General features: G+C 38.7%; 8 protein-coding genes and 1 long non-coding RNA gene across 10 annotated transcripts; 5 read left to right on the top strand and 4 right to left on the bottom strand.

Annotated features, from left to right (window-relative positions):
* The first annotated feature begins 4,357 nt into the window (after window positions 1–4,357).
* Window positions 4,358–14,093, top strand: LOC139944883 (uncharacterized). The gene is made up of 5 exons (XM_071942038.1): window positions 4,358–5,030; window positions 5,376–5,987; window positions 6,467–6,480; window positions 11,557–11,878; window positions 12,384–14,093. The coding sequence occupies exons 1-5, from the start codon at window positions 4,712–4,714 to the stop codon at window positions 13,214–13,216; spliced, it is 2,100 nt and encodes a 699-aa protein (XP_071798139.1). The 5' UTR covers window positions 4,358–4,711; the 3' UTR covers window positions 13,217–14,093.
* Window positions 14,094–19,980: 5,887 nt separating this feature from the next.
* LOC139940684 (potassium channel subfamily K member 10-like) lies at window positions 19,981–21,931 on the top strand. Its single transcript, XM_071937047.1, has 2 exons — window positions 19,981–20,636; window positions 21,217–21,931. The coding sequence occupies exons 1-2, from the start codon at window positions 20,306–20,308 to the stop codon at window positions 21,807–21,809; spliced, it is 924 nt and encodes a 307-aa protein (XP_071793148.1). The 5' UTR covers window positions 19,981–20,305; the 3' UTR covers window positions 21,810–21,931.
* Window positions 21,932–24,209: 2,278 nt separating this feature from the next.
* LOC139940025 (potassium channel, subfamily K, member 16-like) lies at window positions 24,210–26,134 on the top strand. Its single transcript, XM_071936223.1, has 2 exons — window positions 24,210–25,066; window positions 25,395–26,134. The coding sequence occupies exons 1-2, from the start codon at window positions 24,724–24,726 to the stop codon at window positions 25,988–25,990; spliced, it is 939 nt and encodes a 312-aa protein (XP_071792324.1). The 5' UTR covers window positions 24,210–24,723; the 3' UTR covers window positions 25,991–26,134.
* An 866-nt stretch (window positions 26,135–27,000) lies between these two features.
* LOC139933952 (uncharacterized) lies at window positions 27,001–35,666 on the bottom strand. Its single transcript, XM_071928234.1, has 11 exons — window positions 35,492–35,666; window positions 35,132–35,375; window positions 34,525–34,618; window positions 34,028–34,219; window positions 33,263–33,349; window positions 32,643–32,842; window positions 31,794–31,944; window positions 31,390–31,503; window positions 30,636–30,778; window positions 30,148–30,301; window positions 27,001–29,386 (listed from the first exon to the last, which is right to left on the bottom strand). Exons 2-11 carry the CDS (start codon window positions 35,254–35,256, stop codon window positions 29,048–29,050), a joined length of 1,599 nt encoding a protein of 532 aa, XP_071784335.1. The 5' UTR covers window positions 35,257–35,375; window positions 35,492–35,666; the 3' UTR covers window positions 27,001–29,047.
* Window positions 35,667–36,010: 344 nt separating this feature from the next.
* LOC139933802 (dimethyladenosine transferase 2, mitochondrial-like) lies at window positions 36,011–66,576 on the top strand. Of its 2 annotated transcripts, none has more exons than XM_071928125.1 (9): window positions 36,011–36,089; window positions 37,009–37,856; window positions 38,397–38,636; window positions 39,286–39,434; window positions 40,055–40,144; window positions 40,595–40,654; window positions 41,846–41,997; window positions 42,652–42,901; window positions 64,434–66,576. In XM_071928125.1, the coding sequence occupies exons 2-8, from the start codon at window positions 37,298–37,300 to the stop codon at window positions 42,884–42,886; spliced, it is 1,485 nt and encodes a 494-aa protein (XP_071784226.1). In that variant the 5' UTR covers window positions 36,011–36,089; window positions 37,009–37,297; the 3' UTR covers window positions 42,887–42,901; window positions 64,434–66,576. The 2 variants fall into 2 exon arrangements, with proteins under 2 accessions (XP_071784226.1, XP_071784154.1); XM_071928053.1 differs by lacking the exon at window positions 64,434–66,576 and adding an exon at window positions 54,321–55,279.
* Window positions 45,208–51,763, bottom strand: LOC139939846 (uncharacterized). The gene is made up of 8 exons (XM_071935996.1): window positions 51,522–51,763; window positions 50,886–51,088; window positions 50,122–50,351; window positions 49,082–49,404; window positions 48,316–48,541; window positions 47,581–47,938; window positions 45,881–47,129; window positions 45,208–45,509 (listed from the first exon to the last, which is right to left on the bottom strand). The coding sequence occupies exons 2-7, from the start codon at window positions 51,057–51,059 to the stop codon at window positions 45,882–45,884; spliced, it is 2,559 nt and encodes an 852-aa protein (XP_071792097.1). The 5' UTR covers window positions 51,060–51,088; window positions 51,522–51,763; the 3' UTR covers window positions 45,208–45,509; window position 45,881.
* A 2,140-nt stretch (window positions 66,577–68,716) lies between the features above and the next one.
* On the bottom strand, window positions 68,717–87,311 carry LOC139944787 (uncharacterized). Its single transcript, XM_071941902.1, has 13 exons — window positions 87,236–87,311; window positions 83,847–83,900; window positions 82,457–82,582; window positions 80,946–81,322; window positions 80,083–80,290; window positions 79,301–79,513; window positions 78,208–78,447; window positions 77,786–77,949; window positions 76,943–77,175; window positions 75,709–76,031; window positions 74,898–75,126; window positions 73,258–74,396; window positions 68,717–71,950 (listed from the first exon to the last, which is right to left on the bottom strand). Exons 1-13 carry the CDS (start codon window positions 87,309–87,311, stop codon window positions 71,577–71,579), a joined length of 3,756 nt encoding a protein of 1,251 aa, XP_071798003.1. The 3' UTR covers window positions 68,717–71,576.
* A 1,895-nt stretch (window positions 87,312–89,206) lies between these two features.
* On the top strand, window positions 89,207–100,233 carry LOC139933747 (uncharacterized). Its single transcript, XR_011785619.1, has 4 exons — window positions 89,207–89,339; window positions 98,650–98,843; window positions 99,440–99,581; window positions 100,096–100,233. It is a non-coding gene; the product is annotated as an uncharacterized lncRNA (long non-coding RNA).
* Window positions 91,389–107,767, bottom strand: LOC139954529 (uncharacterized). The gene is made up of 12 exons (XM_071954410.1): window positions 107,689–107,767; window positions 104,614–104,742; window positions 102,226–102,378; window positions 100,892–101,076; window positions 100,174–100,351; window positions 99,367–99,564; window positions 98,627–98,866; window positions 98,243–98,424; window positions 97,337–97,563; window positions 96,748–97,049; window positions 95,947–96,181; window positions 91,389–94,520 (listed from the first exon to the last, which is right to left on the bottom strand). The coding sequence occupies exons 1-12, from the start codon at window positions 107,738–107,740 to the stop codon at window positions 94,076–94,078; spliced, it is 2,526 nt and encodes an 841-aa protein (XP_071810511.1). The 5' UTR covers window positions 107,741–107,767; the 3' UTR covers window positions 91,389–94,075.
* Between the last annotated feature and the right edge of the window lie 3,678 nt (window positions 107,768–111,445).

Genomic DNA, 111,445 nt, shown 5'->3' with positions numbered 1-111,445 from the left:
TATAATAAACAGCGAAGAACAGGAAACTCTAGAAGGGATGACATCAGCAATTGTTCAAAGTCAGACACAACATGAGCCTTACTACCAGGCTGATAACAACTCCGATGAAACTGCTTCCATCAATGCCGAGTCGGTTTTACAGTCCCATCAAAGACGGCATTCACGGAAAGTCTCGACTGGGTCCCAGCAGATCCATCTATCCACCCATCATGCCCCATCGCAGGAGAGTCTCCAGAGGGCGGTACGGAAGGTGTCAACAACCGACAGTGCTCCCTTGATGAGCATCTCAGCTGCAATCCACGGGAAAACCCGTAAAGCGGGAACGGGACTAGCCCCAAACTTGACCAACGTATTCCTAGATTCGACCGCGTACCAATCCGGGGATTCCGGGGACGGGAACACCGGGTTGGCTTTGGACTCGGACTCGGTGACGATCTCTAACGATAGCTCACCGGGGAGAAGGCTATCTCACGGCGTTCCTAAGAACGCAGCCGAACGCTCAAGGGAACGGGGGTCGCTGGCCCTGAGGGGAAACCGGGTACGTCAGGAGGATCCGTCCACTGCGGACTTAATCCGGTATTATCAAGATGTTCCGGAGGCGGCAGCATTGGCTGGCATCAGCGTGGAACCATTGAATCTCTCGGAACTTGAATCTTGCCGATATTTGAGAAAGTATGTTCCGAAATCAATGAGGGAAGAAGAATCTTTGGTAGAGTGAGGTAGCTTGGATGCAGTGACTATTCCATATTACAGATCGAAAGGAATATTAGAATAAACATCTACAGGTCTACACAAACACTGTAAAAATCTATATGTGACATCACCGATACGATATAGTACTGGGGATACACCATGGTGTTGTCACATATACCAGGAAAAATCAATTTAACACCCAAGTCTTTGCAGAGTGTAAGGATAAAGCAAAACATTAAAAATAGCATGTCTACCATTTTACGAACAAACCTGGTTTGAAAAAATGTTGTGTATTAAAGGCCCATTCACACGAGCGCTGCAAACGAGGGTCCCGTGCGATTTCATAACATCGATGTTATGAAATCGCAAATCCACGTCGTGTGAATGCTATGTATGTTACGAAATTACCTGGGTCCCGTGTTGTTCATAACACAGATCGAGACCTCCTCCAAAAAATCGCATCGATGTTATAATCATGGGGAGCCATCGTCTGAACCGAATGCCTGCGATCGTAACGAGGGACCGCTGCGTTGACACGTGAAAAACTATGGAGGAAGAAATGGGCGAACTATAGCATGCATATACATGTACATGTACATACATGTACATGTATATCTGCTCAACGCTGGACTACGATCCGTTTGGCTGGTGGGTTTTGTGGCCGGATGCTAGACCAGCCCAAACCTTGAAGCAAAAACATCGTTCAATCGCAAGCAGAATACGTCATTTGGCAAAGCTTTTCGATGTTTTAATTCACCATTTTATGTCTCATCAATAATTCCATATCTAAAAAACATTTTCATTCAACAATGTAGCGTTTTTAACGTCCAAAAATCTATTTGAATCGTGGAATTTTGTGTTTTTCTTCGACTCGAACATGACTCGACGTTGCTGGATCGCTGCATTTCAAGACAAGCTCAAACCTTGAAGCAAAAACATCGTTCATTCGGAATCAGAATACGTCATTTGGCTAAGCTTTTCGATGTTTTAATTCATTATTTGGTATGTCTCATCAATAATTTCATATCTATAAAGCATTTCCATTCAACAATGTAGCATTTTTAAAGTCCAAAAAGCTATTTGAATCGTGGAATTTTGTGTTTTTCTTTTTTTAGCTTCGAAAACGTAACCCCCTTCCCGCCGGCCGCCGGGATGAGAGTTACGTTATCGCAAATGTTTTTAAAATATTCTACATTTTATGTGACTTAAAATAAAATTGATTTCAATGAAATTGATTTATTTTATTCCTTTTAACTGTAAGGTTTTTGTTTTAACTCAAACCTCTTGCTTGTAGACTTTTGTCCATGCAGGGTAGGCCTACCCAAACGAGGGACGTATGTTTACATGTGTGTGTGCGTGTCGTGTGAATGCTCGCTAAAAAATCGCACGCAGGGACCCTCGTTTGCAGCGCTACTGTGACACAGACGTCGTTTTAAAAAGACAACTTTGACTGAGAAAAATGCCACTATAAATCAAATGTCTCCATTGATACTGTTCCAAAAAATGATTCTTTCGATATTGTAACGCAGCCAAACTCGACCATAAAAACTGTATCACTTCGTCCATAGATTTTTACTTGTAAAAAGCTTTCAGATAAATTGTTGTTAGGAATATATACCTTTTTTATACAGCAGCCTACTAAGATATTCCACAAAAGTACCAGAAATTAGTATGATAGGCTAAACAACCACTTTTTAAGTATGAACGCTTTTTTCACTCAAAGGGGACTATAATTTGACTGACATTTCAACAAGTTGGCTGCTGGTTCTAATGACTCTAAAATGACATTGCATATTTACGGAAACAATTATATTTCCGTAACTGTTTTTTTTTTTCTTCAAATATTTACTGAAATATTTATGTGGGGCATCTTTGATGTCTCTTTAGAGCCACCATAGGGAGTGGATTTATTGGGGGGGGGGGGGAAGTTGACTTTCACATTTAGGATGGTTCAAATTGATGTAATATATTGCAACAAAAACACACCTAATGTTCCTTCTCGGAACCACGTCTTGAGCTTGGGCCAAGACGTGGCCAGTTCATTAAGAAAACATGCGCATTCCTTATGGGGTTTCAATCAGGCGGGCGGATCCTAGGCCCAAGCCAAGCCTTAAGCATAGCCTAAGCCAAGCCCAACCAAGCCCATAGCTGTGGTTTGAGAAGGGTCCAAGTGTCTTCCGTTGCTTGTTACCAAATAAGGTTTGATGCTAATACTGAATAATTACCAAACGTGTACAGTGTATTTAAGTCCATCACTAGTCAATGTTCTACTACCTATATGATTGCAATACATCTTTGGTACCAGGCAAAGTTGCATTATGGTCGACAACTATAGTCAACTTAACAGACGTTTCTTTTGTTTATAAACAACCCGCCTTGGCTTGAATGGACGACCGAATGTTAGTAAAGCACTCAGTCTTGTTAACGAAATTTAACATTTTCTTCAAACTGTCAATTATTAAATAAAATACCTCCCATAAGCATGATGTTTGCATGTGCAATTCAGTTTTAAACTGCAATGAATGTTTTAACCATAAAGCTATATATATTGACAAACCATTTGAAAAAAATAATTAATAATTTTTCAACAAAGTCAACTCAATGTTTGAATATTGTGTAATAAATAATAATAATAATAATAAGACTTGTAATGCGCACGTATCCACCCTTGCTGGGTGTTCAACTTGATTCGAACCTATTGAATCAACCTATATTGTTACAAATAGTGGCGATCAGTTTTTGATTTGCATTTATGGCTTTCCATAGTTTTCCAACCTGGGTTAGCAAACCTCAGGCTGTGACGTTGCTAAAGAAGGGTTTATAGCCCCTTGCTGCCCCTTGCTCCAGATTTTCTCAAGATTCGTATAGACTTGCTCAGTCCCCGAGCCTGTCGATGTTGCGCCTTCTATACCAATAGGTTTTTTTTAAACTAGCGTCCCCAATCAAGGCTAAGGCCGTTTTGGAATTAGCGGCTTCCAGACGGCTATGACTAGATTTCCGCGTCATCATGCGTTGAAGTTTGGGAAGTCCTTGTCCAGACACTTAGCAACAGTCGTAGACGTAGATGTAGCTGCCAATTCGGATACGGGCCAAGACCAGACAAGAGCCCACAAGCCAAAGTCGTGGTTTCGAAAAGGGCTGACTGGTATTCTGAAGTTTACCCTCAATGTGAACTGCACGAGACTCGTTATGGATACCAATACAAAAACAGTTTCGCTGTTTTTGCCAGGTGCAAACTTGCGGGTACCTATTAAATTGCTAGTAGAGGAATGCGTAACTTAACAGGACCGCGATCCGTCTCTGGATGGTGTGTGTTTTGTTGTTTTATCAAAATGTAAAACAAAGTGCTTCAGTCGCTAAAACAACAACGAACTGCGTCTAACCCAAATCATGTTAAGAAACCAACCTGTCATTTTGTTACGAGTTGTATTAACCAAGTCGAAATAAAGTGCCGTTTTAAAAATGTTCTCGGGAGGGAAGAAACCTTTGATCGGTCATTATCCTGTTTATTGTTTTTTATTTTTTTATTCTTCGAACTGTGTTAAACGTTAAACCAACATCGAATCAGCCGAATCAAGGACAGTGAGTAATTTATTCACGATACGCAAGTCTCTACCGACCAGAGATGCTGGTAGGGGAGGTCAGACGTTTGGAAGTGGGCAGCCCCACCAGTTGAACCGCTGGAATACAGATGCATTTCAATAGATGACTGCCATTAATCTCGGGTCAACTTACTCTGTCGTGATTTATTGAAATAACATTGTTGTTTCCATTGATAAGGATCGAATTCGGGGACATCATCATCTCATCAAAGTTCCACAACAAAGAAGAGCAACGACATAATGGGATTGATACGGCAAGACAGCTAATTGTTAATGAACCTAACAGCTCCTTGTTGAAAACGCCCACCGGCATATTTTGGGGGTTTTCTCCGAAGAAAAGAAAATGGCCGTCAGGTGCCAATGACGTATGCGTTCCTGTGTGAGATTTTAATGTGGCTGTATTCTAATCCCGTATCATGAAGCTCTGGAAGAAGTCAGTGGTTCTCATCATAGCCCTCTTCATCTACCTTTTCCTCGGTGCCTTGGTCTTCAAAATTCTGGAGAGCCACAGCAATGAACTCGCCCAGCAGGACTTCTTAGACGCCATTCAGGACTTCCTGGATAACCACACCTGCGTCTCCCAAGACGAACTCCGTGGTTTGTTTGAGGCGGTGGAGAAAGCTCTAAGAGGTGGGGCTTTCAAGATAGATAATGACCCAGACAATGATGATAACCTGGTGGTTTGGGATTTCCCCGGTGCCGTCTTCTTTACAACTACCGTCGTGACCACTATAGGTAAAACAAACAAAGTTATTGTTACTTACAATGTATAAGAAAGTTAAAACCCTGTGAAAATAAACACCATTAACACCACAACAACAAGAACAACAACAAGAACAGCGACACAACAACAACAACAACAACAACAACAACAACAACAACAACAACAACAACAAACAACAAAAACAAACAACAAAAATAGGCTAACATCAACTACAACAACAACAACAACGACGAAGATGATGACACAACATACAACAAAAACAATAACATCAACACAAAAGAGCATATTTCAGACGAAATAAAAAGGGTGAAATGGCTGTTTTAAAAAACTTATATGATTGAATAATTTTATTTCAGGCTACGGCAATCTGGCACCGAAAACCTCGCTCGGACGTGTTGTGTGCATGTTTTATGCAGTGGTAGGGATTCCGCTCACTTATTGGTTACTATCAGCAGTAGGTGATACGTTCCAGGGCTGTTGGCGGCCGTGTCATGGCTGTATCAGACGGTGTACGAAGAACATCAAAAACAACGCTCTTCGCACCACCATAGAAGTAGCCATGATAGGGACAGTATTGTACGTGATCCTAGTGGCGCTGCCAGCTCTCCTCTTCAGTTACCTGGAAAATTGGGACTTGTTCCAGAGTCAGTACTTTTGTTTTATCTCATTAAGTACAATAGGATTCGGTGACTTTGTGCCCGCCGAGCAGACGGACTTGTCCCCACTGTACCGGTGGGTGTACAAACTCGGCACCGTAGCTTATCTCATAGTCGGTCTGAGCATTCTATCTGTGGCCTTTAAGGGATTCCTGAACTCGCAACAGTCAACACTTAACAAGTGGAAGGCCAAAAAGGCGGCAAAAAAGCTGATGGAACTCCAGAAGCAACAGCCGCAGCAACATGCTTCCCCTAGCGCTACAATAGACACAAGTAATGGAGTGGTCAATACAACGGCTCGCTTCGATGACAGTTTAGACTGACAGATTCAAAATGAACTTATCACAAACCGACATCAAATGCACTGGACACTATTGGTAATTACTTACTTTGTATAATTATTTGCATAAAAACTTACTTGGTAACGAGCAAAAGAGAGCTTTTGATGGTATAAAATACTGGGAGAAACGGCTCCCTCTGAAGTAACGTAGTTTTTGAGATAGAAGTAGTTATATCTCAGTAAAATATTTGAATTGATTTGAAGTGAAATTACTTATAAGTGAAAGGATTCATTTTTTTTTAAATCGATTTAGAAAGAATACATTCCCCCATTGAAAAGCACTACGACAGTGGCAATTTTGATGTACAGAAAAAGAAATTGCTGCCAGTTTTAACTCCCAATGTTTCCACCTTTTTTCCCCTTATACACAATGTGCGTTTTGTATATGAAAAGTGCCTTTGATGTACACACCATTTTTATATTGGGTGCGGGAATGTTTTTTGTTTTTTAGATTATGTATTGCAGGTTAGGCCTAATGTATGGCAATTTATCTGGGTATGTCGCTCTAAAATTACTGTTTATATTATAAAAATGTAAAAAAAAGTTGGGGGAGTGTATCATATTGTTCCATTTGATTGGTTTAATGTTGAGTAATATTTTACCATTTATTAAAGAAATCATTTGGGTTGTTGTTTTGTACCGTTTTCCTAAAAAAAATTCCTAACTTTAACAAATGAACGTTAACTTTTATATTTTTAAGCCTTTATACCAAAAAACAGTATGATTTTAATATGAGTCGAGGGATTGTCTATAAGTTCGCATAGGGTGAATGGTTTGTTATTCCACAATGGAGAGACAACATTAAACATTAAGTACTGCTTAAAGACACTGGACACTTTTTGTAATTGTCAAAGACCAATCTTCTCACTTGGTGTATCTCAACATATGCATAAAATAACAAACCTGTGAAAATTTGAACTCAGTTTGTCTTCGAAGTTGATGAGAGATAATAATGGAAGAAAAACACACCATTGTCACACGAAGTTGTGTGCTTTCAGATGCTTGATTTATTGACCTCAAAATCTAATTATGAGGTCTCGAAATCAAATTCGTGGAAAATAACTTCTTTCTCGAAAGTAAGTTTTCTATATGCTTACGATTATTTTGAGTATTTACCAAAATTGTCCACTGCGTTTAAAGATCCCTACTTTTTAGCATTAATGAGCAGGATAACAGTCACAATTTGCACAAAATGGCGTGGTATTCTGGCTGGTAACTGTAGTTAGCATAATTGTGTTTTGCTTAGCTTATTTTTGTGCTTCACCAGCTTTGTCAGAAATCACATCACATCTTTAACCCACATCAGAAATACTTATAGGCCCTATATAAGAACCTTGCGCTGTAATAAAAACCCTGTGTTATTAACGACTACGTAACAATTTGCGTCATTGTCTTAAAAATAAAGAATTCTCGAGGAAGCCACTAATACTTTTAGGTTTAATTGGACATCCGGAAAAACGCATATCAGGAAACTTTCATCACATCCCATCCCGGTACCCGTCTTCAATATTAATACAATGCTAATTAACAAACATATTTCAATTTAGAAGGCAACAATAATAGTTTCCATTTAATTGATTTGATTCGGTAACATAAATTGATTTTATTTGAGCTGGTCGATATCACCGTTTATCTGATCCGTGATCCGCACTTCTGGATGATCTATATCTTATGGATTATAAATCTAACTCATAGACACCCACATCTCTTGCTGGTCAATATCTCTTGCTGATAAATATCTCCGGATTATCACTATCCCTGGCTTGTCGATATATCTGGATGATCCATATATATGGCTGATCAATATCCCTGATTGGTCCATACCTTTTTCTGATCCATATATCTGACTGAACCATACGTCAGTCTGATTCATATATCTGGCTTATCTATGTAACTAATCGATATATCTTTGTGGTCCATAACTCTGGCTGAACCATATTTCTGAATGAACCAATCTGACTAATCGGTGACTGATCCATATTCCTGTTTGATCCATATCTACAACTTACTTTAATATCTGTCTGATCCATATCTCTCACTGATCCATCTGACTTACCCATATAGTTATCTGGTCCATGATATCTGTGGCTAATCCATATCTCAAAACTATCTAATATGTGTAATCAATATTATATCTGTCTGATTCAAACCTCTGAATAATCCATATCTCTGGCTGATCCATATCTCTGGCTGATCCATATCTCTGGCTGATCCATATCTCCGGCTGATCCATATCTCTGGCTGATCCATTTCTCTGGCTGATCCATATCTCTGGCTGATCCATATCTCCGGCTGATCCATATCTCTGGCTGAACCATTTCTCTGGCTGATCCATATCTCCGGCTGATCCATATCTCTGGCTGATCCATTTCTCTGGCTGAACCATATCTCTGGCTGATCCATATCTCTGGCTGATCCATATCTCTGGCTGAACCATATCTCTGGCTGATCCATATCTCTGGCTGATCCATATCTCCGGCTGATCCATATCTCTGGCTGATCCATATCTCTTGCTGATCTATATCTCTGGCTGATCCATATCTCTGGCTGATCCATATCTCCGGCTGATCCATATCTCTGGCTGATCCATATCTCTGGCTGATCCATATCTCTGGCTGATCCATATCTCTGGCTGATCCATATCTCTGGCTGATCCATTTCTCTGGCTGATCCATAGCTCTGTGGCTGATCTATATCTCTGGCTGATCCATATCTCTGGCTGATCCATATCTCTGGCTGATCCATATCTCTGACTGATCCATATATCTGTCGATCCATATCTCTGGCTGATCCATATCTCTGGCTGATCCATATCTCTGGCTGATCCATATCTCTGGCTGATCCATATCTTTGGCTGATCCATCTCTGGCTGATCAATATCTCTGGCTGATCCATATCTCTGGCTGATCCATATCTCTGGCTGATCCATATCTCTGGCAGATCCATATCTCTGGCTGATCCATATCTCTGGCTGATCCATATCTCTGGCAGATCCAAATCCCTTCTGATCTAAATTCTCTGCGGATGATCTGTGAAACCGTATGGCTGGATGACCAATATTTATGGCTGACTATAATATCTCCAGCCGTCGATTTCATCAAACTCTTCCTAACTTAGGATTAATCTTAGGACTTTATATGTATCCGAAGACGTTAGGACGATTGAACCCGTCCTAAGTTAGGACTGATAACTCGCCCTAACTCGAGATAGGATTAATTCTAGCGTTTCGTGAAATCAGCTGCAGATAATCTATATCTCTGACTGATCCGTGGCTCTTAAGATCCAAATCTCTACATACCAATCTACTTCCTCTATGACCCGTAACCCTGGCTGGATGATCCATATCTCTGCCTGATCCATCATCCATACGGCTGATCCGAAATCCTGCTAATCTTATAATCTGTATGATTTGTAATGGCTGGTAACAACCCATATACGTCTAATTGATCCAGTTCTCTTTAAAATCAATAATTCCGGATAAAGATAATTAAAAATCTTGGTGATCCATATTTCAGTTATTGAACCGAGCAATACTTTGCTCAATCCATTTCGAAGTTGCCATACACAAATTTAAAGGCAGTGGACACTATTGGTAATTACTCAAAATAATTGTTAGCATAAAACCTTTCTTGGTGACGAGTAATGGGGAGAGGTTGATGGTATAAAACATTGTGAGAAACGGTTCCCTCTGAAGTGCCATAGTTTTCGAGAAAGAAGTAATTTTCCACGAATTTGATTTCGAGACCTCAGATTTAGAATTTGAGGTCTCGAAATCAACCATCTAAATGCACACAACTTCGTGTGACAAGGGTGTTTTTTCTTTCATTATTATCTCGCAACTTCGATGACCGATTGAGCTCAAATTTTCACAGGTTCGTTATTTTATGCATATGTTGAGATACACGAACTGTGAAGGCTAGTCTTTGAAAATACCCAATAGTGTCCACTGCCTTTAACTCACCAAAAACCGGGGTTTTTTTTAACCGAAAGCTCCAGCTGAACAACACAAATCTATAAACATTAGGTATGAAGTAGAAAGGGAACACACTTTGTTTAGCCGTTGCCATCATGGACACTTTCGGAACAGAAACAAAATTAAAAGTTCACAGATTTTCAAATAACTTACAGGGTTTACAGAAAGTAATGGTGAAAGACTTCTCTTAAAATATTATTCCATGAAATGCTTTTCTTTTTGAGAAAACATTTAAACAATACCAACTCTCGATATCGAGAATTACGGACTTATTTTAAACGCACGTTATGACACGGCGTAACGTGCGGAAACAAGGGCGGGTTTTTCCGTTATTTTCTCCCGACTCCGATGACCGATTGACCCTAAATTTTCACAGGTTTGTTATTTTATATATAAGTTGTGATACACGAAGTGTGGGCCTTGGCCAATACTGTTTACCGAAAGTGTCCAATGGCTTTAATGGTATAGGCCCTATAAAATATATACAGAAAAAATTATATTGCTGCTCAAAGGGAACAATTTGAATCATTAAAGGCAGTGAACACTATTGGTAATTACTCAAATAAATTATTAGCATAAGACATTTCTTGGTGACGAGTAATGTGGAGAGGTTGACGGTATAAAACATTGTGAGAAACGGCTCCTTCTGAAGTGCCATAGTTGTCGAGAAAGAAGTAATTTTCCACGAATTTGATTTCGAGACCTCAGATTTAGAACTTGAGGTCTCGAAATCAACCATATAAAACGCCATAACTTCGCGTGACAAGTTTTTTTTTCTTCTTTCATTATTATCTTGCAAGTTCGATGACCAACTGAGCTCAAATTTTCACATGTTAGTTATTTTATGCATATGTTGAGATACACTAACTGTGAAGGCAAGTCTTTGACAATTAAAAATAGTGTCCACTGCCTTTAAACTAATTATAAACAAATAAGAGGAAAATATGGAAATGAAAAGAAGTGTGTTTGGAAAAATAAGTAACGAGTCTAAAGGTGGATGGCACCCCACTATCTCCCATGAGAAAATAAGTAACGAGTCTAAAGGTGGATGGCACCCCACTATCTCCCATGAGTAATTACAGTCAGACAAAAACAAACAGGACAAGAATACACATTCATTAAGTGGTAAGTGAAAAAAAAAAGAAAAGACAAAAAAACTTTCATTCACACTATTTTTATATATATAACTGTAAAAAACAACTTATATCTCCTCGGACTCCATTACATTACAGATGAATTTATGTCACGGTTGAATGATAATAGTATAAAAATTCTTTTTACATGTTTGCACTTTCCTTGAGGTAGTGTCAAATCCTATCTAACCTTGAAAACCCTTTTTCTCAAACAGCAGCATATATACAGACAAAGGTATAATCAGAGTGTCTCCAAACAAATTTATAACCAGCACATTTCACAGATTTTTTTTTATTGACTATTGAAACAATTCAGTATCTGAATATTATTATCAACTTGAGCGACAAAATCATCACACCCATGTAATAAACGGTCAGAGTGCGTTTCAACTGTGATCATGTGGTTTTGAATAGTGTACCCACTTTATATAAAAGATGAAACCATGGATTAAATCCCTCGTACTTTTACCAGTCTTCCTTGGCTACATATTCATCGGGTCCTCTGTCTTCCTTAAGATTGAGGGACCACACGAAGTGACCGTGAGGGATGAATACTTCGACTTTCTGCGGCTGTTCGTTCAGAATAACTCGGCGTGTGGGATGTCTGTAGATAATCTTACAGTTATACTCAAACACGTCAACGTGGTAAGGGCCGAGGGGCTGCTCCGCCCGAAGACTATATTAAATGAAGGGGTTTCCAACGTCTGGACCATGCCGAATTCATTTGTGTTTGCTTCCACGATTGTCACGACCATTGGTAAGTTTTGACAACTGTGTGGTGTTTGCAGTGGAATTGAGAAACATTGGTTTCGAGAGTAAAAAAAAACAACCTGAGACTGATGACTATATTTGGAAACCTATTTGTTTGGGCACTGATAATTTAAACTTATAGTTTCTTCTATGTAATGATGACAGTTTTTCTGCAGTGGAATGTAGAAACACATTATTGGTTTCGAAAGTAAAAACCAATCTGAAACTGATGACTATTGGAAACTTATCAGTTTAGGCACTGATGTTTAAACTTTCTTCTTTTTAAACAAAGTAACGATGACAGTTTTCCTGTTCGAAGTATTTATCGGGTGTCAGGACCATTTCCTCTAAGGTATAAACATGAATTAAATGCTCATCAGAATATTATGAATTTCATCAAAGCTTAGCAGAGTCGCTATTTTTCTTTGTCATGCAATATTTCAAATTAGTCTTCCATTGGCAACCATGCTTATTTAAAACATACATTTTGTGTAATCTCTGTTGTTTCACAGGATATGGCCGGTTGGTTCCTAGAACAGTTGGTGGACAAGTCTTCTGCATAATTTACGCTATATTTGGCATCCCAATGTGTTACTTCATGCTATCCGTAGTCGGCGATACCTTCCAGAGTCTCTGGCACCACTCTAAACGACTCTTCGATAAATCCCTCATCTGCATCCACGCCAAGAAATCACGTCTGGTGATAGGTGGTCTGGTAACCTGTATCGTTCTATGGACGGTTACTATTGCTCTGCCGTCTCTGGTGTTCGTGGCAACCGAACACTGGAACTTCGGTCATGCCCTGTATTTCAGTTTCATCTCAATGAGCACCATCGGCTTCGGAGATTTCACCTTTGGGATCGAACAGAGTAAACCACTGACGACACAGCAAGACTGGATCTACAAGCTGGGTATACTGCTGATTTTCCTCATCGGTCTCAGTGTAATATCAATTGTTTACAAAGGAGTATGGCGGGCTCAACGGGTGCGATTGAAGCGGGCTGGTGCGACAACCCGTCGGTTCTTGCAGAGGGGCGGACGGTATGGAAGCTACTCCCTCGGTGCACATCCCGAGGTGTCCTCTTCGGTGGGTAGCGGTGTCCAGCTCAGAACAAGCAACGACTTGGCTGTGATTCATGAGAACTCGGAAGAAGATGATCATATGGACACTGCAATGGCCATGGATGCAATGGAGACGAACCGACGTCGCTCCTCTGTCTTCACAATGTCTTACACACAAGTCATGGGTCTAAACCTGGCTGACTATGACTCGGGCCATTGGTCGAACAATGCCTCGCTCATAGAGGAAGAGACCAATGCAACTGTAAGCGAGCATGAATTCTAAATCAGGAAAACAAACTAAATTTTGAACTGGAAATTTTACGGTCATTGAAGGGTGCCGTGGCCGGTGGTTTTTAGAGCGTCAAATTCAAGTTCTGATTTTTGGAGTGTGGGTTCGAATCCCGGCCATGACACTTGTGTCATTGGGCAAGATCTTTTACAGTTAGTAAAACTGCTGCTCTTTGCCCCATGGGCTTAAATGGGTACCTGCGAGGGTAGAGGTTAATATTGTGAATGAAAAAGCCTTGGAATTGGAGCGCCATGGCAGCTCATGGACGTATACTCCCAAGCAGGGAGCTAAGAAAGACTCAAGGAATGTTATTGGCCCAGCGAGAAGGGCACTGGAGTTAAAGTCCATTCAGACTTTATTGTTAAAGTTGCTAATATTAGAACAAGTGATTGTTATTATGCCATAAAAGCTGACTGAAGCTGTTGGTTTTCAATGTCATTATGCTAACCTTAAGAACGTAGAAGTCTCCCGAACATCCGATACATCTACTACGCGGTAGTAGAAGATAGAAAGACAGTTCTCTAAGAACAAACTCTACCTGGCAAGTAGATACACACATGGTGTTACCGCATTGAAATATATATTGATACCTCACCATGCAATGCCTCAAATCATATATTATGTTAATATTATTATGCATTACACTATTTCATAATTTTGATCAATTCTATTAGTTTTACCCCCAGTGTAATCGGGGTTTGGGGGCTCGTACTGTGATTTTTGTCTTCAACATTTAAGTTAGGAATAGAATAATAATTTAAAGTGCTCAGTTAATGTTCATTTAATCATTATGAAGATTATCTAACAAAAAAACAGCAAAAAGTTCCCCTCGTTATTTTGCTGTATTTCAACACCAAAGTGATAATATAAATGTAATGCTATTATGAAATTTCACAACAAAACTTGCAAACCAATTTCCAGAGAGTGTATAGGGGACAAATATAAAATGGTGCCAGTCTACAAAAATTAGTATGTTTCATCTTCCTGCATGCCCTTGTTATTTTATTTACATCGGGTTTAATTTTGTATAAACTATCAATCGTGATCTCTCATAATTTAAACAACACTCGTCTGTTATCTCTTATTTTGTGTAGTATATCAATATTTATTCATGTATTTTTTAAATTAATACAGTAACGTGATCATACTTTTCGAAAACTGTTTTTTTTTTTCAATAAAATGGTGCCAAACAGAAATACAGATGTGTTATTGATACAAATGTAAAATGGTTCTGGCTTTTGTTCTCGGTTTCACGTGTACTTATTTACTTTCAGATGGGGCGAGTACTGTTGACTGGTTTTCCTTTTCTGGTGCGCACATGTGCACCTGTCATCCATGTACTACGCTAAACCCAATACTTAACATTGTGAGACCACAGGACACTAGACTGGGCGTCTGTCTTTATCCGCAAGGGCAAAGACAGACAGTTCATTGGATAAACGTAAAAGTTTCTATCCTGAGTTTGTATTGACTGGTCGGAGGTGATTATAGTTTTGTCAGCGTTTTTGTACATAGTTCGAGGGACTGACACTCCTGTACCCCCCCCCCCCCACACCCACCCCCACTGTGGCCCCATGCGCAGTCATGACGTCACACTTTGAGACTTCATAAGGCACTTAGATTCATCTAAAAAATAATGAGTTGTTAGCAGCACCTTAGTGGATTGTATTGTGCCGTCGCACTTTGCTTACTAAGGTGACAAGGGTGTTTTTTCTTTCATTATTATCTCGCAACTTCGACGACCGATTGAGCTCAAATTTTCACAGGTTTGTTATTTTATGCATATGTTGAGATACAACGAGTGAGAAGACTGGACTTTGACATTTACCAATAGTGTCCAGTGTCTTCAATATCAATCTTAGCTAATTGTAAATTGAGCCCTTGATCAGCTTTTTTTCAGAGCTGTGTATTAAAGGAACACGTTGCCTTGGATCGGACGAGTTGGTCTATAAAAAACGATTGGAAAGATGTTTTAAAAGTATAATACAATGATCCACACAAATTTGCCTCGAAATTGCGTGGTTTTCCTTTTCCTTTGCGAACTAACATGATCGGCCATCTATGGGAGTCAAAAATTTGAATCCCATAAATGGCCGACCATGCTAGTCGACGAGGTAAAAGGAAAACCGTGCAATTTCGAGGCATATTTGTGTGGATCATTGTATTCTACTTTTACAACATCTTTCTAACCATACGCTTTTTATAGACCAACTCGACCGATCTAAGGCAACGTGTTCCTTTAAGCTTTCTACTACAACAGCACCTTCAAAGTTGTTTGGTGCTTATTGTTGGCCTTTTTACTCAGTCTAATATAACTTGAACCTCTGACATCACATTTCGAGGCTCGTGAGCCTAAGCCAAGATCCTGACGGTCACGTGGTACGGGTGTACCATTGATATTATTAATTTTGCAGGAATTTCATGCATGAACATGTACATGTACTGTATTACATGTATGCTGTGGGTGAAGACAAGGGACCAGTCTAAAACTTCACTCGTGCAAACGGATAAGAACGAGAGTGAGCGATTGTTTCACTCGCACAAACTAGTTGTGACTGTCTTCTAAGTTAAGTAAGTGCGCAACCAAGCAGTCATGCAACCGACGAGCAATCAAGCATAATTAATTTTTGTAAATAACAGGTTTCGTGAGGAATTTTAAATTATTACTTCTGACACCCTATGTGCATTGGGTGTTTATGGTCTTTCTCAAAGTCTGTCGCTAGACACATTATTTACAAATGTAAATATTTCGGCTTATTATAACTGATTGGTGTGGCATAACTGATATCATCATAGGGTGTCATTGAATGCCCTTTAAATACAATTCAATTTTTAACGAGACGCCCTCAAGAGTCCTCTAGATAAACCCATCGTGACGTATAATACCAGCGCCTTTTCAGTTTTATTGCAGTGCAATGACCCAAAGTATGCTACCAGTCACTTTACACAATTACAACGATATGGCAGTGTTTTTATTTCAGGATATCTTTGTCTGGTTTCTACTCCCAATGACTATTGAGGGGTTTGTTTTAATTAAAAAGTTCAGTGCTTGTTAACGATCTCAGTAAAGAAAAAATAATTGCGTCGGTCTGGCCTGATAAATTTCGTCAGAAATGTTGTTCAAAAGGAGAACTTAAATGAGCAAAGCCCTTAAATGTTAAAAATAAGAAATATAAAGGAATAAACTTTCGTTCCGTTAAAAGAAATAATTTCGTGAGAACGAAATTTTTTCTAATTTGCTTACATAATCTATTCATGTTTTGTTTTTTAGTTGCCCTATATTTAAGGGAAAAATAGGCGAAATGTTTTCACTATTGCATTAATTGTATGGTTTTATCGTACTTCAACCATATTTCTTAAATTCTAAAGCCCGGTTCATACTTCCTGCGAATGCGAATGCAATGCGAATTTGATGTGAATGGGACGTCACAACTCCTCTTTCGCTGCGATACAGTGCGACTTTCGTCAACATTCGTTTCGCAATCGCATTCACAGGAAATATGAACCGGACTTTACACTTAGCATAATGAATTGCGGTTAAACTAATCAAATTTAGTCAATACGCCACACACACGCAAACCCTGTCGTTTTGCCGGGTGTGGTAGGAGATTCCCCCGGATATTCTGCCCATCCCTCAATACGGCAAATTGTGTACAAATTTGTTTTGATAACGCCCTCTGTTGAACCCTCCTCCTTCAGACCATATTAGTTTTGCATGGGACAGAATCTCCGCAGACAGATTTTCTCAGGACACCGAAACGTGATTTTACAACAAATTATTTGTTGCATTGTTGCATTTTGTCAGAAACCGATTCACCTGTCTTGACAATACCATGAGACTCTGCAAAGCGTTACTAAGCAAGGCGAGTCCAAAAAGACCCTATTTCTCAATGCATTTTCTACGCCTCTTCTGGTTATAGAGCAAGTTTGTGTAAAGTGGGTGTGGCTCGTACTAAGTACGTCAAAACCAGGAGTGTTGCTTGAAAGATGATTGATTGCGTAACAAGTGCCAATTAAAATATACAACGTTGTTTACGTCTCATAAAACCGGTATAGATAAAGCTTGCATGTATGGCTACCATCAAATCTGATTTTGTACGAGATGTTTAGGTTTATGGGGAAAATTTCGGCCGCTCTTCGATTTCAGATTATGTTTATTTATTGTATCGGTCAACGGTGACTGATTTTACAAAGGCTCGAGTTGAAAGGGTTGAGAGAAAGAACAACTATGCCTTGTAAATATTACAAGATTATTAGAAAATACAAGTTTTTAAGAGTCGTGACCAAGAGCTAGTTTTCAACACTCTTGTCAACCGAATCGGCCTTTACTATCTCATACCGCTGTCCGAAGAGTATAGTATTATCTATGTCGTTGAAATGAAAATACAAAGTGATAAAGTAGAACGGATGGTTCGATTGACTTTAGTGGTATCTTCACTTGCCTTCCACTTCTATAGAGGGCCCTGGTTCGAATCTAGCTGGGGCATGTGATTTGGGCTTTCAGTACCCGGTGTTTTCCTTGAAATAGTTTCCTGTGATTTTCCTATACCATATACAAAACTGATACTTCCTTCCTCATCTTTTCTCCATTGGGCTCTCGGCTATCACAGTGATTTAAAAGTTTGCCTTTCTGTGAGTCCATGGTTCCACAACCAGAATATTAAATGAAACATAACATGTGGCTGAGTACTAACGTTTAGTACATTATTATTCAGCTGTGTGGATGTTTGTAATGGTATAAACAAAACGGTTCTTCTATATGTAATTTTGGATGTTCGTATTGTAAAGCCCGGTTCATACTTCCTGCGAATGAATGCGATGCGAGTTCTTACGTCACACGGAAACGAAATGCCATACGTTGCTGCATCGTCACCAAACGGTTGCCCGTATTCCGTAACGGAACGATTTTAAAAGGAGGCAAACAATTCCTACAGGAGGAACCGGGCACAGTGGGCCAGAATTGAATTAAAGTGCGCTAAAATTATATCTCAACATATTTTTGATGAAAATTATATTTCAACATGTTAATGATGGAAAGTTGGTTGTATGGGGTTTTCTGATACGTAGAATTTGATGGTCATGGTTTTAAAGGTCTATGACGTCATCATAGTCCTGAATCGTGATTGGTCGGCAAGAGTTTAATAACTACTAATATGCGTTTTGTTCATTTTTTTTCTTCAATTAAACCTAGGCATATCAAAGAAACAGTTTGTGAACAAATTTTTGCGATGCAAAGTGTGTTTTCATAAGGGTTTCTAAAAGCGGTACTGAAAAGTGGTGGTCTTTCTGTGGTGCTGAACAGAGAAATATGACCGCTGACACACGCACGAGTCGTTACAGGTGGTTGAGTCAAAACAGGCGTTTCTCATAGGGGTGTACAACTTAAAAATTGAATCATTTCCAAAGTCGCAAAAGTCGCAACCAAATTTGGTTTTAGACTGTTCCTGAAGGTTCAGGCTTCGGCGGCATGTTATATTTTCTATGTCTCTGATTGAAATTAATGAAAATTAGGAGGCATTTCATGGGATTAATCGGACCTTTTCAAACAGTAAACAGAAATTAAACTGATTATTAATTTAATTTTCACGGCATATAGAACATAAACAACCATCGACACGGTTTTCATGGCATTATCTTTTATGAGCCGTTCAGGGCAGCAGGTTAAAATACCCATTAAGTTAAAAGGTTTTGTCGCACTCCAGCCGAGTTCAGACATTCAATGTCAGAGTGTTGACGGAGTGACCATGAATATCGTGAGCCAACCAATGTAGAATTAAAGAATATAATAATAGTACAAAAGTATGAGTAGTATGCGTGATATTTTTATACCGTATAATGCAGGTACCTCTATAGTTTATGGCGAGTTGCATAGTCTGTCCAATCAACCGTAAAATAAAACAACACCAATACAAACCACTGGTATCCATTCAAATTAGTTACAAGTGTTGATGTGTTTCGGTACACCCGCAATAATACTTGGCTCCGAATTTCGTAAAAAGAGCTATATGCACATAATATCATTTACCAGAATAAGGGTTATAAGCCAAAATACCATGTCATAATGTGGTCATTTGTGGACTGGTATCCTACTTATTTAAGATCAACGGAAATGTTGCAGAAGAAATGTTGTAAGTAATTGTCTGCTTAAAGCCATTGGACACTTTCGGTAAACAGTAATGTTCAAGGCCCACACTTCGTGTATCACAATTTATACATAAAATAACAAACCTGTGAAAATTGAGGCTCTATCGGTCATCGGAGTCGGGAGAAAATAACGGGAAAACCCACCCTTGTTTCCACACGTTTCGCCGTGTCATGACATGCGTTTACAATAAATCCGTGAAAAACTAAAGCTTTTCATGGAGTGATATTTCAAGAGAATTATTTCACCATTACCTTCTGTAAACCCTGTAAATTATTTGTAAACTTTGGTGTTTTTTTACCGAAAGTGTCCAAGGGCTGTCCATTGGAGATAGTTATACATGGTGTTACCGCAAACCTTTCCATATCTTTCTGATGTCAATACTTTTTATAAAGTCCTATTGTGCTGGAAATAGCGACAACTTTGGGTGAATTACAGATGCGGGGTCGTGTGACGTAATTGGATTAACAACAGGATACCGGCTGCATAAATTAATCGACTGTTATGAGAATTTACGATATTGTACATAAGCGGACAGACCAGCATGATGGAATAATATTTATGACATTGTGAGTGAAGGAACGGGTCTAAACGTAGTTTTTGCTGTAGTCAAATAATACTGGTTGAAACTTGGATGGGAAGTAAAGGAATGATAAACATACTCTTCGAAAACTAAAGTCGGTGATCTTCAGATTTCAGCTCGGCAGAGAACAACAACAACAAGCACGGAGTCCGGAAGGATGGGCCAACACGTACATATCAATTTGTACATTTTGTACATGATGTAGGTACACCATAATGAAATCAAACCGGAAACAAAATTGATAAAAAGGAACGAGTTCCCGCATTGCTGATGACGTTGAGCTATGGGGAGCTAGGCCAGTCGGGAACTTTTACTAAATATAGCTACACTTTCATAAAGTTTTTAAACGAAGACTATCATGGGCTGCAAGAAGACACTCCTTCTGTTTGTGTGTTGGATCACTTACCTGTGTCTCGGTGCGTTGGCTTTCATCGCAATAGAGAAAGGGTACCTTGCGACGCAGCAGGAGGCACGGGCAGATTTCAACAAGGCAGTCGCAGACTTTGCCCGCGAATACTCTTCGTGTGGAGTAACCAGAGACAGTGTGTTGACGTTCTTGGAAAACCATGGACGGCACGCCCAGGCAAATGGTGTGTTCAACTTTGATGTAGACCCCTCGAAGGGGGTTCAAGACGAATGGTCAATGACCAATGCGTTGGTCTTTACCTCCGAAATTGTTACTACCATAGGTGAGCATTTAGAAACTCTAATGGTGTCCAGAATAGCATCACACTTTCTCTTTCACTCTAGTAAAGGCTTTCTGATGTATAAGTAGGATTTGAAACTTTGCATGGTGGAAATACGATATGGAAAGGTTTGTGGTAACATCATGTATAATGACTTCTATCTCTAATGAGTTGGGGTGGTTCTGAAAAAAAAACCGTTGGTTTCAACTCGACGTTTCGATCAGTATGCTCTGATCGTCTTCTGGAGAAAACTTCCTCCTTTTCTCCAGAAGACAATCAGAGCATACTGATCGAAACGTCGAGTTGAAACCAACGGTTGTTTTCAGAACCACCCCAACTCATTGGAGATAGTCATACATGGTTTTACCGCAAACCTTTCCATATCTTTCTGATGTCAATACTTTTTATAAAGTCCTATTGTGCGGGGCAGACATTACACTCTTAAAACGCACCTGACCCAATTTCATAGCGCTGCTTTATAGCCAACAATTTCCACATATAGATCTAGTGTGTCTTCAACGAAATGATAACAAGAAGATGCGAATGAATAAATACGAAACTGTTTCATATTCCTTTTTTAAAGGTCATGGCACGCTGACACCCCGCACCTCCAAAGGGCGTCTTGCTTGTATTGTATACGCTCTCTTCGGCGTACCACTCTGCGGCTTCATGCTCGCAGCCGTAGGGGACGCGGCACTCATCCTAGCCGATAAACTCGACGGAGTTTTCCGAAGGCGTCTCCGACTTGCTCTCCTAGTGAACGCTGCCCGTCTCTTCGTCATTATATTGGTATTCTGGTCGATTGTGGTGACGCTGCCAACGTTGATTTACACCAGGACAGAGGGGTGGAACTGGGTCAAGGCACAATACTTCAGCTTCACAGGGATGAGTACAGTCGGCTTCGGAGACGTGAAGGTTAGCCTTCATAGATACAAAGACTCAGTATTATTAGACTGGTGCTACAAAGGTGGCACAACCGTGTACTGCTTCCTCTGTCTTGGTATTGTCTCCACCGTCTTTAAGGTTATTTTTCGGTGGCACAAAAACCACATCCAGCAGACTAGAGTCAGATTCCGAACGTGGAGGCGAAAGAACTGCACTTCTAGAAGACGGTCCTCTAATTTAGCATTCTTGAATACTCAGGAGCGAGCCAGGGGGACCACACAACAACTTTAGACTGACCAAGATCCTAAGCCTCACCCTGATGTCATCCATGCCCAGAGCAGATTAGTGCCGATGATGCCGTAACTGGTCATGGTCGATTCCTCGCAATCATGTTTCGGATGGGTTTGATTGCAAGTCGGTCTTGTGTGAGAGTGGAGCTGCAGCCCTCCAAACAGCTGCCCACATCACCAGTGACTGCGTTTGTCACACAGTTGGCAATCTGGCCAAATAATGCCTAACTTCTAGTCGTAGTTTAATCTGAGACATACGCATACAACATCTAAGCCTCAGTTAGCAGCTTTTAAATGTTTATTAAAATATAAAATAAACAGTACAAACAACAGTAGAACAACAATATCAGGCGTTTACATACAAAAACAGTACACCTTGAAACCCCTTTTCAGATTGAAAATGTCAATTACACGAGAAGAAGATAGTCTTGGTTCAAACTTCCCTAGATATTTGTTTGCCTGAATACATGCTCGGAGCGAAATAACGGTGGAAAATAACTTGGTAAACCTGCTGCCACAAAGCGATCAAAAGCCTCCTACTAGATTTGGTTTGGCGAGATAAGATAAGACCCAAACTCAGCAACGGGTTGAGAACTGAAAACATTATAAGATTATTCCCATTATTTTTCTGGTGACTCGGATGACAAATTGAGCATAAACTTTTCTTCACATGATACAATTGTCTTTGACAGTTACAAATGTTGTTCATGAGCTTTTACCTTTGCATTGTTATCCCTTCATTGATGTTTTTATGCGCAACAATCTAATGGGATACTTTGAAACGCAAGGTGGCAGCAGACCTACCAGGCAAATTTCCATTGGGTGCGTTCGTTTAGCTTCCCCGGGTCGACCCCGGTGTGTGGAGTTTTCTTTTTCCAGGACGAACGTGTGCAGATAATTACCCACGTTCGTCCTGGGGAAAAAAACGCCACACATCGGGTTCGACCCAGGGAAGCTAAACGAACGCACCCTTTGTTACATCGTTTGGAGCATGCGCACATTTCCAAGAGCTATGGATTTACCTTTTGGTAAGTATGCTCATAAGTCAAGTAGAGGCAAGCGAAGTAATATGATTTTTGTACAGAAAGTTAAAATGCAATGCTTATTATGAAGAAAAAACAAGTGTTCTTTTGCCTTTTATTGGCTATGTCGTATTAACACGAGTCGTAATAGTTTGCTTTATTGTACATACACTTTAAATAATGCATATAGAACACTATTATCAAACATTGTGAGAAACGGCCCCCTCTGAAATGACGTAGTTTTCGAGAAACAAGTAATTTTCCTCGAATTTGATTTCGAGACCTCAAGTTTAGAATTTGAGGTCTCGAAATCAAGCATCTGAAAGCACACAACTTCGTGTGACAAGGGTGTTTTTTTTTCTTCCATAGTTATCTCGCAACTCCGACGACCAATCAAGCTCAAATTTTCACAGGTTTGTCTTTTTATGCATATGTTGAGATACACCAAGTGAGAAGACTGGTCTTTGACAATAATAGTGTCCAGTGCCTTTAAGGGGACGTATAATGTTAAAGTGGAATGTAAATAAATATCTTGGTTTAACAGTGTAACTTTATGCAAAGGAGATTTTCTTTGTTTTTTCTTTGTTCTATACACTTGTTTGGAGTTAGTTCTATCAACATGTTTTACCCTTCTAAAGTGACCATGTAACACCATCTTTATGCTCAAATTTACTCACCACAGAAAGTTGATAATGACAACAAAACACTATTTAAAATTGGAAGCTGCTTTTAGGTTATGTTTGAAAGGAAAATGCGAATCCATAAAATAAACTACACACTACTATTAATTAGGTTGATGCACTTGGCCCGAGCCAGAAACGAATTTGAATGCAGTTTTCTGGAACGGTGTTAGTGTTTGCCAATGCTGATGTATGTCGAACATCTGACCAACACTTTTTTTTAAAGCTTCGAAAAATAGCGGCAAAAACGACCACTTCAGTTTGAATGACATTATTTGCAGAAAGGATGATCATGAAAAACAAATGAACTAGATGTAGGAGGTGGGGTGCTATAAAAAAAAAAACAATTTAGTCGTTGAGGACGCTTTTTATCTTCGTCGATGCGTATCTGCTTTGACGATAGAGCAGTGTGACGTCAACGTTTACTTAGCATTCGCAAGAACAAACCATTGACCGACTGACCGAAATGTATCTTATGCTTTGACCTTATTCGAAATGGAGATTAATGGCACCACGGACATGACGTCAATTTATTTGGGCACCCTATTGGCTAGAGGTCAAGAGAGTGCCTTGCTCATTGACCCACACCCTGTGTGCTGCGAGTGTATATATACGCCTTTCCACTGTTCCATTTTTGTTCTACACATAATATTGCCACAGCAAAATAATACTAAACCCTCTCTGACTAACATGGGCTTCCAGTAATGATATTAGTTAAACATACACATTCCTCTTGCATCATTTGCATATTCTGTGAGCTTCAACCACACTCTATCAACAGGGCTTATACCAGCACCATGGGAGCAGATGGTAAATCGAGGTCACACGTAAAACAACAGGAACTAATATGTTACCAGATCGTGTCAATAACGGTCATTAAAGTTAGTTACCAGTTCTATGTGTTTAAATAAAGAGAACAATCTGCCTGAGCCACGATACCACCAGCAGATGTCTGACTGTGTACATCTTATGGTTATCGTGTTTTACGTGAGCTGTCTCAAATTAGCATTTCAACTTTCAGCATGTTAATTGTCACCAGGGACTTGTTTGTGCAGTAGCTCTGGAGAGTGACCACTACACAATTATAGGCAAGTTTGTGATATCATGGTGGACACAATACTACAACACTAAAACTATGGGCTTGTGTACATTTCTGTAAAACACTTAAACCAAACACTGCACTAGTATCAAACATTACTATAAAAAAACCACAATGGGGATACGAAGGAGGTACCGCACGATACTCGTATGCCTCGTGTTCTGGATCTACCTCGCACTTGGCGCGCTTTCCTTCATGGCCATCGAGCGGGAAGCAGACGATGCCGAGACCAAACTCTCTCGGCGGGAACTTTACCGCGCACTGCAAAACTTCAGCGAAGAGAACCGGGAATGTAACGCCACGACGGAGAGCCTCCGAGGGCTCATGGAACAGGCTGAGATAGCTTGGAAACTCCGGAGAGTATTCCGTACAGACACTGATACTACGAAGGGTATAGAACCGGTGTGGAACATCGCTGACTCGATGGGTTTCGCGCTGTCGATACTTACTACTTGTGGTGGGTATATCCATTTTAGTGCTAACCAGTGTGTTGTAGCCAATGGTTCTAAGTGATGGCTTTGGGTACAATTTTCCATACATAATAGAGCTTTTATACCGCTTTTTTTTGCCGTACCATACATGGACTAACAGAGACTCCTTTCTTTCATGCGTTGGCACACTGAAACATCGAATTTGAGAGCAAACAAATAAACGGTAATTCAATAGCCATGTCCCATCTTTCGTTGTATGTGAATTGCTTTGCCATATTAAACAATGAATTATGCTTTCTAATTAGATGCAAACTATGGTTTTCTAGTCTGTCCACCCTTCTCATTTCTCTGTAGGCTACGGCGAATTGGTACCCATTACAAAGACAGGACAACTCATTTGTATTCTCTACGCGGCTGTTGGTATCCCGTTATGTTACTACATGATATTGACCGTAGGCAAGACTTTTCGAGATTTGTGGTTTGCAATGTTGAGCACTTCTTGCCGGCGATTCAAAATCCCACGGCGAATTTCATACTTCCTCGTTCCCGTCATAGCACTGTGGATCGTCTTAGTCGTCTTTCCCAGCCTGGTGCTGATACAGACGGAGGGATGGCCTCTTTTGACGGCACTGTATTTCAGTGTCATGTCGCTCAGTACCATCGGCTTCGGAGATGTGATGCCGCGAAGACCGAACCCGTATTCTGCTTTTTCTAACACCATGAAACTGATCTTCATATTTTATATCCTGCTCTGTCTGAGCGTCATGTCAATCACGTTTGCATGTATAGCCAGAGTGCTTAAAGAACTCAAATCAAAGAGGAGAAGGAAGCAACAAGATGCCAGTCAGCGAAGGAACACATTGGAAACGAACATTGATTTTGATGAAGTAGAACCTTATCGGGTTTGTAACGGCGACTCTCCCGTAAGCTCCACTGGGTCGGACTCTTAGGCCTACATTCATCAGTAGTTAGCATGACGAGTTGGACCAATATTGGACCAGCGTAAACATACCTGTGGATGCATAGTTTGGTCACTGATCTGGGCCGAATTTCATAGAGCTGCAAAGCACAACAACTTGCTTAGCATGAAATTTCTTCCTTAATTAAAACAGGATCACCAATCAAATTTCCACTTGTTGCATTTTGCTTGTTAATACTGTCATCATATATGTTGTTTGCTTTTCCTGAAAATCACGTGGAAATTTGGTTGGTAATCCTGTTTTAATTAAGGAAGAAATTTCTGGCTAAGCAAATTTGTGTGCTTAGCAGCTCTATGAAATTTGGCCCTGGCAGGTTTGTCCTACTTAGACCTCCAATTGAATTTATAAACATAACCATGGTTTGTTTGTATTTAGACACCAACTTGTCTAAGCCAAATGGCTTGAGACTAAGGAGATGAAAGTAGGTATGGCAAGACCAAGACCAGGGATTGGCCTAAAATTCTTCAAAGGCAGTTTTGCTATCACATCGTTAATATTAAAGATGCTATGTCAGATTTTTGGCCGATTTGACCAAAACATTTTTTTTCAAAATTCACTAGGTATTTTGATGGGGTCGAGAAAGTTACAAACTTTCATTTGAGCCATTGCTCTAAAAAAGTCCGCCAATTATTAGTAGCAGTGAAATAAAGTGCTCAAAATTAGTTTTTGTCGGGATCTATCACGTGAACAATTATTATGTGTTTTATATTTATAAGAACCGTTTAAAATTTTTGTCATGGTTCCTGACCATTAAAAGTAAAAGTTAAACTTTTTTCGTTAGAGCTGGTGATACTCTTTAAAATACCATTCACTCAAAAAAATATATTTTTTAATGTTCGGGACCAAAAATCTGACATTAGCATCTTTAATGACTTATACCGCAAGTTGGAATTTTTTCTCTGAAGAAAGAATAAATATATGCATGTAATTCCAAAGACTTTGTTAAAATAAAAGACACATAAATCATTGAATCTCTGTCAGAACAAAAAATCTTGCTTTTATTTTGTTTCATTTATGTGTTTTCATGCAAAGATAAACGTGCACAGTGCCTTTGAATGGACTGAAATGATCGAGTCTTCAAGGTGTAACAAGCATGGGTTTGATCAAGTTCAACAAAATGGATGAACATCGACTGGGAAATGTTTGTGATTATCTTAGAAATCTGGCTAAGATAAAACATGTTACTCATTCAGACCATGACCCAATTTCATAGAGCTGCTAAGCAGAACAAATTTTGCTTAGTAGAAACAGATTACCAGGCAAATTACTCCTGTATGTACATTGTTTGTGACTGATTCCCTGCTAAGTTTTGCTTGGCAGAAAACAGTAATAAAAACTGCTAAGCGCTATTTTTTGCTTCACAGCTTTATGAAAATTAGGTCCAGTGTGGTTGATTTCCGAGTAGTTAGGCAGATAAATTTGCTAAGCACAGATAAATTTGTATAAGCAGATACAGGATACCGGCTAAAATGTCACTCATGCAATGTATCTTGTTTGTAACTGGTTCCCTTTTTTATTTTTGCTTAGCAGAACAAAAGTGGTAAAGTTTCGAAAGAATCTCTTTCCCTTTCTCAAATGAAACAATTGATAGAACAATCCTTCATTGGCATATGATAATTTAAAACTAATGAATGAGATTTCAAAGTTACTTATTGTATGTTCCTAGATTGTTTTCCTGTCTGGCCTTTTTAGTTGCTCTTGTTTTGAACCTTAGCTGTAAGACCTTAACATCCTCATCTCATGCTGGTCAGTTGGGAAAGAGTTTTTCTTGTAAAACTACTATTCATTTTAACAACATCAAAACATAATCAAATAATTGTCCAACATGTGAAAGGGAGGGTATACGTTTGGTAATTACTATAACAACTAATGACCATAAGAATATACTTGGTAAAGGGTACTTGATGAGAGAGCTGTGAGTGTTATAATTAATGTAGTTTTAGAGAAAGAGGTTATTTTTCAGCCAAAAAATTTGAATCTGAGAAAGGCTTTAGGCATAAAGCCTTTATCATGCATCTTAAAACAGACCACTTTATGCAACAAGGTGGGGTTTTTGTCACTACTTTCGTGCAACTTTGGTTACTACTGACTCACTCCAGGAGTCAAAGTTTTCACTGGTTTGTTGGGATACACAAAGCATAGGGACAATAATTCCTTCTTTTTCGAAAGTAATAAAGTTTCTTAGGTCTCATGTCTAAATGGATACTGGTCTTTGACAATTACCAAAAGTATACCCTGCCTATAAGATAAAGTGATAGTGAATAATTTGGGTTTCTGTAAATTTGGATCACAACAATTATTGTCAGGCCATTTTTTTCTCCTAAAACTCAGTATCTTTGTTTGCTTTTTACCCCTAGCCTATGATGTCACAAGCTAAAACAGCGCCCTCATTGATCTAAATATAGACCTTTTATTTGCTTATTTAGAGATGTGGGTAGGTGCAAACAAGCGAGCATGTTTCCATCGTTTGACCTCACTAATGGCGGCATTCTTTTAGAGATGGAGCACCGTTATAGATGTGTACAATGTCAACTTGATTGAATCAAACAGTCCACCCATTCAAATCATTCAAATCATTGTTATCAAACAAACAAATGAGACTGAAGTAAAAAAAATAGTCAGGTCCCTTTTCTCTGTATAATGACGTCAGCCTTCATTTGTGATTTTATATACAAGGAACAAGGCAGTAAAGGCATCAGCAATGGCCAAATTTGCCCAAGGACTGTCATTAACCATAGTTTGACTAGCATTGCCCAAACTCTGTGTAGTTTGACTATGCTAGTCAACTATTTGCAACCAACCTACCAGGCATGGTCGCATCACTGGTTACCAACACCCTTTTTCTTAGCACAGCACCAGAGTGGACCAGTTATAACAAGTCAAAAGTCGTGCTGATGACATGACTACGGTCGTTCACACTACAACTTCTGTGCGCATGCCCCTTCGTACGTCACTAAACAATCAATCATTGATCCTTGGGTGAACTTGACCATGATGGACGTGCAGTGTTTATGAGTTATCATCATTTCACCACTCCCACTCGTAGTCACTCTCCGAGCTGTCACTCTCCGTCCAGCTTTCCGATGAGCTCGACGAGTCGAACGAGCCACTGCAAAAGCACTGTCTATCCTTGACGATCACCACCGGTACGATTAAAACGTTCACTGCAGTGTTCGGAAACTGCTTCCCAAGCATCTCCGTCAGCGCCTTGACTTTATCGCTTTTGACTGCCTTTTCCGTGGTGACGTTGTAAGGGTAGAACTTCTCAGGTACGTTATACGTGATGATGGGCACCCCCCAAATCAGAGTACGGAGACTGTGGAGGTTTGCAAGAGTTCGGCACTTTTCAGAGTTTGTTTGAATCAGCTGTTTTGGAGAGAAAAAAAACATTTTATTTTCATTTCATTTTATTTCAGTCGCCTGCAAATATTAATAAAATACATTGAACATTTGCAAATCAAATGATCTACGGGAACAAACACTACAGACAGACTTATGTTGACTTAATAATGCTGGTTGTGAAGACATGGATTCTCACAAAGGCCAACTTAGACACTAGCCAAGAACTCAATGGAGAGAATTGCCTTCTCTCCACAAGGAAGAAAACCCCAGAGAACTGTTCCAGGAAAAAAAACTAGCAATCATCTTGGGACTGAAAACAAAATACAAGCAGTGCCCCAAGCAGGATTCGAACCAGAGTCCTAGAGTTTGAAGGGCATGGAAGGAACCACTACGCGCTACACCAACCCAAACGTATAAACCGGACCACCACGGAGGGGGAAATAATTATAATTTGGGGGGGTTATTCATCATTACTCGCAGCTAAGAGCTGAATTGTGAAAACGCAGCTACAATGTGTTTAAGAAGCAGGCATGCAAGGGCTCCTTTGGCAGCCAGCCACACCAACCCATTATGACCACAAAGCACAGCCAGAGATCGAAAGTGTTTGATTTTTCCTGAGGGAGGAAAAACGGATGGTTGGGAAAACCCTCAGGCACAGCAGAGAACCAACAACAACTCCACTCACAGTCCTGGCCGGGTATCGAACCAGTCTCACCTTGGTGAGAAGCAAGCGCTTTACGCACAAGCCAACCATGCCCCCAAAGAAATAAAAAGTTTGCACTCACCCCAGCACTACATACTGTTGGACACGGTCCTTGAGTGTAACCTCGCAAGCTGGCCGTGGGCCAAAATGTCAAAGAGGACAGTTTGAGCAGACTCGTCAGGGCAGGGTTGATATCGCTTGGCATTCTATACATAATCAACTCCAACTTCTCCAACCTAATGGAACATAAGAACAAATAGAAATAATCTAGGGTGTTATGGTCGAAGTGGTTTAGAGCATTGAATTCTAGTGGCTACCGGGGTGTGGAATCCTTGAGCAAGATGCTTGATCTACTATAATTATTTCTTTTCCCCAGGGGTATAGCTCGGCACCTGTGACAGTAGAAGTTGATATTGTGTATGAAAAAGTCTTTGGAACACCACGGCAGCTCAGGGTTGTATACTCCCCACGAAGTTGAGAGAGATACAAGGAATGTATTGAGCCAACTCTGGCCCAAGCACTAGTGTAAAGCGCATTGATACGGTTATTGTAAAAACTGGCACTACTCACTCTTTCAGCTTGCTCAGAGTCTCTGAGATATTACATGTACAGATATATAGTCCATTAGCCAATGAATCGCCCTTACACCAGCAGCCTCCGTTCTCTAGTCTTAGACTGCGCAGTCTGGTCAGCTTACCCAAGATCTTATACACCTGCAAGATGGCAAAAGACATACATCATGTAAACAAATTGTGTCAACTGAGAGCTTCTGATAGTTCTTTATTGTAATTAAAGTGAGGGCATTATTGTCTTTTTAGGTGTTCGGCCACAAGCCGAACAACTATTGTTATTGTTCTGTTTTTTTTTTTGTTTTTTTTTCTGCGTGTTCTTCTCCTCGAACGTTCTCGCGCGATTTTCGCAAAAACTAAAGCTTGTATGAACCTGAAACTTACCATATATATTGATCTTAATGAGTAGACGAAACAGCAACATTTTTGGAATGATGACGTCATTGATGACGTCATTACGTTCAAAAAAACGCTAAAAATTGGAGAGTTCATATCTTGAGAACTACAAATGCCACACACAAGATATTTGGTGCATATAAAAGGTCTTGTAATTAGCTACAAAAGTCGTGCACAACGTGACCTCATGTGACTTTTACTTCCGGTTGAAACAGGAAGTTCAAAATTTCAAAAGTTCATATCTCAAGAACTATATATCATATTCGCAAAATTTGAATATCAGTTTGAAGATCAGTTATCCTGCTCAAACTTTTGCACAAACATAATGCCCATTTTTCTACTTTCTATATTCATACAACCTCAGTCCTCCAGTTCCCACAGTCGCCCAGTTCCAGTTCCCTCAGTTCAGGAAGTCTGGTCAAGAACTCGTAGTCCAGCGGGCAAATGCGATTCTCATCAAGACTCGTCAGTGACTGCAAAAAAAAAAATTGTTTGAAAAGATTTTGAACTTTAAAAAAAAACATGGATGAGATATCAACCGGTTACAGTCCAAACAAAATATCTTTTTTTCCAGGAAAAACTTCTTATACATCAAAGGAATCTTTAAATGTTATAAAAGTTGTTCAAGCAAGGCCCATTTAAAATATAATGAACATAAATAGTTTATTGATAACAGAAACTTGTCGTGAACATAAAATTGAAAATGCCACCATAGCCTGGTTGGTACTGGTAGCACATGGCAATTATCTGTGAGATCTCTTACCAGCTTCTGCAAGTGTTGCAGCTTTCCCAGGCTTGCAAGCCCATCAGAAAATGACATATGAGGCAGTGCCAAGCTGTTGATGGAGCGAATCTTCAACACTCGCAATTGGGACAGTTTGCTCAGCTTTCCAAGGTCAAAGGTTACGTTGGGCCTGCAGGAAAAACCAAACCTTGATAGTGTTTTTTTAAATACAGCATGGAAGCACCACACTGAAAGAGTCTACCAAATACCTTGTCCAGGATTGATTAGAAAACAGTGTACTGAATCCTACATTGGAGAGATAGAAATGGTCCCACAAGACTAGGTTATTGGAGAACCATGCCCCAGTCCTCTTCCAAGGTTTCTCAACACATCCATATAGAATCACCAGGTCATCACATAGTCATTTCAAAAGTAAAAATCTTAAACAGAGACGCTTGTGATACTTCGAAAGGGGTGAAGAAGGCAGCTTACATCAGAACCTACTTTATGGTTGGAAATATTTCAAGTGTTAAAACATCAACTGTATTGTAATGGTGTTTGAGTTTGGGTGAAAAAGATCACAGGATTCCAGATACGGATATCCTTTTCCATTTGAAAAAAATGATCCCAATCCGGGTAACAGATGCTCATTATGTTGTTTTCTCCTAATTTCCTCAATGGGGATTGATTATACCCTCATCGAGTGGAGGGGTTACCAAACGGGGTAAGCATACACCTTATGAGGGATAGTTTTGGTGCCAAGATGCTCATGATGTTGTTGTCCCCTAGTTTCCTAATTGGACATGGATGATACCTTGACTGAGGGGAAGGGTTACCAAACTAGGTAGGAGTATACCCCAATCGAGATGATTTAAGAGTTTAACTAACCTCTTTGAGAACATTCCTTCCAGCCAGTGTACTTGCAGAACTCTTAAGTCTGGTAGACACTGTGGGACCTGACTGATGACGGAGGTGGAAGCATGGCCGAAGTGAAGGTACTGCAGCTGAGGAAGTCTCTTGATTATAGAGTAGATGTCCCTCATGTAAACGCTTCTAGTAAACTCCATCATCGTGTTGTTGTAAAAATCCTAAAAGACGGATTTTCATAGAAAATTGGAAAGATAAAGAAAATGGGCAAACACACGGTCTTAAAAGTAATAATAAGAATAATAATAAAAGCGACTTCTTTTATAGCCCTCATATATCAATCACTCAGTGACGCTCAAGGGGCTTCAATATTCAGTACTTTCCTGCAAGGTATTTTAGAGCTACGTTTTTGAAGTATGAGACCAATATGGTACTATTGATTTTTTCTTTTTCTTTTTTTATCTAAGAGTCTCTTGAACAGACTCATTTTAACACATGACCAGGTTAAAACAGATCTCTCCATGAACACGTCTCACAATCTAATGATTCTCAGTGTGATGTACATTGTTTCCGCAGGGTCAAATAGAGAGCTATTGAATTTGAAGTTCTTTATTACTATAAGCCTGCTTTGATTGACTTACCAATGCGATGGTTCCACGTGCTTGAAAGATCTTGACAGCTTTTGGATAGTCCTTCACTTGTGTACCTTCCAGACTCACGTTCTTCCACTGCAAAATGTAGTAAACAAATAAATATAGAAAAATTACAGCATTGATTTCTGTGTGTGCTCCATCTTATCTGTTCCTTTCGAAGATGCATACTCATGTTGAGTCTGAGTCCGAGTCTTTAGTGTTTACTTTGAGTCTGATTCCTCGGTGTCGAGTCCGAGTCCGACTTCTCAGTCTCTAGTCTGAGTCCAGGTCCTCAGCGTCAACTTTGAGTCTGAGTCCTCAGTATTGAGTTTCAGTCTGCACCATCATCTTGATTCTGAGTATCCCACTCTTTAGTGTTGACTTTGAGTCTGAGTTTTCAGTGTCCAGTTTATGTCTGAACCCTCAGTCTCAATCTCAGTCTGAACCCTCAGTCTCAAGTCAGAGTCTGAGTCCTCAGTGTAGAGTCTCAGTCTGCACCCTCATCTCGAGTCTGAGTACCGCCTCTTCAGTGTTGACTTTGACTCCGGATTCTCAGTGTCCAGTGTCAGTCTGAACCCTCAGTCTTGAGTCTCTGTTTGAAACCTCATTCTCAACTCATGTCTGAGTCTTCAGTGCCGACTTTGAGTCTGAGTTCCCAGTCTCAAGTTTCAGTCTCAACCCTCAGTCTCCAGTCTGACTGCTTATAACTTGCTTTCTTTAAAAAACATAAAAAAACAATGCACAATAATTTTAAAATGACCAAAGTTTACAAACCAAGCTTTTGTCTATAGACAGCTGGTTCCACATTCTGCAAACTAAGCCGACCCTCAATAGGTCACTCGCAGAGAGGTAGTTGAAGATCCTAAGCAGACAGTATTGAGGCAGTGCACTGATGTGATCACTGCCGTACACACTGGGATCATTGGTAGAGGTTGACGAGGCACCATTGGATGAACGTGTTTTCACCTGAATAGGTCAATGACATCAAAGTATAAATGACTGATGGCATCTTAATAAATGGAATGAAAAAGAAATAAAAAATAATAATAAAACTGGCCTGCTGCACCAAGGTTGTGGCCGTGTGAGTAAACAAAAGATTCCCCCCCCCCCCAAAAAAAAAAAAAAATTATAATAAAAAAATCAGGTTCAACTCAATTAAAGGATTGATGGTTTTAACCATCAAAGAACTCTTACCAACTGTCAGCAAAGAAAATCAGGGGGAAAATCAGGTCATAAAGAGTGTCCTACCACAAGCCGGTTCTTTTACTCACTTTTGACTTGGTTTTCTTTCCCTTTTTTGATTTTGCTTGTTTGGTCTTGGTAGTCACGTCAGATCTGTGTGGGGGCTGTGGCTGAGCTTTGTATCTACAGACATGCGAAGAGTTTTATTTCATGTTATAATAATGTTATATTATGTCTTTCATAAATCACATCAGAAAATAGTAAATTTAAACATCCCTCATGATTCAACTCAACTTTTTTTGAGGTGCATTCATAAACTCTGATACATTATCATACATTTCTTTTTTAAATTTTGCTGGAAGTCAGTATTCTTCTTTCACAATAACAGAGGTACGCTGGCTACAAGCCAGTTAAAACAGACAGTCGACCAGTCAGAATTTAATCCAAATGCTCTAGACGGCTAGTTCAGTGTTAAAAAGCATCCCAATTTTGATATGTAGTGTGGTCAAGTCCAAAAGACGACAGAGACCAATGAAATGGAAAGTCCTAGAACTTTGAGGAGACAATAGTGGAACAAACCTCATAGAATTAGGAGTAGCAAGTCACTAGCTACCCTGAAGATTTCATGCTTGAGTTTATGAATTAAAAAAATTATAATCTTTCCTGTAATGAAATTATGATGACTGTACACTTTACCGATAACTAAGGCTTGCCCAAGGAATAATTCTCTGGTTCGGCTCAACAACATCTGGTTCAAGTGGAGCAAGACAGGAGATCTGAGGTTTGGAGTGAGGCGCTGAAAACAGCTCCCTGTTCGCCATACTTGAGATATATAGATGGAGGTGCTCCTCTCTATGGGGTGGAGGTTGAAACGTCTTAATAAAGTCTTCCAAACTCTGTTTCTCTGATGATGAGGCCCAACAATTACTTACATACGAACCTGTGACAGAAGAATTTATTAATTTAAACTTAAAAGGTAAAATATGATGTGAGAACGAGAATGTATTTATTTTTTTATTTGCATAATTTGGTCAGAATTAATGAATTAATATTTACCGATTCACGAAATGATTCTCGGGTCATGTTCAAATGGTGCAAGCGGATCAAGACATGGGATCTGAGGTTTTATAATCGGGTTTATTGGGCATCAACAACAATCTGTCACTTGTTTTGCAGTTCAGCAGTAGGCGCTTCCTTCCATGTTATTGTTTTTTTTTGATAACAAAAACATTCTCGTTCTCACATCGGGTACATTTCTATGTCGTGGGGGTGATGAAATTCAGTGCACAAAAAAACGAGGTTGAAATGGACAATGGCTGGGGCGGGGCGCGGGGCCGGGAAAGGGGGGGGTGGGAGAATATCATTACTGGAAAGAAGGATTATATTTTTCCTCCATAGTTTCACCGGTTGTACTTTTTTAGATAGTTCTTCTCCACCCAAAAGAGCATTTTTTTTCTTTTCCAAAAAATAATTAATAAGTTTATTTGAACCCCCCCCTCCTTCCCAGGCAACACCTCTCCTTGACATTCTCGTATCGTATGTACGTCGTGCATGTCGTATGGAGAGCAAAGGTCACGCACGGGTAGAAGGAAAATCCTGCATGCGCCGGCTCTGAAGAATTAGAATAAACGAACGCATGATTTGAAACAGCAAGGTAAGCCGGTTTAAGAGAAAACATTAGGACTCCTAGGAGTACAATGTACCTTTATAATTATTTTCTTGTTTTAATTGCTGCTTTCTGGTGAAACTTTGTTTCGTAGGGCCTAGGTAGGTTTAGGTAGTGATCATCATAGTGTGTGTGCCCAGATTGCGGACAGCTAGTCACACACGTCTGGCCGTGGACATGATCATATGATGGAGGCCTTTTTTGTGATTCCATGGTTTTTTTTTACGTCAGATGTATTATTAGTTGTGACTGAGTCCTTCCATGAACCATCATCATGATCATCCTATCCTGGGCCTACCAACAAACCGCGAATCCCAAATAAAAAATAAAAAAATTGAATAAATTAATAAAAAATTAATATTAATTTAATTAAATTAAATTAAAGTATTAACTATAATAACTAAATGAAAATAAATAAATAAAGAAACATAAATACTTAAATTCCACATTCGATGATCCAGCCACCATTTTGTCTCCATTATTTAATTTCAAATTAAACCTTACTTTAATTAAAAAGTTACAAATTAATTGGGCAAGTTACTTAACTGAGTAGACGTGTGTGCGAGAGAGTTCCACGATAAAATGTGCATATATTTTAATTACATGTACAAATGATATGGCCCATTTCAAATGTGCTTTTTCACTTCAGTCACTCGGCCCAGCTGCTCTTATCTAATGCAAGACCCCTGAGATTGGGTCACTGATGAGCTTGTAAAAATTCTTGTTCAGGACAGTAGGATATATACAGACTTTAGTGATGCATGATGGGAGTGAGCCCATTTAGCCCAATCATTGTGCGTGATACCGAGTGCTGATTCATTAAAATTTGGGTTATAAAAGATTGGTGCTTGACCCAACTAATGCTGAATTAAATTTAAACAATTTGTATTCATTGCTATCTTCCCAGACCCAGGTCCTGAGAAAAATGGGGTTTCCAACTTGTGAAGGAGCTCACTGTGAGGTTGATGTATCTTAGAATGAGTGAAGAGTTTTAAACACGATACATGTAGTGAAAGGTTTTACTCATCAAGGACAATATTTTACTTACTCATTCGAATCATGGAAACATGCACTGACGCAAAGCATTTGTTCATGGAAACATACACCAACAATGCAAAGCTCTGAAAAGTTGATGAAGTGGTTTTGAAATCTTGGAATCAAACTTATACGTGTTGTTCTAGCTTCAATACTCGGCCATGATGTCATTCTCTTCGGGCAGCGCAAGACTGTTGAAAGCCTGCTTATGCCATAGACTCAGTCAGTCACAAAGTAACGTTTCCTGTTCGGCTAGGACTGAAATTCTGCGGTCACATTTAAGAAAATGTGCAGTCCCAGTTGTTGTTTTATCGCAAAGAAACTACTCAACCCTAAAATGTGACAATCTTCACAACAACACTCTAAGTTTATGCAAAGTTAAAGTTTGCCAACACGCAAAGACTTCTTCCAGCCCATCTGTGCCAAAGGTCTCTCACCATAGTACCTTAAGTAGCTCATTGAAGGATCAAGACAAACTGAAATGTCGTCCCGAACTATCAGAGAGACGTTTCTATAGTGTAAGGTGGGCGAGTAGTCAATCTGCTCTCGCCCTGCCTCCAGCAGAGAGCTTGGAGAAAATGAGAGACAGATATAAGTGTCTTGGGAGGAAGAAGATTCGGTTTGTACTTGATCCTGATCTTGCGGAGCTGATGGTTGATAAGGTGTTTCCTGATGGAAGCCTGGAAAAGGAGAAGGCCCTGATTATTGAGACCAGTCCGGGTGAGTGTGACTGCAAGCAGGCCTGCAAACGATTTCCTCGAAACTTTGCGCAACTGTTTATGTCCACAAGGATGTCTTGTGGTATTGGTGTACAACATAAATGTTGCACAAAGCGGACTTACACAGTTGCGTAAACTTCCGTGAAAATCATCTTTGAAAAGGCGAGGCTATTTTGATTTTGCAAAGGGCTCTTCCATTGGAAAATCTTTAAGTCAATGGGAAACTTTTGAAGAGGAAGGTTGTGGTCTCCGTGTATTTCCTAAAGAAGTCAAAATGCTACAGTTTGAGTAACTCTTATTTTTTAGTGCAATCTGGCGCATTTTTATGATTTCATGCGAAATAAAGAAATTAAATAGGTTTTTTTTTTTGGGGGGGGCTGTCCCCAATACAATAGCTTGTGCACGGTGAGAACCCTGCCTACTGACTATTTTCTAAAATAAAGCCAAGCTTCAAACCCTAAACACATTTTTTTAACATAAATACAGAAACTTGGTTCGATGTAGACCTCAGTTAATCCGATATTTTTCTGTCCCCTTTCAGGACCGGGCATTCTAACGAGGCAGCTCCTAAACTCTGGTGCCCGTAGACTGTTAGCAATGGAGCGTGAGAAGGCCTTCTTACCTACTCTAGGGAAAGTAGCCTCTCATTCCGACGGTAGACTTAGAGCAATGCATGCTGACTTCTTCTCGATGCATTACCACGGTACCAGTGTCATCAAGCCACCGATTGTTCGAACTCCTCAGGTCTTTGAGGGAATTGAACCAGTACCATGGGAAGCAGGTACCCTCATTTTTTATTTTTCATACATTTTTTGTACCCTCTTTATGAATGACACATTGGTTTAATTGTGTGGAACAGAAATAAGGTTTACCTTTTAATGATTGTGCATTCGATGAAAAGCTCAAGTTCCTTGACAGTTAGCTGTCATAGCTCTCTATTGGCCAAGTTCATTCTGAGCAAAATTTCATGGCTTACCGTTAGCAAAAAAACAGTGTTTATGGAAGCAGGGAATTCCGCGCTTATGTCAAGCGTATTTAACAAATTGGCAGAGACCTCTTTTGCTGATTTGCTTGGGTACTTCACGTTACTAGGCATTCTTCTCTTGAACAGCTTTTGCAGAAATTTCGGCACTTGCCCCGTATGTGAAGATTGTTGATTGCAAATGCAGAAATCGGCAGGAGGCAGGGTCATGAGATTGGCCATGATGCCACCACATGATCATTCTTGCCCAGCCACTTGGAGACTCAGATTCCCTGTGTGTTACTGTACATTGTTCATTCTAGGCAAAGCCTGTGACGTAAGCCACAAACAATATTTGTAACTACATTCCAAAACGGAATGCCATCGGAAGACAGTAGTCAAATATGACATCATTGCAAGGGATCAATAGCCAGTATTTCTTTTATTTCAAATGTTCGTATATTTCCAGACATACCCATCAAAGTGATTGGCAGTATACCTTACAAGAAAGAAAGGACCCACGCTTACATCATTACGAGCCAGTTGTTGGAGAGATTGGCCTCATTCAAGTATGGTCGAGTTGAATTCAACATCTTCATGTCGGAGGCTTGTTACGATGTGAGTACAGATAGAACACTTAGACTGTCCAGACATTTGGGGGGGGGGGGAAGGGCACTAAGAAATTTGTTTAAAATTGTTGAAATGTTTCCATTGGTGTGGAGTGTTGTGGTCGATCGGCAAGCGTACTCGAGTTCTGTTGCCAGAGGGTGGATTTGTGTCCTTGAGCAAGAGAGACACTTTTGTCCTTGAACAAGGCACTTATGTCTTTGACAAGAACCAAATTTAATTATATTATTATTTTATTATTATAAAATATTTTATTATTATTTTATTTAACAAACTGTGAAGGAAACTGACTGTGTTGCTGCTTCCCAGGTTGTATCATTAACAACTGGCTACACAGCAGTTACAGGTTGAATAGCTGGCACCCTCGAACAAAGATGTTGACCAAAAAGAGAGACTGCTAACATAAGGGCTAGATAGCTCAGTTGAAAGACGCCGGTACGCTAATCTTGAGGTCACAGTTTCAAGTCCTGCTCTAGTCTATTTTTCTTAAATCAACTCAAAATTATACTAACTATTATTCTAATACAGGTTTGTTTCCGTAGTGTTGTATATAACTTTTGTTTTCTACCAAATTCTAAAGAACTGATTTACGGTTTATTTTCTTAACTAAGGTGATGTCTCAACCAGCAGGAAACATGTTCAAGTATCGAGCCCTGTCGGCATTGATGCAGCTCAGCTGTGATATTCAACTTCTACACAAGGTTAGTGTTAAGTTTATCAGATCTTTGCTATTCAGGCCCTGTGACTGGATTGCTTTGCATGTACATGGACATTCTTTTGGAGATGGTTGCAGGAAATCTTTACAAAGTCTGTGCAAATCTTGTGTGTATTTGAGCTTCCGGGACCAAGTTATTTTGAGTTTTACGTGGGCGCGATTCTTTTTTTTTTCTTTTTTTTTTTAATACTTTAGTTTTTATAATGTAGTTTATTAGTTTATGGCTGTAAAAGTTAAATTACATTGCTGTAATAGTAAAAATGTGCAGTAAAATACATGAACAAAATAAAAATTATCAAATCAAAGACGAAAACCAGAGAATAAGACCATTTCTAAGAAATTTGGCCCATAGTGTAACTGGTCAACTGGACAACCAAAACTTGTGAACTTCTTTTCGAAGTCCTTAATATTTCTGTTTTTTTTCATTGATTTGTAGGAGCCACTTACTTCTTTCAATCCATATTTTAGTGGAGAGCAAAATAATTCCATTTCAAATGTAAGTATCTTTTGTTTTCCTCATTGATGTTTTTTTGTATCATGTTGATACCAAAGTTTCCCTGTTTCAAAACTCTATGAGTTTATGTCAACTGAACAAAACAATGGGATTTTGTTAATCTTGTATATAAAATGTTTTCTTTAAATCTTGTGTGATGTTTGTAACTGTTCAAGTTTTGCATTGTGGAGATTTGTCTTTTTCAGATTCTAATAGTATTGCTTTGTTCTCACACTAGACCTTGCAAGTCTTTGCAAGTCTAGTTTTGCATTGATATATCAAATTGTCTATTTTAGATTCAACTGTTTTTGCCTGTTTCTTTTCTCTCTCTCTCTCTCTTGACTGTACATGTTCATTTTTGTGTTGCAGTGAGCATTGACTGCTGGATTGGCACCTTTATATATAATGATTAATTGATTGATTGATTCATCTCTCCATTCATTCACTTATTTATTTGTTACCAGTTAGTAGTGTTAATATTGCCATTTTTTCATACTAGACTCTTAGAGTCTAATTTTGCATTGTGTGAGCATTGACTGTTTGTTTGGCGCCTTTTGTTTTTAATGATTGATTGATTGGGTTGATTGATTACAGATTCGACCAACATTGCCTTTTTTCTCACTCCAGCCTCTGAAAGTTTAGCACAAACATAAATCTTGGGCATGTTAAAGTAAATGTTGAACACATCATTAAAGAAATTGCTAAGGAGTTCATCGATATTTTAACAACAATTTAAGAGTGAAAAATAAAGGTTTTGGTCACCGAAGCAAGTTAAGAGATGGATTAAAATGGTCATTTATGTAAGACATTTATTGTGTTGAATGTATTTTTACTTGTAAACTTTAATCTCATCATTAAAAAATTAGTGAATATTTAAAAAAATATTTATCAGAAAATTCTTCAGGCTTATTATAACTTAAAACTGGTGTCTTGTATAATAAGAGAAGGGGTTCTTCCCGGTGTTCCTGGCTGTGGCTGCTGAATGCACTGGAGCACCTTGTAAACCCTTATAAAGGTGCTACATAATCGGGTCTTCCTGTCAAAATGTATATACAAAGCGCCTTGAGTACCTTGTTTGATAGATACGTGTGCTATTTAAGACTTTAGTATTATTATTTTATTATTTACTCTGTAATAGACGGCCATCTTGTTTGAAATCCTGTCTCTAACAATGGTTCTGACCTCATTCTCCAGACAAAGGACCAGACTCTTTGTCTCGTGAGGATTACTCCTAAGCGTGATCTGTTCATCAATCATCATCTGTCTCAGCAGCAGGCGTTTATCTTCGTCTACTTTGTCCGACAGTTACTCGTCAAGAGGAAACAACACCTTGCCAAAATAATAGAGTGAGTTTTCTTCCTCACTGTCTTGTGGGTTTCACTTTATAATAATAACTAGTTTTGTATATAGTGCTTTATGTAAGGAAATCTCCAAACGCTTATCATTATTTATTTCTAGCATTTTTTTATTTTCATAAAGTTTTAGCATTATTAAATTCTAACATTGTAAAATTTATCAAAATTTCCCAAAAAGAATTCAAGATTTTGATGTATTTCAATCCCTAGCATGCCGAGGTTTGGTTATTGTGTTGTCATAGGTACCTTAGCAGCGCCCTGTCATTTATTTGTAAAATTAATTTCTTGTTTTAAAATTCTTGAAAAATTACTGTAGTCAAGTCACACACAAGTTCAAAGCTTACTTCTCATTTCTTACTTTTGGTTACAACTTGGAACGTTCATAAGGATCACTTTGAGCTCACATAGATGGTGTAGCCAATAAGAATAGGGTTGATTTGACACCGGCCCTGCCAACAACACTCAGTCCCAAAATTTGGCTGATTTAATCTGCCTGGGGGATTGCACAGTGTATCTTTTCCTGGTAGCAAGATTCATGCGGAAATGTTGAGGGATAATCGTCACAAGAAACAGTTAAGTGTAAAAGATGTTTGTTTTTCAAATCTTCTATATTGTCGGGTTGATTTGCTCGTTCGAAACATTCAGATCTTGGGCTCCGGGCCATGCAGATATTATCCACCAGTTTGGGTACACTGATAAGACGCGGACGGGCGACGTTCAGCCAGCGGACCTTCTAAGAATCTACACCTCGATCTGTCAGTTAGAGAGCTTCAACGGTTCCTGGATGGGAGAAGACGTGATTGAGTACGCCTCCAGGGCACTAGAACTTGACGAGGAGGACATCATCGAAAATATTATGAGTCAGGGCATCCAGAACTGAGGGCCACAGTCACAGGTAGGCATTATTGTTGTATACGGACTTGCAGTATTTATATGTATAGACCCTTTCACAATGCGTAGTGCACATACACGCGCGTCTTCCGTTTGGCATTTTGTGTGTCAAAATGCGCGTTGTGAACAGGGTATATTGGCCTATTCAGAGCTGATAATTGTAGTCACATGTTTTTCTTAAGTGTTTTAAATTGATTTGTGCTGTTTTTCTTTATAACTCACTGAGACGAGCATTATTTACGTTAAATTGTTTTACTCATTTTTCAAAAACTTCAGCACCTCAAAATAAGTAATATTTTGAGAGAAGCTTTCTACGATCATTGTCTTTAAAACGCTTAAGTTCAATGTAAATCTGTGGACGTTTGTGTTTCGTGTAGCACAGAGAGTACCCAAACCCTTAACAGACACTCACATTGCATACAGATGTGCAGTACTTATATTGACCAGGCAATGGGTATTATATTGCCTGGGTGGCGTTAGTCATTAGCATCTAGTGGTCCTTCTGTAGAGTTTAAGATTGTTAGTTGTATTTTGTTCCCCCCCCCTATTAGAACATTCATAATAAATTCCAGAAAACACACATGATCACATTTTTAAACTTTTATTTTGAAAAGCAGCACACACTTTATTGGTAGCTTATATCGAACAATAACACCATATTATTATACTTTACTGGCAAATATAAACATTGCAAAGTTAATGGGAAATTGCAAAGGGTAAGGAGAGGTTTGTTTTACATTACAGTATTGCAGTGAAAAAGGTGCTCAAAATATTTATATAAATTTAATCTGAAAGTCAATACTGATACCTAACATAATACAAATTTAACAGTTCATATCAATTAGAGTAAACCATTAACTAAGAATCTACTTCGATATAATTAAAGTGATTAACTATTTATATCAAATTACAAACGATATCATTGGAAGGAATTGGTTTGAATTACTTTAAACAATGAATTCTTAACGGGAAGTCTCTACGATATTCCATAATAGCAGCCCGATATTTGACGCTTGGTCGAGGTAAAGTGTGGTTTATCATTAATTTTACTCAAACACATCTTCTAACATTTGGAAGTTGACTAAAGACCCACACCTCTCCCTCCAGAACTATGCCCTTTGGTTAGAATAAAACAACAGGCTTTTAAGACAGTGGCAAATAATGCCTCAATTACCCTTGTTCCTTAAAAGTGTAAACGGTAAACATTCAAGATTTTGTATGACACAGCTTGGGGCTTTGCTCAAAGAAAAGGGGCAGAGAAAATCTCAACTTACATACATATTAATTATATCAGACCAATTTCAGTACTTTACTTTAAACTATGTCATCATGTTTGTGGAGGGGTCTCTACTGTCCAAGTTTGCTGTTTAGGAGAATCAACATTTTTACATTTTCCAGCTTTCAACATTGTGCTTTTTTTGTAACTGTCAGGGAGAGATATATTATTTACTACTATAATTATTATAATTGTTATAATAATTTTTTTTAACATTGCACTTGTAGTCAAAGGCAAGATCAAGATAATGCATACATGAAGATAACATTAGAGAAAATACAGAGAATTACTAAATATAAATATATAAACTGGACTGAGGTGTCAATGTCCAACACTAGAGGGCAGGCTTCCACCCCTCAAGTTAGTATTATTAAGTTACTCACACAATATAAAGCTATAACCTTTAAAGTTACCCGTTAACTATGGATAAACTCGTTGAATTACTTATTGATAAATCGGCAGTAAAATACCATTATCGGACATAGGAAAATATACTTAATTAAATAGAAAAATCATGTCACACACAGGGGTTTCATCGCCACTAGAATTTCACACACAGGGTCCATCACTGCCGGATTTGAAGATTCATTTCATGGCACGTTATTTGATGTTTTTACCTCACAATAAGTGTAGGTTGAGTGTGAATGGGCCCTTCATTTGGAACAGAACATTGAAAAAATAGAGAAAATATAGTCTTATGATAATCATCTTCAACTGAATAATCTTACAACAGAAAACCAACTTTTTTTGTAAGCCCTGATTTTTCCTTTCAGAAATAATTGTCATTATAAATATGAAACAAATTCTTGTGTAGCACACATGCGCTTGTAACTTACAATCTAGCTAAATTTGAAAACTTCAAAAAATTGAACCACTATTGTAAGTTGTAACTTGAAACTTGAGTGAAATTGTATACAGTTCACTTCAAATCATCACCATTTGTATCAATTGTTACACGAGATTTGAATGTACCCCGCCTACTTTTTGAAAAATCAACAATAAATGGTCTAGTTCTACTTAAATTGAGTTGTTAATGCAATAATAAATAATTAGGTTTAGAATGAATAAATAATTAACTGTTACTCTACTAGAATAATAAATAAATAGTTAATATTGCGGTAAACATTTCGGATATAAAAATAAATAGTGCGTACAAAATTATTGGATATACTTAGTGCAAGAAAAACTTACTATTATGTAGTGTAATACACTTACAATTGGGAAAACAAATTTACTGATAGCTAATGTAGCATACATGTTTTATTTTGTTTTTTGGTCTGTTTCGGTTCTGCCTCACTCTCAGAGTTTCTTGGTAGAACTGGCTGGAACCATCACTCTGAAAATTAATGTAAATATAGAAAGTTAGAACATGTCGGCAAACGAATCATTGTGGTGTCGTCTTCTAATCTATGAGTTTCGAAGCGTACCAGGCACCAGGCCTCTAGGTACCAGGCAAGCTCGGTGGTCTAGTGTCTAGGCATCTGCTCTAGAGTGGTATTGGGTTCGAATCCCACCTGAATAATAAGCCTTTTGAATGTTTTTTCAATAGTAATTCTCTCCCCGTCCCCCAACCGATTGGAACGCAGAAGACCATGCAATGAAAGCCAACATTGAAAGGGGGGCAAAGGGGCCCAACGAGATATGGCCGGGATTATAGCTGAATGCTAGAAATAAATCAACTTTTTTTTTTGTTTAATGTTCGCATACCTTACTCCTCTGGTGTCATTCCGGATGTTTCTGTTTCATCCTCCATAAAGGGTTCATACGTCGGTGCCGTCTCGCATGAGTCTGAGAAACGATTCCACTTCTCTCCCGGTTTGCAGCACGTGTTGAACGAGTCCGGAGTCAACCACGTCTTGGCCAGGATCCTCTCGTTACAGCATACTTCCTCTGAGGAATCGTAAGCTGTCTGGTCACAGCAACGCCCGTAGGCTACACCGACCGTCACGGCGCTCCAAATCACCACAGTGCCGTTGTCACTAGATGAGATGCCCTGGCAGCAGGTTGCATTCTCTGGGCTGTACAGAAGGCTTTGGCAGCATTGATAGTCATCCGTTACATTTTCTTGGGCTCTGAGAACATTGCATTCTTCTTCAGATATTTCTGGGTACTCTGTGCTGTCGGGAACAGTGCTTGTCTCATATGAAGAGATTGTGGTCACTCTCGTCGTTGATAGTTCATCAGGCTGCTCTGCGATTCTGGGAATGACTGTTTCAGATTCGCCACAGTACTCTGAGCTGAGATTGTAGAGCTGGTCACCACAGCAACCATGTTGAAGCCGATCGTAGATGACTCCTCCGCACAGTGGCCTCAGGGTTGCGTTTACAGTTGGCTGGGTACCATCACTGATCTCAGAATCCCGGTCAGCCGATGGAGAAACTTTTTCATCACAATATTCAGTGGTGCGGTTGAACACGATCACTCCACAACATCCGTGAGTGGAGGGATTGTAGGCGATGCCATCACAGACTCCCCCGATCAGTCCGCCCATGCAGGTCTCATTGGTTAGCTTGTATAGAGTGCCATGACAGCAGCCTTGAGTGTTGGGATCGTAAGCCAGACCATTACACACCACCCCTGTTGTCTCGGTAGCATCTCTCGGCATCATACGCTCCACATGAGCTGTCCTCCCGTCAGCATTCGTGGTCGTTTCGATGCCCAGCTCCATGGCGTCTGTTCCGTTTCCAGCAACCTTTTGGGCGTGCTCCGTCTGCCTGGCATAAATCCTATGAGTTGTGTCTTCAAGACCTCTAGTTTGGATATCGGTGTCTTGAAGACCCCTAGTTTGGATGTCTGTGTCTGGGCATTGTTGTTCTCCCTTGTTGATGACGACACCGTTGCAGCATTCTTGCCATTTGGATTGGCGTGAGACCGAAGCATTTCCACAGCAGATGACACGACGGGCGTCACGGATGATGTTATTGCAGCATATTGTGTGGTCTCCATAGTCTCGTGCCTGAAGAGGAGAAGAACAAAAAATCATACTGAAACATTGCCCCTTACTTCCTTGGTTCACTTGCTTACAATGATCCTTTTATTCCCTTTCACTCCTTACCGTTATGTTTGGACTTGGATAAGATTGGAATGCCTGACTCCGCGATAAGCAATTCTTGGTTGGGCCTACAACCCTAAGTCCTTCTGAATCTTTCAGAATCTATTTGTTGAATCTATTTGAATGATCCATCAGAGGTGTAAAGAATGTATTTTATCAGTGTATAATGTAGGCCTGGAATTTCATCTTTGCATTTTGCAAAGGGCACTTCCATTGGAAAATCTTAAAGTCAATGGGAAACTTTTGAAGGGGCACCAAGACCAAGACAAGGGGCAACTGAGGCCATGGGGTGCATGTAATTCAAGGCATGTAGTGTTTTGGGCAGAATCAAATGTTAGTATCAGTTTCTTCATACCTGAATTCTACCATTGCAGCAAATCTCCTGTGACGGGTCCCTCACAACCCCTTGCCCGCAGCACTCCCCATCGGCAATGAATTTATGCAGCATTCCCTGGCAGCAGGTGTGGAGCGTCTCATCGTAGCCATCGCTCCCTCCGCAGCAGGATTGTCCACTGCTCCTCAGTAGGGCAAACTGATGCCCGGCCGTACTACAGCACTGACGCTCGGTTGTGTCAATAGCCTGGTTACCACAGCACTGTAGTGTGGGAGCGTTGGTGTACAGTGAGTCGCCACAGCAGAGTGGCGAGGGTTGAGATGCTGGGTCGTAAGCCACCCTACCACAGCAGTGGGTTCCATGATCAACCTTGGAGTACCTGCCAGTAAACAAAGTAAACGCTCATAAATAAATAAACTCCAGTAGAAACAAATTACTTCTGAGATTTGTTGAAAAATTATGTTTTAGTAAGGATTGTTGCTTTTGATGTATTACTACATGTACTTGATTATCGTTTAAGCGAAATGTTGAGGCTGTTTTTCAAAATTACACAGATACCTGTGGTGCACTAGTGTATCCAAGAAGATCAGATTTTGCATTGGACTGTGAGTTGAATGAATGCTTTGGTTTTACTATGTACATTAGCCTTTTTGAGATATGGCGGACACTCTAGGAGTGCACTGTTTGGTTTGGGTGTATACATGCAATTTTATCTGTCCTAGCATTGTGTTCATTACGAAGGTATTTCAGACTTACATGTGGCCGTCGCAGCATATCGTGGTATCGTTCATGATGGACCTTCCACAGCAGTCTCCGTTAGCGACACCATACAGCACTCCATTGCAAACTGTCTCTATTGGGCTGTGTGCAACCCCATCAGTGCACAGGGTTTGTCCACCATCGGAGGAGTAAAGTTTGTCATCGCAGCAGGTCTCTGCGCCGTCGAGCAGGTCAAAGGGTCGGTTTCCACAGCACTCCATGTCTGTATGATAAGAAATGTCAGGGTTAAGAATGGATTGTATTGTAACAGACATTGGAAATGAAAACTAGATGAAGGAGAATCTAGTATACTTCAAGATTGTAACCAATGAAATGAAGGATGTTTTATATGTAAATGGAAAGTCAAATAAGCCACAAGTGGTTGTGTGATCCCTGGCTGTTTAAGTTTGAATGGCTTCTGACTGGCACCCCCGAACAAAGGTATTGACAAATAGGGACACCGCCAACTTTAGGGCTTGATAACTCAGTTGACAGAGTGCTTTCATGTTAATGCAGAAGTCGCAGGTTCAAATCCCATTCTTGAGAACTTTTCTTTGTTCATCCCAAACATTCACAGGCGTGCACGCTTTGTTTTTGAAAGGGCAAGGGCACCAAGGCATTTTTGGGGAGGTAAAGGACTTGTCACTCAAGCATTTCAAGGGCACCAAGGCATGGAGGCAATCCCCTTCGTTGTCTCCGTAAAGTATCAGGCCTGCATTCATTTTGTATGACCCTAAAACCTGCTCAGAAACAATAAACTTACCTGTTCCATTTGTCATAAACAGTCTCCCATTACAACAGATTTCCTCGGCCGGGTTGTATCCTCCTTCGTCCCTGCAGCATCTACCACTGCCGATAGTCGTACCTGGTGTTGCGTAAGCCTGTCCGCTGCAACACGTCTGGCCGGGACCGATCAGGCTCTCGCCGCAACACTCGTTGTCTCGTGGGTTGTATGGAATCCATAGACTGGGATCGGAGCCAGTGCTGCAGAGATCTGGGTAGTTGTCGATGTCACAACGGGGTCGCACCACACTGTTTCGATAGCATGAACTGGTGTTGACGTTGTAGGCAATATTTCTGCACAACCTGGACATTATACACATGAAAAAAAGGATGTACTATGTTACATGTCATATCACCTGTGGTGTAAATAGTCTTGGTTATTTATCTGTCCCGACATAAATAGAACGTAAGACAAATTGTCTCTAGTTGTCAGTGTGCTTTACCTATACTGTCTTCACATTAACAACCTTACTATTGGTGTACTTCCCCTGCCCAAATGGCTCTTGCCACATCATTCCACAGAGGACTGTGGAGACTGAGTCAACAGTACACAAGCCATTGGGTTTACTGATAGTATCAGCTTTATAGACAGAAACTCATGTGACCAATGCTAGTCTGGAAGGTTAAGGGACTTCACATGATCTTTCCGTCAAGGGAACTCGGCAAACTCCCACAAGGAGTTATAAACACCAAGCTGGCAACAACCAATCTCTCTCATACAAACATTGGTTTAACATCTATGATTATGAGTAATGCATAATGATCAAAAACTTGTGATTCAGTAACTAGACGACAACACTTATTCTAGTCATTGTGAAATCAGCGTAAGCTTGGTGGAATCGAGCCCACAACCTTGTAGTTGCAAGTCCTGCAGTCTAAGCACTGGTCCACAGTGACCAGTGGCAATCAGTTTACTACTACTTTATATGCTGGCTCTTAAAACATAGAAGTATGAGGGGATAGATTTTAAGTTGGCATGATCATCAATCTTGATATTTACAAAGTATTACTGATTCTTACCCAGCAACCTTCTGTGGTATGTTTTCAACTCTGTTACCGAAGCAACACTGTAGACTCGGTGCGTAAACAAAGACGCTGTTGCCACAGCATTCTCTTGGATTTCCATACTGGTCATTGACGAAGAAGATTCGGCCACCGCAACACAGTTCAGAGGCGGGGTTAAACAGTTTCTGACCGCAGATTTGTTCACCGGGCAATCTCAACAGTACATTGCCATTGGTGGTACATACCTGGACAAAAAAATCAAATGAAATATTCTTGTTAAAATTAATACTAGATAAAAACAATTAAATCAAGTAGTATGTTTTGTGGGTTTTTTTTCCCTCAAGGTGGAGGTACAAGGAAATGTAAGGTTTCCAGTCAAAACACCATACCTGGAAAATCGCATTTTGGATTGTGGTGGTTTTAAACAGAACCAGTAAGAAACATTGACGATTTGATCAGTTTGCTCTGATTCTCATCGTCTGTTCTTTATTGACGTCATCATCACAATAGTCTTTGTTGAATCGTTTAGCTCCTGTAATTATTTTAAAATCATGTGCTTTTGGTATGAGGTTTTTGGACAAGGTGGAGAGTTGGGGGCTCAAGCCATGGTATAAAAACGGCCCAAGATGGCGAATGTAGCAGACAGTAGCCGCATGTGACTTTGTTCAAGGTGTCAATAGATTGGAACTTTTTTCACAGGACTCAGGGAAAGTACTGAGGTATACAATGCCTACACACATCGCTGTATGGAATTAGAACTGATTGAATCAAGTACTCACATGAGTTTCCTGGTTGTATGTTTGTATCGCTCCTCCTTGTCGTGGGCGTCCAGTGCGTAGCCTTGTTGATCTACAGACGGCGTTGTCATCATCGTGCTCCTTGGTGATTGGCTGACGTCGGGCCCTGTCACACAACTGGTTATCCTGTAGCAGTGATTGGGCACAACATTTCATGCTGCTGTTTGGTTCTGGATAGACACCAACTGTAGGAATAAGAAAAGAATAATAGATCAATCAGGAGAGATATTTAGTTGTCACATTCGTTTTTAATATGTATACCAAGGTTCATCGACAGGCCAGCAGGACTTGGTTAGCTTGTCATTTCACTGGTGCGACAGATTTTAATTTAGAATTTGAACTGATAATAAGAAGTGGTTCAACATGGACCAATGGGATTCAGCATTAAACAAGCCAACAGGACTAGCTGGACAGAGTTCTGACCGGTCCTCAGGTGTTTTAAGTGGCATTTGGACAGCGGACCATTGTGAAGGGAGAACACTGTATACCCGCATCTCAAACACAGGACTGATTAACTACAAGACTAACTCAAATATCAAATATATTTGGATTATATCAAAGTAACTCCGCTGGAGCATTCGGGGAGTAAAGTGAACCTGGAACAAGTTTAATACATACCGTCTCTTCTTCCACGACAACAAGTCTGAGTCTGAGGATCGTATACATCTGCTGTGATGAATCGGGTGGAGTAGCAGCAAGACAGATTCAGGCCCGTGAAGCTTTGACCAACGTGGTGACAGCAGGTTTCTTTGAGAGTGTCGTAGCTGGTGTTCCCACAGCACTGGAGGGATGGGGTTGATCGTGGTATGGTGGTGTTACCGCAGCACAGCTCAGAGGTTGTGTTGTACAGCTCTGGAATATTAAAACAAAAAGAACATTAAGCTGTAGGTCCTGTGTACTAAGACTGGTAGTGCACGGAAAAGAACAGTTGGGTGGATTTCACAAAGAGTTAGGACTAGTCTTATCTTGAATAGCGACGAGTTACTCAGACTAGCCTTATGATTTTAATAACTCTAAATATAGTTCTAAAACTAGTCCTAAGTTAGGACTATCTTTAGGAAATCGATCTCAGAACACTTATTGTGGAAGAGTAGGGGTTAACAACAACAGTGTTTCTGGTCCACATAGCAAGCACTCTTAATTACAGGTTTCCTCAAGCATGTGATTAAGTTCACTTATGTGGAATCTTTTATTTCATTGCCAGAATTCTCCTGAAGAGGGTCAGATCATGATGATCCAAACATTGAGTCGTTAACCCCCGGTTCTTTTCAGAACCAAAACCACTCAAAAGATATATTCACATGGTGTTACCGCAAACCTCTCTTAGTTATACTTCCGCTATTCAAAGTTTCAAATCCTACAGAAAAAGAAAAAAATACGGCATAAGTCACTTGCTCTTACCTGTCCCACAGCACTGCATCCCAGGCTGTCTATCATGAAGGTTTCCTTCACAGCACACTTGATCAGTCTTGAGATACGACTCTTGCTTACAGCAGCCTTGTACTTCACTAATCTTAGGGACATGATGGATCTTTCCATAGCAACATGAGTCCAGCGAACTGCTGTATGGCGTAGCACGGCAGCAACTTCCATGACCTAAAACGAGTTTCAACAAAGGAAGTTGTTAATACACTAGTTTCAGAACCCGCTTAGTACAGAACTCATCTCAGAGCATTTTGAGCAGTCTGACAAAATGTTCGTCTCAGATCAAGCTGAGGTTGAACCAGTAGATTCAGAATGCCCATGTTCCTTTACTCTCTGCATTTGAATTGTAGAGAGTACTATGACATGATCTCTCAAAAGAAAAATGACAGGGTCTTAAATAATTCTTGTGAATGATGACAGTTTTGCAGAGGACTGGATTTTGGTTCGAATCCCACCATAGTGACTTGCCTGTGGATGATTTTCATAAAACACAGGAAAGAGTATAAAGTGATTAATTATAATGGTAAATGTAAGGGCAAGGGCACCAAGGCATAGCCATCTTGGTAAAGGGCACCCTGTGAGGAAATTGTAAATTTCTACTGGGAGGGCATTTCGAAAATGAAGTATAATGTTATGTTAGGTGGATTCATCAATTACTCACCAATGTCGTATAGAACTCTGTTTGTACCAAACCCACAGCACACCTTATTGGCTGGGTTAAAAGCGTTGGTGGCACAGCAGTCTGTTTCTCCGTCTGTCAGATCTCTTACTGTGTCCTCGCAGCATATTTGTGAGCGAGTGTCAAAGGTCGTTCCACCGCAGCAGTCGTTGTAGGGAGTTTTATCTTTCTGGGCCTGATTGGGGGGGGGGGGGGGGGGGGGAGAGAACATTTTTTACTTATATCTGAACCAAAGTTTTGTACAATTTTGCAAAACATCAAACTGGACAAACACAACAAACAACTGACATCATCAACGTCAGACTTATTGGAAGCTTTAAGGAAACAAACAAATCATAATCTACATTATGTTGTATTTCTTCATCTATTAATCACTTCTTGATTCCTCCTGATCGCAATGAGGAAATGAATGATTCAAAATGAAACATGATATAAAGCCGACTGAATTGATCAACAGCAACATACCTTATTACAACATCTTGTCTCTGTGGTATTGATAGCCGTCAGTCCGCAACATTCAAAGTCTCCATCTATCACTGCGTCCTGACCAATCACATGAACCTCACTGGCAGGGTTGGGCTGGTGTCGTTCACAACACATATCTGTCTCTGGATTGAAGAGCTTGTCTGCTCCGCAGCAGGGACCCAAGACCGACCCTTGGGGCGTACTCAGCACCGTTAAAGCAACATGTCTGATAGGAGCTGTCTATCACTGTTGAACCACAGCATACTGAATCTATTAATAGAACATAGATACCAGAGACAATCGTTTAGGATTAGGAAATTTATCTATTTAGATACAAGAAAATTGATTGGGAAATCTATTAATTTGAAATAGATACAAGAAAATCCATTGGGGTATTTATCGATTCAACATATACAAGAAAATGTATCAAGAAATCTATTATGTAAAACAAAGATACAAGACAATCTATTACGAAATCTATCCATACAACATAAGTACAAAAAAAAATATTAGGAAAGTTTTCCTCATGTATCAAACCCTCATGTGTTAAATTGAAGACTCCGTCTCTTCATATTTAAGAGCAATGTTCATAGGAAATTGTTGTGCAACTTTTGGACCTCTGTCAACAAGGGCTCAATTCATATTTTTAAGAACATTTTGCTTAAAAAGTTTCTGCTATTGATAGATGTTTATAGAAGTAACTGCAAAACATCTAACCCTGACAAGATATTCAACATGCATGAGTGCATGTAATTTTCAGCGGCAATTCTTTCAATCGCAAAATTATTTACAGTTTCTTTTTTTCTCTTTCTCTCCGTTTGGTGTGTGTTTGTATGTGTTTCCTCCAGGTATACGCAAAACAAACAAAGTATTTGGCACCTTTGACTTTCGAGTGAGGATGTTGCAAGAATGTGCAAAAGAGACTTGGGACAAGGAACTGCCATTAATTCATGAGGCAGGGTTAAGTTTCCTGTTAAAAACTTCCTCTTACACAACAACACTTTGGGCCATATTACATGAGGCACTGGGATGGATAGACTACCAGTGGCAAGCCTCGAGAGACGGCCATTCACATGTTTAATTATTTACATTTATGGCGATATGAAAAGACTTAATAATCCACTGTTCATTCTTCAAAGTATACTACATAACACTCTCCGTCATGTAATTGGAGGAGTGTAGGTCATATCACATTCATCTATGTCATGTGATTGGAGGATTGTAGGTCACATGGCATTCAAAACCACGTAGTTTGGAATTATTCACGAAGTGACTACTGCACACCAAGACACCCTTAGTGTTGATGTCAGAATACAATCTTGTATACTTTATTTATTCTGGTAGTTTTATCCACCAATCAAGTGACTCAAATCAACTTGTATGTTATTATGAGTGTTTTGCAATCGAGTAATGGATGTGTTAATTTTTTTAAAGATGGAATATGTTTAACTCGACTAGCAAATGGAACATTTCTTTTCCAACTTTTCAACTCGTGAAAATCTTCTCTCAAGTGCACTTACAAAAATAATAATTATTGGTTAATCAGATCATGGCATTACCTGCAGTTCTGTTGTCCAGTGTTCCCATACAGCATATCTTTGAGTCTCTATCGTACACTCGTTCCCCCCTGCCGTGTCCGCAGCATTGGAGTGTAGGGGAACTCACATGATCTATGATCTCATCATTACAGCAACTTTGACTCGCAGAGTCGTAGAGCGACTGGCCACCTGTAACATTAAGAAACAACTAATAAACCACAAGGAAAAACCTGACTGGGTACATTTTAAATGATTTGGGGGGGGGGGGGGGGGGGTGAACAAAGAAAAGTTTTGCATTTTAAACAAAGGTATCAACAAAATAGGGAGACTGCTGAGATAGGGCTAGATAGCTCAGTTGGTTGAGTGCCTGCCGGAGGTCATTGGTTGAAGTCCAGCTCCAATCAATTTTTTTTTTGTTCAACCCTAAATCATTAGGTAACAACAGTTGGATAATATTCAGTAGCTTTGACACAGATTAAATTAATTCCCTTTCCTCTACGTTTCAATAAACACGCCAACTGTGAACATTTCTTCAAATTAGAGCGCACGAAATTGCTACAATTGAAACACCAGTTTGGAAAGTTAAAAAACTTATTTCTTGTCAATGACACTGGTACATTAAAGATGGAAATATAATGGACAGGCATGAACTTGTATCAACTTTATAATCAGTCTGCTTTTATACTGAATCGTTGTTGGGTTTTTTACCTGTAACCAGATTTTCATTTCTTGGGAGAATTTTTCACTTTGAGTTTAATTTATACAAAGCATGCAGCGTTCGTTGGTTTCATTAGAGAATGTGAAATGATTTTGTTTTAAGTACATGTCAGCTTTCCACATTCCGTGCCCACAGAACAATCTGTGCTTATCCTGCAATTTTGACAAATTGTATTTCTCAAAAATTATATCAACAAAAATGATGATCTCATACTTAGCTTGTCCTCAAATTAAATTCTGTAACATTTCTGTTAATTTTAATGTAGACTTATGTTCAATATTCTTTTGAATGTTAATAAATTGTACAAAAAAAATGATACATGAATGGACATGGTGTGGTATGGACATTTGTGATTTCCTTAAAGTGTCATATGGGATCTTGTCCCCTGGTGTGTGTACTCCCACCCTTCTGCCCCTCCATATGGTATATTAACATGGGCTGAAGAAAGTATATTAAAAAGAGGGTGCCATCAAACGAAATGTCTACAAATTTCTGTACATCAAAATTACCATCCCAACCTTATTAATGATGTTTTTTTAAGGATTCTCTTTCTTGAATCGACTACGAGAAAACAATTTTAACGAATTAATGAAAAATTGTGATTTGGTGGGGGGGGGGCCGAATTTCCTGCCACATAGGTCTTGGCTTGCCTTCAATGATGTGCCTTTCAGTGGAAAGTTGATTGGTCTCAAAACCTGTAGGCTGTGTGATGAATTGAGAACTTGTAAAGCCAGTCAATCAAACTGGCTACTTTGCCTACCAATCTGCTAAGATTTTAAAGGTTTTTTTTTTTCCCACATCGCTGATGGAAATCACACTGAAAGAGGTCGTGGGGTCAATCTGTCAAAATACTTACAACATGACATAGGCGAGATATCGAATCGTATGGCGTGTAGAACACACACCGCAACACAGCTTCTCCCCTGAGTCGTGCGCTGGGCAGAGGAGGCAAACACCTGCAATGAATTGGAATAATGCATTGTTATTCATTTCAACTAAACGAAATAAATTACAGATACGACGATCACTTGTTTTATTTTGTGCATCATCAAAATTGACATGATGCCCCTTGTTTTGGTGTGTGTATTAATTTATTCATATACACTTTAATGTATAGTGTAGTGGTTGTTGTTTTGGGTTTTTTTAGGGGCATGTTTTTGTTTTGATCAATATTAGTGCAATTAAACTGACATGTATTTACTTAATTGTACATAATTTATACACAAAAACAGATACAGCAAGGTGGTTTAGGGTTTTGTTGGTTTGGTTGGATGTTTGGGTTTATTTTTTGCTGTGTTTTTGTTTTACTGATAATTTCTGAAACTATAATACCATAGAGAAAGGGCTGCACTATTTGTTGTTTTTTAATTAGCTACGTTTCTTGACATTCAAATCAAACAATCCGATTTCAATATGTATTACCACATCGTGTACTCTTTTGATTTTCCTGAAGGAAATCATTCATTACTGCACAGCGATTCCAGAAAGCTGACATAATAAGTGCTAGGTTGCAACAAGGCAGCGAGGCACTTGCTACGGTGATGAAATGACTTTGAGGTTGTGCTAAAAAAATATCAAATTAAGTTGACGCACTTATTTTCCAAAAGATAAAAGTTTTCGTGAAAGTGGGGGGGGGGGGGGCGGGATTTCAAGCCCCAATCTCGCGAAAAAGCCGAAACCGACATTTTAATTATAGTCTTTCAGAGCGAAATTTGAAAACAAATGGTCAGCGGATATAAAAACAAATTGGTTTGTACATTTTCAAAGAGTATTTGCGCCAGTCAAAAACGACCGAATTCAATGCCGTTTTGATGGAATATCATCAGAAATTTAGAAATAAATCGAAAATTATCTGTAAAAGGTATACATACCGTATGAATGAAATGTGACGTAATCAATTGGTTTTTTTTTTTATTTGACAACAAATTGAACTTGAGCGTATAGACCTATCAAACACAGTGGCATTTTTGCACAATTTTAACCTGACTTGTCATTTTCTTTTCCATTCTTAGAATTTTTTTTATTGAATCACGGAACTGAATTTGACGTTTATAGCCACTCTAAGCAGTTTTATATCGACACCAATTTATTATTATCAGCAATAATGTTTTATTTTGTTCTTTAATTTTTTAATTTTTTTTATTGCATTTATTTTGTCTAATTTTGCTTGCAAAAAGATGAGCCTTCGTTTAGAACTCGTCAACACTCACTCTGAAAGTTAATTATTCTAAAAACGAGTGAACTTTTTTTCTGGGTGTGTAAAACTTGATTGTTGCCATTCTTTATGGTATTCGTTCAATTATTGTTTGATATCAGAAACTAAAAAGAAGCTTACCTTGTTTGAGTAGCATTATCAATATAAGCAATAGCATCATTTTTGTCTCTCTGACGATACGAAATGTTCCGAGACGCTGGGTGGTTGTTGAGCACGGTCGTGAGCAAGTCATCATTTCGGATTGGCCCGCAACCCAAACTCGAGCAAAGTATGTATAACAAAAGTATCGGCTCCTGAGGTTATCCAAAAGTGAAGTCAGTTCAAATAAATTTATGTCTCTACGTTATTCCTTCGCTGTAGTTTGTTCGTAACTGCCGAAGCGAATTGATGATGTTGACGATTTGTTGTCTGACTAAATTGTATTTTGTGTTGAGAAGCGCCTGGGTATTTATACAATACCATAGGCCTACGATAGCTCCTCCGTCAGACATTATGATGTGGTCATTTGTTATTTCTAAGAAGATTGGGGTTTCACCATTATCTATTCCTATAGTTTGAAAACTCTCACTTATCAGGCCGTTATTGGACAACACTTGTTACGATGTGTTTGAAGTTAGTTGAGCCTGGTGCGCCGGATATCACTATTGTGCAACACCTAGCCTGCTAGATGCGCGCACCAAATGCATTGCAGTATCAATGCACCTCTATGCAATGAAACACGCATGCGCCTAATTTTAATATGGAGCGATTAATGTTAATGTCCATCTTGGTGGCGCTAGCCCTGAATCATGGGTCTATTTTTAGAAACGACTTTCCCCGTTTGATTTCGTTTTCTGGATGTTGTGTCTTTTCAAAGTGTGAACGTTTCAGGTTCGGGAAGATGTTATAATCTGAGAGAGATTATGCCAAAGCAATCCAAGAGTGTGATAGCACGTTGTCCTGAATTGTTTCAGTTTATTGTACCATAATTTTATGCGATGGTTCTATACCATAGGCAGGACATGGTGTTATGGATGGCCATGCAGTATCAGAAATTGTATGCGTTGTAATGTACAGTGTTTTACTCAGTAGTACTGCAATACTACACATGGAGTCAGTATGGTAATACCGCTGTCTAGTCAAAAAGCCTGCCAGGTTGTTCCTGGTTTCGTAATGCACGCGTATATCCCATCTCTGGCATGCGCTAATGGGCACTTGAAACAAAATTAGGCTTAATGGGTATCGGTAAAAGGAATATTACTACTGTTTCTTTGTGTTGCAATTCGTCTGTGTCAATATCGGAAATATTCAGAATACTACAAAGGCCTATATGTATGTTGTTATTTTCGTCTCTAAAAAGCTATATAATAACTTTAAATGGCATCGATATAGGCCTTACCTTCCTCAACATATATTTCAAGTGAAATATCAATCTTTCTTTGGGGAAAATCTTTCTTCGGTATTTAAGGAATTCATTTTCTTTAAAAATCTTCCCAGAGTAAAAATCGTGCCAGAGTAAAACCGTATGTGGACACTCTACATTTTCTATGTATAAATTTCTATATATAGATTTTGAGGCATTGCATTGTAGAGGGATCAAATGTAAATGCGGTTTGCGGTATAGCGGTATACCAGTCTTTTCGATATCAACTTTGCTAATAGAGATTATTTTTGTTCTTTGGTCTTGATTTTTATTCTGCTGGGGCCGCGGGGTAGATTTGAGAGCTTCTACTCACGGATGCTCTGCAATTCTTTGTGGTATTTGGAATTCGAATACGTTTGTTAATATACAAATAGTAAACTCGTAAATAAATGCTAGTATTTCTAGTATATGTTTTTTTTCTGTAAAACTGTTTAGAAATCTATTTTTATAAAGCCCTGTATTTTAAACACAATTCAGCATTTGGCGATGCTTGACATGTTTCATAAACCAATAATAATCACATCATAATATTATATAACGATCATGAAATCTTATAATATCATGACGATAGAGATGGTTCAAGGTTTCAATCAATTTAATTTCACTGCTGAGAGAACAATGCGATTTGGGGAAAGCCACAGTGGGAGATGGTGTACACAGCCATTTGAAGCTGTTTACAAAAAAGTACAAACAAAGACGAACACACCTGCTCGGGGTGTGAATGGGGGGGGGGGGGTGTAAAGGTTTTAACGGGCACCCACCCCTAAATATATACTATACCCGCCTTGATACACATACAAGGTGTTAATTTTGAATAAAATAGTTCAGTCAGTAACTACCAAGGTGTGCAATTTTGCTACTTGTTAATTGTTCCTGTATTGAAAATTACACACAACAAGTGTCTATGATATTTTTAGAGTTGTAAATCCCTGTACGGATATTTTGTTACCATTTAAGTAAACGGGATAATTGAGGGGGAGCACCCCCTGTTGCGATTCGATGCCCATCCTCTGTAACTATTTCTCACAGATGTATCAAATGACGAGTTGCGTTTTAAGTTAACAACAAATCAAGTGAAATCAAGAAAATGGCGCGTTCCCTCGTCAATGAAAGCGTAAAGGGCGGGATAAACAAAATGGCGTCGATACTGAAAGAACCTGCCGTGTCTGGACAAAGTTTCAGTGAAAATCCCATCTAGTTTCCTGTTAGCTTCAAAATCACGCAATATTTCCATGTTTTTATTCTCGAAGGAATTTAATCTTTCACTTTCTGGTTTCGTTTGGAATCAGGGGGTGAGTGTAACCAGACACCAGTGTCCGCTTTGTAATGTCATGATGAAAGTTGTCTCAAATATGTTTAGGACGGTAATTTTTTACATCAGTTCAGTTCATCAATAATAACAATTCTTTACCTTTAAAGGCAGTGGACACTATTGGTAATTACTGAAAATAATTATTAGCACGAAACCTTACTTGGTAACGAGTAATGGGGAGAGGTTGGTAGTATAAAACGGCTCCCTCTGAAGTGGAGTAGTTTTCGGGAAAGAAGTAATTTTCCACGAATTTGATTTCGAGACCTCAAGTTTAGAACTTAGGTCTCGAAATCAACCATCTAAACGCACACAACTTCGTGTGACAAGGGTGTTTTTTCTTTCATTATTATCTCGCAACTTCGACGAACAATTGAGCTCAAATTTTCACAGGTTTGTTATTTCATGCATATGTTGAGATACACCAAGTGAGAAGACTGGTCTTTGACAATTACCAATAGTGTCCACTGTCTTTAATTCCACGACAGCTTAAATGTTGTTGGTTTAAGGCGGTTTTTGTTTATGCTCAGCTTTATATGAAATCGGTTTGACAGGGCATTTTGGAATGATTTTAGTTCTGTCCTGCCTATAACGTTTTCAACAATCGAAAACATGAATTGGCAAATTGCATGATTATGAAAGATTACTTGTCATCCAACACAAGCTGTGTGCACTGTGCAATAACTTGATCGGACATTATTCCTATGAGCGAAAAAGTTGCCACAAGCCCACAACATTGAATTCATATTCCATTCAGTTCAGACAGAAATATTTCAAGGGATGTTTTCTATCATCATTAGACAGTGTAAGTTTTATGGAAATCTGTGATCTATCTTCGACGACTAGTTTTATCTTATTACCAACTATGTAATGTTCCTTTAGGTAATGTTGCCTCTTCACTTGAAGTCGTTATCTAGGTCCACTTTGAGGTACATAAATTTATATAGTATTATTATTAGATTTTTTAAGGTTTAATTTCTTTTTGAGAAATAGTCATTTTAATAGAAAAGTAGCGCAGTTATAGCGATCGGCGAACAGCTGCTGCCAATGTGAATACGGTTAAATTCTTTTAAAGACACTTGACACTATTGGTAATTGTCAAAGACCTGTCTTTTCACTTGGTGTATCTCAACATATGAACAAAACAACAAACCTGTGAAAATTTGAACTCAATGGGTCGTCGAAGTTGCGAGATATAATAATTAAAGAAAAAAACACCCTTGTCACACGAAGTTGTATGCTTTCAGATGTTATTTCTAAATCTAATTCTGAGGTCTCGAAATCAAATTCAAATGTTTGAGTGGTAATAATAATAATAATAATAACCCGTTTTTATATAGCGCTTTTAACATCCGAAGGACGTCCCAAAGCGCTTCACGTATATACCCCTGGTCACTGGGCCTTAAATCACTCCTTAAACCATCTCAGCTCCCTGGTGGGGAGTATGCAGCCTGTGCAACATTAGTTATGCGCTACTCGGCTAAATCAATCACAAGAACCATCTCTGCCCTCACAGGTACCCATTTACCCCTGCGGGTGGAGAGAAGCAATTATAGTTAAGTGTCTTGCTTAAGGACACAAGTGTCACGACCGGGATTCGAACCCACACTCTGCTGATCAGAAGCAGCAGAGCTTGAGTTCGGTGCTCTTATCCGCTTGGCCACGACACCCCACAAAATGGTAAATAACTTCCTTCTTGAAAACTACCTTACTTCAGAGGGAGCCGCTTCTCAAAATGTTGTATACTATCAACAGCTCTCCATTGCGTGTTACCAAGTAAGTTTTATACTAACAATTATTTTGAGTAATTACCAATAGTGTTCAGTGCCTTTAAGTGGATCGTTAAATTTAAAACTTATCTTTTTTTTTAACGCAAAACATCATAATTGCTCACTCAGTTGATTTTCGATGACAGCTTTTAAATTCGCGTAAACTGGAATAACGCAACGTTTAAATTAACCTCTTATATTTTGCCCAAAAAAATACCGGGAAAGGTTGCATTGTGTAACAAAACGAAGGTCTAAGTGATGTTAAATTTGCATTGGGGATAAATAATATTAGTTTTTGGTTTATACCCATACACCGATGTTTGTTAGCACTGTATAAAAAAATATCACAGGCGTATTACTCGGGTGGGATTAAAACCCCGGACCCTTGCAATTCTCTTACCAACTAGACTACCGAGGTTGCCCGGTAGCTAGAGGCAGTTTGAATCCTATGTTTTGGCAGCGGGTACCGCAACAGTATAAGAGATGCTAAATTTGCATCGGGATAAAGAATATTAATTTTACGAAGGTCGTAAGTTTGATTTGTTTTCTTGAGAAAAAAACACCATTGCATAGGCCGCCATCATCGCTGAGGTCAAATAATGGAACCCGCGCGCAATTTTGTTTTCCCTGTACATCCAAATTGCCATCTCAAACATTTTCCTGAATGATGTTTTTTTTTTTTAGAATTCCCTTTTTGAATCGATTTAGAAAAAGAAGAAAAAATCCCCATTGAAAAGCACTACGACAGTGGGTGGGAATTTTTATTTTCAGAAAAAAATGCAACCCGTGCATGCATCCGCGCCACACACAACCCTCGTCCAATGAAACGAGAATTGAGCTTTTGACGTCATTAGGTGTGGTCAATTTCATGACAGTTTATGATGGTCGGCTGTTGTGTATCAGACTTATCATGAATACAGTATTCTAGAAACCAATAAAGTATCAAAACCTGAGCTCACCTTTTACAAAGGTATGTTTTCATTTGGAATGAATTTTCGGAAAAGAAAAACAATGCGAAACTCTGTTAGCAGTAACCGGAAGGTTTGAGGGATATCAAAGGTGTGGTTCGCAGAATGTCAGAGATTGAAGGCATCGAAAGCAATAGCGTTCGAATTCAGACTTTCTGTCAGTCGTATTCAAAATAATAAAACTAAAACAATGTTCAGTCGTAGTAATTACTTATTGCAACACCAATTGTCATTTCTCAGTGATGATTGCTTTTGTTTCGTTCATAAAATGGTGTGATACGAAGTTGTGAAAGTGACTTTGCAATTCAATAGCCCAAACACATTCGCTTAAAAGTGTGTAATGATTTACAACGAAATCATTGTTTCTGGCATAAGGAGAAGATGGTATGGGTTCGTACCTTATATGGACATTTTTATATACATTGTACATTGCAAAAACTGGGGTGTTAAATTGACACCATGGGTGTTGTCACACATAGCCACATAAAAAAATTATACAGGAAGTAAAATAACACAAACACTGGTTTTATTTTAACACCCTTTATGGTATAATTTGGGGGGGTTATGTGACAACATCCATGACATGTCAATTTTAACACCTTTCCAGATCTTCAAACCAATTCAAACACTAAACCGATGCTGTAAATAGTCTGGCTCCTACACTGCAAATTTGTTGGTCAAAAAATGTGTTGGGTAAATGAATATACTGATTCATGTGTAGTGATTAAACAGTTTAGTTTTCAGAAGTAAAGTAGGACGAAGCCGACAGTGCATAGTTTTATGTTTACTCCCGTGTTGGGGAAATGGCTGCACAGTCCGTTGTCGTTAACGATCGAAAGGCAAGGGTTAGATTGAATCCGTTGTGTTCCAGACTTTTTGATCGGGCTCAGTTATCTCGTCAAAATTATATAGAGCCAATATAATTTGGAAATTATAATTTAAAAAAAGCAAAAAAAACAGGAAAAAAAGGCAGTGAACACTGTTGATTGCCAACTGTTTTACCATGTTACTTCTGACATGCTAAATTTATTTACCTCATCAGATCGAAAAATACTACGCTGCCCAGCTTCCAGCAGATACAACAAAGCAGAAGTTGAAGCAGAAGTGAAGAGGAATGGCTGGCTGAAAACATTATATACTGCACATATCAGATGAATCCAGTGTGGAAAGAGTACCGCAAGTTAGATGCAAGATGCATATTTTGTTGCATCATTTTACGTTTAAAAAAAGAGCCCTCATCTTCCTCTTTTTGAAAAAATCCGGACGATCAACGTATTTTTTTTTTTGGCCTAATCAACAATTGAATAAAGGAGTAACCAGTAAAAAATACTCAATTATTGCTACTTTTGTTGGGTAACAACCTTTACCCAACACGGTTGCCCAACGTTGGTTCAAATATCAACTGACTACATTTTAACCAACATAATGGTAAACAAACTTGCCCAACTATTGGTCAAAAAAATATTACCCAACTTTTGGGTAAAATGATTTGACCAACTTGTTTTGTCAAACTGTTTGCCCAACTATTGGGTAAACGTTATTGCCCAACCACTGTTGGTTAAATTATGCCCAATTATGTAGCCAGTTGATATTTGAACCAACGTTGGGCAAAACAAGTTGGGAAATTTTGACCAACGAGATTTGCAGTGTATAACAAAAAGTTTTTTATTTATTTCTTCAATTCATGACAAAAGTTGTACAAGTTTACCCCTCTCTTTGGACGTTTATTGACCTCTGGAAACAAAGTCACTGAAGTTTTGCATAATTTATGGAACACCTTGATTGGCTGTTCAGACCAGGGCCAAATTTCATAAAGCTGTTAAAGCCATTGGACCCTTTCGGTTCAGAAAAAAAAAAATAAAAGTTCACAGATTTACAAATATCTTACAGAGTTTACAGAAGGCAATGGTGAAAGACTTCTCTTGAAATATTATTCCATGAAATGCTTGACCTTTTGAGAAAACAGCAAAACAATATAAATGCTCGTTAACGAGAATTACGGATTTATTTTAAACACATGTCATGACACGGCGAAACGCGCGCAAACAAGGGTGGGTTTTTCCGTTGTTTTCTCCCGACTCCGATGACCGATTGAGCCTAAATTTTCACAGGTTTGTTATTTGATATAGAAGTTGTGGTACACAAAGTGTGGGCCTTGGACAACACTGTTTACCCAAAGAGTCCAATGGCTTTAAGCAGGGAAACAAATGCTTGATAAATTTCGTTGCTTAGCAAAACAAAATAGTGGGGCAACAGTCACAGCGATGAAATTAGGTAATTTTGGCTGGTACCTTTTTCTGTCAAGCAGTACTAAACCAATACAAAAAAATCATAGAGTTGCTATAGTAAGCGTATTTTATAATTCTTTTGGACACATTGACTTTCAAGCTTATCCCCTTTTTATAAAGACTATTTCCTGCTTTTCCCCCAGAATTCTTTCGAGCCACTTCTCTTACAATATTGTCCCTTATATAGGAAACTCATAGCTTTAAGAAATAACAAATAAACAAACAAAAAAAACATTGAGAATTTTAAAGGCTATTATTTTTAAAGTCTTTTTTTTATTTGGTTCTCTGGAAAACGAATCATGATGTCTAACCTTGCAGACTTATTTAATTGACTACCAATAAACGGTTAGCTTCCTGTCCCTTCCGGCCATTGCAAGCCGATATTGCATTTTACTTTAACTGAACTGCACCCTTTTGTCGATGTCGTCATTTTCTGTTTTGGAGTTTTCTTCTCACGGTGGTCTAATATTGTGTGGTTTTCCATTCCAAATAATTATGGGCGGTAAAACCCACGTCATGACTTGGACACACCAAGGACAACTAAACGATGTTTAAACTTTTCCCCTGCATGTTGACTAGCATGTTAATTTCTGTAGTGATTATCTTCAATTTCTACACATTGTATTACTGTTAAATTATCTGGCATCCGTCCTTCATTATTATACTATACGATATTTGTTTTCTACTGTATGCTTAATAATTGTTATTATCGACATGAAGAAGAAAAAGATGTACATTGAAAATGCAAAGTATATAATTATAGGCCTAGATTAACCATTGATTTGTTTTAACCTTTCGATTGAATCATGTACGATGATGTACACGCAGGAATAATAATCCGTGATTGCAATGTACAATCTGATGAACGTTTCTGACAACGGATATATTATGGCTGACCATGGCTATACTGAGGTTTCTTTCAAATAAAATTAATGCAAGATATTTTGGAGTATTTTTTTATTTTTTTATTTATTTATTTATTTATTTATTTATTTTTTTTTTGGGGGGGGGGTATTTTAGTTGCAGGGGGCGGGAGTCACTGCCGATGAAAAAGTCTGAAACCGAGATCCAGATCTTAGGAGGTACATTAAAATAATGGCATTTCTAACTTATGATCACCCAATAGTGTTTTATATTTCCAAAGAGCTTCGACGGGAACAGTACCATATAGCACATGAGAAGTAGATCAACAAGCATGACTTGTCATTATTATTCTATTTGGAGAGACCATATACCACGATACTATTTCCAGTGTGTATTTACCAGGCAGAATTTAAAACGTCTGAATTCAGATAAAAATTGAAAAATCCCTAAAATTGCCCATGCCTAATTACCAGGTTTAATTACTTCCAGTTCTGTCCGGCAAAGACAAGTGGTTAGATTTCGCTTTCCTTAGCTGCACCCCCTTCTCATATCGATACTTTCATTTTCTTTGGAAACGGTGATTTTTTTTTTATTTTTTTTTTCTCATGAAATTGGGGCATGATCTTATATTGTGGTTTTCCATCCGTGATGACTGAGGGGCACGATGACTCAGTAGAAATACCTGTTTGGTTTTGACTCATTGCGTGTCTGGCTGGCAGAGAGGTCCATTTCACCGGATCCAAAGCTCTGTTGTTGTTTTTGTCGTTATTGTTGTGGTATATGGTCTAAAGGCCCGGTCACACAGGCCCCGATAACGAGAACGAAAACGATAACGATAAAAATGGACGCCCTCGATTGGTTGAATGACGCGGGCGTTTTCTGCAAGGAGCAATTCAACCAATCGCGAGCGTGCATTTTTATCGTTATCGTTTTTGTTCTCGTTATCGGGGCCTGTGTGACCGGGCCTTTATTCTGTCCTGACACAAATTTACATTGTTGCGACTGGTGCCCCACTCGTTTTTTGCTTAGCTAAGATATTGGTTAAAGGCACTGGACACTATATATTGGTAGTTACTCAAAATCATTTTTGTTATACAAACTTAGGTAACGAGCAATGGGGAGCTATTGATAGTATACAAATTGTGAGAAACGGCTCCCTCTGAAGTACCGTGGTTTTTGAGAAAGAAGTAATTTCCCACTAAAATATTTGAATTAAATTCGAGACCTCAGCTGAGGTCTCGAAATCGAGCATCTTAAAGCACACAACTTGTGTGACAAGGGTGTTTTTTCTTCGATTATTATCTCGCAAATTCGACGATTTGAGCTCAAATTTTCACACTGGCATGTGTGTTATTTTATGCATATGTTTTGTTTTAGTTTTAGTTTTATTAAACTTTACACTGGCATAACAATATATATATACAAGACGATACATAGAGAGACAATGTACCAAAAAAGCTTAAAAATACCAAGCCAGTGAGTGGCGAGGAGGAACAGGTGACCAGCACCTCTACAAAGCCGTCCTGCCACAAAGGATGTCCCCTGAAACCCACCCCATCCCACTACATTAAAATAATTTTAAAAAATTAAAAAAATTAAAAAAAGGGGCGCTTAAAGGCTTGATATACACCAAGTGAGAAGACTGGTCTTTGACTACCAAAGGCTGGTATCGAGCCACTGCCTTTAAGTTGTATTTTCGGCTGACAGCTTTATGAAATTGGGCCAAGGTAAATTGAGGACATCTCCGCGTGTGATGAGGAAGGAAGTGAAAATGCTTAGGTGTGCATCAAATGTTTGCAAATACACTTGTTATAGATTTTTACAAATGAAGGGAAAGGAAGTGAAAACTTTTTAACTCAAATTACCAGACAGCTATTACAAGTTATAATTTCATCAAGCTGTTGAGCAGAATATAAGCAAAATCACCTATGGCGCAGCCATGTAAACTGTGGGGGTTTTCGGCTGGCAACCTATTTCTGTTAAGCAAGATTTTTCTGTTGGTAGAATCTGTCCCATGATATGTATGTACACCTGTGATGTCATGTAACTTCAACCCCAAGGGGTGATGCGAGGGCCCTGCCCCCCCCCCCCCCGCCCCCGTCATTCTACAAACGAACACCCTTTCGAATTAAGTGACGAACAAATTCATAATTAAGGCACTGCTGTATTTTAATCATAATATTCAGTCATTGTTTCATTAGTTTCACTAACTTATTTTTACATAAAAATAGTTAGACTAGGCCTACACTGTGTAGCAAAACTGTACATAAATGTTTGTGGCTTTAACAAAATATTACATACGATTACAAAATATTTACTATATTTCTTGAATAATTATTATCAAACGGAAGGCTTGATGTTTGAAGATATAAGAGTTAAGGCACTAACTATTTAACGGCTAGCATGCTTTACTTCTTGAAAAATTTATTATAAAACAAAATGCATTTATAAGAGTAAAGGCACTAATATTAAATTATGATTATTTATTTATCAAGTATGTTGTGCTGGAAGGAAGTATCAAAGGTCAATATTGTGAAGGATACAAAAAAAAACTTGTTTAACCCCGTCTAAAGCCGTCTTGTGAAGTTCGCATTACAACCACTTAATTTTCGGTGAAAAAAATTCCATCTGAAAGGAAGCCATCATTCGAGAAAATTGTATCTGAAAACCTTTGTTTTTCCTCTTTTTTTTTTTTTTTTTTTTACATCGCAGCAATCGATTTCGGTTGTTACAACCAAAATAAGGGACTTTTTTCTCTCGACTCTATCGGATTTAAGCTACTATTTTCACAAGTTTGTCTATTTCTGAACAGCAAACATTTTAGTCATCGTTTGAGTATTTTTTACACTTCTACTGAACAAAACTATACTTTCCTTTTTTTCTTCAAAACTATTTACTTTATATATCACATTTTAAATCCTTAAAAAAACTACATACATTGTAAAACTTAGTTTAAAATAAATACTAAAATACTAAAAATACTAAGTCTTAAAATATAATGTCTAAAAGATAAAACCATAACTTTCGGTATAAACATGCAGCTAAGGTACAGTATTATACTGTACTGTATTAAAGATTCACTTGAATCGGGTTTACAGCCCACAACTTGTGGCACATGTACAATGTTGAAATAAATAATTACACATTATAAGTCATCAATAAGTTAAAATATAATCAAATACAAAATATTAACAGTATTACACAAATTATAAATGGTATTACTTGAATAACCTGAAAGTACTGTAGTGTGTTCCAGAGAGATTTATTTCGGTGGCAACGTCATACGTACGCCACTTTTGGGAGTCAGGGGCAACATCACTTTATAGGGTGTTTGCGAAACTACAAATGGGTTTGGGCTTCGGCTCTGCCAGTTACATAGAAAACTTGCGCTTTCATTAAGGGCTTCAAATAGTCTGAACTGGCCGAAGTCGTAGTTTCGAAATAACTTCCCTGGCACATGTGACTCCTAAAATGGCGCAATAATAATATTTGTTGCACCATTTTATTTGAGAGTCATGCGTCTCAGACGAGTTAAGTTAACAGCACTATATTGATTCCTCTGGCATTCAAGAAACTCAAATGTGAAAACCTACTTGCATATATCGCATCCCAAAAGATGCTTTAAAATTCATCAAAAACCAATATTCTGTATAAGCAAAATAAAAAAATTAAATTAAAATAACTTCACACCAATTTTGTCAAAATGTTAGATTATTAATCAATAATGCCACAAAGAAAAGGCAACATAAAGTTGAGGTACATCTCTTTGTGAATTGTGTTTCAGATATAAAACATAAAAATTGAATACTTTTTGCATCTTTGAAATGTGCCATGTATAAAAGTAACATTCTGGACGGTTTTTATTTAACCTACATGAAAGCTTAAAGGGAATGTATACGTTTGATAATCACTCTTAAAATTATTGAGAAAAAAAACTTTTGGTTAAAAGCCTACAGCAGCTTTTGGTAGTATGACTAATTTTGAAAAATACTTCACTTCGAAGTAATATGGTTGTGTAAAAAGATATCAGTTTAAAAACCCCAAATTTGAATCTGAAAGGCATTACTGTCAGTAACATTTCTCATATTGTGTGTTCCTTTGAGTGATTATTCTTCTTGTTTGTAGGGACAAGGTCACTCTGGATTTTCTGCGAATATCTTTTGAAATGACATGTTCACATGTTAGTTTGATTTTAGACACGTACAATTGATAAGATTAAAAACTCGAACGGTTCCAGACACCTAATGTATGCTTTCCCTTTGAACATCCAATCAAAGATTATGTGAGTTGCTTTTTGAAAACATTTGCAGAGTAAAACAGTTAATGAAAGAGAGTGTACAATAAATTCACTCCAACATTCAGCCTTCAGTTACACAGTTACCCGAATTTAGGAGTAATCATAAAAAATTACTGTTTTCTAACAAAATGAATTTGTAATAACTCACTTCATGTAAAGATTTGTCAAAACTTGTTCAATCTATTCTTGTTTTTTTGTACATTATTTACCAAAAAAAAAAGTGTAGTTTTAAATATTGCTAAATGAATGCAATCATTTTGTGATATAAAAATAGTTTGAAAATATTGATGGATGTAAAAAATACATTCTACTTATAAAAAAACATTCATTTGCATTTCAGGTGAGGTTGGTTGATCTTTTGCTATGGCTTAGAATCAACACTTACATAATTATGTCCTACCAAAAACCTCATCTGATTATACTACCACCACACACAATTTTAAATTTATTGCATTTGTCTCTTACAAAATTCTATGATTTGTTTCGTTATTTAAAATAAATAATACACACATAAATAAATAAATAAACAAGTTTCTATGATTTCTTTCGTTACTGAAAATAAATAATACACACATAAATAAATAAATATATAAATAGGTAAGCTCAAAATATACATACAAAATGTCTTTATAATGAATAAATACACCAGAATTAAATAGTCCCATCTTAAACCTTGTTTAAAATATATATTATTTCCTTATGTTTTAAAATACTAACAGTAGAATGTGGAAGACACCTAATCTTTATGCTTACATACATAGTGTTTAATTTTTCTTCCGAGTTGATCTTTGGCTCTGGCCAAGAAGTCGGTCGGTCGAAGCGTGAGATGATCAAAGTCTTCGTTCCATTCAACGACTCCATCGCTCATGATGATGTAAGCTTTATTGAGTACGAGTTCCTCGCATCCGCATTGAGACGGCACAGTCACTCTAAACTCCAGGTCGGATGATTGTTTGTCGAGGTTGAGATGACTGACTCGTGTGAGGTGTATTGTAAGATGGTGCTTGTCAGTTTGTGTGATGTTAGATATGGTACCTCGGATTAGCGTAGTCTTTGTGGTGTGTTCTCGCCAGGCTTTGTTTGACGATGGGGCCTTGCACACTGTACAATCTGCAAAACAACCATAACAAACACATATTGATAATTTTCTCAAAATTTCAGTCAATAATAAGTGAATGTTCTGAAACCAGATTAAACCCATCCCTAACACCGATCCTCCGTGAAATGGGCCACTTTTGTTAGTGTTTCCTTCAATCTTTTGATGCTTCCAATTCAAGGCCAAGACCATTTTCATTTTTCAAAGAGCACTACCCTTTGAGAAAATTTTAAAGTCAAGGGGAAATCTTTGAAGGGGAACCAAAGCCAAGAGCAGATCAACAGAGGGCATGGCTCTTTGTGACCTCTGTGTAACTCAAGACTTTGCTATCAATGCCAAACAATGCAAATGAACAAAAGCAAATGAAACAATAACAGGTCAAAGTTTAGAAGTCGATGACCTGAATTGCTTCGAGGAACAACACAATTTATAAATAAATAAAATAAAATAAAAAAATAAAACAAAACATAAATTACCTAAGTCAGTGAACTGCTGTTACTTTAAGTCAACTTTAATCTACTGCACGTCCAAAGCTGGGCAAAAAATAACAGAATAAAATGTATAACATGCAATGCCATGCAGAATGAAGAAAATAGCAAGCAAACAACACAATTATAAATTGACACAAAAGTTGACAAACTAGCCAAAGAAAATCATGCATTAAATGACTAAAGTCGAGCAGCATTTAAAATCAATGGTACTTGTGCAAGTCAATGAAGTGTAAAATAAAAAGAAAGTATAAGCAAACAAGACATTAGCCTAAACAGCGGCAATCAAAACTATTAAAATTAAAAATATAAAGTCTTTTGGTGGGATGCATATTTTAGAGGAGAAATGGCAGCATACAAGTTTAAATTAAGTTTTTTGGTGTTGGACACCAGTAAGGTGAAAATTAAGTCCCTCAGATAATTTGAATCATATATCATCATCCATACGGGCCCAATTTAACAGAGCTGCTTCAAGCCATTGGACCCTTTCGGTACAGAAAAAACAAAAAAAGTTCACAGATTTACAAATATATTACAGGGTTTACAGAAGGCAATGGTAAAAGACTTCTCTTGAAATATTAGTCCATGAAATGCTTTACTTTTTGAGAAAACGGTAAAACAATATAAATTCTCGTTAGCGAGAACTATGGATTTTTTTTAAACACATGTCATGACACGGCGAATCGCGCGGAAACAAGAGTGGGTTTTCCCCGTTATTTTCTCCCAACTCCGATGACCGATTGAGCCTAAATTTTTACAGGTTTGAGCAGCTCTATGAAATTGGCCCCAGGCCTGTAAAGTCAGGATAGAGAGAAGTTTAATTTGAAAAATACCTTTGGGTACGCAAGTTCCTGCGGTTGTGTTGTACTCCATATGGGCTGCACAGCAAAGGCTGTCACTCAGGAGGTTCTCGGTGTTAGGGCGACGCTTAAACAGCTTCCCCTGCTCGGGACAGCACATCTTCACGGCAGAATCAAAAGCCTTGTTTCCGCAGCACGCTCCATGAGAGACATCGCGAGTGACTTTACCATCACAGCATGTGTCTGTGATGGGGTTGAATGCGAATTCACCACAGCACTCGCTGCGTCCGTTTTTCTTCTTCCGAAGTTTGTCTTTGCAGCAGAGATTCTTGTTGAGGTTGTAGGGCGTACCGTTGGGTCCGCAGCATGCTCCATTTCTCACATGGCGCAGGACGTTGTTACAGCATACGTTCGGCGATGACAGGTCGTACGGTGTACCATTGCAGCAACCAGTGGTTTCCAAACTGTGTACCTCGTCAGCACAGCACATCATGGTGGAGTCATCGTACGGGGTACCAGCGCACAGAGGTTGCAAACCGCTGTCTATACATGCAAATAGCTCAGAGTCAAACAGTACTTCATTACAACAACCTTGCGCGGACGCATTATAGAGTTGACCGCCACAATTTGACAGGCCAAGCTCAGAGGGGATCCTCTTTCTTTTCTTTTGACGACAAGCATACCTTCTCATCACGACCCCGTCGCAACAAGTCTCCCAACGACGTGTCTTGGCCAGGCCTTTGTCTCCACAGCAGGTATGTTTTTCGCTACTCCAAACTTCCTCTCCACAGCATATCGTCTTCTCCCCGTACATGCGATATTGCATCTTGTTCCCGCAGCAGATCAGGCCTTCACCCTCTCTGAAGACTTGACTCCCGCAGCATTCTCCGAGGAAGTCGTACAGGATTCCTACACAGCAGGTCTGGCGTATTGGGTCGTAGCTTCCTTCAGTACAGTCCACCAAATCGCTCTGTCTCGGGAAGATGTAGGAAGCATCGCCGACTTCTCGACACACGTCTTTGAAAGTATCCATGAGACTGTTTCCGCAACAGACCAAGCCGTTGGCATGATGGTAGAGAGAGGTGTCTGAACAGCATTTTTCTGATGGGTTAGAGGAATCATAGGCGACTTTTCCACAGCAGGTGTCCCCATGAGTAGCCTTGTTGTAAAGGCTATAGAGATTTGACGGAAGTAAAAGTGGTATTAAACAAGAGCTCAAATAATATTTTCAGCCAGAATTTGTTTGGTAATACAGTGTCAAATTTTGAAGATAAAAGCATAAAATACATGAACTCATTATGTTAAATTTCATTCAATTGTATGTGCAAAAAATAATTACTTATTCTCGTAGATTAGTAAACATTTAAGGGATGTTTCAACCGTCGAAACAGTTCCTGTAAGGTAAGGCTGAACAAATCTTTATGTCTGGAAAGAAAACCAAGGTTTTATTTTGTTTTCAAAAGTTGTGTCTTTCAATCATCCCTACAACCTTAGTAATAAGTGGGATTTGAAATGTTGCATGGTGGCAATACAAAATACTAAGATTTGCGATAACACCATGTAATGATAATCTCTAAATGAGTTTGGGTGGTTCTAAAAAGAACCGTTGGTTTCAACTCAAAGTTTAGATCAGTAAGCTCTGATCGTCTTCTTGAAGAAAAAAAATTACTTACAACTTGTCCTGACAGCAGATCTGTTGGTTTGTATTCATCAAGACCTTCCCGCAACAGTCTCCGTTGGCTTCTTCATAAACCACGCCGTCACACACTGTCTCCGTGGGTCTGTGTGCCACACCTGACGTACACTCAGTCCTACCGTTCTCCACTGGCATAACATGGTCATTGCAACACATCTCTGCTGTGCTGGCTGGGTCAAACAGCTGGCCGCCACAGCACTGGTGATCTGTGTGTGGAAGAATTGGGAGTATTTTTGAATAGTGGTATGGAGGGAATTCGGGGAAGAAAATGATGAAAAAAAAAATTGTTGCGCCAATGTCACATGCGGCTACTGTCTGCCTTATGCTAAAATAAATCGGTAGTTGCAATACCTTTCATGTCTTTGAAGCCCTGTTCGCACTGGACTTAATTTGGGTTAACTAACCGAGCCAGTTGGTTACTTACCCATTTCAAATCCAGTGGGAACAACCCAGCTAATTTTCCTCACAGGAAACTAAACCAGGCGGTGTGGGTAGTTTAACCGAGCAAAAGGTGCCCAGGAAGAACATCAAGGTCAGTTTAACCGAGCCAGAAAATCCAGTGACCTTTCACCGGCTAAAGATCGAGTGTGTAAAACTGGCTTCTTTTGTACACGGTTTATTGTCTCCGTAAATTCTACCCGAGTCAATTGAATCCAAGTGCTAGCGATAGGAAGATTAACCCATGGGAATATTTCCCGGCGTCATGGTACAGTTACCAAAAACGTTTAACCAGTGCGAACACTGGTTGAGGCCAAGTTTAAACATTTTACTCCAAACGTTTTACTTACCATCAGATTTGCTGTGAATGTTTCCACCACAGCATGTGTGGGTGTTAGGGTTGAAACCAACTCCATCGCAGCATTGTCCGTCACCAACCCCGGTACCTGGAGTCTGAAAGCGCTCATCGTTGCAACACGTCTCCCCTGGCCCTATCAGCATATCCCCACAACAATCATGTTTAGTTGGATTGTACGGGTAGTAGCCGCTATCTGCCTTGCTGTTCTCACAGATTTGAGTCAGACCCTGTTGCCGCTCAGCGATGGGACGGATCAAATGGTACGTAGGGTCACACTCATGAGTTCTGTTGTTGTACGGTTGATTGCGACAAATCCTAGATGGGAAGAAATTATTTAATCTTAGTGATAATCAAGAAAGCAAACAATCCGCAACTGAATAACCAGTGCAGCCTGAATAGTGCCCTCAAACAGCGCCCTCACATGAGTTCAAGGCGAGACCTATCATTGGCTGAGCAATGCGCGTGGCACATACTGCCATGCTTGACCTCAGCGATGGTAGCCTGAGCGAGAAACGTGATGTTAAGTGACTGCATATATTATGTACCAAACATCGCCCTCACTGACATTAAAGCGAGACCTATCATAGGCTGAGTGATGCGCATGGCACGTAACTGCCATGTTTAACCTGGGCGATAGCGGCCCGTTAGAAACATGAAGTTAAGTGACTGCATATATTATGTGTTGTCATCAAAAAAGACTGTCCTGGGTGCCATAGTTTACTGTAACATCCACACTGAATGATCCTGTTCAAACAGGAATACGTATCCCAGACAGGCATGCTTTACAAGAAGTTAGAGAAAAACAAATTCTGGATAAATGGGGATGCTCGCTACAGATTGCATAATTATCAATTGGCTTGTTACAATTATTAGCTTTTAACTGTTAACTCTTAAATATCTATTGTTTTGTTGGGGGGCCTTGAACAAAGGCCAATTGCTTCGTTTTTTTCAAGTAAAAGAAATGAGTAAAAACTAAGCATAACCAATGTGTGTGGTGATACATTGAAGAAGATAAAATTAAAAAGCAGATACCAACCAAAAGGATCGATGGTATAAATGCAAAAAGCAGATAATGGCCTGACGTTTCGACGCTATAGCAGAGTCTTTCTCAAAGGCTAAAATTTAAAATACTCAGAGAAAAATCCTTTGAGAAAAACTCTGCTAGGGTCGAAACGTCAAGCCATTAACTATTTTGTGACACAAAGAGAACCAAAATATTGACTTACTCAGCATATTTCTCTGCGATGTCATAACTCTTCTCGTTATAACATACTTGAAACTCTGGACTGTAGGTACCTGTGCCACAGCACAGCAGAGGGGATCCACCAAAGCTGCTTATCTTAATCTGGATATTTCCTTTGCAGCATTGCTTATCCTCTACACTGTACATATCTCCACCACAACGGCGCAGTCCAGGTGTCAGATCCCGTTGGTGTGTCACCCTGCCTCCTTTACAAACCTGCATGTGTCAAATATAAACATAAAGAGGGGTTACAGACTATTATAGACCGTGCAAGTCTTATAAACTGTGTTCTTGGACTCTCGCCAATGTGTTCATGTGAGTAGGTACACATTCAAACCGGGACCTATATTACAAAAGAGAACAATAGGGTCCACGGTTTGGGAAGGTCCACACAATTAAAACATGTGTACGAAACCAATGGGAACTGTTGCAAAAAAAGGATAGTATTAACAAAAGAGGGACAATATATGAGGTCCAAGGTTGCAGGCGCATACACATGTGTGTGTGTGTGGGTTTGTACCCACATTCAAACCGTGGACCTATAACAAAAGAGGACAACAGGGTCCACGGTTCGGGAAGGTCCACACAGTTAAAACACGCGTACGAAACCAATGGGAGCTGGGAGGTAGTATAAACAAAAGAGGGATATTAGGAGGTCCACGGTTGCAGGCATATTTGTGTGTGTGAATTTGATGTATGTGTTTACCTGTGCATTCTTAACTTCTATGTTCTTAAACCAAAACTTCGTAAGTTTGAATAGTGTCAGCCTTTTGGTTATTTTTTTTATTCAAATAATCCATTAATATCAAAAATTTAACAAACCAACCTGTGTTTGAGAGTCATATGTGTGACATTTTTTTGGTTTGCAGCAGAGACTATCATGTGTAGGTTCCTCCTTGGCTATCTGACGTCCAATAATATTCCTGCACAAGTGAGACTCTTTCAGTTCCTCAGTTCCACAACACCTGACATCTTTACTGTGCACCTTGCCTTGAAGACAAACAAAACCAATTGCAACCATGAATCATTTTGAAAGCAGTTCAACACTTATTTAAGTTTCATTCCAAGTGGAAACTTTTCACACTCTACTGGCTGCAGACTTGATGGAAATGTGCAAATACCCAGAATTACAAAGACGATGAAAGGCTCTGGCTAAATCCTGGTTCATACTTTTCTGCAACTAACCCATAGAGGTTTCTGCTGTAAGAAGATGATTTCTTGTTTAAACTTTTGTAAGATAAAGCTCACCATATGAGGGTCCATATCTTCTCTCTTTGACGCAGCACTGATTGTGTAGGCTGGAGTAGGCCTCGTAGGTGTTTTTCCCGGTCATACAGCATGACCCGTTCGCCACATCCAGCACATGACTGAAACAGCAAGTCTGTCGGTCCGCCTCGTACGAGTGTTGTCCGCAGCATTGAGAAGATGGGGAGAATTTGTCTATTCGGTTACCCTCACAACAAAGTTGTCTAGAGGTGTCGTACAATTCTAGAGGATGGAGAAGAATAAATGATGGTAAAAAGTCATTCGCTTCTTGTGATTTTGTTTTAATTTATTTTAAAGAACATCACATTTTGTAGCCCACAGGCCAAAGTGGATGTGGTGTACAATCAGTAATTTGCAATTAATAGTATTAACACACTAAGAAATTAACAAGTAGGATTATATTAAATGTTTAAAAAAAACACCTGAAAACAGGTTATCCAAATTTATGCACAATTCATCTAAGAAGATACTCATGGTAAAATAGTCTGTAATAGTCTGCTGAAATAGTCTGAATAGTCTGTAAATGAATTGATCATTTATGAGCTACTAATGAACACCAATGGTATCGCTACCCACAAATGTTTTCTTACTTAAATGAAAAGCGAAACATCTAAAATTTTTTTTCAAACCAGCTCGTCAGCCTTGCAACCTTTTCTAACAAAGCAGACTCTGTTGATTTTGTTAAGGCCCTTCGGATCTGAGCCATTGGTTGTGTGTGTTGTATAATGCACATAAAAGAACCCAGTGCACTTATCGCAAAGAGAAGGGGTTCGCCCCCCCCGCGTTCCTGGTTCGATTGGCAGCATATTTTGCCACAGCACCTTGTAAGCCACTACACGGTGCTATGTAAGAGTACGTCTTATACTTCAAATGTAGCTCCACAATACCTTGCAGGAAAATATTGAATGTTGAAGCGAAGCGCTTTGAGCCTCACTGAGTGACAGATATGAGAGGTGTATCAGAAGCCACTATTATTATTATCATATTAGCTAGACTAGTCATCCCATCGTATCAACGCAAGGAATGGTTTCCCATCGATCTCTTGGGCTTGGCTTAACGGTTTCATGTGACCTACCTGTCCCACAGCAATCATGACCGGATTGTTTATCATAGAGGCTCCCTGAACAGCATACTTGGTCGGTCTTCAAGAACGACTGCCCACTGCAACAGCCCTGCAAGTCCGCAATCTCAGGAACATGCAGTGTTACATTATAGGATGAGTAGTCATTGTAACAGCAGGAGGACCTCAGGGGATTGTAGGCGTGTGACGCGCAGCACAGTCCATCGCCTACAGTTCAAAAGTGTAAACACAAAATAGTTGTCACTTGAGCAAAAGTTAAAGGAACTTTACAGAATCGGTTTTTGCTAACAACTGGTTGCTGGCAGTGTAAGCACTTTATATTATCCACCATATACCATAGTTCACTGTTACAAGGAGGAAGATAGTTTTGTTTATGTCAACTTTGATTGAGCCTACTCTTTTATGGACTAAGATGTACCTAAAAAGGTCATGCCACACGAAGCAAATAGGAGACTTTTGGACGGTCCTTATTAACAGTTCTCGCCAGTAATGCGCCTGCTTAGACCATGGGCACAATACTGAGCATGTGCGCGCACGCTCATACCCGCGAAAGGGACAGTAATGTCTGCTGCCGCCAGCGCCCCAAAAGTCTCCCAATATAGGCAACCAATCCCAGTCAATCTATTGACATTATTATGAAATACTTGGGGGGGGGGGGACACAGAAAATTGAAGTGTTCCTCTTGCGTATAATGAAGTTGGTTTCCTCCATCTGTATTTGTATTCCCTGTAATGAATCTCTCCTGTGGCAAAAAAATGACATCATGTGGAACTTACCAATGTTGTAGGTGATTTTGGACTCACAGCACTGTTCATTGTCCGTGTTGATTGGCTCTAGTCCGCAGCATTCAGTTCGTCCTTCAACCAATGGGCTGATCTTATAGTCAACTCCGTCGGCGAATCTGTCGACGCAGCATATTTGTGTTGTTACGTCAAACGTTTCTGGTCCACAGCACTCACTGAAATCATTCTTCGGTCGTGGAACCTTGTGTGTTACCCCAAAAAAAAGAAGTAATATGTTATCAAATTTTCATATCAAATTGCTGAACTACAAAACATTTGCTGGTACATACATCTTTCTAAAATAAATGACACTTTGAGAGCCGGACAAGTTCTGATAGGTGGGAATGTCATATCGATGTTATCGAATCATCCATTAGGGTGAGTGAGGTTGATCGAACTATAGTTGAGTGTTAAGGGGCATATGTAAAATGCGGCCATGCGGTCTATACTGATCTGACTCAAAATCTGATGGTTGAATCATCTAAGTGTGGGTTTGATTCCCAGTCATGTCCTTGAGCAAGGCACTTAACCTAAATTCAGTTATGCGCAACGTTGTAGTCAATTTTCAAGTTATTTTGTTAGGTCTTTTTATCATTTTGAGGCAGAAAAGAGAAAAGGTTGAGAAAATCATAGCAAATTGCAGAATCTGGCAGAATTTCCAATAGTTTTATGGTGGGCGTGTACGACTGAAGAGGTAAAAAGTATTTGTGAAAGGAGAACAGCAGCCCAGTTAAGGAAATTAGTGTCCAAATCTGAATGTTTCCATTCACTTCAGGCCATGTTTGGTTTAAAACCCCTCCAATGTGTCTCAACAAATATCAGTAATCATTCATTGTTTCTGAGAAAATTAGCTTTACCTCATTGCAGCAGTGCTGTACTCTTGTGTCGATAGTCTCAACGCCACAACATTGCATCCAGCGACTTAGCACCTCTGTTCTGCCAATCGTGTGCACATGTCCAACCCCATCAAGCCCCTCGCAGCAAAGCTCTGTTTGCGAATCGTAGACGGCAGTGACTCCGCAGCACTCTCCCGTCCCCGCAACGGGGTGATCTCCACAACAGGTGCGGGGGATGAGGGCGGTGATACTGGTATCTATAACTTGGCCCCCACAGCATTCCGTCTGCCCATCCAGATCAAACACTGTGTCGTCGCAGCAGTCCTGCGATGCATCATTGTACCACTCCTCACCTCCGCAGCATTTACCCGTGTTGGAAGTGTAAAGTTCTCCTCCACCTAACAGCATAAACAACAAAAAGAGAGGGGCTGTTTCAAAACCATGCAATGTTGTGGTTTTGAGTCATTAAAGCCATTGGACCCTTTCGGTACAGAAACAAAAAAAAAAGTTCACAGATTTACAAATAATTTACAGGGTTTACAGAAGGTAATGGTGAAAGACTTCTCTTGAAATATTAGTCCATGAAATGCTTTACTTTTTGAGAAAACGGTAAAACAATATAAATTCTCGTTAACGAGAATTACGGATTTGTTATAAACACATGTCATGACACGGCGAAACGCGCGAAAACAGGAGTGGGTTTTCCCGTTATTTTCTCCCGACTCCGATGTCCGATTGAGCCTAAATTTCCACAGGATTGTTATTTTATAAATAAGTTGTGAAACACGAAGTGTGGGACATGGACAATACTATTTACCGAAAGTGTATAATGGCTTTAACCACCGGTTCTTTTCAGAACCAACACCACTCAAATGAGATTTTTACATAGTGTTACTGCAAACCTCTCTTAGAAATGTTGCAGCGATTTGGCATGTAGTGTAGGGGCCTACTGGCTTGGCTTTCTGACCTGAGTTTGTCAGTAACTTTTACATGGCGCTATACTACTCATCAGGTCTCAAAATAACCAACAGCACCCCCCCACAGCAATTGGATAACTTTACGTATGGCGCCACCACTTTTTCACTCATTTTTACACAAAGGGATTTTCTAATTGAGGTAAATTAGATACTATATTACTTCATATCGAATAAATAAGTGGGCGCCATACGGAAACTTTTCCAGCTCAATTGCTGGGAAAAATGTCCGTATGGCCACCACTTTTTCATTCGATATAAAATAATATAGTATCTAATTTACCTCAATGAGATATCCCTTTTTGTAAAAATGAGAGAAAAGGTGGTGGCGCCATACGGAAAGTTATCCAATTGCTGTGCTTTCAATAACGCTATTTTAACCCTACTTCTAGAAACTATACTAAGGCTCTCAAGGGGGAGCCTTATATAGTTTCTAGAAGTACATTAATTAACCCCACCAAACATTGCAGCTGTATATCGATCACAGTAATTTTTTAGCTTACATAACATAGGCATACAACCTATTTTAAATAACAGTAAAACTGCTGAAAAACTTACAGCACTCCTCGCTGATTCCTATCGTATTTCGGAGAATCCGACCTTGACAACACGACTCCTCCTCGGGGAGATAAAAACTTTCCTTTCCCCTCACAACATCAATGCAACTCTCCCACTTCAGTGACCCTGCGTAGAAAAGAAGAAACGAGAAATAATTACAATTGGAAATGATGACCCTCCCCAAAAAACAATGACAGGTAAATAAATTGTATTCAGTAAAACCAAAATAATTTACCATTGATAAATGAATTACCCTTTTACTCAATTCCAAGTTTTACATTTATAACTTCCGGAAAGATGATAGTTTTGTTTACATGACTAGCGCCCTCTGTAGTTCTGTCAAATAAGTTTTGTTGGTATGACTCATACAAAATTTATTTTGTTGTGCCCAACACCTTTGTAGTTCCGGGATGAACATTACTCAACAAGATTGTGATAATGGACAAACAATAGGGCCCGAAATATTTCTTTGTACCCCTAGTCGGATGTTCCGGGTGTAGTCTTTAGGTGTTCAATCGATCGAGAACACAGTTTCACTCTGCAGAGTGATGACGACAAATCTAAAAATAAACTACGGGTTTTTTTTTTTGCAGGCAGCGGCCTGCTATTGAAATAAGATAGTTGCATATCAGATGTTTGCGCAATCCCGTATGTCCTCAAACTCGGCATATACCCCATTGATAAAGTAAAAGTTTACAGGCTTCCACAATGTTTTGTGTGTACCATTTGTGGGTCGACTGTGAATGCTTTTTCGGGGTCCAGTGATTCTGAATGGCCGGGAAATACCACTACGTTGAAACTCGCATTGCGTCATCGCCCAGACGCGGTATTCCAATGCAACACGCCCATTTTTTCAAAATTATTTAACTTTTCAAAATAATATGTTGCGTTTTTTTGTCGTGGATTGTTCTTTTCTTCTGCAAGTTGCTACACCCTGCGTCTTCTGACCCGACAAAAAAATGTAGGCCGTTAAATAAAAAACGGTTCACTTGCCAGAAACAAAACGGCCACAGCAAACTATCTTGGTTTTCAATGTTTAAAACCGTCGGATGAAGTGTGTGTATTGAGCTAGAGTCTTAGACCAAATAAAAATTCATTATTTTTCAGATGAAGCCTATTCCATTGCAATGCACATCAGTTTAAAGGACCTTTTTTTTTTTTTTTTTTTACAGCAATTTACTGTAATTTAATTAGCCAAAACGCAAACATTAATTAGGGGACCTATAAAGTAATTAGTTTGAACAATCTAATAAACTTTTTTTTTTATTAGACCTGAATAATCATTGAAAGACTTTTGGATTGTGCCAAAAAGTTGCAAGCCTATTCAAAAGTCAACTTCACAAATGTATCATTAAGCCCCCCCCCCAAAAAAAAGTAAAGTCACACTTACTGCAGCTGCAGTAGAAGTGTTCCCTTAAAAAGATTCTGACTGAAACCCCTTCCCCTAAGAAATTAAATCAACGCAACACAAAACTATCCAACAACCAAACTGAGGCTGGAAGGGAAAAAAGTGTGGCCATTTTAATTTGATTTGTTTGTTGTGTAACGAAAATTTAATGCGATGTAAAATTTTGAACTTTTAGCTTCACTAAAGTAACACTGGGAAAGAAAGAAAGCTGTTTGCACTAGAAGTAGCATAATGTATACCTGTAACTACAACGCCAGTTGTCGTGATGTAAAACGTAACAAAGAAAGCCCACCATCTCAACGAAGATCCAATAAGTGTAGTCCACTCCATAGTCGAAATCAAAATCATAAATTATTTACCATATTCCATTAGCTTATACCATTTTTGCTCACCTCTGACACACAATGGGCCTATTTTTAGTCCATGAGCTTAGGGGGGGCTTCCTTATTTTAGTTGCATAACAAACTTAACCTTACGTATGAGAAATGGGGAATATAATGCAATCATGGTTTTTCCGGAAATAGTATTATAAGTAATTATTATTAGGTGGTAATAAAATGTATCCATACCTCATAATCACATGCACTCTCAGGTGCTTCGTTTGAACGAGGAAAGACAAAAAAAAGAGAACACAATTCCAGGCCTCGTGCCGATTATGGCAATGTTGTATTTTTAAACAAATTATATGTTGAATGTTATGCTACAATAGGGCGGTCATATCAAAATTCTGGTTCCTCTTTCACAATAATGGCATTGAATTACATTAAGATGCTTCCAACATTGGGGTGCTCCGCAGACACTTGATACCAGCCAAGAGTCCATACAGTTTACATTGTTGTGACCGTCCCCCTTGTTTGGCTTAGCATATAAATTTTCGAAGCAGCATATGTTCTGCTTAACAGCTTCATGAAAAAGTCTCTGTGTGGGCAGATATCAACTTGAAACTCTTTCTTTTGTCAAACGGTCACGTGGTCAAATTGAAAAAGGACACTAGGCCTAACTCTTAAAGTACTTGATCAATTTTAACCAAATAAACTTGGTCAATAAACCTTAACACCGGGGCTACTTTTCCAAAGCCGTTAAGCAGAACATACTGCTTAGCAAATTTATAATGCTTGCAAAACATGGGGGAACAATCAGTATCAAGTTTCTGCTGGGCAATATTGTTCTATGTTTAGCAAGGTTTTATGAGAATAACTTGGTGTATGTTAGGCCCAGCCCCTGGCTCTTCTCTGTACAATACGAAAGTGTAATACCGCCAGGGCTAGCCCAGCCCCATACCTAGGTATAGTCATAAAGTTTGGCCAATGACCAACTGGTGGTTTAGCTTAGTGGTCATTTTTACAATATAATGCTTCTTTCGTATCATTATTGTTTTAGCTGCAGGGTTGCATCCTAAATTGGTCCTTTGCTTCATTGGCTCGAGCTATACACTCGGGGTGCCTCTCATTTTGAGCAGACTGTGGTTAGCAGCCTACTACAGGGGTCATTTTTATTAAAAATTAATATTTATGCCAACAAAACAAATGGTTTTTTTTAAAGCAAGTTTTTTCCCCTAAACATTCTCACAATTGTGAACACTCATCAAAAAAAGACAATGTAGTCATTTGGTGGTCAGTAGTGGTAATTTCACGAACTTGGCTCGAGCCCCAGTTTTGGTGTAGCTAGGTGGATTCTGGCTAAACAATGGTCATTTTTTGGTTGGAAATTAACATACCAGAATATTGTTTAAATGTGTAGACGAATAGCCACATAAAATAAGTAAAGTTATAAAATGGTGCACACACACGTTCCGAAATAACTGAGGGAAAAAAAACTAGCATAGCCCCAAATTAATGGTTGACAATATTATAACAAACCGCTCATCAATATTTGTGGTTGGAAAACCCCAAACCGTCAAACCTCGAACCGACAAACCAAAACCACTAAACTCGTTATAATAAGCACGTGTCAACAATACGGAAACCCATTAAAACTACCTACGGGAAGTTAATGTGGCCGTAACACAAAGCTCCCAAACGATAGAGACACATGATTCTTGAAAAGAGGCGGGGGAAGTCGTTAGTGAAGTATTTGTCGTTTAAAAAGTCTGATTATCGAAATAGGGGAGAACAGAGACCGATTACACCCAAAAAACTGTTTTGCTTTATTTGTCGAAATTAGAAAAAAAAACATTGATTCTTGATGGGATTTTGTTAAACCTTGGTCGCAACAGACTGCTGAGGCGTATACAAGGTTTGACTTGCTCTATTTCAAGGCTATACTCTTTAATCAATAACATACACAAAAACGAGCGGTTGACAGTGTTAAAGGCAGTGGACACTATTGGTAATTGTCAAAGACTAGCCTTCACAGTTGGTGTATCTCAACATATGCATAAAATAACAAACCTGTGAAAATTTGAGCTCAATCGGTCATCGAACTTGCGAGATAATAATGAAAGAAAAAACCACCCTTGTCACGCGAAGTTGTGTGCGTTTAGATGGTTGATTTCGAGACCTCAAGTTCTAAACCTGAGGTCTCGAAATCAAATTCGTGGAAAATTGCTTCTTTCTCGAAAACTATGGCACTTTAGAGAAAGCCGTTTCTCACAATGTTTTATACCATCAACCTCTCCCCATTACTCGTCACGCAAGAAAGGTTTAATGCTAATAAATATTTTGATAGTGTCCACTGCCTTTAAGGCAAGTGACGAGCCCATGCGTAAATTTTACAGTACGACCCCTCACTCCCCAAACATTCAATATTATAAAAGTGTTAGAGAGGTTGACCCGTGTAAAGCATAATGCATGCTAAAGAACTATTTTGTTAACAGTTTATAGTAAACTCAGTAAAGTCGCGAGTCACCGCTTGTTTGAAATAATTGTATGTAGGTTTTACCCAGGAACGTCAATAAAAACAGACTTTGGTCGACGCGTCGAGCTGTGACCCAGTTAATTCAATTCAAAAACACACAATAATAACATTTTTTAGACACCCTTTTCTCTGCGGAAGACAACTAAAGCATCCAAGCGAAACGTCAAGTTGTCACACAAACACCATTTATTTTCAGAACCACTGCTGTTTAAATCAAACAGCTTTTCTCATGAAGACATTCAGGAGAATCTCATCGAAACGTAGAGAGTCAAGTTATACTAATAGTAAACTTATCATACCCATAAGCTATATAATGCTCAAGACGCGCCCTCAAGAATTGAGGAGGGATCACCCATCAGGGATCACCGATGATTATACTAAAACTAAATTAATCCCATAGGCCTATACAAAACTCATTCAAAACTTTATTTACAACGTTGTTATACCGCAAACTTCAGTTTCTCTCGGACTATGCGGTTTACCGCCTTTTCAGATTGGTATCAATGAGGACTTACCTTTGGCTGATGAGATTCCAATGTTGATGATTATTGACAGGCAAAACCAAGCACACAGGGGCTTCATCTTCTGCATCCTTGCAATGGACCACGTGTGTACAAAATAATTCAAAAACTCTGCTTCGGGTAGTAGTAGGCCTAATTGAAATTGCTTGGTAATTTTTTTTTACGTCAGTTAAACAAAACTTAATTAAACTACCAGGATAGAATCAGAGCTTGTCAGCGTGTCTCTCTTCTTTGCCGATTTTGAAGTAGTGAAAATCCACCATCAAATTTGATATTTATATACGAAAGTTTATGTATAGGTAATTGATTTATTAATAGCTGGTCTCTGCGCTCCGCGCAAGACAAAAACGCTATTGCTTCCGTGTATGCTGTTTCGATCTGGCACAGGTATTTCGTGCAATAACACGGAGCGGTTTCTTTTTGATAAGGATATTGGGTAATCAAGGTTACGCGTGCCTCGCATAATGTGGGTGTTGAGTCAACCCATTGAGGTCTCCAAGGTCAACGTCAGGTTCAATGTCCCTCCCTGGATTGGGGAGGGGGAGGGGGTGGTCTGTGATGCATGGGTGTCTGTGTGGGGAGGGGGGAGTCTCGGGGTGGGGAGGAGGGTAACATGTGGGTGTCTGTGTGGGGAGTTGGGGTCTTGGGATGGATGAGGAGGGTGACATGGGGGTGTCTGTGGGGGGAGTGGGGAGGAGGGTACATTTATTAATTTTGGTCGATATTGGAAATAAATGGTTTTCAGAAAATACATCAAAGAAAAGGTCAAACAGAACCGGATTTTAACCGGCATATAATAGTGAGCACGGAATAGCACAGCTTTATCAAGACGTTTCCTAAATCTTAAACCTAAATCTAGCCTCTTAGCGTTGTTTGTGTCACCCTGGCAGTTCCCAATTATAGATCAGATTCACTGGTCCCTTTTGGGTAATACTGTCAAAGACTAGTCTTCTCACTTGGTGTATCTCAACATATGCATAAAATAACAAACCTGTGAAAATGTTGACTCGATTGGCCATTGAACTTTTCTGCATAATGGAAGAAAAAACACCTCGACGCACAAGTTGTGTGTTTTCAGATGCTTGATTTCGAACACAAAAAAATCTAATTCTGAGGTCTCGAAATCAAAATTCGTGGAAAATTACTTCTTTCTCAAAAACTACGCTACTTCAGAGAGAGCCGTTTCTCACAATGTTTTATGCTATCAACAGCTCTCCATTACTCGTTACCTAGTAAGTTTTTATGCTAAAAAAAAAACCAATAGTGCCCATATTTCAATTGCCTTCACCTTTTTGCAAACGTATATGCAACCTATTGTACCTCAATTGACTTTATAAACCCGTAATCAAAGTAGGCCTGTCTTAGTTTCACCAAAAGATATTGTAATATTACAGGGAGGGTATCCCTTTGGTAATTAGGCCTTCTCCAAAATTAATTACCGATAGGAAAACTTACTTCATAAGGAAGAAAAAAACACAGCTATCGATAATGTATACCATTTGAGAAGTGGTAGAGTATATTTATATATAGGTCACTGCGCAATATAAATGTCCGTATTATTAGTGATTCCCTTCTTAGGAATTCGTTTTTTGGGGACGTAATTTCAGTGTTTCAGGCCTATCATATTTACCTTAGCTTTGCAAATATATTTGAAACAATCCAACTAATCCAAAAAAAACGAACCGTCGTTGCCTTTAACGGGCGGGTTCATCGTTCAATGTTCAACAATGTTTGTTTTTGTTCGTGATTCGTACACTTTAGACTAAATCTGATTTTTTTTACTTCCATGTTTCGAAACGACAATTATTAGGCTATTTGCATTGATTTATGTCTCGGGCGTTATGGGCCGTGGTGAACTGAAAGAAACTGGGAGCCACAAGTACGTCATAACCCGCACAATGACGCGCCTGCGCATAATAATTAGGGGAAACCCCAGATGTAGTAGCGTTATTACTCACGACGTCTACACACACTGCGCGGTCTCTGCTACGATTGCGAAATAACAACAACAAAGGGGTGAGAACTCAACGCTTTTGGGGGCAAAATGGAACTGAAAAGGGGCTTCATTACGTCATCTACTAGTTCTGAACAGAAACAGGTAACCTTGATCAAGTAATTGTAGATTTCTTCTACAGTTAAATGTTTTTAGCTTCACACACGACATACATTTGTTTGTACATCCATAGAGCAAGGAACAGATTCCTTTATACAATAGCAATGTACTACATGGTGTGCATATGTACATGGTGTACTGTACTGTGTAATTCGTGTATAGTCAGTAACAATCATGGCGTCCCACTTCTAGTGTAGAGTTTGGCTACTTCTAGAAACTATCATGGCTCCCCCATGACGGAGCCTTGTTTATAGTTTCTTGAAGTAGAGTTTGTTGACATGGCGAAACGACACGTACCGTAACTGCTATTGCTAAACACATGTGTGGTGTTTAAATAATATTTCCATGTACTATTTATGATTTTATCATGCTGGTTTCCGTATCCATCCTGCCACCACTTTTTAATTGGTTTAGAAATAAAACAGTATCTAATTTACTCAAATAAATGAGATTTTCTTTTTGGTAAAAATTTGAAAAAAAAAAGGTGGTGTTAGGTCCTTACTCTATGGGTACAGCAAGTTTTCCGATACTGTCATACAGATAGTAATTGTGGGATTCTGCACTTACTCATGTTTGTTCCCTTCCTGAGCTGAGAGAGTCATTAAGTTGGCGGTTTCGTTAATTGGCTTATTTAAGAATGTCGGTCATGTATCAGAGGCTAAGCCAGGTGTCTTCTTAGTTGCGATAACGTAACCTTCCTGCCGATGCCGTTGGCAGATGGTTACGTTATCGCAACTAGTGTCTTCTATGCACTCTCACTTCTGTAGTATGCAATAAGTATTTCAGAGAGCAGTGGATTGGAGACCAAAGTCCGTGGGATCAGATAAGCTTTTAATTGCTGTGTTGTCTAAATGCGATAATCGTAACCCTCCTTCCATCGATCCTGACAGTCTGCGATCATCTGGAGGACAGGATGAAAACGGCAACCGTTTGGAGGCAGGAGGGTTACGATTATCGCAACTAACCTGTTGTCATTGGTGTCTGATTAGTCATATCTGATAATATGTACCGTAGGGGTACTTCTAGTTCTGGAGAAGTACCGTGGGGGCCGAGGTAAACGAAGCAGACATTACATAAAAAGCTAAACTGCGATTTATGCATGTAAGATAACTGGTTACATTTAGGGTAGGGGGGCCGAGTGTGAGGACCCACCCACTCCAACCCCCATTAAAAATATGCCTTAAAGACACTGGACACTATTGGTAATTGTCAAAGACCAGTCTTTTCACTTGGTGTACATGTATCTCAACATATGTATAAAATAACAAACCTCAAACCTCAAAATTTGAGCTCAATTGGTCATCGAAGTACATGTAGCCTTGCTCAAGGCAGTCGCATTATTCGCTCCGAAAAGAGACGCCGCTGTAAACCCACCCGTATCATACACTGTGCTTAGTGTGTGTGTATTCACACCGCACGACCCATCCCAACCGTATACACTGTCATATTGTTCAACGCACACCGTACGAGTACGACTACTATGTACAAGTCATCCGCACTAACCCGCATGCGGAGTAAGGTTTTATACTAATAATTATTTTGAGTAATTACCAATAGTGTCCACTGCCTTTAAGTCCAAGTTTGAGTCACTGACCATACAATGTAAATCAGTATTTGTTTTCACATTTTATATTATTATAGGCTACCTTTCATGTCGTCATTGTCAATTGTCATTTATCACAATTTGCCTTTTCCCCCATTGAAAGATTCTGATTTCTCCCCATAACATCATTTTGTTTATCAACCCTCAAGAATATGTTTAAAAGCTGTACGATAATCTTAAACAGTTTACTAAATTTCAAAGAAAAAAATAGACATTTCAAATTGCCTTTCTCACATGCCTAAATAGGCATTGGTTAGCTTCAAATAGTAAATTATGTTTTCTGTCCTGCCAAACAGACACAAACCCCAAATAGGTTACATAATTAATAGGTTGGATTCTGAAGGCCTGAATAATAATAATACGGAACTGCACTCAAGCAAAAACGAAAGGAAATAACCAACAACAATTTACCCACAAAAACCAAATTTTATTTCAGTACATTTTGAGGAAATAGAAAGCACATTACAAAGTGGACTCAGAATATGTATAAATCCTACCGTGGACTTATGGCTCTACAGAGCTACAGTATACGATTCCTTTGGAACCATGAACATAGTTTAAGTATTTTTGACCATGTGAGGGCGTGTGTGAACTACATTTGCGCAATGCGACAGATAGGCCTACCCTTTTAAATATTTAACCTACGCAAGCCTTAATAAATACATAACTGCGATTTTCAAAAATAAATTTCACTTTTGCCTTTTTCTTAGCTACTAAAAATATTACTTTTAACAGGTGAGACTGAAACAATAACAAAACATTGGGATGACGTTTATTGATGTACTTGGCATCAACCAGTTAAAAAGTTTATGTAATAAGAATCAGGGTGTAATCTGAAGCTTCGATTCTCTGCTTGTGACGTTTCCTTGTCTTATCGAAAGTATTGGTTCCAGTATAGCACAGTTGTGCTTACATTAAATCATTTAATTATGACTACTCAGATCTAATAATAGTAACATATAGGCCTACAATATGAATGACAATTCACTGGGCTTTTGCTGCTTACAAATTTGTTAATTGAAACTATGCCCTGTTATCAATTCAACTCAATAATCAATCAACAAGCCCCAATGTCATAGCTGCTTAAGCACAGAAACTGCTAAGTGCAAAGCAGGTGTGCTTACCAGCCAAACTATTACATTTTATTTACCATTCACAACTGGTATCCTGCCAATATTTGCTTAGCATGAATTTGTTGGCACTGTTATCTAAAAGCAGCTCTGTGAAATTGGGCAATGGTCAATGTCCAATAAAAGTGATAATCGACAAGTGATTGGATTTGATGCTGAGTGTAGGGGTCTCTCATAAACCATGTGACTCCAATGAATGACTGTACAACAATATGGCATAATTTATATGCCTGCTTTGACATAACTCCTGTGTTGGGAATTTTTTACATTCTGAACATTGAAAGATTTGTACCATACGCACTATTACACTCACTTTTAAAACTAAAATGAAAAAAATTCCAGACACACTGCAATTCCAAGCGAATTGATTGTTTGGTACCATAAAGGAAAGTCACTATCCTTTCATTCCTACAAACAAATATTCACACACACAAAAATATTTGAAGAATTTGAAATGTACTGTTCCTTTTTAGCATCATTACACTCACTTCTTAAATTAAAAGAAAACATTCCAGATGCCACTGCAATTCCAACCATTCAACTTGATTTGACATTTGATTTTTCCCTGTACAAAAAACTATTCATACACAAAAATATTCTTTCTAAACAATTTAAAATTGTGTACCTTTAAAAGAACCATTATACTCACTACCAATTTAAAAGAAAAAATTTCAAATGCCACTGCAATTCCAACCAACTTCCTACAACAAAAATCTATTCACGAACGAAACAATTCTTTCTATTTGTACCTTTTAGGCACCATTACACACGCTTCTTAAAATAAAAATTCCAGATGCACTGCAAATCCAACCAACTTTATTATTACCTATGAAGGGAAAGTCAATATCATTTCTTTCCTACAAAAAATCTATTCACACAAAAACTATTCACAGCCATAACTCATAAAGTTACCCCCCAAAATACCAGCTTAAACACAAAATAGTTACAAATCAACGTAGTACATAATGGGCTAGGCATAAATATGTATTTTGTTTGAAAGTGTTTTGATTAAAGCAACAAAAGAAAATGGAAAAACAGTAAGAGATAAATCACAGAATGGGAACATTTATTTTTCCCCAAGTGCTGCAATTGTGATAATTTGTTGCGAAAGCATTCTTAATGCTATCATTCCTTAAGGAAGCAATACCTGTACTTGCAAAATTAAAGCGAGGAATGAACACCTTTTCCTCATTTACACAAAAGAAATGTTTTTTTTCCTGCTGGTGGAACTTGGGGACTGTCCTGAAATATGTACCATCTTTGAATACTGCAGGAGTTTCGGAGGGCCATGTCTTGACAATGTTGATTGTTGTACATTTGACATAGCAGGAAATGGAAACTTGCAAATTTTTGTTTGTTTCTTTCTTTGATTTTAGTTGGTCTATTTTTAATCACCAGTTTGTTGGATTGTTCTGTTGATGGGAGATTAAAACTTTTGGGTTTTAGGGGCAAAAAGCAATGTTTCCTCCTCGACCTTTGCTCACTTCATATTTTTGCTTGTTCATTTTGACTTGTGCAATGTACATTAAAAAATAATATGTTTTGTCTGTTGTAACTTTTGAAAAGTGGATGGAAAAAAATATGACAGTAAAGAGGCAGGTATTTTGGTGAGAATAACTCTTCATTCCCACCACAGTGTATTTAAGTATAAAAATATATTTTGGGTTCAAATCATGTGTACAAGTTTTGACAACAATTTTCTTTCTAAAATTTGATTGTCCCAAAACGAAAATTCATTTTGACCCTTTTTTCCTTTCTTAATATTGTGAATTACATACAAATATATCTACTAAAGCAATAAAACTGAAAAGTATTGAATACGTGGTAAATAGCAACACAAAGATACAATTGTGGTATTTGTTACCTAGTAATAAATAAAAATGTTTACTTCCAGGTTTTCAACCAGCAATTATTATTTACAGTTAGTGTAAATATATTTTCTTTGAGTCTGTACTTGAAGTACCTTTGTCTAAAATCCATAACAATCTTTAACACAGTGTCACTGAGGCATCTACAACGATTCCCTCGCAGCACACCGAGTTCTTTCCGTACAATTTCATTCTGACTAGACCCCCACAGCACACCGATGTCTCAGTGTCTATGTACAACTCCCCGCAACACGCCCCGGTAGCAGATGGTAGATGCATTCTCCCATCACATAGAGTATACATTATTGTTGAGTCATCGTCGGCGGACTGTAAACTCCGGCAAGTTCTACTCCCGGAAGCCTCTAGTAAGAAGGCCGGGATCCTGGCGGGATCGTTCTCCGAGCAGCAAAGATGGCGTTGAGGATTGTATTGTTGGTTTCCACAGCAACTCATTGAACCAGTTGGGTTGTTATGTAGGGTATCCTCACAGCATTGCTGGTCTGAAGCCATGGAGTCGTATGGCGTCGATCCACAGCACATCAAATCTGGTGTCTCTTTAGGATATCTGTCATGGAAGTTTGAAAATTTGAGGATAATTATCGTAAATTTAAAAGTGTTGCTAAACCCTCCCAAGTCTTAAAAAATTTAACTCATGTTTTCAGAAAATAAGGCAATTTAAATTTCACCACTGACGGAAAGAGTGTGAAATTGGTACAAGATTTTTCTTGTGTAAACTTTAAATCATATGTGGGCCGATTCACTATTGTTGATGTTTGTGTGGTGGGTGGTCATGTCCTAAATTCCACACGTGCCACTTTATGTTACACTTTCGTTAAGGAAGTTAACTGTTGCAAACTTTTGTAGAGGAAATGTGGTTTCATTGTATAGCTGTCAGGCAGTGTGTAGGCTGGTCCCTTTTCTATTGCCATAGCATAGAGAAAGGAACACTTTCTCTATGGACATTGAGGAAATTGGAAAATCAGATTTTACTTTCTGTGTTGTGTATACTATCCGCTGATATTTTTGTGTGAAAACTGGGATGATATAATGGGGTTTTTGTTGCGACAAAAGATGTGTTAATTTTTGTAAACTGGAACTGTTATCGTCAACCAATGTCCTTTTTCAAAAATCTCCACCAATTATGTGGACAGATATTAAGAAACAAACAATACTAAATTGGCATATTTGTTTCTTGTGGTAACTCACTAGAATATGGTGGCAGGACATTGCGTAATTGGTTACCAAAATGAAAGAAAAGGTAAATTGGATAAGGAAAATAAAGTTTTCATTTGTTGTTTATCACCTGAGAAGGAAAATAAACGTAAATAGTTTGGAGGAAGGACTGCTTCTTATTTTGCAAGTTTGATTTATTGTTGGTCAATACCTGATTGATGACATCAATTGGACAGGAAGCAAAACAGAACTAAAGAAGAGTTTTTGTTTCCTCGCTGAATAAAAGGTTTTGTTTTTGTTATTGTTTTAATCACCCTGAGGGGCAGGCCCCTCAATGGCAAAACAGCCTAACTCAAAAAAAAAGTACAATTTGTGAAAAGCAAGTTGGCAGAGAAAAAAGCAATGCACAGAGATTGGCTGCTCTGCCATAAAAAAACAGATGACAGTGTAAAAAAAGTGGCCTAGCTGGGACATGTTACACTTATAGTCTGCTTTTTTGAAAATTGAATGAAAACAATAATGCCATCAGTTTACCCAGAAAGTATCTAATTTAGGATACCATTTAAAAATACTCTGTATTTTAAACTCAATTCAGCTTTTGGCTGCAAAGTTGAATGTTTTTTAATAAACGAATAATAGTAATATTATAATAATACCAAAGTATTTGAACAAAATTGGAAAAGCCATACTCGAGCTCGCCTATGGGCGACCGAGTGAGTGAGTGAGTGAGTGAGTGAGTGAGTGAGTGAGTGAAGATGTTTGAGTGAGGCTGTTAGCAAAAGAAGGGCCGGAGTGGGGGGGGGGAGGCCAATGCTTACATAACTCCGCTGCAGCAGATTTCACCGGTGCTGTTGTACAGGGATTTGCCACAGCAGTCACCATTTGGCTGCGGGTAGACAACTCCATCACATACGGTTTCTATCAGTTGGTTAAATGCTGTCCCTCCATTGCAGTCTCTCCTGAAACCCCCAAAAGATAATTGGAGACTTCCATCGCAGCATATGACACTTAAATCGGCCTGTTCTATTATAGTTGTGCCACAACAAGTCGTCCCTGTAAAGACAAATAAATGAAGACAGATTAAATGAAGTTTCATCTGATTTGCATAATGTGTGTTGGTTAGGGTCTGCACCTTCAGTAAGCTTGTCATGTCACTAGTCCGTTATCTTTTTCACCTTATTTCATAAAGCATAGGAATACTTTTCAACTCTGAACAAGCCTGTTGCCTTTAACTGGTTCTCAGGTGTTTTAACTGGCGGACCAACTTTTTATGGGAGAACATTGTAGGTAACAGTCGATTATCTCTGTCAATTGTTTTTCTTTTTTCGCAGTATTGTTCTCCACCCACTGCTGTCAATTTTCCTTAAAAACTGTCATTGGCAGATTTCTTTTTTTTTATGCGCCAGGAGAGTTTTTCTGACAGATATGGCGCTTTACAAATGTGTGTTAATATTTTTATTTAATAATTAATAACAAAATTGCTTTGATTTAACCTTGACAGACTTTTAAAATGACTTCTGAATTATAAAATGGATTAGGGCTAGAGTGGGGGGAGGAGTCTGGGGCATATTGGAAACCAACAATAGCAGAAAACGCGTTAAACAAAACAGTAGATTTACCTTTAGCAACTCGTTCATGAAGAACACCCCCACAGCAAATGTCTCGCTCTGGGTTGTAACCTCTGACCCCATCACAGCACTCCCCTGCCCCAAATTTGTTGACACCCGTTTCGTACACCACCCCTCGGCAGCATGTCTGGTGAGGACCAATCAGGATCAGCCCACAGCACTTGTGGTCGGACGGGTTGTAGGGTTGGTTCCCACACAGGAGTGGAAACAGCGCCATCTCCGAGACCGAACGGATGATTCCATTTTTATCGCAGGTGTGGGTGGTTGTATCGTAGGCTCTGTTTCTACAGCATCTAAAAATGAAGGCAATTTCAGGGTGTTCTTAAATATCAATCTTAACACTTCTAGTAAGGTTGCCTTCGTGAGCAAACTAACTTTTATTTAATTACTTTAAAGAGAAATACTCTGCCAGGGTCAAAACTTCAGGCTGTTAACTGCCGTTTGCATTTGTACTAGGTTATGAATCGTATATACACTTAAACATGTTTAATGTGCTCGGACAAAATCATAAACATGAAGTTGCCTTCGTGAGCAATCTAACTTTAATTTGAATTGTTTACACTAGATTAGTTTGACATACTTTGCTGTAAGGGCAGGGATGTTGTCCACTCTCCCACTACAGCAACTCTGGTATCTTGGTATGTAGGAACGAGTGCTTCGATGACAGCACATCTTTTGGTTGCCATTCTTGTCTTGAAGGGAATGAATGGTGCCCATACAGCACATCTCAGTCAGAGGGTCTAGGATGTGAGGTCCGCAGCCGTTGCTGATCCGGGTCTTTGATCTCACCATCCCATGAAAACAAACCTACAATACAACATTTTATGATTGTTAGTAAATGATTGAACAGTTTTATTTCTCAGCCACAAGGTACTTCTCACAAACTCTCAAAAATCCTCTTTGTATTACTGATTAGTAATTCTTTAAGTGCCCGCTTTTTTCTGAATTTTGATTCTAAAATGACCAGTTTTTTCGTATGCTTTTTTTAAATTTTGTTGAAACAATTTTTTGGTACAGTCTTTCTCACCAAAGCAAAATCTTGCTGATTTATGTTGCCTTTTTTCATCCCAAAGCTCAAATTTTTTCCTGAGTGCCCTCTCGTGATAACATACATACTACACATTATGACACTTTTTGAGAACATAAAAAGATTATACGCAATTCTATGATAATGGTGCTTTCAGAATACATCAACTAGATCATACATGTACATTGTATGCCCAAATAGCAAGTGCTTATTACTGGGCTAGTCATTCCAATCTCATCAAAATCCTAAAATGTTGGTGAGGAGTGACCTAGGAGATGAGAATATTTGAGGATTGAGGTCACCTGGGCCCAATTGCGTAAAGCCTTTAAACACACAAATTTGCCAAGCACTAAACAGGTTCATCTAGGGGTATTTTCTGCTTAACAGCTTTTTGAAATTGGGCCCTTGAGCCAATAGGCCTGTGAAGGGTTTTAATCAACACAAAAATAGAAAACCTACCTGCGTTTGGGAATTATAGCTCCTTGTTCGACGCCAGTTCCTGCTCAAGCAGAGCCGATCATCCGTTAAAGATGTCTTCTTCACAGGACGGTTAGCGTTTATATCACACAGATGTGTGTCTTGAAGAAGATATCGTCCGCAACAAGAGCTTGTATTCGCTGGAACATCTGGGTAGAACACATCTATAAGGAAAAGGGAAAAAGTGTTATTGTTAGCGGTAGTAGTTTAGAGATGGGTGGTCCGTGATGAAGATAAAGGGGGGGGGGTGAGAGGGAGAAGACATTGTTTTATTGTTACATAAACTTATTTCATAAACTGCATTAATAAAGAAATTCTGTTCAAAATTTTAACATCTGAGATTTCTCAGATTGTTAAAAGTCTCACCATTTGATCTTCCTACACAACAGGTTGCCTTGCTCGGATTATACGCCAACATGCCCTTTTCCTTATCTCGGCAACACTGACCACATCCGACTGGGAAAACCTCCTCGCCATGTCGACCATTGGGGCAGCAGGTTTGTGTGATGGGATCGTAAGGCCTCTCTCCACAGCAAACGTCACTTGGGGTTGATTTACTATGGAGGGTACCGGCACAACACAGGTGAGTGTTACTGTTGAAAGCATCTGTTGAAGATGAAGTGGAACCAGTGTCGTTTAAAAAAAAAAATTAAAAATTATTTATTATTTTTGTTTAATATTGTTTGTATTGCTACATTTGTGAATCAAGTTTGTAAGTAGGCTAAATGAATAAAACTATTTTTTTTGTGGACCATTTACAACTCTCATCACTACCTTGGTTTTTTGTTAATCTCTAGCAAGCTCTGGTACAGCAAAGGCTGAATTGGGGACATTTTGAACATCAAAGTAAAAAGATAAAATTGAAATCTAGTCAAAAATGCTGGGGAAAAAAAACTGGAAAACCAGTCAAAGTGCACAAGGCACAAATGAAGACAGAAAATTAAAATTTGCTTTAAAAAAACACAGATTAATAACAATTACAAGATTATCTACAGGTACATATGAGCAGACGAAGAAAACATTTTCAGGAAAAAAAGGGGCAACAAATCAATTTTAAAATGTGTTTGCACCAAGCTGATATATTAATTAACAAAGTTTGACGTTACCTTGGCCACAACACTGCATTGCTTCGGTCTTTGGATGCAGTCGACCCTGACAACATATTGATTCTGTTTGCAGGTATGAGAGCTGTCCGCAGCATCCCTGAACTCCGCTAACCTCCGGTATTCCATCCTGAAGGATGCCAAGACAACATGATGCTCTGTTGGGGTGGTACACCTGACCATCGCAACATTTTCCATTACCTGCAGATGGATTGAAGGTAGGGTTTTAGATTGATTTTTCTCGACATAATGCTAATTTTACGTAATGGTGATATAAAAGCAAAATAATTATCAATAAAAGTCACCTGTGAAAGTTTCAGCTGAGTCTCCTACACTCTGAGAAAAGAGCAAAAAACTGTTCCAGTGTTTTCACAAAAAAACATTAAGCGAGGTAAAGAAAGTAGGTACCAACCGCATCTCCAGTTTCAGTCAACCCTAAAAAATCTTCTCCTTTTCAAATGTGTTGAGGTGAAAAATCATTCAAAACCATATTACTACAAAGGAATCCTCGTTCAAAATAGTTGATACTATCAACAGCTTCAGTATGTTCTCATCAATTACTTTTTATGGTCTTTAATTTTTAAATCTATGACTCTTCCTCCTACTGTTAATATTTTCCCATTATTCAGCTCTCAGCTGCCATGGACAAAAGTGATTTTTAACAACCATGGGTAAAAGCTATAATCTTCAAAAATAATGATTCCATTTTGTAACCAGATGCCCTGTTTTTAGTTTAACTTCAGGAAGATTGGACCACCCAAACTCCAGCCCTAACTGCCACCCCACCCTAGCTATGGAAGATGTGATTACCGATTGGAGAAACTGCATCTGCACAGCAGAAGTCTGTGTGGGGGTCATAAGTTACAGTTCCACAGCACTCCATTCTTTCCGATGTCATGTTAGATACCGTTTCACCACAACAGAGTTGGTGTGACGTGTCATAGGATTGTCCACCACAGCAAGCCATTCTACTGTTTCTTGAAACAACCTTAAACATGTAAAGGAAATACAGTAAGGTTGTAACATATACAGGGTTTTGCCATTAACTTCTATGAGCTGCCTTTGATATTCCCTCTTAACTTTAATTTGTTGTCAACCCAGTTTTTAAAGATTTCCTTCTGAACAAAAACTAGGTTTGTTTTGAAGGTTTTGTGAACAAGTATCAAAACAACTGAAGTTGTTGGTGTAATTAATTGTGATATCTCAACAGTAGAGGGCAGTACTGCCTTTGTTCTAAGGAAATGAATCATGCTGGGCTTTTCATCAAGGAAGTACTTTCTTTTTTCAAACAACAGAGGGCAGTACTCCAAGTTCTTGGAGTGAATTACCAAAAGATGAAAGGATAATCATACAATCAGAAACAATGATTGTACAGTATATCATTGTTAGTTTAATATAAACAGTAGAGGGCAGTACTGCATTAGGATTTGATTTCTTTCTTTCAATTTGGAACTTTGACTTGATGTTACGATGACTCAAATTATTGTGGACCACTCTCACTCTCCCATAAAATGTTCTGAAAATTTACCTCACTGAGTATTCCATCGCCTGATTGACAACACCTTTGAATCACAGGGTCAAAGGTCAAATCGGAGCCACAGCATTGACCTTTGCCCTTCCTAGGTATGAGAGACATTCCCATGGAGTTGGTTACTGAGCAGCATGTGTCATGGGCTGCATCCATAGCATGTCCACCACAGCATGTGTTCAAGTCTGGGGAGAGAAATTGTACACAACAAGAGGGTTTCAGGCTAGTCTTGATCCTCAGTATTTATCTTTTTCTTCAGAAAATAGAATTAGCCTTATCATTTTTAGCCTTTGAGAAAGACTCTGCTAGGGTCGAAACGTCAGGCCATTGACTAACCCTTTTTCTTAAGATTTTGTAAAAATTTATTTTCTTTTGTATGAGTTTTGAGGCATTGCATGTTGAGGTATCAATATATTTTTAGTTTGCAGTAATACCACATGTTTATATCTTCTTTGCTGTTTGGATTTGTTCATTTCAGAACTAATCAATCTTCAGAATTCTACACAGCAAAGTTTATATATATATATATACACATGTTGTTACCCCAAACTGAATAATTATACAATTTTTTGTTTGCCTTCAAAACAGTTTTTCAAATTCATACTGTGACACCCTGAACTCTTTTTTCATTTTTCACTGAATGTTTTTATAATACATCTCCTAAAAATATTGTTTTAGCTATTATTTGTTAAATTGCTGAAGACATGGTGTAAAAAGTGTGGTTCATGCATGAACAAAAAAGTGCCAATTTTAAAAGCTTGGTATAAAGTTGATACTGGTGTTTATCTTCCGAATCAAAACGTGGAGCTTGAGAGAGACAAGACAAATTTTGTATAAAAGCATCCTTAAAATCAGTTTCTTAAAGGCACTGGGCACTGGGCACTGGGCACTGGGCACCTTACAGTATTCTCACTTGGTGTATCCCAACACATGCATAAGTAACAAATCTGTGAAAATTTTAACTCAATTCGAAGTTGCAAGAGAATAATGAAAGAAAAAAAACACCTGTTGCACAAATTTGTACTCGTTCAGATGCATAGTGAAAGGCTTCACAGGCCTGAAGTATTTTTATTAATTGGATGAGAAAATACCTTTTTCTCAAAAAGGAGCCTGTTTATACTATCAACAGCTCTCGTTTACCAAGTAAGATTTTACGTTAACAATTATTGAGTAATTACCAATAGTGGCCAGTGCCTTTAAACGAAATGTGCTTAACTGATTTCAAAGACTGGTGGTACATGTACACGTTTCTCGATAGATGGTGTAAATGAATTTCTTGAAGAAGAAAAATCTTGTTAAAGGTAACTATTGTTCCCCATGCAGAACTAGCTTACCGTCTGTCATAGTGTACACTTTACTGCCACAGCACATCTGGGTTGTGACGTCATAGGGGATGTCGCCGTCGCAACACTGTCGCTGACCAGACACCGACAGAACTTCCTGCCCACAGCAACTAGATGACAAATTGTCGTATAACTGTTTCCCGCCTAAAAACGCACAAAAGTGTCTGCATTTAGTCAAGATGTAGTGTTCAAACAGCAGTTTAGGTTATTGAAATTGTCACGTACTTGATGACATAAACATTGTCAGCTATTATAGTATTACGCAAAAAACACTTTAAAATTAGTGTATTTCATAGAATGACAATTTAAAACTCACTTATTTATTTGCTTCTGAATTTCATTTTACAAAATGCCTATATTATCAAATTTAGAGATAAAATAGCATCTGCTAGTCTTCTTTAATAATAAGAACGAATGTTTCAGCACGGTTTCACTACTGAAGAATGTAAACAATCTGAGTGTTTCGTTGGCGTCCACAATGTGACCCCAGGTTGCTCATAATGTGTGGTAGAAGAACACTTTTGGAGGGAACGGAATATTACTCGTCTCAAAACCAACGATGCCGGATGCCGCTTGTCGCATAATATGAACAAGTGGAATCATAACCATCACTTTCGCTTTGGGGTGGCTGGGATGGGGCGGGGAAGGGGAGTGGGAGCAAAGACATAATTTTGGGGTTATTTAATGTACCAAAACTTTTACGAATTTTTCGTTTCCATTTTGGGGTTTCCTGCTACTGTCTGTGACCATGGAGCTATAACAACCCTCGAATGCTTATTAAAAATTGCAGTGGGAAACATTATCAGGAAAAGGAAGTTAAGTACAAATTGCAGTTCAGATTCACCGTGAATTCACGCTCGAGTTGATTTCTCACTCTACTGTTGCTTTAAAAAAAGTTACAATTTCATAACTTAAAAAAGAAAATCTCAATTAAAAGAAAATAGGGAATTTCCACTCCCAGCACAAAACATCAACAACAACTCGTGATGGTGACGTGTTGCCATTTGATCCTTGGCCCATTGTCAATGACGTAGTGTAGACGTCAGAAGGGGAAGTTCAAGTTTTGAAGTGGGGCACAACGTTGGCACGATGCTTAACCAAACAAACACCAAAATGAAGACCATTGATTTTAGGGGGAGGTACGAGCATGGCATCTTTGACTTCTCACGACAGAACTGTAATCACAGCTTTTATTAGACAAGTTTTACCATATGGTTTTATGCTGGTTGTTACATATTGCCTTCTTCGTCTCCTTAAAAGTTTGGAGGCTGGGGATTTTCTAAAGAAGTGTCGAGCAAATTCCCCGGGGGTCTTAATTTTATAGAATTCCCAGCTGAGCGAAAATAAGCAGGAAACCAGTCACAAATTGCACGTGTGGCATGGTACTTTAGCTGGTAACCTTGTTCTGGTATATAAATTATAAGCAACATTCTGCTCACTGCATACCTTGAAGTACGCAAGCAGACGACACTGCTTAAAGTCTCAAGCTGAGCGAAAATAAGCAAAAAACTTAGCTGGCAACTTTGTAAGCAAACATTCTGCTATCGGTTACATTTATGTGCTGAAGCTGCTCTATGATATTGCTCTCTGTTTTTTTTTTAAATCAGGCGTTGGATTCTTCGAATTTGTTCTCGTTTACATAACTCGTCCGATGACGTAAATTCTGACTTGCCCACTTACCTTGCCACTTATTGACATTTCTCAGAAGACGTACGGGGGTGTAAGACTTGGCATTGTTCGGGATTTGTGGGCTAATCGCTAAGGCCCAGTCCAAACAACTTCCAAGGACGACTTAGGGTTTGAAATTTAAGTTTCAACTTTGGGGGATAAATTATTCCCACAAATAAAGGCCTTTTGAAGTAAACCGAAAGAAATTCAAATCTATTTATTTTGAAATAACTTGGCGAGAATATTTTGAAAACTGAAAATGGTATGCTCGAAATACTGTATACAGAATGGCTTTCTTTTTATTTGTATATAAAAAGGAAGCCATTTTATATACAGTATTTCGCTTAGTTGGTATACAATACAGTAATATTGAAAGTAGTTTTAGGACTGCTTCAAGCGCATAACTAGTTAAAATAACTGATTTTGCCAAAGCCATTGTTTCGAAAATGGTATGTTATGAGAGTCACTCAACCGTTAATGGTATGGTGCTATCGTGTGCATCAATGCTAAGACTATTTTTGTCAAAAAGGGAACAAATTCTGTAAATGGCCATTGTTATCAGATATTTCATAATCACTGTAGGTAAATCCCTTGCCATGTTTCTCATTCATGTTCAAAAGGGACGTCCCACCATGCAAGATGATGAAATTGGGGACAAAACAAATTGTGCTTTTGGCACGTGCGCCATTATTGTTTAAAAATAAAACTTACAGCAGTTTTGACCAATGCCGTCGCTTGCATCGTGTACGTGACCATCACAGCATACGTGGGTGATGGGACTGTACTCGATTTCAGTGGAGGTCACGGGGTCCTTGCATGACAGATGCTGAACTCTTGTTCCTAAATAAAGTAAAACACAAGTTATTGAAACATTTGGCAAACCAATAAACACATACAAACACTGTCCTTTGAATTGGGGTGATACTTTTCACGATGTCAATTTTAACGGGAAAATAAAGACTAAATCCATAAACATTAAAAATGTCGTCTGCTGTTCTGCTCGAACTGTATGTCCATGTGTTTTGGCACCATGGACAACTTTGAAGCACTGATGACAAAGGTCAATGTGCAAAGTTGACCCGGGAATGCAGGTTATTTCCCCACGCAATAACAAAATTACAAGTGTGTTTTTAAGAAATTCCCTTCCGTATATTATGATATTAGTCTAGGTTCAAGACGCTCGTGCCTTCGCCGATAGAAAGCGTCACTCTTATAACAGGGTGTCTTGAACCATAGAGAAATGTTCTTTTTCTATGCTTGAACCAAAACTATGCGGGTTACATTCAGAACGATGGGCCGTGGAAACACTTCGCGGAGAAAAGTGTTTTATATGTCTGTTTTAAAGTTTCTGTTCTGATTTGTGGTATATTTTTTGCTGAAGAAAATGTTTAGTGTGAACATAAAAGAATAATAGGCCTAAAATGTTAATTGTTAAGCAACACGTGTATATGTTAGTGATAAATGAGCAAAGGAGGTTTCTTGAAGCTACATTTTTCTCTCATGATGTTTCAGCATTCAAGAGGGACCAAGACGGGAATGGAAAGCTGAAATAAGTTTGTTGTTTAGTAAAGTTTTCCATTCATGAATACACTTGTGAGTAAATTGTTCTCAAAGTCCGGGAAGTCATTTTAATTTGCTGAATGGTAAGGCCTACAGTATAATAGTGAAGAGTTCAAGGGTTATAGGCCTACTCATTTATTACGGTACGCATGTAATCAGCTTATTATATCCAAATGCAACACTTTGCAAGTACTATATGCAATCATTTGATTAAGTAATGGATTAAAATTATCTATTGCCTATATCGAATCGTCCACTGTAGCTCAGAAAATCCTAGAAAATAAAGATCGTTCATTCGGAAGAAACTTGTTCCACTGAAACAATAAACTGCTTCGTGTGTTTCAGTTTCTCGTAAATGGAAATCACTTCGTCTTTCTTATTACAAAAACATGTTTCACACTTTTCCCCGAAATGGTGTCGAACAGAAGGTTATCAAACGCGCAAAAAGCATATGTCGCACATACGGCATTTTGCGATGTGATATCAGATGGCTGTGGGAAGACAATTTTCCCATCTTAGTGCGGCCATCTTGATTTCTCTCATCCAAATAGTTAATTATATGCTCTTTTTATGAGCAAGGGCTTGGAAGGCACAGTTTTTGGATGACATTTTGTTTGCCTTTCCTTGGACGGCCTCTGCTTGTTATATAATAAGTATTGTATTGTCCGAAGAACTAAAATAAATTAATAAGTAAATATAACGAAACCGAGGCAGGAAGGAGAAATGGTCTGGGTTTGTTTTGTGCAATGAGTATTAGCGTTACCCACTGTGATGGATATACGGGGAACATGACCAAGATGGCGGCAGTGTGATAAAGCCTATTCAATTATTTTACTACCGAGTCGTTTCTCAAACCAATCATTATTGAACGTCCTATTGACGTTATATTTGAAGAATCATCAACAAAAGAAAAACAAGTCAAAGTTTGTTAGAATTTACAACAACAAAAATGAAAGTTTACTGTGAACCGTAAACTTGTTGAACATTTGTCATTCCTTTGACATAAAGAGAAAGTTACGTTGTGAGATTTACTTTGAAAAGATTGTCCCAAAGAGTACAAGCTTGCACATGTCTCAAAATTATTATGATGAAATTTTGAATTGCGTTGCATAATTACATAGGCCCTTTTTCTGAGAGATGACCAACTCAGATGTAATTCCAACGTGCTGATCGTTAGTTTCAATTAACCCTTGAACGTTTTAACATCTTGTCATTTAAAAGTTTACTGTATTTTATATACATCAACAACAACAAAATCCTTTTTGCTATTAATTATCATAATAAGAGTGAGTGAAATACTTAACTTCATGCCGGCACTTAATTTTTGCATCGCGTGCTCGTTCGATGTCGGCAAGGACCGCGAAGTGCAAAAAGAATAGGTTAAAACACTACATTTTAAATTGTAAAGAATGTCTATATTTTATTAATGTCAGAGGATTCTGTCCCAATCAGTTTTTACCAGAATTTGTTTCAATGTTCAAAAAGGTCATTATTTAAGCTTGGAGTTTGTCTGCTTCTTTATTTGATTATCTAAATCACAATCAGCAGGACAGATAAAAAGTACGGAATTTTTTGAACGAGGATACAAACCGGGATCCGTTCTCCTTAAAGAGAAGGTTGGGTGTCCTACTTGATTCGCAGTTAGGCGGAAATATTCCTCTTTTAGTTTTGTTATTACAGTTACTTTTCAGAGAAACTTTGCTTTGCTTTCATTTGCAAGATATTATTTACCTATCTTATGAACTTTTAGATTTTTTTCCAATGTTCGCTAGGTTGAAATCCTTGTACTTCAGGCCCCTCCTTAACTCCTCAGTTCCGGTGCGTCTACTTCTGATAGTCGGCCATCGAAGGCAAAGGACTTTATCACTAAATTTCTTTAAGAAAACTTCATATTGCTTCTTTGTTTTTACCTTGGTGTAATATATTTCTTCCTCGTTGGTTTAATTGCAAGTTCAGCACTCACCCACATGGAAAACGCATCGATACAGAGTAAATTCGATTTCCAACTCAAACTATTATTCACTAACATAATTTGTTCATATTTATAAAACTATTCTCGTTGTACGAAAGGTGCAACAAATTCACATGAACACTGGAAAGTATTAATTATGGGAGTCCAAAATCAGTGAGACCTACTCTTAGGTATACGCCTATATACTCTTTAAAAGTTGGGGGAAAACCCCACTTTGAAAATAAGTTTCTCATGATAATTAATGTGCAACTTACCACTTACGAAAGCCATCATGAACAGTAAAAAGTGTGCGGTAGATACACTCATTTCAAAAAATGACGATTTTCACCCTGGTACTGCTGTCAAAAAGCAAATAAATTAAAGCACTGAAGGATACTTGAGCATGGACGATTCACGCACGTTGGGGCTTGTACCGCTGTATTGTGACAGAACTTTGCAATCGGTTTATTTTTATATGTGTGTAATACGTCACTGGCCATAAATAGATATTATAATGAGCGCTGTATAAACCCCCTCCTTTTGGGGGGCCGATTTCCAGGTCGGCCTGTGCACATAGATGGCCAAGGCTGTCATGTGACCTGGAAACCGGGTCAATTCTGACCTTGGTCAAATTTCATAAAGCACATCTGTGCTTAGCAATTTTTTTCTGATACGCAAAAATTTGCGGGGAACCAGTCTCAAATAAAATAGCCTGAGTACTATTTTTGTCTGGTAACTTGTCTCTGCTATTGCTAAGCAAGATTTCTGTGCTAAGCTTTTTGTGCTTAACAGTTCTATGAAATTAGGCCAGGTACAATTAATTTTTTAGTTCTTGGAAGACTGACATCAGCATAAATCCTGGGTCAGAAATCAAGACCGTTTGACCTTCAAGTCAAACGCGTTTAGAATTCAGATCAGACTGAAACTTTCGCGAAGGTTCGTCTGTAATTCTGTTGTGATGAACTAGGGTTGAAGTTGCGTGATTGATGCAGGACGGCATATAAAGAGACCTTTTGACGCCATTTTTGACGAGTCAGAACTATCTCGTTGTTTATAAAGCAATCGCACCACATCGGTCAACAGTATTGTCCAAACGGGCCCACACTTCGTGTATCACAACTTTTATATAAAATAACAAACCCGTGAAAATTTAGCCTCAATCGGTCCATCGGAGTCGGGAGAAAATAACGGGAAAACCCATGTTTCCGCACGTTTCGCCATGTGACATGTGTTTAAAATAAATCCGTTATTCTCAATATCGAGAATTGATAACTGTTCTAATGTTTTCTCAAAAAGTAAAGCATTTCATAGAATAATATTTCAAGGGAAGTCTTTCACTATTAACTTCTGTAAACCCTGTAAGTAGTTAATCTGTGAACTTTTAAGTGTTGTTCTGTTCAGAAAGTGTCCAATGGTTTTAACGAAAATTAATTGTCATGTTTTCGCTTGCAAATCTGCGTTGTCACGGAAAATGGCCGAACCGCCTCAGAGTTTGTTCGTAAGAATCGTCCCAAGGTAAGCTTACTCAAAACGGATCCATGTTTTTTAACTCATTGTGTCCTAAACGGTAAACCCAAGTCGATTTGTCATCCAACAACATCCTGGACATTTTTTGCTGTGTAATTATTTTACTTTTTACGTTAATTTATGTTAATTTTAAAATTATGTTTTAATTTGCAAGGATTGCAACTCATTGTTGTTATGACTTGGTTCGACATTATTGTTCGTTGTAACAGTCTACATCATAATTTTTTTTATAAAGTGTTTTCGTTTTTATTTTTACCATTTGGAAACAAACAGAGTAACACACTAGTTTATGAGAAAGTCTGCAAACTAACGAATTAACAGTGAACACAATTAAATAAAATGATTCGTTTTCATTGAAAAAAATACCCTTTTAATTTTAGTAATTTTGGAACATGTTCCTGTAAAAAGCTTATGGATTGAGCGATCACGTTGGAACAAAAAGGCCACGGAACTAAGTTCGCGGTAGTTGTGAAACAACTGGACTGATGAAGTAGTGTGTTCGGTCGATGCCTAACTTTTTAAATTTCATTTTTTTTTCTCGATCGTATCCAATTAAAATATCACAATTTCTATTGCCATAATTGTATCAAGTGTATATTAGTCCCAGTATTTCAGTTTTCTGATGTTTATTTAACGGACTCATTAATAAACCCATTTAATAAACACCTCCCCGAAACCGTCAAAAGAATAATAGCTCGTAGAAACAAGGCGTGGTCGAAATGTTGACGTCACGACATGGTTCTAAACTAGCTTGGTCTCGCCAAAACATAGTCAACTCAAAGAATGAGTCCATATCCGTAAGTTTACAACAAACTTTCAATGTTTTTTATTTTTCTTTGGCAAGTTTTGGATGAATCATTGTGTTCAAATCACGGATTTTCTTTAAAACGATTTGATACATATTTAACTCCGTAGGCTATCTTCAGTTCTGATCAAGTTTGCTGAACCAGTTCCTCCTTTAGTTTACACTGTTTACCACAAAGATGTGGCAGAGAGACCGAGCAGTGTTGAATGCCGCTGTCAGATGCAATTGTGTCTGCCATGCAATACTGTCCGCTCCGGACACTTTTGCATATGCAATTGTGTCCGGGTCTATGCAAAAACAGTCCGGTGGACATGTACATTACTGTACATGTATGTGCGCGCGTAAGCGAGCGTGCATGCAGCGAATACCCAAACGGCCGAACATTTTCCATGTCATTCATGACATGAACAGTCAGCTTGTGAAAAAATGGCAAACGTGTTCCGTCGACCAAGGGCGTTTAATATTCTGCAAGGACGGTTTTGCACGGGGCGGACACAATTGTATCATGCAGCAGCGTCCGGGCGGACACGATTACATATGCAAAACCGTCCGGCGGACATTATTGCATATGCAATAACGTCCTCCGGATAGTAATTCATAGAGGACATAATTGCATGCGTCTGCGTCTGCGTGCAAAGAAGCTTGAATGAAAGAAAGGCTATTGTTGACAATGATACAACCATTGAACAAGGACGTCGGACATAAAGTGGGGCAGATGGGGGAAATACCGGTTAGTAAATAGACGGAAATGCGCCTTTCAAATTCAAGCACAAAGATTGCAACAACAGTCATCAGAGTATTTTTATGAGAATGATATTATTATAGTGACATCGCATATAAAAAACATAAATGTAAAGCTTTGATTCGCGTGTTATTCTACCCATCATATTTTTTAAAGGCAGAGTGGACACTATTGGTATATTGTCAAAGACTAGCCTTCACAGTTGGTGTATCTCAACAAGTTCATAAAATAACAAAGCTGTGAAAATTTGAGCTCAATCGGTCATCGAACTTGCGAGATAATAATGAAAGAAAAAAAAACACTCTTGTCACACGAAGTTGTGTGCGTGTAGATGCATGGTTGATTTCGAGACCTCAAGTTCTAAATCTCGAAATCAAATTCATGGAAAATTACTTCTTTCACAAAAACTATGGCACTTCAGAGGGTGCCATTTCTCACAATGTTTTATACCATCAACCTCTCCCTATTACTCGTCACCAAGAAAGGTTTTATGCTAATAATTCTTTTGAGTAATTATTTTGAGTAATTACCAATAGTGTAAACTGCCTTTAAAGGACATTATGCGATAGGAATAGCCAAAATATCATTCTCGAAACTTTCTTTACTCTTCAACAATAGTGCGCTAAAATATCCATTATGCTCGATCATCGAAGGGACCTGACGTGCTTATGGCTATTTGCATAATATGGTCTTCGTCTGACATAAAGAAAGCTCATCCTCGAAAACAAACACAGCAAGAAAAGTTTTCTAAAAGTATAATTGGTTTTATGTTTAAGGGTAACAGCCTACAACTATAATGTTAAATTGGCCGGGGTGAGAACGGCGGAACCAACCTTTTTTACTATAATGTCAGTGTCACTCTCTTTTTATACTTTGTTAAACCGTTTATAGAGAAGTTTTGTATTCTTGTTAAAACTATTGTAGTGCTTGTTCTTGTAGATCTTTTAATTTGCAATTT

The sequence above is a fragment of the Asterias amurensis genome, chromosome 1, assembly GCF_032118995.1.
Source record: "Asterias amurensis chromosome 1, ASM3211899v1".
In the NCBI taxonomy this organism is placed as follows: domain Eukaryota; kingdom Metazoa; phylum Echinodermata; class Asteroidea; order Forcipulatida; family Asteriidae; genus Asterias; species Asterias amurensis.
Note: the sequence above shows the minus strand (reverse complement) of the source record. Positions and strands in the feature narration are given on the sequence as shown.

Bases quoted from the DNA above. Each gene is read 5' to 3' on its own strand.
- LOC139940025 (XM_071936223.1), top strand. From the start codon at position 24,724: ATGGGGATACGAAGGAGGTACCGCACGATACTCGTATGCCTCGTGTTC. The intron at 25,067-25,394 runs GTGGGTATATCC...ATTTCTCTGTAG, and splicing joins GTCGATACTTACTACTTGTG to GCTACGGCGAATTGGTACCC.
- LOC139944883 (XM_071942038.1), top strand. From the start codon at position 4,712: ATGAAGCTCTGGAAGAAGTCAGTGGTTCTCATCATAGCCCTCTTCATC. The intron at 5,031-5,375 runs GTAAAACAAACA...ATTTTATTTCAG, and splicing joins TACCGTCGTGACCACTATAG to GCTACGGCAATCTGGCACCG. The intron at 11,879-12,383 runs GTAAGTTTTGAC...GTTGTTTCACAG, and splicing joins CACGATTGTCACGACCATTG to GATATGGCCGGTTGGTTCCT.
- LOC139939846 (XM_071935996.1), bottom strand. From the start codon at position 51,059: ATGAAATGTTGTGCCCAATCACTGCTACAGGATAACCAGTTGTGTGAC. The intron at 49,405-50,121 runs GTAAGAATCAGT...TATAATGTCCAG, and splicing joins ATACCACAGAAGGTTGCTGG to GTTGTGCAGAAATATTGCCT. The intron at 47,130-47,580 runs GTATGAAGAAAC...TCTCCTCTTCAG, and splicing joins GCTGCAATGGTAGAATTCAG to GCACGAGACTATGGAGACCA.
- LOC139940684 (XM_071937047.1), top strand. From the start codon at position 20,306: ATGGGCTGCAAGAAGACACTCCTTCTGTTTGTGTGTTGGATCACTTAC. The intron at 20,637-21,216 runs GTGAGCATTTAG...CCTTTTTTAAAG, and splicing joins CGAAATTGTTACTACCATAG to GTCATGGCACGCTGACACCC.
- LOC139954529 (XM_071954410.1), bottom strand. From the start codon at position 107,740: ATGAGTGTATCTACCGCACACTTTTTACTGTTCATGATGGCTTTCGTA. The intron at 97,564-98,242 runs GTAGGTTTTCTA...GTTGTATTGTAG, and splicing joins GCTATAATTCCCAAACGCAG to GTTTGTTTTCATGGGATGGT. The intron at 96,182-96,747 runs GTAAATCTACTG...TTGTCTTTACAG, and splicing joins TCATGAACGAGTTGCTAAAG to GGACGACTTGTTGTGGCACA.
- LOC139944787 (XM_071941902.1), bottom strand. From the start codon at position 87,311: ATGCAGAAGATGAAGCCCCTGTGTGCTTGGTTTTGCCTGTCAATAATC. The intron at 82,583-83,846 runs GTAAGTGTGACT...TTTTCTACGCAG, and splicing joins ACACTTCTACTGCAGCTGCA to GGTCACTGAAGTGGGAGAGT. The intron at 78,448-79,300 runs GTAGGTCACATG...TCCATCCTCTAG, and splicing joins TCATGATTGCTGTGGGACAG to AATTGTACGACACCTCTAGA.
- LOC139933802 (XM_071928125.1), top strand. From the start codon at position 37,298: ATGATGTCATTCTCTTCGGGCAGCGCAAGACTGTTGAAAGCCTGCTTA. The intron at 38,637-39,285 runs GTACCCTCATTT...GTATATTTCCAG, and splicing joins ACCAGTACCATGGGAAGCAG to ACATACCCATCAAAGTGATT. The intron at 39,435-40,054 runs GTGAGTACAGAT...TTCTTAACTAAG, and splicing joins TGTCGGAGGCTTGTTACGAT to GTGATGTCTCAACCAGCAGG.
- LOC139933952 (XM_071928234.1), bottom strand. From the start codon at position 35,256: ATGGCGAACAGGGAGCTGTTTTCAGCGCCTCACTCCAAACCTCAGATC. The intron at 31,945-32,642 runs GTTAGTTAAACT...TTTTTCCTGCAG, and splicing joins GAAGGAATGTTCTCAAAGAG to GCCCAACGTAACCTTTGACC. The intron at 30,779-31,389 runs GTTGTATGAATA...GCCATCTTGCAG, and splicing joins GTGGGAACTGGAGGACTGAG to GTGTATAAGATCTTGGGTAA.